Source organism: Lolium perenne, chromosome 4 (assembly GCF_019359855.2).
Source record: "Lolium perenne isolate Kyuss_39 chromosome 4, Kyuss_2.0, whole genome shotgun sequence".
Classification (NCBI taxonomy): domain Eukaryota; kingdom Viridiplantae; phylum Streptophyta; class Magnoliopsida; order Poales; family Poaceae; genus Lolium; species Lolium perenne.
Window position 1 is genome coordinate 395,932,307 of NC_067247.2, and position 142,626 is coordinate 396,074,932.

At 44.5% G+C, this 142,626-nt stretch overlaps 6 protein-coding genes and 6 long non-coding RNA genes across 27 annotated transcripts; all 12 read right to left on the reverse strand.

The window, feature by feature from the left end:
- Nucleotides 1-7,326: 7,326 nt before the first annotated feature.
- Nucleotides 7,327-17,252, reverse strand: LOC127297636 (uncharacterized). Of its 4 annotated transcripts, XM_051327955.2 has the most exons (11): nt 16,787-17,252; nt 16,366-16,410; nt 16,114-16,286; nt 11,588-11,688; nt 10,488-10,607; nt 10,316-10,412; nt 9,549-9,665; nt 9,194-9,459; nt 8,197-8,470; nt 7,896-8,077; nt 7,327-7,743 (listed from the first exon to the last, which is right to left on the reverse strand). In XM_051327955.2, exons 1-7 carry the CDS (start codon nt 16,807-16,809, stop codon nt 9,625-9,627), a joined length of 600 nt encoding a protein of 199 aa, XP_051183915.1. In that variant the 5' UTR covers nt 16,810-17,252; the 3' UTR covers nt 7,327-7,743; nt 7,896-8,077; nt 8,197-8,470; nt 9,194-9,459; nt 9,549-9,624. The 4 variants fall into 4 exon arrangements, with proteins under 4 accessions (XP_051183915.1, XP_051183917.1, XP_071675649.1 ...); XM_051327957.2 differs by having other exon boundaries at nt 8,197-9,459; nt 10,325-10,412; XM_071819548.1 differs by having other exon boundaries at nt 8,197-9,459.
- Nucleotides 17,253-18,276: 1,024 nt separating this feature from the next.
- LOC127297641 (DEAD-box ATP-dependent RNA helicase 15-like) lies at nt 18,277-27,890 on the reverse strand. 5 transcript variants are annotated; one of them, XR_011744193.1, is made up of 14 exons: nt 27,440-27,890; nt 27,210-27,363; nt 26,783-27,058; nt 26,528-26,668; nt 25,846-26,003; nt 25,212-25,401; nt 24,122-24,504; nt 23,888-23,969; nt 22,267-22,371; nt 21,477-21,594; nt 20,230-20,334; nt 19,956-20,077; nt 19,331-19,448; nt 18,277-18,618 (listed from the first exon to the last, which is right to left on the reverse strand). XR_011744193.1 is itself a non-coding variant. In XM_071819550.1 (14 exons), coding segments are annotated over exons 6-9 (303 nt in total). In that variant the 5' UTR covers nt 24,234-24,504; nt 25,212-25,401; nt 26,528-26,668; nt 26,783-27,058; nt 27,210-27,363; nt 27,440-27,890; the 3' UTR covers nt 18,277-18,618; nt 19,331-19,448; nt 19,956-20,077; nt 20,230-20,334; nt 21,477-21,594; nt 22,267-22,369. The 5 variants fall into 5 exon arrangements, 2 of the variants coding, with proteins under 2 accessions (XP_071675651.1, XP_071675652.1); XM_071819550.1 differs by lacking the exon at nt 25,846-26,003 and adding an exon at nt 22,894-23,000; XR_011744192.1 differs by lacking the exon at nt 25,846-26,003.
- Nucleotides 27,891-34,701: 6,811 nt separating this feature from the next.
- On the reverse strand, nt 34,702-35,578 carry LOC139830336 (uncharacterized). Its single transcript, XR_011742264.1, has 3 exons — nt 35,128-35,578; nt 34,898-35,051; nt 34,702-34,746 (listed from the first exon to the last, which is right to left on the reverse strand). It is a non-coding gene; the product is annotated as an uncharacterized lncRNA (long non-coding RNA).
- Nucleotides 35,579-40,363: 4,785 nt separating this feature from the next.
- Nucleotides 40,364-50,418, reverse strand: LOC127297638 (uncharacterized). Of its 3 annotated transcripts, none has more exons than XM_071819554.1 (11): nt 49,825-50,418; nt 49,404-49,448; nt 49,152-49,324; nt 44,622-44,722; nt 43,522-43,641; nt 43,359-43,446; nt 42,584-42,700; nt 42,229-42,494; nt 41,234-41,507; nt 40,933-41,114; nt 40,364-40,780 (listed from the first exon to the last, which is right to left on the reverse strand). In XM_071819554.1, exons 1-7 carry the CDS (start codon nt 49,845-49,847, stop codon nt 42,660-42,662), a joined length of 591 nt encoding a protein of 196 aa, XP_071675655.1. In that variant the 5' UTR covers nt 49,848-50,418; the 3' UTR covers nt 40,364-40,780; nt 40,933-41,114; nt 41,234-41,507; nt 42,229-42,494; nt 42,584-42,659. The 3 variants fall into 3 exon arrangements, with proteins under 3 accessions (XP_071675655.1, XP_071675653.1, XP_071675654.1); XM_071819552.1 differs by having other exon boundaries at nt 43,350-43,446; XM_071819553.1 differs by having other exon boundaries at nt 40,364-40,837; nt 43,350-43,446.
- An 896-nt stretch (nt 50,419-51,314) lies between these two features.
- Nucleotides 51,315-57,398, reverse strand: LOC127297639 (DEAD-box ATP-dependent RNA helicase 15-like). 4 transcript variants are annotated; one of them, XM_071819556.1, is made up of 9 exons: nt 57,164-57,398; nt 56,930-57,011; nt 55,935-56,041; nt 55,308-55,412; nt 54,518-54,635; nt 53,272-53,376; nt 53,001-53,118; nt 52,370-52,487; nt 51,315-51,657 (listed from the first exon to the last, which is right to left on the reverse strand). In XM_071819556.1, coding segments are annotated over exons 1-4 (303 nt in total). In that variant the 5' UTR covers nt 57,276-57,398; the 3' UTR covers nt 51,315-51,657; nt 52,370-52,487; nt 53,001-53,118; nt 53,272-53,376; nt 54,518-54,635; nt 55,308-55,410. The 4 variants fall into 4 exon arrangements, 3 of the variants coding, with proteins under 3 accessions (XP_071675657.1, XP_071675656.1, XP_071675658.1); XM_071819555.1 differs by having other exon boundaries at nt 52,997-53,118; XR_011744195.1 differs by lacking the exon at nt 55,935-56,041 and having other exon boundaries at nt 52,997-53,118.
- Nucleotides 57,399-57,423: 25 nt separating this feature from the next.
- Nucleotides 57,424-60,094, reverse strand: LOC139830751 (uncharacterized). Its single transcript, XR_011744196.1, has 4 exons — nt 59,821-60,094; nt 59,566-59,706; nt 58,250-58,439; nt 57,424-57,544 (listed from the first exon to the last, which is right to left on the reverse strand). It is a non-coding gene; the product is annotated as an uncharacterized lncRNA (long non-coding RNA).
- Nucleotides 60,095-67,735: 7,641 nt separating this feature from the next.
- On the reverse strand, nt 67,736-68,336 carry LOC139830337 (uncharacterized). The gene is made up of 3 exons (XR_011742265.1): nt 68,162-68,336; nt 67,932-68,085; nt 67,736-67,780 (listed from the first exon to the last, which is right to left on the reverse strand). It is a non-coding gene; the product is annotated as an uncharacterized lncRNA (long non-coding RNA).
- Nucleotides 68,337-73,756: 5,420 nt separating this feature from the next.
- On the reverse strand, nt 73,757-76,480 carry LOC139830338 (uncharacterized). Of its 2 annotated transcripts, none has more exons than XR_011742267.1 (6): nt 76,393-76,480; nt 75,617-75,733; nt 75,262-75,527; nt 74,267-74,540; nt 73,966-74,147; nt 73,757-73,813 (listed from the first exon to the last, which is right to left on the reverse strand). It is a non-coding gene; the product is annotated as an uncharacterized lncRNA (long non-coding RNA). The 2 variants fall into 2 exon arrangements; XR_011742266.1 differs by having other exon boundaries at nt 76,384-76,480.
- A 23-nt stretch (nt 76,481-76,503) lies between these two features.
- Nucleotides 76,504-83,055, reverse strand: LOC127297635 (uncharacterized). Its single transcript, XM_071818388.1, has 5 exons — nt 82,858-83,055; nt 82,437-82,481; nt 82,185-82,357; nt 77,656-77,756; nt 76,504-76,674 (listed from the first exon to the last, which is right to left on the reverse strand). Exons 1-5 carry the CDS (start codon nt 82,878-82,880, stop codon nt 76,504-76,506), a joined length of 513 nt encoding a protein of 170 aa, XP_071674489.1. The 5' UTR covers nt 82,881-83,055.
- Nucleotides 83,056-84,347: 1,292 nt separating this feature from the next.
- LOC139829918 (uncharacterized) lies at nt 84,348-90,251 on the reverse strand. Of its 3 annotated transcripts, XR_011744198.1 has the most exons (9): nt 90,196-90,251; nt 89,962-90,043; nt 88,968-89,074; nt 88,341-88,445; nt 87,551-87,668; nt 86,304-86,408; nt 86,029-86,150; nt 85,403-85,520; nt 84,348-84,690 (listed from the first exon to the last, which is right to left on the reverse strand). It is a non-coding gene; the product is annotated as an uncharacterized lncRNA (long non-coding RNA). The 3 variants fall into 3 exon arrangements; XR_011744199.1 differs by lacking the exon at nt 88,968-89,074 and having other exon boundaries at nt 86,033-86,150; XR_011744197.1 differs by lacking the exon at nt 88,968-89,074.
- A 3-nt stretch (nt 90,252-90,254) lies between these two features.
- On the reverse strand, nt 90,255-92,740 carry LOC139830752 (uncharacterized). The gene is made up of 4 exons (XR_011744200.1): nt 92,598-92,740; nt 91,919-92,076; nt 91,285-91,474; nt 90,255-90,577 (listed from the first exon to the last, which is right to left on the reverse strand). It is a non-coding gene; the product is annotated as an uncharacterized lncRNA (long non-coding RNA).
- Nucleotides 92,741-97,655: 4,915 nt separating this feature from the next.
- On the reverse strand, nt 97,656-99,867 carry LOC127348260 (uncharacterized). The gene is made up of 3 exons (XM_051374345.2): nt 98,569-99,867; nt 98,268-98,459; nt 97,656-98,188 (listed from the first exon to the last, which is right to left on the reverse strand). The coding sequence occupies exons 1-3, from the start codon at nt 99,844-99,846 to the stop codon at nt 97,817-97,819; spliced, it is 1,842 nt and encodes a 613-aa protein (XP_051230305.2). The 5' UTR covers nt 99,847-99,867; the 3' UTR covers nt 97,656-97,816.
- Between the last annotated feature and the right edge of the window lie 42,759 nt (nt 99,868-142,626).

The window sequence follows — 142,626 nt, forward strand, 5'->3', positions numbered from 1 at the left end:
TCATTTTGTTATTTTTACTGAGGGCAAAATATGATGTATTTCAATCTGAAAATTTACACACCAATAGATTTCAACACTCTCCATATCTACATATTTTTCAAAATTTTCACAAACTTTGAAATAATTTTTTTAAAAGTTTTAAAAAAAGAAAAGGCAAAACCGGGCTACATGTAGCCCGGGCTACGTTTGAGGTTTTTCGATTTAGTACAGGCTATTACATTTAACGCAAATGTACGGCATGCTCGATCAAAGGACCGTCCATATTCATTATAGCTGTCTAAAATTAAAAGTGATTGGGCACCTTATCCTTCATGGTTCTTTTAGTCTCCGGATCGAGCCATTACAAAATGGTCAGCTACTAATTCTAACCAGACAAAGAATTGCCAGCTTAATTCCCGGTTAGACGACAACAATAATTTAGTTGGATCTGATAGCTGACACAAATCAAGACACAAATCTGACTATTTAGAACATTTTTTTGTCAATTGCAATCCACCTACAACTTCCATCTAGCACGATTCATGGCAATTTGTTATGTTGTGATCTAAATTATAATTCCTAATAAAAGCTAACTTGTGATGGAGCAAAGCGAGGACCATAGCCGGGAGGCTTGGGCCGAAATCGACCTAGGTCACCAATACTCTATATACCTCTTGTAAGACCCCACGTGGGACCATCAAATCTGTGAAAATCCCCAGGGTTGTGTAAACACCTCCTATATAGCGAAGTTTTCTTGGCTAGCGAATGTGGTTTTTTTCCTTCTCATTGGAAGGATTTTTTCCATGTTAAAATCATTGTATTGTTGGTTTGACCTTCTTTGTTCTCTTATGCCTGTCGTGTTTATAACACAAGCAAACAGTTCATAGTCTAGTGCGTTCTAACTTTAATATTACTCGACCAAGAATTAGCTTAATCATATAGTTTTATTCACCGAGAAATAGCAATATAGATGCACACATAGACATAAAGCAATAAAGACGCTCCTTGCTAGCTATGATCAGTCCTTTACAGAACTATTTTTACCTGTGTTTAGAAGACCAAGTTGAGTCCGTTTTACCATATCTCATACAACTGAGAAAAAAACTACCCCTCTGCCAAAAAATAAGTGTCTCAACTTTTTCTAGATATGGATGTATCAACAACTAAGATATATCTAGATACATATGTATCTAGATAAAACTAAGACACCAATTTCTGGACGGAGGTAATATTAAAAAATTATTCATAAGTAGACCCCAAGGTCTCTCCCAATGCCTTCATTTTTTAGCACACTATCATAGAAGATACAAGAACTTAAAATACCACTTTCCCCATGCACTGAGTTTCGTATGTATGACAAATTACATTTAGCATATTTAGAGGTTATACTTACACTTCATTGAGGCGGTAACTTATTCTTACCTATGAAACATGCAAGATACATGTTTCTCTCCTGCAAGGAACCTGTATCATTTGCTAGTTTATGTTAAGTAAATTGTGGTGGTTGTCTGACTTCATAATTACTATATTGGTTTTTCATCCATGCTCAACCACACAAGCAACTGTCGTAACACAAGGTAATCAGGCTGTGGCATGGCATGGTGCACCAATGTGCCAAATCTAAAAATGAGAGAGAGAAGAAAAAGTCAATGAGAGAGAGAAGAAAAAGTCAGCAACAATAGAGCAGAAGTAGAGCACTTGGTAGGTCGCTGACTCGAGGTAGTCCACTGAATTTCGTGCAATGAGAGAGAGAAGAAAAAGTCAGCAACAATAGAGCAGATTGTGGAGGATTTACGTATTCTGCAATGAATGAATGAATCAATCAATCGTGTATCTGTGAAGTAAGCAGGAACTGTAGTGAGGGAGCAGAGCAGTTACCTGAGTACATGTAGAAGCAGATCGATGGGGATAATGTAGCACAAGAAGTAAGCAGAGCTGCCGTATCGGCTGAAGAGCTCCGAGAGGGTTTTGTGGCGTCGTCCAGGTAGGTTCCCCAGTAACCGGGGCCGAGATTGGAGGCCGTGCGCACGTCCTGCGGGGGGCAGATCGAAGAGGGTGGCTGCCGTTAAGTAGGAATTTCAGTGACGAGAAACAAAGGGAGGAGGTACCTGGTTCCGCGCGGCGAGCAGCCTGGTCGGAGTAGACGTCGAGGACGCATCCCGCGACGGAGGTGCGGATCTCAAGGCCGCCGGCGCGAAGAAGAACTTGGCGTGCGCAGGCTCCATCTCCGGGCGGGGGGCGCGGACGTCCGGTCCGTGGCGGTGAGGCTCGGCTAGTTGGACGGAGCGGCGCGCATCGTGGTAGCGAGGCACGCGCGCTCCGGCGAGCTAGGCTGCGTCGCCGCCATGGAGGCGCCGCCGCCTTGGAGGTGTGGGGGCACAGCGGGGAGGGGAAATAGGGTTTGGGTCCCTTGTGGGTGTGGCTTCAAACTGAGCGGGCCAATTTTGGTTGATCGAACACGCGAGCCACCGGGCCGGAACGGCGGAAGGCCCTGCGGGCAGAATTTAGGGTTGGGTTTGGTTTCTTCCTACTAACGTGACCGCCCGGGATCTCACCTTTTACTTTGATTGACCCCATCCACACAATCTATTCAATTCAATGCCTGCTTTTTAATCGCGCGCGCGAAATGGATTACACAACTCGCTCGCTGGAAAATAACATGTTGCAACAATCGGCTATCCACTACGGAAACGCCAAAAGCTACTAAATCTAGAATGGAATTCTAATATGGGTCACACCAAAACAAAAACAAAAACTAGAATTGAAATAAATAAGCTGATGAAACAAAGAGTGCAGTTTAGGTGGCACGGCCGTGCCGGTCATTGGGAGACGACGGGACGGTGTCGGCGTCGGCCACGGCGCGAGGAGCTCCCAACGTTGCCGCGTCCCCGACACGCAGGCCCCAGCACGACACGAGCTTTCCCTCGTGGTTGTTGGCGTGGTTGGACGGCATGCGGACCGCGACATCGAACATGGGCGTCCCACGCCACGCGTCGTCGGCGAGCCCGTCCAACGCGAACCCGGGAACCTGCACCCCCGTCCCCCACGCCACGACGGCCTGCTCGGCCTTGTGCCCCCTCGACGGGGAGCAGAACCGCTGGAGGACGGGCCCGGTGGCGAGCGTGACGCCGGCGTAGGAGACCTCCACCGCGGATCCCGCCTCGACACAGCCGCCGCCCATGAAGCCCCGGGAGGTGGCGCGGAGGGTGAGGTTGAAGAGCGGGTTTAGAGGAGCATCGTCGAGGTCGTCGAGGTCAAGGCCGGTGACGGAGTCGATGGCTGCGGAGTAGCGCGGCGCCTTGGAGCCCAGGGTGAAGACGACGAGGAGGGCCAGCAGGACCAGGAGCACCAGGGCTCCGAATGCGATGGCTTCGCGTGCGGGGCAGGGGCAGCGTGGTCGTTCTTCTTCGTGGCGCGGGCAGCCGTCGTCGTATTGGCCATGGCCTGACATATTCGATCGTGGATCGCGCGTAGGCAAAGTAGCTAGCCTTAGCTTTGGGTGGACGTACGAAGTGGCTTGGTGTTCTGGCTTTATATATGTCACAAACGGATCAATGATCGGCAAGAGCTCCTTTCCTTGCCGGAACCCCGCGCTGTATTGGAATCGGGTGGAGGCTGACACGCGTTTATGCAGACGTACACAGACCTGACTGACATGGACAGAGGGAAAGGAGAACGAAAGGATCTCGTAATCTTTGGGTCAGCCTCTGCCTCAACATCTAGATTCGTGCTGGCCGGCTTGTGTCAGCGTCGTCCCTGTCCTCTCCTCTCCCCGTCTCATCTATTAGCCTGCGGCGTTTTCGCAGAGGTTGGCATCTTCTTGGCTTGTAGATGGCAGCTGTGAAGGCGGCTCGCTCCCTACGAGGCTAGGGATGGGCGGGGACATCTGGCTGCGAGGGTCGTCCGCCTCTTTACTCAGTCTTCATCCTGCAGCGGGTTGACCGTTGGGGCTGGCGGGTGCCTTGGCTTCGCAGATGGCAGCCATGATAGTGACGTGCTCCCCACTCCGGGAGCCATCGTGGCTAGGTGTTGTGCCCCTCTGTCTTACCATCAGTGACAACGGAAGCTACTTCCGTCTGTACTTGATGTGCCCCATGGTGATGCAGATGGCGGCCATGGGTGTGGTCTCTTCTTCGATGTGAGGTGAGCCGTGGCACTGGTGCTAGCTGTGGCTAGTGCTCTCGGAGTGTCGCTTGACCGTGACTAACTTCTCTAGGAGGTTGGGCTGGTATGTATGCAAGCTCCCTAGTTCCAAAATTGTTCACTCAAGTGCTGTGTTCCAGGGGAAACACCATCTTCCGTGGGCGAAGCCGCTGGCAGTTCGGAGCAACAAGGTCAACAAGTTTGGCCGGGAGGGAGGAGGAGGAGAATGAGGAGTTATTTTGGGTCACCGCCATCCCCTTCATCAGGCTAAACATTTCGCTGGATGGCTAGCTAACGGACTGCCTTAATCTATCTAATGCTAAACCAGCACACTGAGAGATGGTTTTATCTAGTAGTGACTCAGGTTAGGCTCTGTTTGCAAGCTTCAGGTTCGTGCTCGCACGTCCCTCTTTGCGAGACTATATAGGTTTCTCGCAAAAAAAATGTACGTGCCACGGGACCACAAACTTCAGATTCGTGCTGCCACTCGTCGCCCTTTTTCTGTCTACTTGGTGGCTCCAGTTGTCAGTAGAAGCTACCGCCGCATCACCTTCTTCAGGATCAGCGCAGCTGGTTGGTTCGTTAGTCTCACAATGCAGGAGCAAGAGGCGCCATCTTGGCCAAGTCGATGCGGGTGGTGCCAAATGGGTCAAAGTGTAATGCTAACCTGTGAAGTGCAGCATATTTCATATTTGTGCAACAAGGTGTTAACAGACGAGCATCAATTGTTTGCGAGAAAGATCATAACCGATGCTCCTGAATCACAGTAATAGTGCAACTCTAACATGTGAAGTGGAACAATTTTCATATTTAGTGTCACATATATGTCATGCAGCGAGAATTTTAAATGAAAATTTAATACAATTTTTCAGTGCCCGAGATGTTATCAAAAAATTTAGTCATATACTCTCTCCGTTCATAAATATAAGACGTTTTTACATTTCAAAGTGAACTAAATACACACCACAATGAGTGAATCTATACACTAAAAATATACTAAGTACATAGCAAAATAGATGAATCTACTAAAGGTAAAACATCTTATAGTACTCAACAGAAGGAGTATAAAATAGAATTTCAGAGAAATATAAATTGATCACACCATATTTTAGGCATTTCAATGTATTAGCAGCAACTCCAGAATTTAACCTACCGAAAAGCAGAATGGCATCATTGACACAAGAAGCTCTAATGCTGCTGTTTTTTTTATTGCCAGCAGTACTTGCATTTAACTATGAATGGTTGACAAATCTATAGAAGTTTCTCAAGGAATGCCATAGGTGGTAACAGGTTCAAAGACGTTACACATGACATGAGACCAGAGCATACCGCTTGTATCCCCCTTATGGAAAACATTCATGTAGCTACGATCATTCCTTTTCTGGAAGCAAACAAAGTCCGTATGATTCTGCTCATGCCTGAGGACCACTCAACTTTTTGCCAGAGCTGAGATAGATTGAGCAATTCACGGAAGGATACGCCAAGCAGGTATTGTAGATAGCCGTCGCGCAACCTCCAATCTCACTTTGCTCAACCTCATACACCAACTTGATGATCATTGTTGTAAGCATTGGCGCCCATCCAAGTATCGATGTGACAAAGTCGATCTCGTGATCCCCTCCTCTGAGGTTGATGATCTCCACTTCTTCAAGAAGAGTCAGGGAGATACTTTGGCTCCTCCAATCCTTGGGATCATCACAAGGACAGTCTCCAAGACATTGTGATGCTTGTGTCATCTAAAACATTGAAAAACATCACGATGTATTTTAAACAAGTATTGTGTGAATCAGATATATAAGCAACATGAATAATTACCTGAAACCACCCCGGCAGGACAACCTTCAGCTTCTGAGTATTAGTTCTAATGCGATGCATCCCAAGAAGACCTAACAAAAATGCTCCAAAAGCATGCGTGCGGCGGACTGCCAGCAGCTATACGATGGAGGAACTGACGGAAATCGTCCACTCCACGCGAGCGAACGCCTGGAGTTGGACTTAATTAGGCTAGCTAGTACCCACACACGTGCGTGCCCAAATCGACCGATCGATCGAATACGATGGACCAAGTTCATATTACTAGATCCAAATTAACAAAGAAGAAGATGAACCAAGAGTCAATCCAGGGTCCGGCCGGTAAAGAATAAAACCAAACTCAGATGCGAACACAGAGATTTGCTGGAAGAAGCAAAAAACAAACCAGGAAAAACATATCGTTGGCATTACCAGGATCCATCGCCGGAAGATCCAAGAGCTGAGCCGATCGACCGGACGGCATGCGACCCATCCACGGACAGAAACGGAGATGCAGCTTCCCCACTCTCATCTCCTCTCCTCGACAAGTAAAAGTCAAAGTCTAAGTCACACACGCTCCCCGCACGCGGTCGTCGACGATGCCCTTGTACTTATAGAGGAGCTAGGCTGGTTCGAAAATATTTGGGGCAAAGCTAAAAGCGGGAAAAAGGTATGATGAAAATTCACTTGGTTACTCTCCATCCGTTCCTTCAAGGCGAGGATGGATAGATTGGACGGCAGGGATGGGTATAGCACATGGATTGCTGACATGGCCTGTATTCCTTCTCCCCAGACACAAAAAAATAAACCAAGGGTCATCGTATTCGTATCATAATTAATATGCTCAATCAATCAGTCCAATTAACTCATCAGGGGCGGCTTGTTTTCCGGAACCGATTGTATGTGAGCTAAGATCCAGCGCTTCGCATGCCGCCCGGAGGGATCAGAGGGAATGCTTTTAAAGTTCACGATTTTTTTTCCTACCGTAATAACAATTGCTCGGTTTACTTCCTAAAATTCAGAAACTCTGTTTATTTCCTAAAATTCAGATACTGGTTTCCCTATTCACAACGAGGTTGGGATCCCCTTTGTGTTTCATATAGACGAGATAGACAGAAAAAAGAATACGCGGGTACTACTAAATCCGTTGTTATGCATGCAGATTCGTCCATATCGCTACCTGCGTGCTCATCTCTAGCCTAGATCGATCTTACCTGGTAAGAAGACTAAACAAAATAAAACAGAGCGTGGTTGTCATCACGGTTACATCATGCTGAGCTGAATGTGCATCCTAGCCGCAAAATCCATGCACCACGTAGATGATTTTTCCTTGTCTCTCAGTTGATAGATCAATCATACAATTGCCGACCACGGGAAAATAGATACTAGTACTACCATCAAGTGCTCTAGCGATACTCTTTCAGCTTCAGGTTGGAACAAAAACAAAAATCGGACAGTAGCAAGATTCATAAGATCCTCTGACCGATGGATGTATGTGTTCACACTAACTAATACATATTGATATAGCAAAGCTTAGCTGCCATTCGAGAAGAACACACAAACTAGCAACTAGACATACTTGCACATCACCTCAAGTGCTACTACTACACTTGCTTGCCAATATATATCTAAACTGCCCAGATCACAAGAGGCACATCAACTAATCTAAGAAAACCATGTCGGATCCAAGTCTCCTCCCTCCAGGCTGGCTACCAACTCCAGTTCTCCCCTTGCCGTTGTTGTTGCACCAGGGCAGCATGGCGTCCACCTCTCCCCCTCCTACTACCACAAGTCAAACAAGGCTTGGCGCCTCACCCATTATTCACCTACCTGCACGACATGTGATCAGGTGAATATCAACACCATAATTCAAACTTGGGTCGCCACCTATAAAGCCGGAGCATAAGGACATATCAGATATCACAGAGCACATTGGAGAAAAAGAACTGAAGGGTGAACCAATAGCTCACTAGAGAGCTCACCGGACTCCAGAGAGATCTTGTAACCAAGGCTGAGACACACGGCTGCCACGACGAGGAGGTCAAACCCAGGGCCACCGAAGCCTACAGCCACATGTGCAGCCGGGAGGCCTCCACAAGGCCAGGAGCAGCAGCACCGCCATCAACGGACCGCATAGCCAGTCCGCTAGAGGGCCTAACAAACACTGAAACACACAAGTTTCAGCAAAAAAAAAATGTAAACATACAAACTAGCAGATTGATATACTTGCACGTCACCTCAAGTGCTACTACGACACTTGCTAACCAACATATCTAAACTAACCAGATCACAAAAATCACCATGTCGTCCCGAGGTTATCAAGCACATCGACTCATGTAAGAAAACCATGTCGGATCTAGGTCTCCTCCCTCCTGGCCAGCTACCAGCTCTAGTTTTCCCCTTGCCGCTGCTGTTGCAACAGAGCAGTATGCTCCAGCTCTCTCCCTCCTACATGATCTCCACGACGACCTGCTGGCAGCTCCATGTACCACTCCAACGCCGTGTCCGGCTACCACCAGTCAAACAAGGCTTATCGCCTCGCCTGACCTTCACATTCCTGCACTTAATATGACTAGGTCTACATCATCATCATGATCTGCAAAAATATTCATAGTGCTTGGCTCGACCCAGAACACCACGCAGAACAGTGTGTACTTGATAGCATGGCAACAATTGATTCAGAACAACAAAAAAAAATAACTTTTGGGTGCCCATGTCAACTAGTTAGACAGAGGTGTCAAGGTCGTCTTGTCAAAAAAGGCCACGCTATCATTTAGTCCTCCTCGTTATACACAAAACAAGAATAAAACATGGCCAGCAAAAGCTTATACTAGAAAATAAGTAGACAATGTTTTATGTGCAAAACATCCAACTTTTGAGATAAGAAGCAGCGCACTTGCATCGGTAAGGACATAAATGGGTTCATCATTACAAGACAACCTTGTGTTCAGATCAGCTACAACAAGTGCACAGCAGCAAACAGAAGCTCAACACTAAATAGGTATCTGGTTTAAGAAGAACAAAGGCTACATGTTTAGACCACAGTGAAATATGTTTCCTAAAACTTCATTATTGGTTAAAATAAAATAGCTACATGGCAGTATTATTTTCACAGGCTACATGCACAGGAGTATGTAAGCATTCAGTACAAAATGCTAACAGTGGGCTTTGAGAAAGAAGTTGAGAAAAAATGACTTTATCATGACATGTACCTGCAACTACAAGCATCTAAATCTGGACAGGGGCGTTTAATTCAATCTGGGCATTTCTGTGTGCATACCTACGAATCATCGTCTTGCTGGTGAGGACGAGGCAGAACAAGCCGCACTTGGCGCCGAGGCTGGAGTTGTCCTCACCAAAATTGCAGATACCCTGGAGTGGTGTTCGGCATCAGGTTGGAGCTGCATCTCCAGGCGACCGGCTTTGACTTCAAGGCAGATGAACCAGAGGCTCAAGCTTGCATTCCAAATGTGTAGATTCAACCTCCATACTGTTCAGACTACTAGATCCTCAATTTTCAGAGGAGAATGCCTTGCGGCATAGAACCTGAACACACATAATTGACAAGTTAGGTACATGCGAGGACTACTAGAAGAACATTGCTTGAATGCTTGCATGGTCATGTCGTCACTTACACTTTCGAGCATCTGTCATCAAAAGCACGAGAAAGGACTGCCTTCCGGCATATTGCAGCTCACCAATTCCATCTTCTCATCGATTTTGACGCTTTCGTCTCTTACAGGTGGTCACTCCTAACAAGTAAGACATATATCATAAATAAGAAAAAATCATCATACACATGTCAAAACTCGCTAACGAGAGCTCAAATACAAGAAATGTAAATAGAAATGAGCAGGTGAGTTGAAACGAAAAGTATGTCTTGGACATATTCATTGGCATATCCAGAAAAACATCTAGGTAGAATGGCAATAGGAATAACAACGGTAATGACAAGTCCTAAGCCTTTTTTTCATGCAAGTGGATAAACACACTTGTACTCTTCTTGCATTAATTCATTCATATCCCAGCAAGCAAAAACACTTGAACAAAACATGCATGGCAATATGTATCTAAACTTTGAACCAAAACATGGATAATCTCATATTTACAAAACATAGTAGTACTTTTCTTCCTTAGAATATATAATTCCAAGCATTGTAGCAAATAAATTGCATTCAACCCAGTGGTTTCATATTCACATGCTCTCTACCAGAGGATAGATGTCAAATTGATCTTCACATGCTGTGGGATGTAGAATAGCAACATACGCCACAATCTACTCCCAGCAATGCTACCAATCTGAAGCCAAATGGCGGGTGCATTGTAAGGAAAGAAACGCACACATAACATGCATATAGACTTTTTAGATTCACTCATGCATACAAATTGGAAGTGGTCTTACTCTGAATACCTCTATCAGCCGACCTTGCGCTCCAATCAAATCCCTGAGGTATTAGACGAGATTTTGAACCCTTTATACACGTGAAGCACCGGTAGTCCTGTGTCAAATTCACGAACCAAATCAATAAGAAAAATAGGGAAAAGACACAAGCCGAAGGTAGGGCGTGGTGTACCTGGGTTTCTCCGCGGAGCACATCGAGGAACAATCCGAGCAATAGCTGACACATGTTTACATGAATCCCACCCAACATAACGTTAACCTTTGTACCATTGTCTCGCCCGACAATTCGCACCTAAAAAGACAAAGTTATATTTCACTTATATGCCATATGGAATTTCATGAAATGATAAATCAAATGAACACGATAAAATGTTTTTTTAACTCGGTATAGAAATCTAAAAAGAGGACTAATCTAGTTCCCGGAAAGTTGAGCCGGCTAACCCCATACATCTCTCAAATTTATGACAAGACTAAGCAAATGACATTCACATGAGCAAAACTGCATATGACGTATTACTCATAATCCAGAACACGTTACTTCAATATGATGCCAAGATAGTTCCAAAAGAAATGACAAATGACACAAACGTGATGATTAAAAAATTCTTGGCATTTTCAAATTCTATAACTAGCAGGCCTCCTGAGCTCATGTGGATCAACAAGAGAGTGACGCCTAAACCTGTAAGTTTCAGATGTCCTCATACAGAGCCCATGAATTTTTCCATGTCACTTCTACATAAAGCAGGATAACTTCGAATTATCAACGCATATAAACAGTTAATTTCATAAACAGACAACTGGTTTAGAAGATGGAAAGGGTCTATGAAGACAATTTCTAAAGCGCTCGTAAAGCCAATTGAGAAGTAAGATTATCTAGATTAGAAAATTAACCAATGCTCCTGGATAAGGTTGAGGAACTCATGACTGCTTTTTGTCCGTACATAAAAATGTTCAGCTATGCATGCCCACTGGCAACAGATTAGAGATGCCATTGCAGCCCAACAACGACACAAAGAAAACATGGATATCTACTTAACACCCAAGTCACCACTTATACACCAAATGAGGACCAAAATAGGATGAATTATTATGCACGATATTTCAGCTTTAATATACTAGAAAATAAAACCCAATGAGAAAGAGCATGTTATTCAGATTATGTTACCAGATAACCATATTGCTAGCAATCACCAGAAAAGGGCACCATTCTACATTTCTTATGTTCAACACAACACATGCATGACAAAGTATAATCTACGGTTCTGTCCTTACCACATCATGAGAGAGACAATGCCTACTTCTCCCAGGTGGGTTGCAATAAAGATGACCCCTACTTGCTCCGGAGGGCAGAACGGACTCACAAGCCAAGCTCCCTGCACATGGAAGTTTCCCGTCAATGCAGCAATTTGAAGGAATATGTAACAACCATAATATATTGCTACATGATGAAATTTCTTAGATACTACTGGCTGAGCAGGAGTCACAAATAGTGCAGCAAGATAACTAGATAATTGATGTAGCTTTCCATAATCTACAGTACTCCCTCCGTCCCAGTTCACAGGGCTTACGCGTGTCCCTAGGTCGTAAATTTGGCAATGATAATGCAACATATGTATTACAAAATATATATCAATAGAAAGTTTAGATGTTCTACTTTCTAATGATATATTTTGTATATTATACAAATGATATTATATTGACCAAATTGACAACTTAGGGATACGCGCAAGTCCTATGAACTGGGACGGAGGTAGTAAGCCATTTAAGCATCTAAATTCAATAAACCAGCAGTTAAAACAAGCAATAAGGCATCAATTTGCTGTTGCAAACATGACAGTCTTGTGGTTGAATCAGGAACCTATGCGAAATTTCACTCTGAGATAAGAACAACTTCAAAACCCATCAGATACTCTCAAAATTTAACTAGGACTGTTTAGAGATCAAATAAGGTGCAGAGCACAAAACACCAGTGAGAGGGAGAAAATAAAATCACTGAACTAGGAATAGAGCAACTACTAAAATCACTGAACTAGGAACAGAGCAACCGAAGATTAAACCATAAACAACACTAATTAGAGGGATAAGATCAATTTTCCATCAAACAGTTAAATAATGAGGAATCGATAATCCTTTCTTGATACTTCATGTGATTCCCCTCCTCACAAACTTATTTAGGAAATCTAAAGATATTGCACAAGTGACAACCTAAGCATTTCGGCTAAACATTAACTACAAAGAAGACATGCCATTTTGATTATTTCTTGTTTCATACTACCCAAAAAGAGCTCACTATATGATCAAAGACTATTAGCACTAGATAACGATGGATGCGAAGCGATAACACTATATAGGAATTTTACTGCAATAAAAAATCTAGTTGCACAAGATTATTCACATATGCCAATCAGGGACCACAGACTGAAAAGCTGATGTTGAATAGAAATTAAAATTAACTTCAACTTCTACAGATCTACATGGATGAAGTACTTGATGTTTTCTTCTTCACCAAGAAAGCAACGACACACAAGGACAAGAAATTGGGTTAAGGTTTGAATGTTGATAAAATGATAAGAAAATAGTTCCTATTTCCTCAAGATGATTCATACGAAAAACAAGGCAATATTACTCGAGGCAACACAATAATATCCAGCCAACAACAAAAGTAAGTAACCATTGACGCCTATTAAACTAACAAACTATGCTCTAGGTTACACAAATCCAACACTTCAAGCACTAATTGAGGTTTAGTTTTCATGTTGGAATCCAGCTAAACCATGTTATACCAAGATGCAAAACGTCAAATTTGCAAAGCCAGCAAACCACAAGGCAGTAAAGCCATTTCTTCCCAATCATGAAGCCCACGATGTGGAATCAACCCATAGGCCCTGCCCAACTAAAACAACAGCATGGCTGTCGATGCACATGTTGTGAATCGGTCTAATATAGAAACAACTGATAGTCCAGGGAGTACCACGACAAGAGTAAAATTGCCTAATTCATATCATATAACTAGGAATGAAGCATTGGAATACATACCAAGACAGATAATATGAGATCGACGCCTCTATCTATTTTCTACTTGCAGACATCAACCACTGGTGCATCAATACTTTTGAAAGCTTCCATGTCGGTAAATCAACTAGAAAATATTATAGGCTCTAGAAATTCCCTATTTCAGAAACCAGATGTTGTGACAGAAATAGAAGAAAAAACACATATTGACACCTTTTGATTAATCATACTAATCAACATGACATTTTGATTCTTCCGCTGGAACTCAATGGAAAGGCAACATGATGATCCACTCACCAGCCTTGACTGGATAATGTTTAAAAGTAAGCGACGCAATGGTATAAAGTTATTGCTCTAGCCATTCAAAACAACTTCAGAAACAAATGGTATGCGTAACATTTAAATATTTCAAAACACACACTCATAAGCGATGTATTAAAACTCTTGATAAATGGCAAGAGAAGACTCTAAATTCACCAGAGCAGCAATATGCAAAATCAGAATACAAGAAAATAGCATTTGTGCATGCACATCTTTTCAACAACACGCTGAGCAGTGAGTTCAAAGGCACAATATTCAGTTTAAGGGTTACACAAAGGAAACACTTCAAGAAAGAATTGGTATGTATGTAAACCTATTAACAAGTTACGCTAGATAGAACCTACAACAAATCATTCCAATCATTGTAAAAGATGAGTGTCAGATTTAATAACAAAGTTTCAAGTTCTAATTACAACCATGCAAAGTCAGACATATCTAACACAAATGAACTATACACAATGGACTAGCCAAGCTGACAAAATCAAGAATTGAATTTTTCAGAAGGCATGTGTAACATCACTGTTTGTAGTAAAGACATTTTGTACTCTTGAGCATCATTTAAAATTCACTAAGAAATGTCTGCGTTAAAATCCTTAAAAAATCCTCAATAAGCCTCCAAACAGAAATAATATTTTCTAGACAAGACAAGTGAATGATAAAAATATTAATTTTACTTATTCCAATTATCTACCCTGCCCTTTTTGGCACGATTATATCGAAACAGGTACATATCTTGACTTAGTTTGGTCGAATCAAAGAGGCGAAATGTAGTATAACTAGCTAGTTTTAGTTCACACATAAACTAACAAGAGATAAATATCTAGCAACCCTGGAGTGATATCTACAAGCTACCGTAGCAACATCTAAATATCCAGGAAACCGCATTAGACTTCACAAGACATGACCAACTAGTGTTACTATTCCCCATCGCACCACATAGCAAACTACAGAACACCTTATACATGGAGTCGCCGCCACCCCAGAAGCCAAGAACATCCGCGACGGTTGCGACCTAGAGTTGGAGGATTTACTTGACAGAGTTGAGGATTTTCCAGCATGCCTAGATCCAGGAGGAGAAGACCAGGCAGTTGCCGGAGCCGTCGCCGGAGTCTACGACTGGCCACCAGAAACAATCAGTGAGGGCACGTAGGGAGACTACGAGGTCAACCCATCCAGAACCTGATCTAGGCACCCACTCGTGCAGGTATAGCTGGTAGTGACCACGCCATGCTTAGAACCTTTCTTTTATGGAAGATTTTGTTGCTTATATGTTGTTGTACCACTTCACTTTTGGTTAAGGAACTAATAGATTCATTACTGCTTGTGTGTGCAAGCCTAGAAGCACATGTACTAATGTTTGTAAGGACATATATGCAGAAGTTTAAGTGGTTTGGTTAGAGATAGCAGGGTTCCGTTTTAGGTATATTTAGGCAACCAAATTATCTTAGTTTGCAAATAGTTATCAGGTTTGGTTTTGGTTTTGCAGAAATTAGCTGGATACCCTTTCCCTGTGAGCACTTGCCGATGTCAATACCATCTGCTAGTACCATATCTTTACGTGATGTTTAAAACAAGTTCAGAACTGAATACCTGTCTCTAAAAATGCAGTAGTACATACTCGGAATCTTATAACAGTGGTAAAATGCTCTGTAATGGTTATCTTGGCCAGTTAAGTTTTCAGTCATCCAGGCTGAACAATATCAGTCACAAATCTCTCTCTTTGCAAATCGTTACCCCTATTTTCCGAATTTTTAGGAAATATGCAACCTTATAAAATTCGTAACTAATCCATTTTGAATCAGAAATATACATACAAATACGAAAATTTTAAGAAAAATGAGATCTACATCACGGTATCATAATCATGACTGCTTAAAAAACTCTTAAAATAAGATATGGTAAAGCGCATCTCTTCATCACAACTCCCATTGACACTTGAAACTTGAAGAGTACAAACCTTGTGAATGCACATAGCAAATATGCCAATATCTTTTTGTATAGCTGCATGAAAAATGCATTTCTCAAGATATCTTTAGAACTGTGCGATCTCAAAACAAATGCATTTAAGATTTAACAAGGACAAACATCTGATAATCCCGTCAAAACTGCCATGTCTAGTAATAGAAGAGAACAGCGAGTAAAAGCCACCACAATTGTGCAGCTAATGTAAAAATTGAAAGAGCAAAATTGCCTCGGGCAGCAACCTCGTACTAAAGAATGAAATATTAGCACTTAACCGACAGCTAGACATTAGATTAGGATAGGCAAAAAACATTACCATATATCATGCAGCAAATCACAAAATGCGCCAATGTAGACAGAGGCATAAACATATAATCTCCCTGTGAGAGGAGAGGTGCCGGCAACAGCTTTATCTCAACGGATGTGGCCGTTGCTGTACATGTGCAAAGTGCGCCAGGTTGAGCAAGATGACCTAAAACACAATAAGTGCAGCTTTATCTCACCTCTGGACGTTATTGGAGCCATTGACGAGCGAAGAAAATTATCCGGCAAACTTCCTTGCAAGGTAAGGGAAGGGCTTCTCAAAGTTGTAGTTTCTCTTGGCAGAGACTTCGTAGCACTGCAGGTTCTCCGTCTTGTGGAATGTGACTTGTTTGCTCTCACAGACTCACACACCCTGCATGAGAATAACTAGACATTAGAACTCTGAAGCATAATCTGAAAACGTATTAAAGAAGATTGCAACAGAAGCAGACCTACACAACTCTCTGCACCAAGTAGGAACATTCTTGTAAGTCAGCCTGCCATGGATATTGCAAAATTAATTAAAAAGAACAATCAGTCAAGCATATTAAAAAAGCAGTAGCACGCAAGAAAATTACTATAAGCATTTAATTGAACTTCAGTTTAAGTGATGTTGAAAACAAGTTCAGAACTGAATACCAGTCTCTAAAAATGCAGTAGTACATACTCCCAATCTTAAACAACTGTAAAGTGATCTCAATCTTAAAAAATAACCAACCAATCTTATTTACTATCCTTTGTCCAGATGTAACCTTAATCATCAGAGACTCGGAGTGTAACAACTGAACACCACATGTGTTAGTTAACAACTGAACCACTACGCTTGTAGAAATCGGTACAACATCATTGATCTCTGGAAAGGGGACTCTGTACCTCAGAGCTGCAAGCCCTTCCATGAAGGGCCTTGGCACCGGATGGCAAAACACTCGACACACAACCAACCACCTTAGCTGCAGTACCACCGCCCTTCTTGGTCAAAGTAGAGGTGCAGCGGACGCATCTTCTCGTGCAGTGGCGCCGAAAATGGAGGCCGGCCCTATTACTCTTCACCTCCCCTCCTCCTTTCCAGTCGCGCGGGGTGGTCCTGGAAGAAGACCTCATCGTCCCCACCTGCCTACTCACCGACGCGCAGCGGGTCGGTCGGACATCACCGGCCGGCCAGTCCGTCGACAAGCAGGTCAGCCTCCTTGCCGCCGACGACGGGGGCCGCATATGAGTTGGGGGAGGAGCAGCAACATCCGCTAACTGGAGGGCAGCGGTCTGGTTCGTCATCGACGGCAGCCGGCAGGGACTAGGCTAGGGTTTGGACGCCATACGTTTGGATGGCGGCGGATGCAGGGGACTCTACCGGGAGAGAAGACGGCGGGGCTAGGGAGGCCGGCGAGCATCAAAGCTCCAGTGAACTCGGATGGGTTGGGAACTTGGTCGAGATTAGTTGCATTTTCGGGAGAAAATTGGAGTTGAAATGAAAGTTATGGAATCCGCTCTACCAGTAGTAACATCACTTCTATTCTACCCTAATTAATTTAGGAGATGAGCGGACGCGCGCGCACTTGATTGGCTCCTAATTAATATCTTCCTAATAAATCCCACTAATCTCTCCTCACACCTTCCTATGGAGTAGTAGTATATTTTCTAGTCCCAATGCATTTGGCTGTAGCCATATTAACTCGTGGTCATGCATGGTACTACTTGGGTTCTCTCATGCATCTTTTTGGTGCGGCCACATGCCTATGACTATAGTATAAAGTTCAATCATAGTATTATTATTATTGCTGAATTGAAGTCAATATCAATATATAATTAATCCGGAGTATCATACGCGGTGTCCCCCTCGCCTCACGCAATGATCGGTCATGTCTTGTCTTTGGCTCTCCGACTGAGACCTTGTTCAGCGTGACCACTACGATGGGAGTCGACGGTACCAGATGATTCTTCTTCGGCGACGGGTAATTCACCCACAAATGGCACACACATCGTCCCTTTTAGCATGCCACCACCAATAACCCCGCATCTCTCGCCGCTTCTATACCTTTCATCTCCCTCCATCAGTACCAATAAATGATTAGCTGGCTTAAAGAAATGTTTGCCAAGTAAGAGCTAACGAAAATCCTAGCTGGAACATGCATTCAGCTGATCCACCTGTTCGCAGCTACCCGGCGTTTTCTTGATCTGCTACTCTTCAGCTGGGTAGATATAGCTAGCAACCTCACAGACGAAACTAGATTAGGCACCTAGATTATTGAAAAATCAGTGAAATTGTAGAAATACAGTGAGAATGATAAAAGCTCTTTACGGAAAGGCACTAACCAAGCCATACAGTTAAGCTAATCGATCTAGAGGCTAGTCAGGAAAAATGCAAATTTCGGCAAGACCTTACTTGTTTTTTGACATTTAGATCACACAACAATCACTTTACAGAAAATGAAAATAAAACAAAACTCAGGTGGCACTGAAATATACGACCCAAGTGAAAGAAACCACACGACACTGAATAACAAGCATCAAGGCAAGCTGATGCACTGACACACGAGTTTCTGCAATCAATCCCGAGACCGTTACACACAACGCATGCCAGTGTTCGTTAAAATCTGAAAACTTGGCTGCTCATACGTTGTAACCGTAAGCAGATATTGCGCCCTAGTTTGCACATCACACACCAATGAAATAGCAGCATGAGGACGCTCCCGCTGGTTCTCTTCTCCCTGCAATACAGAAAAAATTCCTTAGTTTCTTCCCCCAAATAGACCAATTTGAAAACGCTGCATAGGGATTAAAGCGTAAACAGAGTCTTAGTGCTTCCAAATAACACCACAACATAGCAGACTGCAGAATGCATGATTCTCAAAGAAACATCGTCACATTGTACAGTCCTCGTAATCAATCAGGATAGCAAGTACAAATAAGAAATAGTTGCAAGACGAAACTAACCAGCTACCTTTCGGCGAAACAGCCATACAAACCATCAGTCAATTATCTTTGGTAAACATCAAGGCATTTTGAATGAACGAGCTCACAATAATGTTGAGATAGCAAACAATTGTGGCATTCAGAGGCTCGAAACTAGTACTTTCAGCAATACGAAAATGCAAGATAGCTCAACCTATCAGACTTATGCAAACGCAGGATCTCATCTAGCAAGACAAACAGCTTAACTAGCGTAGAAGCAAATTTGACAGTACCAGCATCACAAAATACCTTGCAAATAAGATACATAATGATGTATACTCACGCGTGTGTATGTAAACGTATTTTTCTAATCAGATCACGACAACCGCGTTTACTTAATAGTAACATGGCTGGCTAAAACCTCTTTTACATGTTTTGGCAATACCACTCAGGCAACTGGGCATTTCTTTGTTATATGGAGCAGTCATAAACCACATAGAGGAGACAAGTGGATAAACAGATACTCACCAAAACAGTACAATAAGGGCAAAGGAGAAGCAGGAAGTAGTCGAAATGCAATGACCAAAGCATGTGAAGAAGCTCTCAACAGGGACAGCAGTGTCCTATGCTCCGAGGCTTCTAAAACCTGCAATTAAAAAACATCAAAATCAGTAAAGGACACAAAAGCAGTGAGCAAAATAGACCAGAATAAGACAAAGTTGACATTTTGAAAGGATCAATAAACAGAGAACTTCATCCGCAATTTCAATTCGTGAAAGTGAACTTTCCAAGAATGGGAGGTGCTCCAATAACAGGAGAGTTCTCAATATAAATAAGAGTTGGGAGGCTATAGGCTAGCATATCGGGGTATCAAATTACTATCAGGTCCAGTGATGCACACATATTTATACAACAACCATATATTGAGTTGACCAAAGCAAACCCAAAAAAAGAAATATGTACTGTTTTTTCATCCCCACAAGGAAATGGACGAAATTGCAGATCCATTCGCACCGAAGGAAGGGCAAGTAAAGGTGTTTGCAAATAATAATCACTGGCACTCCACTCCAGCAAGGAAAGATTACTCCCGCAAAAAGAGACAAGACTACAAGTGTAGCTCATCATCACAGAGGAAAATAATGAAGCTACCAACCTACACATCATAAGCCATCCAAAGGTCTGCTGTTGGTCCAGTGTCCAGCCAGCGCAACGCCACGGACAGAGCCGGAAAGGTCACGGCAGCTTAGGGTTAGCCACCGATCAGGGTAGTCTTGCCTAAACAGAGTTGATTCCAAAATAAGCACACATTTAAACATAGTTACAAAATCAACTGAATCATGTTGAACCGATAGAATCATCACTCCAACAGTTAGCAGAATCATAATTAACATACAACCCTTTGAAACCAACCCGGCAATGGTGGTTACCTCTGATCCAACTCCAACAATGTCTCCCAGAGCTACTGGATCTTCCTCTCCCCTTCATTATATCTGGCTTCCTTCACTGAAACTTCTAGTTAAACTAGGGAGCTCCTATAAGGAAATATGCGCATCATAAAGATATCCAGTAGGCAGTAAGTAATCAATAAGAAGATTATTTGCATCACAAGATTGCCCACATATTCTTATAAAGTTAGCAGAATGCATTGCGAAAAGAAAATTTGAATATCCAGAAAATGGTGGCAGATTGTCAAGCTCACCTAGTCACATATTTATAGATTTATCAGGGTTAATTCTACAGGAAGATATTACCATAACTAGTATGCTAGCTGGCAAATTGCACAACATTTAACATAGTATTCCAGCAAGTACATCAAGCAAGGCTGTTATACCAGACACTAAATATGGAAAAACACTGGCTTATGGTCTAAAGGGATTATGGTGGAGTGCACAACAATACAATCAGAAAAGGCGGGGTGTGCATCGTTGATGAACACCTTGTGTTTCTTTCCCCGGATAGAACAATTTGAAAACACTGCACATGGATTAAAGCGTAAACCGAGTCATTGTGCTTCCAGATAGCACCACAGCATAACAGACTGCACAATGCATGATTCTCACATTGCCCTGGTATAGCAAGTGCAAATAAGAAATAGTTGCAAGACGCAACTAACCAGCTACCTTCGCAAGAAACATCCATACAAACCAGAGTAAATTATCTTTGGTAAACATCAAGGCATCTTGTATAAAAGAGGTCTGCTCAATCATTGCAAATAATTGTGTAAGCAGGTGAAAACTTATAGTCGGCATTCAGTGGCTCAAAACTAGTGCTTTCAGCTATACGAAAATGCAAGATAGCTAAACCTATCAGGCTTATGCAAACACGGGATCTCATCTAGCAAGACAAACAGCTAACTAGCATAGAAGAAAATTTGACATTCCCAGCATCACGCACTACCCTGTAAATAAGATACATGATTGTGCATACTCAGTGTGTATGTCAACGGATTTTTCTAATCAGATCATGACAACCTCATTTACTTAATTGCTGGACAGTTCCCATATAAAAGAAGATCAAGACTTCAATTTTACATTTTTACAGAAAATAGTAAACATGGCTAGCTGAAACCACTTTTACAGTTTGTGGCAATACCACTCGGCAACTGGGCATTTCTTTTTTATATGGAGCAATCATAGATCACGTAGAGGAGACATGTAGAGAAACACATACTCACCAAAACAGTGCAATGAGGACAAATGAGAAGCAGGAAGTAGTCGAAATGCAACTATGAGAGCATGGGAATAAGCTCTCAACGGGGACAACAGTGTCCTATGCTCCAAGGCTTCTAAAACCTGCAATTAAAAAACATCAAAATCAGTAAAGGGCACAAAAGCAGTGCGCAAATGAAGGCCAGAATAAAACATGGCCGACATTGAAAGGATCAATAAACAGAGAACTTCCGCAGCAAGTTCAAATTGTGAAGTTAACTTTCCAAGAATGGGATGTGCTCCAATAATATGAGAGTTCTCAATATATATAAGAGTTAGAAGGCTACAGGCTAGTATATCAGGGTATCAAATTACTATTCGGTCCAGTGAGGCACACATATTATCATGAGAACAACATATTATATTGAGTTGACTGAAGCAAAGCCAAAAAGAAGAATAAATGCGTTTTTTTTCTTCCCCGCGAGGAAATGGACGAATTGGCAGATCCATTTGCACCAAATTAGTATCACAAGAGTAACATATTATATCCTCTTAGAATCTAGAAGTACTGGAATAGATCAAGGAGAACAGTTTGTTAACCTATGCACAAACAAAAAGATATCCTAGTTATCCGTTATATCCAAAGATTTGATTGCAAAATTAGGACAGCGGAGTCTTGAGTGGACCCACAGAACAAATGACTTGCCTAAACACAGTTCATTCCATTGTTGAACTGACAGAATCATCCCTCCAACAGTTAGCAGAATCAGAATTAACATACAACCCTTTGAGAACAACCCCAGCAATGGTGGTTACCTCTGATCTAGCCCCAGCTATGTCTCCCAGAGCTCCTGGATCTCCCTCTCCCATTTATTATATCTAGCTTACTTTATTGAAACTGCTAGTCAAACTAGGGAGCTCCTGCAAGGAAATATGTGCATCATAAGGACATCCAGTTGGCAGTAAGTAATCAATAAAAAGATTATGTGTATCACAAGATTGCCGACATATTGCTACAAAGTTAACATAATGCATTACGAAAAGATTTGAATATTCAGAAAATGGTGGCAGTTTGTCAAGCTCACCTGGACACACTTATAGATATTTATCAGGATTAATTCTACACGAAGAAATTACCATAACTAGTATGCTAGTGGCAAATTGCACAACATTTAACATAGCATTCCAACAAGTATATACAGTAAGGATGTTATACCAGACACTTAACATGGAAAAAGTACTAGCTTATGGTCTAAATGGATTGTGGTGGAGTGCACAGCAATAAGGGTGTGCATCATGGACGAACACCTTAGGGTACACAGCATAATACAATACATTCATATAACAGGTTCTAGACTTGAACACATCACATACAACTGATAACTCGAAAAGGAATATGGCCAAAAAACTCTAAGGATAGAAGAAACGAGGTTAACAAATTACAAAGTGACTCTAGCATCTTGTCACACCCATCAAGAATGAAATGCCTCGCATTCTTCAAAGGAAGGTCCTTCTCTCTAGCCAGCGATAAAACCTTACAGGTGTTCCCACTACAATATGAGGGCAGGCAATAAATCCATGTGTTCCTTTATGTGAAAACACAACAACCTTCAATTCAGAACACAAAAGCACTGAGCAAATCAAGAGCAGAATAAAGCAAGGTCGACGTTGAAAGGATCATTAAACGGAGAACTTCCGCAGCAATTTCAAATCGTAAGTGAACTTCCCAAGAATGGGATGTTCTCAATATATGTACAGGAGGCTACAAGCTAGCATATCAGGGTATCAAATTACTATCCGGTCCAGTGAAGCACACATTTTTATGTAGCAACCATACATTGAATTGACCGAAGCAAAGCCAAAAAGAAGAAATATGTTTGTTTTTTCTTCCCTCTCGAGGAAATGGACAAATTTGCAGATCACCAAGTAACGTTGTTTGCTAAGAATAATCCTTGGCACTCCAATCCAGCAAGGAAAGATTACTCCCCACCAAAAAGAAGCCTATGTGCACAATAATGAAGCTACCATCCTACGCATCATATGGTGGAGCAGAAATAAAGTGAAACCATACGAAGAAAAAAGCTCAGATTGTAAAGCCATCCAAAGGAGCTGCTGTACTGTACTTCATGCCAGCATAGATATTTAGCGGCATGAATCAAATATTCAGTTGACTTGTGTGAAGCCAAACAGCAAGGAAAATTGAGTGGTTTTTCTTCCGCGCAAGGAAATATGAAAATTCTGGAATGCATTTTTTGCAGCAAAGGAAAGGCAAGCAGAGAAAAATCCATTTCACTAACTGAACGTTTGTTTGCTAAGTAGCCAGCAAAGGAAAAGAGTAATCATTAATTGGCACTCCACTGCTGCAGGGCCAAGGCAAGACTACTCCCCGCAAGGAGAAAAAGTAATAGGGCAAATAAGACTAGTGGTGGTAGCTCACCATCGCAGAGCAGAGGTCCGGCTGTTGAGCAAAGAGTTGTTTTTGAATTCTCCCTCCTCCCAGTCCCAGCACTTGATTGTTCCTGCACGGAGAAAAAAAAATCAACAATAGACCAGATGAGAACCGGTCGATATGTTTAGGAGCGTAAAGGTTTACAACAGAATTGAATGAACCAACGGAAGGGGCTGCCGTTAAGTAGGAATTTCAGTGACGAGAAACAAAGGGAGGAGGTACCTGGTTCCGCGCGAGCCTGGTCGGAGTAGACGTCGAGGACGCATCCCGGGGACGGGGGTGCGGATCTCAAGGCCGCCGGCGCGAAGAAGAACTTGGCGGACGCAGTCTCCATCTCCGGTCGGGGGGCGCCGACGTCCGGTCCGTGGTGCGCTTGGCGGCGAGGCTAGTTGGACGGAGCGGCGCGCACCGTGGTAGCGAGGCACGCGCGCTCCGGCGAGCTAGGCTGCGTCGCGGCCATGGAGGCGCCGGCGCCGCCTTGGAGGGGTGGGAGCAGAGGAGCAGGGAGGGGAAATGCGTTTAGGTTAGGGTTGGTTTTGTTCTTGGTGTGGGATGGACACCAGCCGCTAAATCGGACGGGTCCTATGCTCCCAGGCTTCTAAAACCTGCAATTAAAAAACGTCAAAATCAGTAAAGAGACACAAAAGCAGTGAGCAAATTCAGACCATAATAAAATAAGGTTGACACAGAAAGATTTCTAAAGATAGAGAACTACCGCAACAATTTCAAATTGTGAAGTGAACTTTCCAAGAACAAAATGTGCTCCAATAACATTAGAGTTCTCAATATATATATAAGAGTTAGGAGGTTACAGGCTAGTATATCAGGGAATCAAATTACTATCTGGCCCAGTGAGGCACACATATTTATACATCAACCAAATATTGAGTTGACTGAAGCAAAGCCCAAAAGAAGAAGGAATGTGTTTTTTTTTCTTCCGAAATGGACGAATTTGCAGAAGCATTTGCACCAAATTAGTATCACGAGGGCAACATATTATATGCTCTTAGAATCTAGAAGTACCAGAATAGATCAAGGAGAACAGTTTGGTATCCTATGCACAAACAAAAAGATATCCTAGTTATCCGTTATATCCAAAGATTTGATTGCAAAAATAGGACAGCAGGGTCTTGGGTGGACCCACAGATCAAATGACTTGCCTAAACACAGTTGATTCCATAATAAGCACACAAATAAACAGACAATCAAGATCAACTAAATCATGTTGAACCGACAGAATCATCACTACAACAGTAAGCAGAATCAGAATTAACATACAACCCTTTGAAACAACACGGGCAATGGTGGTTACCTCTGATACAGCCCCAGCAAAGTCTCCCAGAGCTCCTGGATCTCCCTCTCCCATTCATTATATCTGCCTTCCTTTACTGAAACTGCTAGTCAAACTAGGGAGCTCCTACAAGGAGCATCATAAGGATATCCAGTTGGCAGCCAGTAATCAATAAGAAGATTATGAGCATCCCAAGATTGCCCACATATTCCTACAAAGTAAACAGAATGCATTACGAAAAGAAGATTCGAATATCCAGAAAACAGTGGCAGTTTGTCAAGCTCACCTAGTCACATATTTATAGATACTTATCAGTGTTAATTCTACAGGAAGAAATTACCATGACTAGTATGATAGCTGGAAAATTGCACATTATTTAACATAGTATTCAAGCAAGTATATCCAGTAAGGGTGTTACCCCAGATACTGAACATATGGAAAAACACTAGCTTATGGTCTAAATTGATTATGGAGTGCAAAGCAATAAAATCAGAAAAACGAGGTGTGCATCGTGGACGGACACCTTAGGGTGCACAGCATGACACAATATATACAACAGGTTCTAGACTTCAACACTTCACATACAACTGATAACTCGAAAAGGATATGACCAAAAAAAACTCTATACATAGAAGAAACGAGGATAACAAAATACCAAGTGACTCTAGCATCTTGTCACACTCATCAAGAATGAAGTAGCTAACGTTCTTCAAAGAAAGGTCCGTCTCTCTAGCTAGAGCTAGAATCATTACAGGTGTGCCCACTACAATATGAGGGCAGCCAATAAATCATTGTGTTTGTTTATGTGAACACCTACATTAAATGCAGCAAGCTTCAATTCAGAAGACAGAAGCAGTGAGGAAATGAAGACCAGAATAAAGCAAGGTCGATATTGAAAGGATCAATAAACAGAGCAATTTCAAATCGTGAAGTGAACATTCCAAGAATGGGATGTGCTGCAATAACAGGAGAGTTCTCAATCTATAGAGTTAGGAGGCTACAAGCTAGTATGTCAGGGTATCAAATCACTATGCGGTCCAATGAGGCACACATATTTATACATCAACCAAATTTTGAGTTGACTGAAGCAAAGCCAAAAAGAAGAAGAAATGTGTTTTTTTTTCTTCCCCACGAGGAAATGGACAGATTTGCAGATCCATTTAAGGGCAAGTAAAGTTTTTTGCTAAGAATAATCACTTGCACGCCACTCCAGCAAGGAAGGATTACTCCCCGCAAAAAGAGACAAGACTATGTTGTAGCTCATCATCACAGAGCACAATAATGAAGCTACCAACCTACACATCATATGCTGGAGCAGAAATAAAGAGAAACCATACCAAGAAAAAAAGCTCAGATTCTGAAACCTTCCAAAGGTGCTGCTGGTCCAGCGTCCAGCCACCGCAGCACCACGGACGGAGCCAGCAAGGACACGGCGGCTTAGGGCTAGCCACCGATCAGGGTAGCCCTTCTTTGACTTCCTGCACGCGAATCCCCTCAGAAAAATCAGCAATCAACCAGATCGGAACCACCAACATATGTTGAGATAAAAATTCACATCATAGGTCTATAGCAGAGATGAAGCAAAGCCCTACCAGAAAAAAGAACTTCAGTTTCTGAACTGAAGCACTCCGAAGGTGCTGCTGGCCAGGCGTCCAGAGACCACAACGCCACAGACGGAGCCAAAAGAGACGCACAGCGGCCTAGGGTTAGGCTACGGCTACTTGGCAAAGAATTGCTTTTGAATCCTCCTCCCAGCAGAGCACATGTCCGGCTGCTGAGCAAATTAAGAAATGTTCCTTTTGAGTTCTCCTCCTCCTCCTCCCAGCAGAAGTAGAGCACTTGGTAGGTCGCTGACTCGAGGTAGTCCACTGAATTTCGTGCAATGAGAGAGAGAAGAAAAAGTCAGCAACAATAGAGCAGATTGTGGAGGATTTACGTATTCTGCAATGAATGAATGAATCAATCAATCGTGTATCTGTGAAGTAAGCAGGAACTGTAGTGAGGGAGCAGAGCAGTTACCTGAGTACATGTAGAAGCAGATCGATGGGGATAATGTAGCACAAGAAGTAAGCAGAGCTGCCGTATCGGCTGAAGAGCTCCGAGAGGGTTTTGTGGCGTCGTCCAGGTAGGTTCCCCAGTAACCGGGGCCGAGATTGGAGGCCGTGCGCACGTCCTGCGGGGGGCAGATCGAAGAGGGTGGCTGCCGTTAAGTAGGAATTTCAGTGACGAGAAACAAAGGGAGGAGGTACCTGGTTCCGCGCGAGCGAGCCTGGTCGGAGTAGACGTCGAGGACGCATCCCGCGACGGAGGTGCGGATCTCAAGGCCGCCGGCGCGAAGAAGAACTTGGCGTGCGCAGGCTCCATCTCCGGGCGGGGGGCGCGGACGTCCGGTCCGTGGCGGTGAGGCTCGGCTAGTTGGACGGAGCGGCGCGCATCGTGGTAGCGAGGCACGCGCGCTCCGGCGAGCTAGGCTGCGTCGCCGCCATGGAGGCGCCGCCGCCTTGGAGGTGTGGGGGCACAGCGGGGAGGGGAAATAGGGTTTGGGTCCCTTGTGGGTGTGGCTTCAAACTGAGCGGGCCAATTTTGGTTGATCGAACACGCGAGCCACCGGGCCGGAACGGCGGAAGGCCCTGCGGGCAGAATTTAGGGTTGGGTTTGGTTTCTTCCTACTAACGTGACCGCCCGGGATCTCACCTTTTACTTTGATTGACCCCATCCACACAATCTATTCAATTCAATGCCTGCTTTTTAATCGCGCGCGCGAAATGGATTACACAACTCGCTCGCTGGAAAATAACATGTTGCAACAATCGGCTATCCACTACGGAAACGCCAAAAGCTACTAAATCTAGAATGGAATTCTAATATGGGTCACACCAAAACAAAAACAAAAACTAGAATTGAAATAAATAAGCTGATGAAACAAAGAGTGCAGTTTAGGTGGCACGGCCGTGCCGGTCATTGGGAGACGACGGGACAGTGTCGACGTCGGCCACGGCGCAGGGAGCTCCCAACGTTGCCGCGTCCCCGACACGCAGGCCCCAGCACGACACGAGCTTCCCCTCGTGGTTGTTGGCGTGGTTGGATGGCATGCGGACCGCGACATCGAACATGGGCGTCCCACGCCACGCGTCGTCGGCGAGCCCGTCCAACGCGAACCCGGGAACCTGCACCCCCGTCCCCCACGCCACGACGGCCTGCTCGGCCTTGTGCCCCCTCGACGGGGAGCAGAACCGCTGGAGGACGGGCCCGGTGGCGAGCGTGACGCCGGCGTAGGAGACCTCCGCTACGGATCCCGCCTCGACGCAGCCGCCGCCCATGAAGCCCCGGGAGGTGGCGCGGAGGGTGAGGTTGAAGAGCGGGTTTAGAGGAGCGTCGTCGAGGTCAAGGCCGGTGACGTAGTCGATGGCCGCGGAGTAGCGCGGGGCCTTGGAGCCCAGGGTGAAGACGACGAGGAGGGCGAGCAGGACCAGGAGCACCAGGGCTCTGAAGGCTCTGATGGTTGTTCTTCGTCGTGGCGCGAGCAGCCGTCGTCGTATTGGCCATGGCCTGACATATTCGATCGTGGATCGCGTAGGCAAAGTAGCTAGCTTTGGGTCGACGAAGTGGCTTGGTGTTCTGGCTTGGTGTCCTTGCCGGAACCCCGCGCTGTATTGGAGTCGGGTGGAGGGTGACACGCGCTTATGCAGACGTACGCAGACCTGACTGACATGGACAGAGGGAAAGGAGAACGAGGGGATCTCGTAATCTCTGGGTCAGCCCCGGGACCGGGAGGGCCTATTCTCCGCTTTAAGCGGGAGCGAGCCTGGCTCCGCTTAAAGGAACGTGAGCTGGGCCCGGCCCATTTATTGTGTCGCTGTTCTTCTTTTCCATTTCTTGAGTGATAGCGTGTGTTGCATAGTTGTTTCGGTTTTCAAAAAGCTATACAAATTTAAAACCGAACAAAATTCAAAATCTGTACAAATTCAAAACCAAAAAGTTCAAAATTGAACGATTTTAAAAACCGAACAATTTTCAAAATCGAACAAATTTCAAATTTGAAAAAGTTCAAATTAAAAAAATGTTCAAAAATGAAAAAGTTCTAAACTGAAAATTGTTCAAAATTTAAAATTATTCAAATTTCAAAAAAACAAATCTGAAAAATTTTCAAACGCGAAAAATCTTCGTATTTAAAAATGTTCAAAACAATAAAATGTTCAAACTTAAAAATTGTTTAAATTCGAAAAAAGTTCAAATCTAAAAAAAAACAAACTTAAAAAAGTTCAAATTCGAAAAATTCAAATTATGAAAATTTCAGAAAAACCGATCAGCAAAAGCAGAAGCTAGAAAAAAAATAGAAGAACCAAAGAAAAAACCAGAAGAAAATATGAAAGAAAAAAACGAAGGAAAACCATTGCCAGCGCTAATGGGCCGGCCCAGACCTATCCCGCTCTAAGCGGAGCGCCACATAGCGCCCGCTATGAGCGGCGAATAGGTTTCGCCGTCAGCCCCTGCCTCAACATCTATGGCGATGGTGCTCTTTTGGATCAAGCAATGGTGGAGGCTCGGTATCTCTTCTAACGCACGTCTAGACGGCGTTGAAGTTTGGCGGCGGCACTGCTTCTGCGAGTGCAAAAATCATAGGGATAGTTTTGTATATTTCTGTCATTTAGGTTTTTTGCAAAGTTTTTAGGACAACTGTTTTCTTCTGGTCTGTCTGGTAGTTTTCATGTTTGTTTACTCATGTAACTTGATTTTCTATTAATGAAATACGTGGTTGCTCTAAAAAAAACATCTAGGTCGCGTTTGGTAGCCTGGCCATCCCTTGTCTCACATGGGGGCATATTTTTTGGGCCGTTTGGATGTTGGTTGTTTCTATGTTCTTTACAACACGGGTCTTAAAGCACCTTCGGAACAGGCCCGGGAGGAGCGTGGGGTGAAATTACCCATATGGTCAAGGATTACTGCACCCTAGCCCATTCTCTGATCAGCCGGGAAGAGGGCAGCATCAACGTTCACGCAAACCTTTCCTACAGGCGGTGGAGACCATCTCGGTGAAGAAGTTGAGTCACACATAGTAGCCGGTTTGGATTTGAAGCAGTATGTCATAATCATCTCGACATAAGCTATGATCTTGGCTGCAACTCTCAGGGGATGCAAACATCCTTTATTATTCCGAGCATCGTTTCGCGCCTCCCATATGTGTCAGCAGGTGACCGCCACGACCGTGCAGTCGTTGCACTCTCCCAGACCAGCAGCTCAAAGAGCCATTGCTTCGTGTTTACCACATCATTCTTGCGAAGCTTACAAGGAAACTCTTCTTTCACCCCACGCCACACTGAAATAGCAAAGGGACATTGCAAGAAGAGGTGCTCTACCCTTTCGGTGGTACCACAGAAAACGCATCCGACATCCGCTGGAATTTGATGGTGCATCAGCTGGTAACCAGTGGGAAGACAGTCATGCGCCAAGTGCCAAAGAACGATCTTCATTTTATTTGGAGCTTGTATGGACCAGAGAGACTCTAATGCCTCCATGTAATTGAACGATATCCATGTAATTAGATAGATGCATCAGCGTGTATGCTTGTCGAGCTCCCGTGGCTACCAACTACTCCAAATTATATATATATATTTGTATGCTCGTAAGATAAAATATATTATATATATGCATCAATGTGCATAGTATGTATTAGAGTATTGAATGGAAAACACAAATTGAAAAAGGAATACACAAAATGAGAAAGAACTGAAATAGAAAAGATGAAAGGAAGAGCCGGAGGTTGCCACGTGTGCACCTCTTTAGTCTCGGCTCGTAACACAAATTGGGACTAAAGATCTTCCACCCCCCTCACCAAACAACGCCCACGTGGGAGGCCTTCAGTCTCGGTTCGTCACGCAACCGGGACTAGGGGGGCTCTAGTCCCGATTTCACAGTCTGTTGGGAAACCATGAGTAAAGATCGTTCCGAACCAGGACTAAATGCCTGTTTTCTTCTAGTGGAGCTACATTCTGAGTTAATGGGTGCTTGCTTTTGAAAACTGGATGTTGTAATGATGATTTTAGTAATAGAACCGGGGTTGGGTTCTTTTCTTCAAAAAACATATATAATTGAAAGGACGAGCAATTTTGTTTTCAAATACTCCTTAGGTTCATATTAATTGGCTCAACTTTATCTAGATGCAAATGTATGTAGTCAACAAATAAGTCTAGATATATCCATATCTAGATAAACTTGAGTCAACTAATTTAAAACGGAGGAGGTAGTAACAATTCAGCAATTCGAGAACAATTCTACCTAGTCTAACCCATACTACTCCCTCCATCTAACAAAAGTTATCTTAGATTTGTCAAAATTTAGATATATCTAAACACTATGTAGTATGTAGATATATCTAAATTTAGTCAAATCTGAGACGAGTTTGATGTGAAGAAGGGAGTACCGTATGAAATCTGTTGCTGCATGGCCAGTTCTACTGCTGCGAAATTATACACCAACGTTTTATATTCTAGCTAGTAGTGTGCCTGCAGGGGACGATTCACCGTCTTGATCTCCTACACCGTCAACCACCTTGCGCGAACGGCACCCAAGACCGCCGCCAGAAGAACCCCCGGGCTGCTGCTTCACCGGCAAGCCGGCTTTCACCCAGGACGAGTACGGGCACGGCGCCTCCAAGGTCGCGGCGTCGCCGACCTTTCCCCGGCATGTCGTCACGTCCCAGCCGCCGTAGCGCGGGGTCATGAGCGTGACCTCGAACGCGGCTACCCCGCGCCGCATGTCGTCGGCGAGGCTGTCCAGAAGAAACCCCGGCACGGCCACGCCTCTCCCGCGCGCCACCACCTCCACGTCCCTACGTCCTCCGGCCTCCACGCAGGCACTGCCCACCGCCCGGCCGACGGCGAGCGGGACGCGGAGAGGTAGGACACCTGCACTGATGTGCTCTCGTCGAGGCACGCCCCGTCGTTCTTCCGGCCGGAGGCATCGACGCGGACGGTGAGGTTGAAGGCCGGGTTGAGCGCGCGGCCGTCCTGCAGGTCCGTGACCGGGTCCAGGCCGGAGACGGCGCCGATCGCAACAGAGTACGTCGCCGGCGGATCCTGCAAGTACGCGCACACGAGGATGTAGACGGACAGGATGATGAGGATGTACCCAATGAAGCTCAAGCAACCGCAGCCTTCGTCGTCCTTCGCGTGTCGTTCATGTCCCATGGTTTGCTTTGAAAAGTAGATCGATTGTAGCTGGCAAATTTCTTCCCATGAGGAACAATCTTTGTTGCATTATTATTACTGTTGGATTTCGAGTCCAGCATCGGGTCAGGTTATATACGTTGTCCTCAAGGCAGTTCGAAGTTTTCAGGTTCTTCAGAAGTACCTCCTGCTTGCCGCAAATTATTAATGCATATAAAAAATAAGTAAAAGTCAAACGATATAATGTTTAACCAAATTTATAGATGAAATATCTATATCTACAACATCAAATGTATACCATATGTAAGTATACATCATGATAAATTTAATAATATCGATTTGGTATTCTATATGTTGATATTTTTCTCTATACATTTGGTCAAATTTTACATTGTTTGACTTATATGCTCTAAATTTGCGACGAGGGAGTATATATATAGATGTAGTACAAGAATGAACTTTTGTAGCTCGGGTTACATGTAGGACATTTTTTGAATCTATAAAAATTTCATTTCAAATGTGTTAAAAAAATTCAAAAAATATTGTGATGTATATAATATTGTAATCTTGAAGTGTGTAAATTTTCAGATTGAAATATGTTGTATTTTGCGCTCAGAAAAAATAACAAATCTTGATTTCAACATTGGTGAGCAGTAATAAACAGTACACTAAAATCTAGATTTTGTCATTTTGTTATTTTTACTGAGGGCAAAATATGATGTATTTCAATCTGAAAATTTACACACCAATAGATTTCAACACTCTCCATATCTACATATTTTTCAAAATTTTCACAAACTTTGAAATAATTTTTTTAAAAGTTTTAAAAAAAGAAAAGGCAAAACCGGGCTACATGTAGCCCGGGCTACGTTTGAGGTTTTTCGATTTAGTACAGGCTATTACATTTAACGCAAATGTACGGCATGCTCGATCAAAGGACCGTCCATATTCATTATAGCTGTCTAAAATTAAAAGTGATTGGGCACCTTATCCTTCATGGTTCTTTTAGTCTCCGGATCGAGCCATTACAAAATGGTCAGCTACTAATTCTAACCAGACAAAGAATTGCCAGCTTAATTCCCGGTTAGACGACAACAATAATTTAGTTGGATCTGATAGCTGACACAAATCAAGACACAAATCTGACTATTTAGAACATTTTTTTGTCAATTGCAATCCACCTACAACTTCCATCTAGCACGATTCATGGCAATTTGTTATGTTGTGATCTAAATTATAATTCCTAATAAAAGCTAACTTGTGATGGAGCAAAGCGAGGACCATAGCCGGGAGGCTTGGGCCGAAATCGACCTAGGTCACCAATACTCTATATACCTCTTGTAAGACCCCACGTGGGACCATCAAATCTGTGAAAATCCCCAGGGTTGTGTAAACACCTCCTATATAGCGAAGTTTTCTTGGCTAGCGAATGTGGTTTTTTTCCTTCTCATTGGAAGGATTTTTTCCATGTTAAAATCATTGTATTGTTGGTTTGACCTTCTTTGTTCTCTTATGCCTGTCGTGTTTATAACACAAGCAAACAGTTCATAGTCTAGTGCGTTCTAACTTTAATATTACTCGACCAAGAATTAGCTTAATCATATAGTTTTATTCACCGAGAAATAGCAATATAGATGCACACATAGACATAAAGCAATAAAGACGCTCCTTGCTAGCAATGATCAGTCCTTTACAGAACTATTTTTACCTGTGTTTAGAAGACCAAGTTGAGTCCGTTTTACCATATCTCATACAACTGAGAAAAAAACTACCCCTCTGCCAAAAAATAAGTGTCTCAACTTTTTCTAGATATGGATGTATCAACAACTAAGATATATCTAGATACATATGTATCTAGATAAAACTAAGACACCAATTTCTGGACGGAGGTAATATTAAAAAATTATTCATAAGTAGACCCCAAGGTCTCTCCCAATGCCTTCATTTTTTAGCACACTATCATAGAAGATACAAGAACTTAAAATACCACTTTCCCCATGCACTGAGTTTCGTATGTATGACAAATTACATTTAGCATATTTAGAGGTTATACTTACACTTCATTGAGGCGGTAACTTATTCTTACCTATGAAACATGCAAGATACATGTTTCTCTCCTGCAAGGAACCTGTATCATTTGCTAGTTTATGTTCGTAAATTGTGGTGGTTGTCTGACTTCATAATTACTATATTGGTTTTTCATCCATGCTCAACCACACAAGCAACTGTCGTAACACAAGGTAATCAGGCTGTGGCATGGCATGGTGCACCAATGTGCCAAATCTAAAAATGAGAGAGAGAAGAAAAAGTCAATGAGAGAGAGAAGAAAAAGTCAGCAACAATAGAGCAGAAGTAGAGCACTTGGTAGGTCGCTGACTCGAGGTAGTCCACTGAATTTCGTGCAATGAGAGAGAGAAGAAAAAGTCAGCAACAATAGAGCAGATTGTGGAGGATTTACGTATTCTGCAATGAATGAATGAATCAATCAATCGTGTATCTGTGAAGTAAGCAGGAACTGTAGTGAGGGAGCAGAGCAGTTACCTGAGTACATGTAGAAGCAGATCGATGGGGATAATGTAGCACAAGAAGTAAGCAGAGCTGCCGTATCGGCTGAAGAGCTCCGAGAGGGTTTTGTGGCGTCGTCCAGGTAGGTTCCCCAGTAACCGGGGCCGAGATTGGAGGCCGTGCGCACGTCCTGCGGGGGGCAGATCGAAGAGGGTGGCTGCCGTTAAGTAGGAATTTCAGTGACGAGAAACAAAGGGAGGAGGTACCTGGTTCCGCGCGAGCGAGCCTGGTCGGAGTAGACGTCGAGGACGCATCCCGCGACGGAGGTGCGGATCTCAAGGCCGCCGGCGCGAAGAAGAACTTGGCGTGCGCAGGCTCCATCTCCGGGCGGGGGGCGCGGACGTCCGGTCCGTGGCGGTGAGGCTCGGCTAGTTGGACGGAGCGGCGCGCATCGTGGTAGCGAGGCACGCGCGCTCCGGCGAGCTAGGCTGCGTCGCCGCCATGGAGGCGCCGCCGCCTTGGAGGTGTGGGGGCACAGCGGGGAGGGGAAATAGGGTTTGGGTCCCTTGTGGGTGTGGCTTCAAACTGAGCGGGCCAATTTTGGTTGATCGAACACGCGAGCCACCGGGCCGGAACGGCGGAAGGCCCTGCGGGCAGAATTTAGGGTTGGGTTTGGTTTCTTCCTACTAACGTGACCGCCCGGGATCTCACCTTTTACTTTGATTGACCCCATCCACACAATCTATTCAATTCAATGCCTGCTTTTTAATCGCGCGCGAAATGGATTACACAACTCGCTCGCTGGAAAATAACATGTTGCAACAATCGGCTATCCACTACGGAAACGCCAAAAGCTACTAAATCTAGAATGGAATTCTAATATGGGTCACACCAAAACAAAAACAAAAACTAGAATTGAAATAAATAAGCTGATGAAACAAAGAGTGCAGTTTAGGTGGCACGGCCGTGCCGGTCATTGGGAGACGACGGGACAGTGTCGACGTCGGCCACGGCGCAGGGAGCTCCCAACGTTGCCGCGTCCCCGACACGCAGGCCCCAGCACGACACGAGCTTTCCCTCGTGGTTGTTGGCGTGGTTGGACGGCATGCGGACCGCGACATCGAACATGGGCGTCCCACGCCACGCGTCGTCGGCGAGCCCGTCCAACGCGAACCCGGGAACCTGCACCCCCGTCCCCCACGCCACGACGGCCTGCTCGGCCTTGTGCCCCCTCGACGGGGAGCAGAACCGCTGGAGGACGGGCCCGGTGGCGAGCGTGACGCCGGCGTAGGAGACCTCCACCGCGGATCCCGCCTCGACACAGCCGCCGCCCATGAAGCCCCGGGAGGTGGCGCGGAGGGTGAGGTTGAAGAGCGGGTTTAGAGGAGCATCGTCGAGGTCGTCGAGGTCAAGGCCGGTGACGGAGTCGATGGCTGCGGAGTAGCGCGGCGCCTTGGAGCCCAGGGTGAAGACGACGAGGAGGGCCAGCAGGACCAGGAGCACCAGGGCTCCGAATGCGATGGCTTCGCGTGCGGGGCAGGGGCAGCGTGGTCGTTCTTCTTCGTGGCGCGGGCAGCCGTCGTCGTATTGGCCATGGCCTGACATATTCGATCGTGGATCGCGCGCGTAGGCAAAGTAGCTAGCCTTAGCTTTGGGTGGACGTACGAAGTGGCTTGGTGTTCTGGCTTTATATATGTCACAAACGGATCAATGATCGGCAAGAGCTCCTTTCCTTGCCGGAACCCCGCGCTGTATTGGAATCGGGTGGAGGCTGACACGCGTTTATGCAGACGTACACAGACCTGACTGACATGGACAGAGGGAAAGGAGAACGAAAGGATCTCGTAATCTTTGGGTCAGCCTCTGCCTCAACATCTAGATTCGTGCTGGCCGGCTTGTGTCAGCGTCGTCCCTGTCCTCTCCTCTCCCCGTCTCATCTATTAGCCTGCGGCGTTTTCGCAGAGGTTGGCATCTTCTTGGCTTGTAGATGGCAGCTGTGAAGGCGGCTCGCTCCCTACGAGGCTAGGGATGGGCGGGGACATCTGGCTGCGAGGGTCGTCCGCCTCTTTACTCAGTCTTCATCCTGCAGCGGGTTGACCGTTGGGGCTGGCGGGTGCCTTGGCTTCGCAGATGGCAGCCATGATAGTGACGTGCTCCCCACTCCGGGAGCCATCGTGGCTAGGTGTTGTGCCCCTCTGTCTTACCATCAGTGACAACGGAAGCTACTTCCGTCTGTACTTGATGTGCCCCATGGTGATGCAGATGGCGGCCATGGGTGTGGTCTCTTCTTCGATGTGAGGTGAGCCGTGGCACTGGTGCTAGCTGTGGCTAGTGCTCTCGGAGTGTCGCTTGACCGTGACTAACTTCTCTAGGAGGTTGGGCTGGTATGTATGCAAGCTCCCTAGTTCCAAAATTGTTCACTCAAGTGCTGTGTTCCAGGGGAAACACCATCTTCCGTGGGCGAAGCCGCTGGCAGTTCGGAGCAACAAGGTCAACAAGTTTGGCCGGGAGGGAGGAGGAGGAGAATGAGGAGTTATTTTGGGTCACCGCCATCCCCTTCATCAGGCTAAACATTTCGCTGGATGGCTAGCTAACGGACTGCCTTAATCTATCTAATGCTAAACCAGCACACTGAGAGATGGTTTTATCTAGTAGTGACTCAGGTTAGGCTCTGTTTGCAAGCTTCAGGTTCGTGCTCGCACGTCCCTCTTTGCGAGACTATATAGGTTTCTCGCAAAAAAAATGTACGTGCCACGGGACCACAAACTTCAGATTCGTGCTGCCACTCGTCGCCCTTTTTCTGTCTACTTGGTGGCTCCAGTTGTCAGTAGAAGCTACCGCCGCATCACCTTCTTCAGGATCAGCGCAGCTGGTTGGTTCGTTAGTCTCACAATGCAGGAGCAAGAGGCGCCATCTTGGCCAAGTCGATGCGGGTGGTGCCAAATGGGTCAAAGTGTAATGCTAACCTGTGAAGTGCAGCATATTTCATATTTGTGCAACAAGGTGTTAACAGACGAGCATCAATTGTTTGCGAGAAAGATCATAACCGATGCTCCTGAATCACAGTAATAGTGCAACTCTAACATGTGAAGTGGAACAATTTTCATATTTAGTGTCACATATATGTCATGCAGCGAGAATTTTAAATGAAAATTTAATACAATTTTTCAGTGCCCGAGATGTTATCAAAAAATTTAGTCATATACTCTCTCCGTTCATAAATATAAGACGTTTTTACATTTCAAAGTGAACTAAATACACACCACAATGAGTGAATCTATACACTAAAAATATACTAAGTACATAGCAAAATAGATGAATCTACTAAAGGTAAAACATCTTATAGTACTCAACAGAAGGAGTATAAAATAGAATTTCAGAGCAATATAAATTGATCACACCATATTTTAGGCATTTCAATGTATTAGCAGCAACTCCAGAATTTAACCTACCGAAAAGCAGAATGGCATCATTGACACAAGAAGCTCTAATGCTGCTGTTTTTTTTATTGCCAGCAGTACTTGCATTTAACTATGAATGGTTGACAAATCTATAGAAGTTTCTCAAGGAATGCCATAGGTGGTAACAGGTTCAAAGACGTTACACATGACATGAGACCAGAGCATACCGCTTGTATCCCCCTTATGGAAAACATTCATGTAGCTACGATCATTCCTTTTCTGGAAGCAAACAAAGTCCGTATGATTCTGCTCATGCCTGAGGACCACTCAACTTTTTGCCAGAGCTGAGATAGATTGAGCAATTCACGGAAGGATACGCCAAGCAGGTATTGTAGATAGCCGTCGCGCAACCTCCAATCTCACTTTGCTCAACCTCATACACCAACTTGATGATCATTGTTGTAAGCATTGGCGCCCATCCAAGTATCGATGTGACAAAGTCGATCTCGTGATCCCCTCCTCTGAGGTTGATGATCTCCACTTCTTCAAGAAGAGTCAGGGAGATACTTTGGCTCCTCCAATCCTTGGGATCATCACAAGGACAGTCTCCAAGACATTGTGATGCTTGTGTCATCTAAAACATTGAAAAACATCACGATGTATTTTAAACAAGTATTGTGTGAATCAGATATATAAGCAACATGAATAATTACCTGAAACCACCCCGGCAGGACAACCTTCAGCTTCTGAGTATTAGTTCTAATGCGATGCATCCCAAGAAGACCTAACAAAAATGCTCCAAAAGCATGCGTGCGGCGGACTGCCAGCAGCTATACGATGGAGGAACTGACGGAAATCGTCCACTCCACGCGAGCGAACGCCTGGAGTTGGACTTAATTAGGCTAGCTAGTACCCACACACGTGCGTGCCCAAATCGACCGATCGATCGAATACGATGGACCAAGTTCATATTACTAGATCCAAATTAACAAAGAAGAAGATGAACCAAGAGTCAATCCAGGGTCCGGCCGGTAAAGAATAAAACCAAACTCAGATGCGAACACAGAGATTTGCTGGAAGAAGCAAAAAACAAACCAGGAAAAACATATCGTTGGCATTACCAGGATCCATCGCCGGAAGATCCAAGAGCTGAGCCGATCGACCGGACGGCATGCGACCCATCCACGGACAGAAACGGAGATGCAGCTTCCCCACTCTCATCTCCTCTCCTCGACAAGTAAAAGTCAAAGTCTAAGTCACACACGCTCCCCGCACGCGGTCGTCGACGATGCCCTTGTACTTATAGAGGAGCTAGGCTGGTTCGAAAATATTTGGGGCAAAGCTAAAAGCGGGAAAAAGGTATGATGAAAATTCACTTGGTTACTCTCCATCCGTTCCTTCAAGGCGAGGATGGATAGATTGGACGGCAGGGATGGGTATAGCACATGGATTGCTGACATGGCCTGTATTCCTTCTCCCCAGACACAAAAAAATAAACCAAGGGTCATCGTATTCGTATCATAATTAATATGCTCAATCAATCAGTCCAATTAACTCATCAGGGGCGGCTTGTTTTCCGGAACCGATTGTATGTGAGCTAAGATCCAGCGCTTCGCATGCCGCCGGAGGGATCAGAGGGAATGCTTTTAAAGTTCACGATTTTTTTTCCTACCGTAATAACAATTGCTCGGTTTACTTCCTAAAATTCAGAAACTCTGTTTATTTCCTAAAATTCAGATACTGGTTTCCCTATTCACAACGAGGTTGGGATCCCCTTTGTGTTTCATATAGACGAGATAGACAGAAAAAAGAATACGCGGGTACTACTAAAACCGTTGTTATGCATGCAGATTCGTCCATATCGCTACCTGCGTGCTCATCTCTAGCCTAGATCGATCTTACCTGGTAAGAAGACTAAACAAAATAAAACAGAGCGTGGTTGTCATCACGGTTACATCATGCTGAGCTGAATGTGCATCCTAGCCGCAAAATCCATGCACCACGTAGATGATTTTTCCTTGTCTCTCAGTTGATAGATCAATCATACAATTGCCGACCACGGGAAAATAGATACTAGTACTACCATCAAGTGCTCTAGCGATACTCTTTCAGCTTCAGGTTGGAACAAAAACAAAAATCGGACAGTAGCAAGATTCATAAGATCCTCTGACCGATGGATGTATGTGTTCACACTAACTAATACATATTGATATAGCAAAGCTTAGCTGCCATTCGAGAAGAACACACAAACTAGCAACTAGACATACTTGCACATCACCTCAAGTGCTACTACTACACTTGCTTGCCAATATATATCTAAACTGCCCAGATCACAAGAGGCACATCAACTAATCTAAGAAAACCATGTCGGATCCAAGTCTCCTCCCTCCAGGCTGGCTACCAACTCCAGTTCTCCCCTTGCCGTTGTTGTTGCACCAGGGCAGCATGGCGTCCACCTCTCCCCCTCCTACTACCACAAGTCAAACAAGGCTTGGCGCCTCACCCATTATTCACCTACCTGCACGACATGTGATCAGGTGAATATCAACACCATAATTCAAACTTGGGTCGCCACCTATAAAGCCGGAGCATAAGGACATATCAGATATCACAGAGCACATTGGAGAAAAAGAACTGAAGGGTGAACCAATAGCTCACTAGAGAGCTCACCGGACTCCAGAGAGATCTTGTAACCAAGGCTGAGACACACGGCTGCCACGACGAGGAGGTCAAACCCAGGGCCACCGAAGCCTACAGCCACATGTGCAGCCGGGAGGCCTCCACAAGGCCAGGAGCAGCAGCACCGCCATCAACGGACCGCATAGCCAGTCCGCTAGAGGGCCTAACAAACACTGAAACACACAAGTTTCAGCAAAAAAAAAATGTAAACATACAAACTAGCAGATTGATATACTTGCACGTCACCTCAAGTGCTACTACGACACTTGCTAACCAACATATCTAAACTAACCAGATCACAAAAATCACCATGTCGTCCCGAGGTTATCAAGCACATCGACTCATGTAAGAAAACCATGTCGGATCTAGGTCTCCTCCCTCCTGGCCAGCTACCAGCTCTAGTTTTCCCCTTGCCGCTGCTGTTGCAACAGAGCAGTATGCTCCAGCTCTCTCCCTCCTACATGATCTCCACGACGACCTGCTGGCAGCTCCATGTACCACTCCAACGCCGTGTCCGGCTACCACCAGTCAAACAAGGCTTATCGCCTCGCCTGACCTTCACATTCCTGCACTTAATATGACTAGGTCTACATCATCATCATGATCTGCAAAAATATTCATAGTGCTTGGCTCGACCCAGAACACCACGCAGAACAGTGTGTACTTGATAGCATGGCAACAATTGATTCAGAACAACAAAAAAATAACTTTTGGGTGCCCATGTCAACTAGTTAGACAGAGGTGTCAAGGTCGTCTTGTCAAAAAAGGCCACGCTATCATTTAGTCCTCCTCGTTATACACAAAACAAGAATAAAACATGGCCAGCAAAAGCTTATACTAGAAAATAAGTAGACAATGTTTTATGTGCAAAACATCCAACTTTTGAGATAAGAAGCAGCGCACTTGCATCGGTAAGGACATAAATGGGTTCATCATTACAAGACAACCTTGTGTTCAGATCAGCTACAACAAGTGCACAGCAGCAAACAGAAGCTCAACACTAAATAGGTATCTGGTTTAAGAAGAACAAAGGCTACATGTTTAGACCACAGTGAAATATGTTTCCTAAAACTTCATTATTGGTTAAAATAAAATAGCTACATGGCAGTATTATTTTCACAGGCTACATGCACAGGAGTATGTAAGCATTCAGTACAAAATGCTAACAGTGGGCTTTGAGAAAGAAGTTGAGAAAAAATGACTTTATCATGACATGTACCTGCAACTACAAGCATCTAAATCTGGACAGGGGCGTTTAATTCAATCTGGGCATTTCTGTGTGCATACCTACGAATCATCGTCTTGCTGGTGAGGACGAGGCAGAACAAGCCGCACTTGGCGCCGAGGCTGGAGTTGTCCTCACCAAAATTGCAGATACCCTGGAGTGGTGTTCGGCATCAGGTTGGAGCTGCATCTCCAGGCGACCGGCTTTGACTTCAAGGCAGATGAACCAGAGGCTCAAGCTTGCATTCCAAATGTGTAGATTCAACCTCCATACTGTTCAGACTACTAGATCCTCAATTTTCAGAGGAGAATGCCTTGCGGCATAGAACCTGAACACACATAATTGACAAGTTAGGTACATGCGAGGACTACTAGAAGAACATTGCTTGAATGCTTGCATGGTCATGTCGTCACTTACACTTTCGAGCATCTGTCATCAAAAGCACGAGAAAGGACTGCCTTCCGGCATATTGCAGCTCACCAATTCCATCTTCTCATCGATTTTGACGCTTTCGTCTCTTACAGGTGGTCACTCCTAACAAGTAAGACATATATCATAAATAAGAAAAAATCATCATACACATGTCAAAACTCGCTAACGAGAGCTCAAATACAAGAAATGTAAATAGAAATGAGCAGGTGAGTTGAAACGAAAAGTATGTCTTGGACATATTCATTGGCATATCCAGAAAAACATCTAGGTAGAATGGCAATAGGAATAACAACGGTAATGACAAGTCCTAAGCCTTTTTTCATGCAAGTGGATAAACACACTTGTACTCTTCTTGCATTAATTCATTCATATCCCAGCAAGCAAAAACACTTGAACAAAACATGCATGGCAATATGTATCTAAACTTTGAACCAAAACATGGATAATCTCATATTTACAAAACATAGTAGTACTTTTCTTCCTTAGAATATATAATTCCAAGCATTGTAGCAAATAAATTGCATTCAACCCAGTGGTTTCATATTCACATGCTCTCTACCAGAGGATAGATGTCAAATTGATCTTCACATGCTGTGGGATGTAGAATAGCAACATACGCCACAATCTACTCCCAGCAATGCTACCAATCTGAAGCCAAATGGCGGGTGCATTGTAAGGAAAGAAACGCACACATAACATGCATATAGACTTTTTAGATTCACTCATGCATACAAATTGGAAGTGGTCTTACTCTGAATACCTCTATCAGCCGACCTTGCGCTCCAATCAAATCCCTGAGGTATTAGACGAGATTTTGAACCCTTTATACACGTGAAGCACCGGTAGTCCTGTGTCAAATTCACGAACCAAATCAATAAGAAAAATAGGGAAAAGACACAAGCCGAAGGTAGGGCGTGGTGTACCTGGGTTTCTCCGCGGAGCACATCGAGGAACAATCCGAGCAATAGCTGACACATGTTTACATGAATCCCACCCAACATAACGTTAACCTTTGTACCATTGTCTCGCCCGACAATTCGCACCTAAAAAGACAAAGTTATATTTCACTTATATGCCATATGGAATTTCATGAAATGATAAATCAAATGAACACGATAAAATGTTTTTTTAACTCGGTATAGAAATCTAAAAAGAGGACTAATCTAGTTCCCGGAAAGTTGAGCCGGCTAACCCCATACATCTCTCAAATTTATGACAAGACTAAGCAAATGACATTCACATGAGCAAAACTGCATATGACGTATTACTCATAATCCAGAACACGTTACTTCAATATGATGCCAAGATAGTTCCAAAAGAAATGACAAATGACACAAACGTGATGATTAAAAAAATTCTTGGCATTTTCAAATTCTATAACTAGCAGGCCTCCTGAGCTCATGTGGATCAACAAGAGAGTGACGCCTAAACCTGTAAGTTTCAGATGTCCTCATACAGAGCCCATGAATTTTTCCATGTCACTTCTACATAAAGCAGGATAACTTGAATTATCAACGCATATAAACAGTTAATTTCATAAACAGACAACTGGTTTAGAAGATGGAAAGGGTCTATGAAGACAATTTCTAAAGCGCTCGTAAAGCCAATTGAGAAGTAAGATTATCTAGATTAGAAAATTAACCAATGCTCCTGGATAAGGTTGAGGAACTCATGACTGCTTTTTGTCCGTACATAAAAATGTTCAGCTATGCATGCCCACTGGCAACAGATTAGAGATGCCATTGCAGCCCAACAACGACACAAAGAAAACATGGATATCTACTTAACACCCAAGTCACCACTTATACACCAAATGAGGACCAAAATAGGATGAATTATTATGCACGATATTTCAGCTTTAATATACTAGAAAATAAAACCCAATGAGAAAGAGCATGTTATTCAGATTATGTTACCAGATAACCATATTGCTAGCAATCACCAGAAAAGGGCACCATTCTACATTTCTTATGTTCAACACAACACATGCATGACAAAGTATAATCTACGGTTCTGTCCTTACCACATCATGAGAGAGACAATGCCTACTTCTCCCAGGTGGGTTGCAATAAAGATGACCCCTACTTGCTCCGGAGGGCAGAACGGACTCACAAGCCAAGCTCCCTGCACATGGAAGTTTCCCGTCAATGCAGCAATTTGAAGGAATATGTAACAACCATAATATATTGCTACATGATGAAATTTCTTAGATACTACTGGCTGAGCAGGAGTCACAAATAGTGCAGCAAGATAACTAGATAATTGATGTAGCTTTCCATAATCTACAGTACTCCCTCCGTCCCAGTTCACAGGGCTTACGCGTGTCCCTAGGTCGTAAATTTGGCAATGATAATGCAACATATGTATTACAAAATATATATCAATAGAAAGTTTAGATGTTCTACTTTCTAATGATATATTTTGTATATTATACAAATGATATTATATTGACCAAATTGACAACTTAGGGATACGCGCAAGTCCTATGAACTGAGACGGAGGTAGTAAGCCATTTAAGCATCTAAATTCAATAAACCAGCAGTTAAAACAAGCAATAAGGCATCAATTTGCTGTTGCAAACATGACAGTCTTGTGGTTGAATCAGGAACCTATGCGAAATTTCACTCTGAGATAAGAACAACTTCAAAACCCATCAGATACTCTCAAAATTTAACTAGGACTGTTTAGAGATCAAATAAGGTGCAGAGCACAAAACACCAGTGAGAGGGAGAAAATAAAATCACTGAACTAGGAATAGAGCAACTACTAAAATCACTGAACTAGGAACAGAGCAACCGAAGATTAAACCATAAACAACACTAATTAGAGGGATAAGATCAATTTTCCATCAAACAGTTAAATAATGAGGAATCGATAATCCTTTCTTGATACTTCATGTGATTCCCCTCCTCACAAACTTATTTAGGAAATCTAAAGATATTGCACAAGTGACAACCTAAGCATTTCGGCTAAACATTAACTACAAAGAAGACATGCCATTTTGATTATTTCTTGTTTCATACTACCCAAAAAGAGCTCACTATATGATCAAAGACTATTAGCACTAGATAACGATGGATGCAGAAGCGATAACACTATATAGGAATTTTACTGCAATAAAAAATCTAGTTGCACAAGATTATTCACATATGCCAATCAGGGACCACAGACTGAAAAGCTGATGTTGAATAGAAATTAAAATTAACTTCAACTTCTACAGATCTACATGGATGAAGTACTTGATGTTTTCTTCTTCACCAAGAAAGCAACGACACACAAGGACAAGAAATTGGGTTAAGGTTTGAATGTTGATAAAATGATAAGAAAATAGTTCCTATTTCCTCAAGATGATTCATACGAAAAACAAGGCAATATTACTCGAGGCAACACAATAATATCCAGCCAACAACAAAAGTAAGTAACCATTGACGCCTATTAAACTAACAAACTATGCTCTAGGTTACACAAATCCAACACTTCAAGCACTAATTGAGGTTTAGTTTTCATGTTGGAATCCAGCTAAACCATGTTATACCAAGATGCAAAACGTCAAATTTGCAAAGCCAGCAAACCACAAGGCAGTAAAGCCATTTCTTCCCAATCATGAAGCCCACGATGTGGAATCAACCCATAGGCCCTGCCCAACTAAAACAACAGCATGGCTGTCGATGCACATGTTGTGAATCGGTCTAATATAGAAACAACTGATAGTCCAGGGAGTACCACGACAAGAGTAAAATTGCCTAATTCATATCATATAACTAGGAATGAAGCATTGGAATACATACCAAGACAGATAATATGAGATCGACGCCTCTATCTATTTTCTACTTGCAGACATCAACCACTGGTGCATCAATACTTTTGAAAGCTTCCATGTCGGTAAATCAACTAGAAAATATTATAGGCTCTAGAAATTCCCTATTTCAGAAACCAGATGTTGTGACAGAAATAGAAGAAAAAACACATATTGACACCTTTTGATTAATCATACTAATCAACATGACATTTTGATTCTTCCGCTGGAACTCAATGGAAAGGCAACATGATGATCCACTCACCAGCCTTGACTGGATAATGTTTAAAAGTAAGCGACGCAATGGTATAAAGTTATTGCTCTAGCCATTCAAAACAACTTCAGAAACAAATGGTATGCGTAACATTTAAATATTTCAAAACACACACTCATAAGCGATGTATTAAAACTCTTGATAAATGGCAAGAGAAGACTCTAAATTCACCAGAGCAGCAATATGCAAAATCAGAATACAAGAAAATAGCATTTGTGCATGCACATCTTTTCAACAACACGCTGAGCAGTGAGTTCAAAGGCACAATATTCAGTTTAAGGGTTACACAAAGGAAACACTTCAAGAAAGAATTGGTATGTATGTAAACCTATTAACAAGTTACGCTAGATAGAACCTACAACAAATCATTCCAATCATTGTAAAAGATGAGTGTCAGATTTAATAACAAAGTTTCAAGTTCTAATTACAACCATGCAAAGTCAGACATATCTAACACAAATGAACTATACACAATGGACTAGCCAAGCTGACAAAATCAAGAATTGAATTTTTCAGAAGGCATGTGTAACATCACTGTTTGTAGTAAAGACATTTTGTACTCTTGAGCATCATTTAAAATTCACTAAGAAATGTCTGCGTTAAAATCCTTAAAAAATCCTCAATAAGCCTCCAAACAGAAATAATATTTTCTAGACAAGACAAGTGAATGATAAAAATATTAATTTTACTTATTCCAATTATCTACCCTGCCCTTTTTGGCACGATTATATCGAAACAGGTACATATCTTGACTTAGTTTGGTCGAATCAAAGAGGCGAAATGTAGTATAACTAGCTAGTTTTAGTTCACACATAAACTAACAAGAGATAAATATCTAGCAACCCTGGAGTGATATCTACAAGCTACCGTAGCAACATCTAAATATCCAGGAAACCGCATTAGACTTCACAAGACATGACCAACTAGTGTTACTATTCCCCATCGCACCACATAGCAAACTACAGAACACCTTATACATGGAGTCGCCGCCACCCCAGAAGCCAAGAACATCCGCGACGGTTGCGACCTAGAGTTGGAGGGGATTTACTTGACAGAGTTGAGGATTTTCCAGCATGCCTAGATCCAGGGAGGAGAAGACCAGGCAGTTGCCGGAGCCGTCGCCGGAGTCTACGACTGGCCACCAGAAACAATCAGTGAGGGCACGTAGGGAGACTACGAGGTCAACCCATCCAGAACCTGATCTAGGCACCCACTCGTGCAGGTATAGCTGGTAGTGACCACGCCATGCTTAGAACCTTTCTTTTATGGAAGATTTTGTTGCTTATATGTTGTTGTACCACTTCACTTTTGGTTAAGGAACTAATAGATTCATTACTGCTTGTGTGTGCAAGCCTAGAAGCACATGTACTAATGTTTGTAAGGACATATATGCAGAAGTTTAAGTGGTTTGGTTAGAGATAGCAGGGTTCCGTTTTAGGTATATTTAGGCAACCAAATTATCTTAGTTTGCAAATAGTTATCAGGTTTGGTTTTGGTTTTGCAGAAATTAGCTGGATACCCTTTCCCTGTGAGCACTTGCCGATGTCAATACCATCTGCTAGTACCATATCTTTACGTGATGTTTAAAACAAGTTCAGAACTGAATACCTGTCTCTAAAAATGCAGTAGTACATACTCGGAATCTTATAACAGTGGTAAAATGCTCTGTAATGGTTATCTTGGCCAGTTAAGTTTTCAGTCATCCAGGCTGAACAATATCAGTCACAAATCTCTCTCTTTGCAAATCGTTACCCCTATTTTCCGAATTTTTAGGAAATATGCAACCTTATAAAATTCGTAACTAATCCATTTTGAATCAGAAATATACATACAAATACGAAAATTTTAAGAAAAATGAGATCTACATCACGGTATCATAATCATGACTGCTTAAAAAACTCTTAAAATAAGATATGGTAAAGCGCATCTCTTCATCACAACTCCCATTGACACTTGAAACTTGAAGAGTACAAACCTTGTGAATGCACATAGCAAATATGCCAATATCTTTTTGTATAGCTGCATGAAAAATGCATTTCTCAAGATATCTTTAGAACTGTGCGATCTCAAAACAAATGCATTTAAGATTTAACAAGGACAAACATCTGATAATCCCGTCAAAACTGCCATGTCTAGTAATAGAAGAGAACAGCGAGTAAAAGCCACCACAATTGTGCAGCTAATGTAAAAATTGAAAGAGCAAAATTGCCTCGGGCAGCAACCTCGTACTAAAGAATGAAATATTAGCACTTAACCGACAGCTAGACATTAGATTAGGATAGGCAAAAAACATTACCATATATCATGCAGCAAATCACAAAATGCGCCAATGTAGACAGAGGCATAAACATATAATCTCCCTGTGAGAGGAGAGGTGCCGGCAACAGCTTTATCTCAACGGATGTGGCCGTTGCTGTACATGTGCAAAGTGCGCCAGGTTGAGCAAGATGACCTAAAACACAATAAGTGCAGCTTTATCTCACCTCTGGACGTTATTGGAGCCATTGACGAGCGAAGAAAATTATCCGGCAAACTTCCTTGCAAGGTAAGGGAAGGGCTTCTCAAAGTTGTAGTTTCTCTTGGCAGAGACTTCGTAGCACTGCAGGTTCTCCGTCTTGTGGAATGTGACTTGTTTGCTCTCACAGACTCACACACCCTGCATGAGAATAACTAGACATTAGAACTCTGAAGCATAATCTGAAAACGTATTAAAGAAGATTGCAACAGAAGCAGACCTACACAACTCTCTGCACCAAGTAGGAACATTCTTGTAAGTCAGCCTGCCATGGATATTGCAAAATTAATTAAAAAGAACAATCAGTCAAGCATATTAAAAAAGCAGTAGCACGCAAGAAAATTACTATAAGCATTTAATTGAACTTCAGTTTAAGTGATGTTGAAAACAAGTTCAGAACTGAATACCAGTCTCTAAAAATGCAGTAGTACATACTCCCAATCTTAAACAACTGTAAAGTGATCTCAATCTTAAAAAATAACCAACCAATCTTATTTACTATCCTTTGTCCAGATGTAACCTTAATCATCAGAGACTCGGAGTGTAACAACTGAACACCACATGTGTTAGTTAACAACTGAACCACTACGCTTGTAGAAATCGGTACAACATCATTGATCTCTGGAAAGGGGACTCTGTACCTCAGAGCTGCAAGCCCTTCCATGAAGGGCCTTGGCACCGGATGGCAAAACACTCGACACACAACCAACCACCTTAGCTGCAGTACCACCGCCCTTCTTGGTCAAAGTAGAGGTGCAGCGGACGCATCTTCTCGTGCAGTGGCGCCGAAAATGGAGGCCGGCCCTATTACTCTTCACCTCCCCTCCTCCTTTCCAGTCGCGCGGGGTGGTCCTGGAAGAAGACCTCATCGTCCCCACCTGCCTACTCACCGACGCGCAGCGGGTCGGTCGGACATCACCGGCCGGCCAGTCCGTCGACAAGCAGGTCAGCCTCCTTGCCGCCGACGACGGGGGCCGCATATGAGTTGGGGGAGGAGCAGCAACATCCGCTAACTGGAGGGCAGCGGTCTGGTTCGTCATCGACGGCAGCCGGCAGGGACTAGGCTAGGGTTTGGACGCCATACGTTTGGATGGCGGCGGATGCAGGGGACTCTACCGGGGAGAGAAGACGGCGGGGCTAGGGAGGCCGGCGAGCATCAAAGCTCCAGTGAACTCGGATGGGTTGGGAACTTGGTCGAGATTAGTTGCATTTTCGGGAGAAAATTGGAGTTGAAATGAAAGTTATGGAATCCGCTCTACCAGTAGTAACATCACTTCTATTCTACCCTAATTAATTTAGGAGATGAGCGGACGCAGCACACTTGATTGGCTCCTAATTAATATCTTCCTAATAAATCCCACTAATCTCTCCTCACACCTTCCTATGGAGTAGTAGTATATTTTCTAGTCCCAATGCATTTGGCTGTAGCCATATTAACTCGTGGTCATGCATGGTACTACTTGGGTTCTCTCATGCATCTTTTTGGTGCGGCCACATGCCTATGACTATAGTATAAAGTTCAATCATAGTATTATTATTATTGCTGAATTGAAGTCAATATCAATATATAATTAATCCGGAGTATCATACGCGGTGTCCCCCTCGCCTCACGCAATGATCGGTCATGTCTTGTCTTTGGCTCTCCGACTGAGACCTTGTTCAGCGTGACCACTACGATGGGAGTCGACGGTACCAGATGATTCTTCTTCGGCGACGGGTAATTCACCCACAAATGGCACACACATCGTCCCTTTTAGCATGCCACCACCAATAACCCCGCATCTCTCGCCGCTTCTATACCTTTCATCTCCCTCCATCAGTACCAATAAATGATTAGCTGGCTTAAAGAAATGTTTGCCAAGTAAGAGCTAACGAAAATCCTAGCTGGAACATGCATTCAGCTGATCCACCTGTTCGCAGCTACCCGGCGTTTTCTTGATCTGCTACTCTTCAGCTGGGTAGATATAGCTAGCAACCTCACAGACGAAACTAGATTAGGCACCTAGATTATTGAAAAATCAGTGAAATTGTAGAAATACAGTGAGAATGATAAAAGCTCTTTACGGAAAGGCACTAACCAAGCCATACAGTTAAGCTAATCGATCTAGAGGCTAGTCAGGAAAAATGCAAATTTCGGCAAGACCTTACTTGTTTTTTGACATTTAGATCACACAACAATCACTTTACAGAAAATGAAAATAAAACAAAACTCAGGTGGCACTGAAATATACGACCCAAGTGAAAGAAACCACACGACACTGAATAACAAGCATCAAGGCAAGCTGATGCACTGACACACGAGTTTCTGCAATCAATCCCGAGACCGTTACACACAACGCATGCCAGTGTTCGTTAAAATCTGAAAACTTGGCTGCTCATACGTTGTAACCGTAAGCAGATATTGCGCCCCTAGTTTGCACATCACACACCAATGAAATAGCAGCATGAGGACGCTCCCGCTGGTTCTCTTCTCCCTGCAATACAGAAAAAATTCCTTAGTTTCTTCCCCCAAATAGACCAATTTGAAAACGCTGCATAGGGATTAAAGCGTAAACAGAGTCTTAGTGCTTCCAAATAACACCACAACATAGCAGACTGCAGAATGCATGATTCTCAAAGAAACATCGTCACATTGTACAGTCCTCGTAATCAATCAGGATAGCAAGTACAAATAAGAAATAGTTGCAAGACGAAACTAACCAGCTACCTTTCGGCGAAACAGCCATACAAACCATCAGTCAATTATCTTTGGTAAACATCAAGGCATTTTGAATGAACGAGCTCACAATAATGTTGAGATAGCAAACAATTGTGGCATTCAGAGGCTCGAAACTAGTACTTTCAGCAATACGAAAATGCAAGATAGCTCAACCTATCAGACTTATGCAAACGCAGGATCTCATCTAGCAAGACAAACAGCTTAACTAGCGTAGAAGCAAATTTGACAGTACCAGCATCACAAAATACCTTGCAAATAAGATACATAATGATGTATACTCACGCGTGTGTATGTAAACGTATTTTTCTAATCAGATCACGACAACCGCGTTTACTTAATAGTAACATGGCTGGCTAAAACCTCTTTTACATGTTTTGGCAATACCACTCAGGCAACTGGGCATTTCTTTGTTATATGGAGCAGTCATAAACCACATAGAGGAGACAAGTGGATAAACAGATACTCACCAAAACAGTACAATAAGGGCAAAGGAGAAGCAGGAAGTAGTCGAAATGCAATGACCAAAGCATGTGAAGAAGCTCTCAACAGGGACAGCAGTGTCCTATGCTCCGAGGCTTCTAAAACCTGCAATTAAAAAACATCAAAATCAGTAAAGGACACAAAAGCAGTGAGCAAAATAGACCAGAATAAGACAAAGTTGACATTTTGAAAGGATCAATAAACAGAGAACTTCATCCGCAATTTCAATTCGTGAAAGTGAACTTTCCAAGAATGGGAGGTGCTCCAATAACAGGAGAGTTCTCAATATAAATAAGAGTTGGGAGGCTATAGGCTAGCATATCGGGGTATCAAATTACTATCAGGTCCAGTGATGCACACATATTTATACAACAACCATATATTGAGTTGACCAAAGCAAACCCAAAAAAAAGAAATATGTACTGTTTTTTCATCCCCACAAGGAAATGGACGAAATTGCAGATCCATTCGCACCGAAGGAAGGGCAAGTAAAGGTGTTTGCAAATAATAATCACTGGCACTCCACTCCAGCAAGGAAAGATTACTCCCCGCAAAAAGAGACAAGACTACAAGTGTAGCTCATCATCACAGAGGAAAATAATGAAGCTACCAACCTACACATCATAAGCCATCCAAAGGTCTGCTGTTGGTCCAGTGTCCAGCCAGCGCAACGCCACGGACAGAGCCGGAAAGGTCACGGCAGCTTAGGGTTAGCCACCGATCAGGGTAGTCTTGCCTAAACAGAGTTGATTCCAAAATAAGCACACATTTAAACATAGTTACAAAATCAACTGAATCATGTTGAACCGATAGAATCATCACTCCAACAGTTAGCAGAATCATAATTAACATACAACCCTTTGAAACCAACCCCGGCAATGGTGGTTACCTCTGATCCAACTCCAACAATGTCTCCCAGAGCTACTGGATCTTCCTCTCCCCTTCATTATATCTGGCTTCCTTCACTGAAACTTCTAGTTAAACTAGGGAGCTCCTATAAGGAAATATGCGCATCATAAAGATATCCAGTAGGCAGTAAGTAATCAATAAGAAGATTATTTGCATCACAAGATTGCCCACATATTCTTATAAAGTTAGCAGAATGCATTGCGAAAAGAAAATTTGAATATCCAGAAAATGGTGGCAGATTGTCAAGCTCACCTAGTCACATATTTATAGATTTATCAGGGTTAATTCTACAGGAAGATATTACCATAACTAGTATGCTAGCTGGCAAATTGCACAACATTTAACATAGTATTCCAGCAAGTACATCAAGCAAGGCTGTTATACCAGACACTAAATATGGAAAAACACTGGCTTATGGTCTAAAGGGATTATGGTGGAGTGCACAACAATACAATCAGAAAAGGCGGGGTGTGCATCGTTGATGAACACCTTGTGTTTCTTTCCCGGATAGAACAATTTGAAAACACTGCACATGGATTAAAGCGTAAACCGAGTCATTGTGCTTCCAGATAGCACCACAGCATAACAGACTGCACAATGCATGATTCTCACATTGCCCTGGTATAGCAAGTGCAAATAAGAAATAGTTGCAAGACGCAACTAACCAGCTACCTTCGCAAGAAACATCCATACAAACCAGAGTAAATTATCTTTGGTAAACATCAAGGCATCTTGTATAAAAGAGGTCTGCTCAATCATTGCAAATAATTGTGTAAGCAGGTGAAAACTTATAGTCGGCATTCAGTGGCTCAAAACTAGTGCTTTCAGCTATACGAAAATGCAAGATAGCTAAACCTATCAGGCTTATGCAAACACGGGATCTCATCTAGCAAGACAAACAGCTAACTAGCATAGAAGAAAATTTGACATTCCCAGCATCACGCACTACCCTGTAAATAAGATACATGATTGTGCATACTCAGTGTGTATGTCAACGGATTTTTCTAATCAGATCATGACAACCTCATTTACTTAATTGCTGGACAGTTCCCATATAAAAGAAGATCAAGACTTCAATTTTACATTTTTACAGAAAATAGTAAACATGGCTAGCTGAAACCACTTTTACAGTTTGTGGCAATACCACTCGGCAACTGGGCATTTCTTTTTTATATGGAGCAATCATAGATCACGTAGAGGAGACATGTAGAGAAACACATACTCACCAAAACAGTGCAATGAGGACAAATGAGAAGCAGGAAGTAGTCGAAATGCAACTATGAGAGCATGGGAATAAGCTCTCAACGGGGACAACAGTGTCCTATGCTCCAAGGCTTCTAAAACCTGCAATTAAAAAACATCAAAATCAGTAAAGGGCACAAAAGCAGTGCGCAAATGAAGGCCAGAATAAAACATGGCCGACATTGAAAGGATCAATAAACAGAGAACTTCCGCAGCAAGTTCAAATTGTGAAGTTAACTTTCCAAGAATGGGATGTGCTCCAATAATATGAGAGTTCTCAATATATATAAGAGTTAGAAGGCTACAGGCTAGTATATCAGGGTATCAAATTACTATTCGGTCCAGTGAGGCACACATATTATCATGAGAACAACATATTATATTGAGTTGACTGAAGCAAAGCCAAAAAGAAGAATAAATGCGTTTTTTTTCTTCCCCGCGAGGAAATGGACGAATTGGCAGATCCATTTGCACCAAATTAGTATCACAAGAGTAACATATTATATCCTCTTAGAATCTAGAAGTACTGGAATAGATCAAGGAGAACAGTTTGTTAACCTATGCACAAACAAAAAGATATCCTAGTTATCCGTTATATCCAAAGATTTGATTGCAAAATTAGGACAGCGGAGTCTTGAGTGGACCCACAGAACAAATGACTTGCCTAAACACAGTTCATTCCATTGTTGAACTGACAGAATCATCCCTCCAACAGTTAGCAGAATCAGAATTAACATACAACCCTTTGAGAACAACCCCAGCAATGGTGGTTACCTCTGATCTAGCCCCAGCTATGTCTCCCAGAGCTCCTGGATCTCCCTCTCCCATTTATTATATCTAGCTTACTTTATTGAAACTGCTAGTCAAACTAGGGAGCTCCTGCAAGGAAATATGTGCATCATAAGGACATCCAGTTGGCAGTAAGTAATCAATAAAAAGATTATGTGTATCACAAGATTGCCGACATATTGCTACAAAGTTAACATAATGCATTACGAAAAGATTTGAATATTCAGAAAATGGTGGCAGTTTGTCAAGCTCACCTGGACACACTTATAGATATTTATCAGGATTAATTCTACACGAAGAAATTACCATAACTAGTATGCTAGTGGCAAATTGCACAACATTTAACATAGCATTCCAACAAGTATATACAGTAAGGATGTTATACCAGACACTTAACATGGAAAAAGTACTAGCTTATGGTCTAAATGGATTGTGGTGGAGTGCACAGCAATAAGGGTGTGCATCATGGACGAACACCTTAGGGTACACAGCATAATACAATACATTCATATAACAGGTTCTAGACTTGAACACATCACATACAACTGATAACTCGAAAAGGAATATGGCCAAAAAACTCTAAGGATAGAAGAAACGAGGTTAACAAATTACAAAGTGACTCTAGCATCTTGTCACACCCATCAAGAATGAAATGCCTCGCATTCTTCAAAGGAAGGTCCTTCTCTCTAGCCAGCGATAAAACCTTACAGGTGTTCCCACTACAATATGAGGGCAGGCAATAAATCCATGTGTTCCTTTATGTGAAAACACAACAACCTTCAATTCAGAACACAAAAGCACTGAGCAAATCAAGAGCAGAATAAAGCAAGGTCGACGTTGAAAGGATCATTAAACGGAGAACTTCCGCAGCAATTTCAAATCGTAAGTGAACTTCCCAAGAATGGGATGTTCTCAATATATGTACAGGAGGCTACAAGCTAGCATATCAGGGTATCAAATTACTATCCGGTCCAGTGAAGCACACATTTTTATGTAGCAACCATACATTGAATTGACCGAAGCAAAGCCAAAAAAGAAGAAATATGTTTGTTTTTTCTTCCCTCTCGAGGAAATGGACAAATTTGCAGATCACCAAGTAACGTTGTTTGCTAAGAATAATCCTTGGCACTCCAATCCAGCAAGGAAAGATTACTCCCCACCAAAAAGAAGCCTATGTGCACAATAATGAAGCTACCATCCTACGCATCATATGGTGGAGCAGAAATAAAGTGAAACCATACGAAGAAAAAAGCTCAGATTGTAAAGCCATCCAAAGGAGCTGCTGTACTGTACTTCATGCCAGCATAGATATTTAGCGGCATGAATCAAATATTCAGTTGACTTGTGTGAAGCCAAACAGCAAGGAAAATTGAGTGGTTTTTCTTCCGCGCAAGGAAATATGAAAATTCTGGAATGCATTTTTTGCAGCAAAGGAAAGGCAAGCAGAGAAAAATCCATTTCACTAACTGAACGTTTGTTTGCTAAGTAGCCAGCAAAGGAAAAGAGTAATCATTAATTGGCACTCCACTGCTGCAGGGCCAAGGCAAGACTACTCCCCGCAAGGAGAAAAAGTAATAGGGCAAATAAGACTAGTGGTGGTAGCTCACCATCGCAGAGCAGAGGTCCGGCTGTTGAGCAAAGAGTTGTTTTTGAATTCTCCCTCCTCCCAGTCCCAGCACTTGATTGTTCCTGCACGGAGAAAAAAAAATCAACAATAGACCAGATGAGAACCGGTCGATATGTTTAGGAGCGTAAAGGTTTACAACAGAATTGAATGAACCAACGGAAGGGGCTGCCGTTAAGTAGGAATTTCAGTGACGAGAAACAAAGGGAGGAGGTACCTGGTTCCGCGCGAGCCTGGTCGGAGTAGACGTCGAGGACGCATCCCGGGGACGGGGGTGCGGATCTCAAGGCCGCCGGCGCGAAGAAGAACTTGGCGGACGCAGTCTCCATCTCCGGTCGGGGGGCGCCGACGTCCGGTCCGTGGTGCGCTTGGCGGCGAGGCTAGTTGGACGGAGCGGCGCGCACCGTGGTAGCGAGGCACGCGCGCTCCGGCGAGCTAGGCTGCGTCGCGGCCATGGAGCGCCGGCGCCGCCTTGGAGGGTGGGAGCAGAGGAGCAGGGAGGGGAAATGCGTTTAGGTTAGGGTTGGTTTTGTTCTTGGTGTGGGATGGACACCAGCCGCTAAATCGGACGGGTCCTATGCTCCCAGGCTTCTAAAACCTGCAATTAAAAAACGTCAAAATCAGTAAAGAGACACAAAAGCAGTGAGCAAATTCAGACCATAATAAAATAAGGTTGACACAGAAAGATTTCTAAAGATAGAGAACTACCGCAACAATTTCAAATTGTGAAGTGAACTTTCCAAGAACAAAATGTGCTCCAATAACATTAGAGTTCTCAATATATATATAAGAGTTAGGAGGTTACAGGCTAGTATATCAGGGAATCAAATTACTATCTGGCCCAGTGAGGCACACATATTTATACATCAACCAAATATTGAGTTGACTGAAGCAAAGCCCAAAAGAAGAAGGAATGTGTTTTTTTCTTCCGAAATGGACGAATTTGCAGAAGCATTTGCACCAAATTAGTATCACGAGGGCAACATATTATATGCTCTTAGAATCTAGAAGTACCAGAATAGATCAAGGAGAACAGTTTGGTATCCTATGCACAAACAAAAAGATATCCTAGTTATCCGTTATATCCAAAGATTTGATTGCAAAAATAGGACAGCAGGGTCTTGGGTGGACCCACAGATCAAATGACTTGCCTAAACACAGTTGATTCCATAATAAGCACACAAATAAACAGACAATCAAGATCAACTAAATCATGTTGAACCGACAGAATCATCACTACAACAGTAAGCAGAATCAGAATTAACATACAACCCTTTGAAACAACACGGGCAATGGTGGTTACCTCTGATACAGCCCCAGCAAAGTCTCCCAGAGCTCCTGGATCTCCCTCTCCCATTCATTATATCTGCCTTCCTTTACTGAAACTGCTAGTCAAACTAGGGAGCTCCTACAAGGAGCATCATAAGGATATCCAGTTGGCAGCCAGTAATCAATAAGAAGATTATGAGCATCCCAAGATTGCCCACATATTCCTACAAAGTAAACAGAATGCATTACGAAAAGAAGATTCGAATATCCAGAAAACAGTGGCAGTTTGTCAAGCTCACCTAGTCACATATTTATAGATACTTATCAGTGTTAATTCTACAGGAAGAAATTACCATGACTAGTATGATAGCTGGAAAATTGCACATTATTTAACATAGTATTCAAGCAAGTATATCCAGTAAGGGTGTTACCCCAGATACTGAACATATGGAAAAACACTAGCTTATGGTCTAAATTGATTATGGAGTGCAAAGCAATAAAATCAGAAAAACGAGGTGTGCATCGTGGACGGACACCTTAGGGTGCACAGCATGACACAATATATACAACAGGTTCTAGACTTCAACACTTCACATACAACTGATAACTCGAAAAGGATATGACCAAAAAAAACTCTATACATAGAAGAAACGAGGATAACAAAATACCAAGTGACTCTAGCATCTTGTCACACTCATCAAGAATGAAGTAGCTAACGTTCTTCAAAGAAAGGTCCGTCTCTCTAGCTAGAGCTAGAATCATTACAGGTGTGCCCACTACAATATGAGGGCAGCCAATAAATCATTGTGTTTGTTTATGTGAACACCTACATTAAATGCAGCAAGCTTCAATTCAGAAGACAGAAGCAGTGAGGAAATGAAGACCAGAATAAAGCAAGGTCGATATTGAAAGGATCAATAAACAGAGCAATTTCAAATCGTGAAGTGAACATTCCAAGAATGGGATGTGCTGCAATAACAGGAGAGTTCTCAATCTATAGAGTTAGGAGGCTACAAGCTAGTATGTCAGGGTATCAAATCACTATGCGGTCCAATGAGGCACACATATTTATACATCAACCAAATTTTGAGTTGACTGAAGCAAAGCCAAAAAGAAGAAGAAATGTGTTTTTTTTTCTTCCCCACGAGGAAATGGACAGATTTGCAGATCCATTTAAGGGCAAGTAAAGTTTTTTGCTAAGAATAATCACTTGCACGCCACTCCAGCAAGGAAGGATTACTCCCCGCAAAAAGAGACAAGACTATGTTGTAGCTCATCATCACAGAGCACAATAATGAAGCTACCAACCTACACATCATATGCTGGAGCAGAAATAAAGAGAAACCATACCAAGAAAAAAAGCTCAGATTCTGAAACCTTCCAAAGGTGCTGCTGGTCCAGCGTCCAGCCACCGCAGCACCACGGACGGAGCCAGCAAGGACACGGCGGCTTAGGGCTAGCCACCGATCAGGGTAGCCCTTCTTTGACTTCCTGCACGCGAATCCCCTCAGAAAAATCAGCAATCAACCAGATCGGAACCACCAACATATGTTGAGATAAAAATTCACATCATAGGTCTATAGCAGAGATGAAGCAAAGCCCTACCAGAAAAAAGAACTTCAGTTTCTGAACTGAAGCACTCCGAAGGTGCTGCTGGCCAGGCGTCCAGAGACCACAACGCCACAGACGGAGCCAAAAGAGACGCACAGCGGCCTAGGGTTAGGCTACGGCTACTTGGCAAAGAATTGCTTTTGAATCCTCCTCCCAGCAGAGCACATGTCCGGCTGCTGAGCAAATTAAGAAATGTTCCTTTTGAGTTCTCCTCCTCCTCCTCCCAGCAGAAGTAGAGCACTTGGTAGGTCGCTGACTCGAGGTAGTCCACTGAATTTCGTGCAATGAGAGAGAGAAGAAAAAGTCAGCAACAATAGAGCAGATTGTGGAGGATTTACGTATTCTGCAATGAATGAATGAATCAATCAATCGTGTATCTGTGAAGTAAGCAGGAACTGTAGTGAGGGAGCAGAGCAGTTACAGAGTACATGTAGAAGCAGATCGATGGGGATAATGTAGCACAAGAAGTAAGCAGAGCTGCCGTATCGGCTGAAGAGCTCCGAGAGGGTTTTGTGGCGTCGTCCAGGTAGGTTCCCCAAGAACCGGGGCCGAGATTGGAGGCCGTGCGCACGTCCTGCGGGGGGCAGATCGAAGAGGGTGGCTGCCGTTAAGTAGGAATTTCAGTGACGAGAAACAAAGGGAGGAGGTACCTGGTTCCGCGCGAGCGAGCCTGGTCGGAGTAGACGTCGAGGACGCATCCCGCGACGGAGGTGCGGATCTCAAGGCCGCCGGCGCGAAGAAGAACTTGGCGTGCGCAGCTCCATCTCCGGCGGGGGCGCGGACGTCCGGTCCGTGGCGGTGAGGCTCGGCTAGTTGGACGGAGCGGCGCGCATCGTGGTAGCGAGGCACGCGCGCTCCGGCGAGCTAGGCTGCGTCGCCGCCATGGAGGCGCCGCCGCCTTGGAGGTGTGGGGGCACAGCGGGGAGGGGAAATAGGGTTTGGGTCCCTTGTGGGTGTGGCTTCAAACTGAGCGGGCCAATTTTGGTTGATCGAACACGCGAGCCACCGGGCCGGAACGGCGGAAGGCCCTGCGGGCAGAATTTAGGGTTGGGTTTGGTTTCTTCCTACTAACGTGACCGCCCGGGATCTCACCTTTTACTTTGATTGACCCCATCCACACAATCTATTCAATTCAATGCCTGCTTTTTAATCGCGCGCGAAATGGATTACACAACTCGCTCGCTGGAAAATAACATGTTGCAACAATCGGCTATCCACTACGGAAACGCCAAAAGCTACTAAATCTAGAATGGAATTCTAATATGGGTCACACCAAAACAAAAACAAAAACTAGAATTGAAATAAATAAGCTGATGAAACAAAGAGTGCAGTTTAGGTGGCACGGCCGTGCCGGTCATTGGGAGACGACGGGACAGTGTCGACGTCGGCCACGGCGCAGGGAGCTCCCAACGTTGCCGCGTCCCCGACACGCAGGCCCCAGCACGACACGAGCTTCCCCTCGTGGTTGTTGGCGTGGTTGGATGGCATGCGGACCGCGACATCGAACATGGGCGTCCCACGCCACGCGTCGTCGGCGAGCCCGTCCAACGCGAACCCGGGAACCTGCACCCCCGTCCCCCACGCCACGACGGCCTGCTCGGCCTTGTGCCCCCTCGACGGGGAGCAGAACCGCTGGAGGACGGGCCCGGTGGCGAGCGTGACGCCGGCGTAGGAGACCTCCGCTACGGATCCCGCCTCGACGCAGCCGCCGCCCATGAAGCCCCGGGAGGTGGCGCGGAGGGTGAGGTTGAAGAGCGGGTTTAGAGGAGCGTCGTCGAGGTCAAGGCCGGTGACGTAGTCGATGGCCGCGGAGTAGCGCGGGGCCTTGGAGCCCAGGGTGAAGACGACGAGGAGGGCGAGCAGGACCAGGAGCACCAGGGCTCTGAAGGCTCTGATGGTTGTTCTTCGTCGTGGCGCGAGCAGCCGTCGTCGTATTGGCCATGGCCTGACATATTCGATCGTGGATCGCGTAGGCAAAGTAGCTAGCTTTGGGTCGACGAAGTGGCTTGGTGTTCTGGCTTGGTGTCCTTGCCGGAACCCCGCGCTGTATTGGAGTCGGGTGGAGGGTGACACGCGCTTATGCAGACGTACGCAGACCTGACTGACATGGACAGAGGGAAAGGAGAACGAGGGGATCTCGTAATCTCTGGGTCAGCCCCGGGACCGGGAGGGCCTATTCTCCGCTTTAAGCGGGAGCGAGCCTGGCTCCGCTTAAAGGAACGTGAGCTGGGCCCGGCCCATTTATTGTGTCGCTGTTCTTCTTTTCCATTTCTTGAGTGATAGCGTGTGTTGCATAGTTGTTTCGGTTTTCAAAAAGCTATACAAATTTAAAACCGAACAAAATTCAAAATCTGTACAAATTCAAAACCAAAAAGTTCAAAATTGAACGATTTTAAAAACCGAACAATTTTCAAAATCGAACAAATTTCAAATTTGAAAAAGTTCAAATTAAAAAAATGTTCAAAAATGAAAAAGTTCTAAACTGAAAATTGTTCAAAATTTAAAATTATTCAAATTTCAAAAAAACAAATCTGAAAAATTTTCAAACGCGAAAAATCTTCGTATTTAAAAATGTTCAAAACAATAAAATGTTCAAACTTAAAAATTGTTTAAATTCGAAAAAAGTTCAAATCTAAAAAAAAACAAACTTAAAAAAGTTCAAATTCGAAAAATTCAAATTATGAAAATTTCAGAAAAACCGATCAGCAAAAGCAGAAGCTAGAAAAAAAATAGAAGAACCAAAGAAAAAACCAGAAGAAAATATGAAAGAAAAAAACGAAGGAAAACCATTGCCAGCGCTAATGGGCCGGCCCAGACCTATCCCGCTCTAAGCGGAGCGCCACATAGCGCCCGCTATGAGCGGCGAATAGGTTTCGCCGTCAGCCCCTGCCTCAACATCTATGGCGATGGTGCTCTTTTGGATCAAGCAATGGTGGAGGCTCGGTATCTCTTCTAACGCACGTCTAGACGGCGTTGAAGTTTGGCGGCGGCCGCTGGCTTCTGCGAGTGCAAAAATCATAGGGATAGTTTTGTATATTTCTGTCATTTAGGTTTTTTGCAAAGTTTTTAGGACAACTGTTTTCTTCTGGTCTGTCTGGTAGTTTTCATGTTTGTTTACTCATGTAACTTGATTTTCTATTAATGAAATACGTGGTTGCTCTAAAAAAAACATCTAGGTCGCGTTTGGTAGCCTGGCCATCCCTTGTCTCACATGGGGGCATATTTTTTGGGCCGTTTGGATGTTGGTTGTTTCTATGTTCTTTACAACACGGGTCTTAAAGCACCTTCGGAACAGGCCCGGGAGGAGCGTGGGGTGAAATTACCCATATGGTCAAGGATTACTGCACCCTAGCCCATTCTCTGATCAGCCGGGAAGAGGGCAGCATCAACGTTCACGCAAACCTTTCCTACAGGCGGTGGAGACCATCTCGGTGAAGAAGTTGAGTCACACATAGTAGCCGGTTTGGATTTGAAGCAGTATGTCATAATCATCTCGACATAAGCTATGATCTTGGCTGCAACTCTCAGGGGATGCAAACATCCTTTATTATTCCGAGCATCGTTTCGCGCCTCCCATATGTGTCAGCAGGTGACCGCCACGACCGTGCAGTCGTTGCACTCTCCCAGACCAGCAGCTCAAAGAGCCATTGCTTCGTGTTTACCACATCATTCTTGCGAAGCTTACAAGGAAACTCTTCTTTCACCCCACGCCACACTGAAATAGCAAAGGGACATTGCAAGAAGAGGTGCTCTACCCTTTCGGTGGTACCACAGAAAACGCATCCGACATCCGCTGGAATTTGATGGTGCATCAGCTGGTAACCAGTGGGAAGACAGTCATGCGCCAAGTGCCAAAGAACGATCTTCATTTTATTTGGAGCTTGTATGGACCAGAGAGACTCTAATGCCTCCATGTAATTGAACGATATCCATGTAATTAGATAGATGCATCAGCGTGTATGCTTGTCGAGCTCCCGTGGCTACCAACTACTCCAAATTATATATATATATTTGTATGCTCGTAAGATAAAATATATTATATATATGCATCAATGTGCATAGTATGTATTAGAGTATTGAATGGAAAACACAAATTGAAAAAGGAATACACAAAATGAGAAAGAACTGAAATAGAAAAGATGAAAGGAAGAGCCGGAGGTTGCCACGTGTGCACCTCTTTAGTCTCGGCTCGTAACACAAATTGGGACTAAAGATCTTCCACCCCCCTCACCAAACAACGCCCACGTGGGAGGCCTTCAGTCTCGGTTCGTCACGCAACCGGGACTAGGGGGGCTCTAGTCCCGATTTCACAGTCTGTTGGGAAACCATGAGTAAAGATCGTTCCGAACCAGGACTAAATGCCTGTTTTCTTCTAGTGGAGCTACATTCTGAGTTAATGGGTGCTTGCTTTTGAAAACTGGATGTTGTAATGATGATTTTAGTAATAGAACCGGGGTTGGGTTCTTTTCTTCAAAAAACATATATAATTGAAAGGACGAGCAATTTTGTTTTCAAATACTCCTTAGGTTCATATTAATTGGCTCAACTTTATCTAGATGCAAATGTATGTAGTCAACAAATAAGTCTAGATATATCCATATCTAGATAAACTTGAGTCAACTAATTTAAAACGGAGGAGGTAGTAACAATTCAGCAATTCGAGAACAATTCTACCTAGTCTAACCCATACTACTCCCTCCATCTAACAAAAGTTATCTTAGATTTGTCAAAATTTAGATATATCTAAACACTATGTAGTATGTAGATATATCTAAATTTAGTCAAATCTGAGACGAGTTTGATGTGAAGAAGGGAGTACCGTATGAAATCTGTTGCTGCATGGCCAGTTCTACTGCTGCGAAATTATACACCAACGTTTTATATTCTAGCTAGTAGTGTGCCTGCAGGGGACGATTCACCGTCTTGATCTCCTACACCGTCAACCACCTTGCGCGAACGGCACCCAAGACCGCCGCCAGAAGAACCCCCGGGCTGCTGCTTCACCGGCAAGCCGGCTTTCACCCAGGACGAGTACGGGCACGGCGCCTCCAAGGTCGCGGCGTCGCCGACCTTTCCCCGGCATGTCGTCACGTCCCAGCCGCCGTAGCGCGGGGTCATGAGCGTGACCTCGAACGCGGCTACCCCGCGCCGCATGTCGTCGGCGAGGCTGTCCAGAAGAAACCCCGGCACGGCCACGCCTCTCCCGCGCGCCACCACCTCCACGTCCCTACGTCCTCCGGCCTCCACGCAGGCACTGCCCACCGCCCGGCCGACGGCGAGCGGGACGCGGAGAGGTAGGACACCTGCACTGATGTGCTCTCGTCGAGGCACGCCCCGTCGTTCTTCCGGCCGGAGGCATCGACGCGGACGGTGAGGTTGAAGGCCGGGTTGAGCGCGCGGCCGTCCTGCAGGTCCGTGACCGGGTCCAGGCCGGAGACGGCGCCGATCGCAACAGAGTACGTCGCCGGCGGATCCTGCAAGTACGCGCACACGAGGATGTAGACGGACAGGATGATGAGGATGTACCCAATGAAGCTCAAGCAACCGCAGCCTTCGTCGTCCTTCGCGTGTCGTTCATGTCCCATGGTTTGCTTTGAAAAGTAGATCGATTGTAGCTGGCAAATTTCTTCCCATGAGGAACAATCTTTGTTGCATTATTATTACTGTTGGATTTCGAGTCCAGCATCGGGTCAGGTTATATACGTTGTCCTCAAGGCAGTTCGAAGTTTTCAGGTTCTTCAGAAGTACCTCCTGCTTGCCGCAAATTATTAATGCATATAAAAAATAAGTAAAAGTCAAACGATATAATGTTTAACCAAATTTATAGATGAAATATCTATATCTACAACATCAAATGTATACCATATGTAAGTATACATCATGATAAATTTAATAATATCGATTTGGTATTCTATATGTTGATATTTTTCTCTATACATTTGGTCAAATTTTACATTGTTTGACTTATATGCTCTAAATTTGCGACGAGGAGTATATATATAGATGTAGTACAAGAATGGACTTTTGTAGCCCGAGCTACATGTAGGCTACTTTTTGAACCTATAAAAATTTCATTTTAAACATGTTAAAAAATTCGAAAAAATACTGAGATATAGATAATATTGTAATTTTGAAGTGTGCAAATTTTCAGATTGAAATATGTTGTATTTTGGGCTCAGAAAAAATAACAAATCTTGATTTCAGCATTGGTGAATAGTAATAAGCAGTACACTAAAATCTAGATTTTGTCATTTTGTTATTTTTACTGAGGGCAAAATATGATGTATTTCAATCTGAAAATTTACACACCAATAGATTTCAACACTCTCCATATCTACATATTTTTCAAAATTTTCACAAACTTTGAAATAATTTTTTTAAAAGTTTTAAAAAAAGAAAAGGCAAAACCGGGCTACATGTAGCCCGGGCTACGTTTGAGGTTTTTCGATTTAGTACAGGCTATTACATTTAACGCAAATGTACGGCATGCTCGATCAAAGGACCGTCCATATTCATTATAGCTGTCTAAAATTAAAAGTGATTGGGCACCTTATCCTTCATGGTTCTTTTAGTCTCCGGATCGAGCCATTACAAAATGGTCAGCTACTAATTCTAACCAGACAAAGAATTGCCAGCTTAATTCCCGGTTAGACGACAACAATAATTTAGTTGGATCTGATAGCTGACACAAATCAAGACACAAATCTGACTATTTAGAACATTTTTTTGTCAATTGCAATCCACCTACAACTTCCATCTAGCACGATTCATGGCAATTTGTTATGTTGTGATCTAAATTATAATTCCTAATAAAAGCTAACTTGTGATGGAGCAAAGCGAGGACCATAGCCGGGAGGCTTGGGCCGAAATCGACCTAGGTCACCAATACTCTATATACCTCTTGTAAGACCCCACGTGGGACCATCAAATCTGTGAAAATCCCCAGGGTTGTGTAAACACCTCCTATATAGCGAAGTTTTCTTGGCTAGCGAATGTGGTTTTTTTCCTTCTCATTGGAAGGATTTTTTCCATGTTAAAATCATTGTATTGTTGGTTTGACCTTCTTTGTTCTCTTATGCCTGTCGTGTTTATAACACAAGCAAACAGTTCATAGTCTAGTGCGTTCTAACTTTAATATTACTCGACCAAGAATTAGCTTAATCATATAGTTTTATTCACCGAGAAATAGCAATATAGATGCACACATAGACATAAAGCAATAAAGACGCTCCTTGCTAGCTATGATCAGTCCTTTACAGAACTATTTTTACCTGTGTTTAGAAGACCAAGTTGAGTCCGTTTTACCATATCTCATACAACTGAGAAAAAAAACTACCCCTCTGCCAAAAAATAAGTGTCTCAACTTTTTCTAGATATGGATGTATCAACAACTAAGATATATCTAGATACATATGTATCTAGATAAAACTAAGACACCAATTTCTGGACGGAGGTAATATTAAAAAATTATTCATAAGTAGACCCCAAGGTCTCTCCCAATGCCTTCATTTTTTAGCACACTATCATAGAAGATACAAGAACTTAAAATACCACTTTCCCCATGCACTGAGTTTCGTATGTATGACAAATTACATTTAGCATATTTAGAGGTTATACTTACACTTCATTGAGGCGGTAACTTATTCTTACCTATGAAACATGCAAGATACATGTTTCTCTCCTGCAAGGAACCTGTATCATTTGCTAGTTTATGTTCGTAAATTGTGGTGGTTGTCTGACTTCATAATTACTATATTGGTTTTTCATCCATGCTCAACCACACAAGCAACTGTCGTAACACAAGGTAATCAGGCTGTGGCATGGCATGGTGCACCAATGTGCCAAATCTAAAAATGAGAGAGAGAAGAAAAAGTCAATGAGAGAGAGAAGAAAAAGTCAGCAACAATAGAGCAGAAGTAGAGCACTTGGTAGGTCGCTGACTCGAGGTAGTCCACTGAATTTCGTGCAATGAGAGAGAGAAGAAAAAGTCAGCAACAATAGAGCAGATTGTGGAGGATTTACGTATTCTGCAATGAATGAATGAATCAATCAATCGTGTATCTGTGAAGTAAGCAGGAACTGTAGTGAGGGAGCAGAGCAGTTACCTGAGTACATGTAGAAGCAGATCGATGGGGATAATGTAGCACAAGAAGTAAGCAGAGCTGCCGTATCGGCTGAAGAGCTCCGAGAGGGTTTTGTGGCGTCGTCCAGGTAGGTTCCCCAGTAACCGGGGCCGAGATTGGAGGCCGTGCGCACGTCCTGCGGGGGGCAGATCGAAGAGGGTGGCTGCCGTTAAGTAGGAATTTCAGTGACGAGAAACAAAGGGAGGAGGTACCTGGTTCCGCGCGAGCGAGCCTGGTCGGAGTAGACGTCGAGGACGCATCCCGCGACGGAGGTGCGGATCTCAAGGCCGCCGGCGCGAAGAAGAACTTGGCGTGCGCAGGCTCCATCTCCGGGCGGGGGGCGCGGACGTCCGGTCCGTGGCGGTGAGGCTCGGCTAGTTGGACGGAGCGGCGCGCATCGTGGTAGCGAGGCACGCGCGCTCCGGCGAGCAGGGCTGCGTCGCCGCCATGGAGGCGCCGCCGCCTTGGAGGTGTGGGGGCACAGCGGGGAGGGGAAATAGGGTTTGGGTCCCTTGTGGGTGTGGCTTCAAACTGAGCGGGCCAATTTTGGTTGATCGAACACGCGAGCCACCGGGCCGGAACGGCGGAAGGCCTGCGGGCAGAATTTAGGGTTGGGTTTGGTTTCTTCCTACTAACGTGACCGCCCGGGATCTCACCTTTTACTTTGATTGACCCCATCCACACAATCTATTCAATTCAATGCCTGCTTTTTAATCGCGCGCGAAATGGATTACACAACTCGCTCGCTGGAAAATAACATGTTGCAACAATCGGCTATCCACTACGGAAACGCCAAAAGCTACTAAATCTAGAATGGAATTCTAATATGGGTCACACCAAAACAAAAACAAAAACTAGAATTGAAATAAATAAGCTGATGAAACAAAGAGTGCAGTTTAGGTGGCACGGCCGTGCCGGTCATTGGGAGACGACGGGACGGTGTCGACGTCGGCCACGGCGCAGGGAGCTCCCAACGTTGCCGCGTCCCCGACACGCAGGCCCCAGCACGACACGAGCTTTCCCTCGTGGTTGTTGGCGTGGTTGGACGGCATGCGGACCGCGACATCGAACATGGGCGTCCCACGCCACGCGTCGTCGGCGAGCCCGTCCAACGCGAACCGGGAACCTGCACCCCCGTCCCCCACGCCACGACGGCCTGCTCGGCCTTGTGCCCCCTCGACGGGGAGCAGAACCGCTGGAGGACGGGCCCGGTGGCGAGCGTGACGCCGGCGTAGGAGACCTCCACCGCGGATCCCGCCTCGACACAGCCGCCGCCCATGAAGCCCCGGGAGGTGGCGCGGAGGGTGAGGTTGAAGAGCGGGTTTAGAGGAGCATCGTCGAGGTCGTCGAGGTCAAGGCCGGTGACGGAGTCGATGGCTGCGGAGTAGCGCGGCGCCTTGGAGCCCAGGGTGAAGACGACGAGGAGGGCCAGCAGGACCAGGAGCACCAGGGCTCCGAATGCGATGGCTTCGCGTGCGGGGCAGGGGCAGCGTGGTCGTTCTTCTTCGTGGCGCGGGCAGCCGTCGTCGTATTGGCCATGGCCTGACATATTCGATCGTGGATCGCGCGCGTAGGCAAAGTAGCTAGCCTTAGCTTTGGGTGGACGTACGAAGTGGCTTGGTGTTCTGGCTTTATATATGTCACAAACGGATCAATGATCGGCAAGAGCTCCTTTCCTTGCCGGAACCCCGCGCTGTATTGGAATCGGGTGGAGGCTGACACGCGTTTATGCAGACGTACACAGACCTGACTGACATGGACAGAGGGAAAGGAGAACGAAAGGATCTCGTAATCTTTGGGTCAGCCTCTGCCTCAACATCTAGATTCGTGCTGGCCGGCTTGTGTCAGCGTCGTCCCTGTCCTCTCCTCTCCCCGTCTCATCTATTAGCCTGCGGCGTTTTCGCAGAGGTTGGCATCTTCTTGGCTTGTAGATGGCAGCTGTGAAGGCGGCTCGCTCCCTACGAGGCTAGGGATGGGCGGGGACATCTGGCTGCGAGGGTCGTCCGCCTCTTTACTCAGTCTTCATCCTGCAGCGGGTTGACCGTTGGGGCTGGCGGGTGCCTTGGCTTCGCAGATGGCAGCCATGATAGTGACGTGCTCCCCACTCCGGGAGCCATCGTGGCTAGGTGTTGTGCCCCTCTGTCTTACCATCAGTGACAACGGAAGCTACTTCCGTCTGTACTTGATGTGCCCCATGGTGATGCAGATGGCGGCCATGGGTGTGGTCTCTTCTTCGATGTGAGGTGAGCCGTGGCACTGGTGCTAGCTGTGGCTAGTGCTCTCGGAGTGTCGCTTGACCGTGACTAACTTCTCTAGGAGGTTGGGCTGGTATGTATGCAAGCTCCCTAGTTCCAAAATTGTTCACTCAAGTGCTGTGTTCCAGGGGAAACACCATCTTCCGTGGGCGAAGCCGCTGGCAGTTCGGAGCAACAAGGTCAACAAGTTTGGCCGGGAGGGAGGAGGAGGAGAATGAGGAGTTATTTTGGGTCACCGCCATCCCCTTCATCAGGCTAAACATTTCGCTGGATGGCTAGCTAACGGACTGCCTTAATCTATCTAATGCTAAACCAGCACACTGAGAGATGGTTTTATCTAGTAGTGACTCAGGTTAGGCTCTGTTTGCAAGCTTCAGGTTCGTGCTCGCACGTCCCTCTTTGCGAGACTATATAGGTTTCTCGCAAAAAAAATGTACGTGCCACGGGACCACAAACTTCAGATTCGTGCTGCCACTCGTCGCCCTTTTTCTGTCTACTTGGTGGCTCCAGTTGTCAGTAGAAGCTACCGCCGCATCACCTTCTTCAGGATCAGCGCAGCTGGTTGGTTCGTTAGTCTCACAATGCAGGAGCAAGAGGCGCCATCTTGGCCAAGTCGATGCGGGTGGTGCCAAATGGGTCAAAGTGTAATGCTAACCTGTGAAGTGCAGCATATTTCATATTTGTGCAACAAGGTGTTAACAGACGAGCATCAATTGTTTTGCGAGAAAGATCATAACCGATGCTCCTGAATCACAGTAATAGTGCAACTCTAACATGTGAAGTGGAACAATTTTCATATTTAGTGTCACATATATGTCATGCAGCGAGAATTTTAAATGAAAATTTAATACAATTTTTCAGTGCCCGAGATGTTATCAAAAAATTTAGTCATATACTCTCTCCGTTCATAAATATAAGACGTTTTTACATTTCAAAGTGAACTAAATACACACCACAATGAGTGAATCTATACACTAAAAATATACTAAGTACATAGCAAAATAGATGAATCTACTAAAGGTAAAACATCTTATAGTACTCAACAGAAGGAGTATAAAATAGAATTTCAGAGCAATATAAATTGATCACACCATATTTTAGGCATTTCAATGTATTAGCAGCAACTCCAGAATTTAACCTACCGAAAAGCAGAATGGCATCATTGACACAAGAAGCTCTAATGCTGCTGTTTTTTTTATTGCCAGCAGTACTTGCATTTAACTATGAATGGTTGACAAATCTATAGAAGTTTCTCAAGGAATGCCATAGGTGGTAACAGGTTCAAAGACGTTACACATGACATGAGACCAGAGCATACCGCTTGTATCCCCTTATGGAAAACATTCATGTAGCTACGATCATTCCTTTTCTGGAAGCAAACAAAGTCCGTATGATTCTGCTCATGCCTGAGGACCACTCAACTTTTTGCCAGAGCTGAGATAGATTGAGCAATTCACGGAAGGATACGCCAAGCAGGTATTGTAGATAGCCGTCGCGCAACCTCCAATCTCACTTTGCTCAACCTCATACACCAACTTGATGATCATTGTTGTAAGCATTGGCGCCCATCCAAGTATCGATGTGACAAAGTCGATCTCGTGATCCCCTCCTCTGAGGTTGATGATCTCCACTTCTTCAAGAAGAGTCAGGGAGATACTTTGGCTCCTCCAATCCTTGGGATCATCACAAGGACAGTCTCCAAGACATTGTGATGCTTGTGTCATCTAAAACATTGAAAAACATCACGATGTATTTTAAACAAGTATTGTGTGAATCAGATATATAAGCAACATGAATAATTACCTGAAACCACCCCGGCAGGACAACCTTCAGCTTCTGAGTATTAGTTCTAATGCGATGCATCCCAAGAAGACCTAACAAAAATGCTCCAAAAGCATGCGTGCGGCGGACTGCCAGCAGCTATACGATGGAGGAACTGACGGAAATCGTCCACTCCACGCGAGCGAACGCCTGGAGTTGGACTTAATTAGGCTAGCTAGTACCCACACACGTGCGTGCCCAAATCGACCGATCGATCGAATACGATGGACCAAGTTCATATTACTAGATCCAAATTAACAAAGAAGAAGATGAACCAAGAGTCAATCCAGGGTCCGGCCGGTAAAGAATAAAACCAAACTCAGATGCGAACACAGAGATTTGCTGGAAGAAGCAAAAAACAAACCAGGAAAAACATATCGTTGGCATTACCAGGATCCATCGCCGGAAGATCCAAGAGCTGAGCCGATCGACCGGACGGCATGCGACCCATCCACGGACAGAAACGGAGATGCAGCTTCCCCACTCTCATCTCCTCTCCTCGACAAGTAAAAGTCAAAGTCTAAGTCACACACGCTCTCCGCACGCGGTCGCCGACGATGCCCTTTGTACTTATAGAGGAGCTAGGCTGGTTCGAAAATATTTGGGGCAAAGCTAAAAGCGGGAAAAAGGTATGATGAAAATTCACTTGGTTACTCTCCATCCGTTCCTTCAAGGCGAGGATGGATAGATTGGACGGCAGGGATGGGTATAGCACATGGATTGCTGACATGGCCTGTATTCCTTCTCCCCAGACACAAAAAAATAAACCAAGGGTCATCGTATTCGTATCATAATTAATATGCTCAATCAATCAGTCCAATTAACTCATCAGGGGCGGCTTGTTTTCCGGAACCGATTGTATGTGAGCTAAGATCCAGCGCTTCGCATGCCGCCCGGAGGGATCAGAGGGAATGCTTTTAAAGTTCACGATTTTTTTTCCTACCGTAATAACAATTGCTCGGTTTACTTCCTAAAATTCAGAAACTCTGTTTATTTCCTAAAATTCAGATACTGGTTTCCCTATTCACAACGAGGTTGGGATCCCCTTTGTGTTTCATATAGACGAGATAGACAGAAAAAAGAATACGCGGGTACTACTAAAACCGTTGTTATGCATGCAGATTCGTCCATATCGCTACCTGCGTGCTCATCTCTAGCCTAGATCGATCTTACCTGGTAAGAAGACTAAACAAAATAAAACAGAGCGTGGTTGTCATCACGGTTACATCATGCTGAGCTGAATGTGCATCCTAGCCGCAAAATCCATGCACCACGTAGATGATTTTTCCTTGTCTCTCAGTTGATAGATCAATCATACAATTGCCGACCACGGGAAAATAGATACTAGTACTACCATCAAGTGCTCTAGCGATACTCTTTCAGCTTCAGGTTGGAACAAAAACAAAAATCGGACAGTAGCAAGATTCATAAGATCCTCTGACCGATGGATGTATGTGTTCACACTAACTAATACATATTGATATAGCAAAGCTTAGCTGCCATTCGAGAAGAACACACAAACTAGCAACTAGACATACTTGCACATCACCTCAAGTGCTACTACTACACTTGCTTGCCAATATATATCTAAACTGCCCAGATCACAAGAGGCACATCAACTAATCTAAGAAAACCATGTCGGATCCAAGTCTCCTCCCTCCAGGCTGGCTACCAACTCCAGTTCTCCCCTTGCCGTTGTTGTTGCACCAGGGCAGCATGGCGTCCACCTCTCCCCTCCTACTACCACAAGTCAAACAAGGCTTGGCGCCTCACCCATTATTCACCTACCTGCACGACATGTGATCAGGTGAATATCAACACCATAATTCAAACTTGGGTCGCCACCTATAAAGCCGGAGCATAAGGACATATCAGATATCACAGAGCACATTGGAGAAAAAGAACTGAAGGGTGAACCAATAGCTCACTAGAGAGCTCACCGGACTCCAGAGAGATCTTGTAACCAAGGCTGAGACACACGGCTGCCACGACGAGGAGGTCAAACCCAGGGCCACCGAAGCCTACAGCCACATGTGCAGCCGGGAGGCCTCCACAAGGCCAGGAGCAGCAGCACCGCCATCAACGGACCGCATAGCCAGTCCGCTAGAGGGCCTAACAAACACTGAAACACACAAGTTTCAGCAAAAAAAAAATGTAAACATACAAACTAGCAGATTGATATACTTGCACGTCACCTCAAGTGCTACTACGACACTTGCTAACCAACATATCTAAACTAACCAGATCACAAAAATCACCATGTCGTCCCGAGGTTATCAAGCACATCGACTCATGTAAGAAAACCATGTCGGATCTAGGTCTCCTCCCTCCTGGCCAGCTACCAGCTCTAGTTTTCCCCTTGCCGCTGCTGTTGCAACAGAGCAGTATGCTCCAGCTCTCTCCCTCCTACATGATCTCCACGACGACCTGCTGGCAGCTCCATGTACCACTCCAACGCCGTGTCCGGCTACCACCAGTCAAACAAGGCTTATCGCCTCGCCTGACCTTCACATTCCTGCACTTAATATGACTAGGTCTACATCATCATCATGATCTGCAAAAATATTCATAGTGCTTGGCTCGACCCAGAACACCACGCAGAACAGTGTGTACTTGATAGCATGGCAACAATTGATTCAGAACAACAAAAAAATAACTTTTGGGTGCCCATGTCAACTAGTTAGACAGAGGTGTCAAGGTCGTCTTGTCAAAAAAGGCCACGCTATCATTTAGTCCTCCTCGTTATACACAAAACAAGAATAAAACATGGCCAGCAAAAGCTTATACTAGAAAATAAGTAGACAATGTTTTATGTGCAAAACATCCAACTTTTGAGATAAGAAGCAGCGCACTTGCATCGGTAAGGACATAAATGGGTTCATCATTACAAGACAACCTTGTGTTCAGATCAGCTACAACAAGTGCACAGCAGCAAACAGAAGCTCAACACTAAATAGGTATCTGGTTTAAGAAGAACAAAGGCTACATGTTTAGACCACAGTGAAATATGTTTCCTAAAACTTCATTATTGGTTAAAATAAAATAGCTACATGGCAGTATTATTTTCACAGGCTACATGCACAGGAGTATGTAAGCATTCAGTACAAAATGCTAACAGTGGGCTTTGAGAAAGAAGTTGAGAAAAAATGACTTTATCATGACATGTACCTGCAACTACAAGCATCTAAATCTGGACAGGGGCGTTTAATTCAATCTGGGCATTTCTGTGTGCATACCTACGAATCATCGTCTTGCTGGTGAGGACGAGGCAGAACAAGCCGCACTTGGCGCCGAGGCTGGAGTTGTCCTCACCAAAATTGCAGATACCCTGGAGTGGTGTTCGGCATCAGGTTGGAGCTGCATCTCCAGGCGACCGGCTTTGACTTCAAGGCAGATGAACCAGAGGCTCAAGCTTGCATTCCAAATGTGTAGATTCAACCTCCATACTGTTCAGACTACTAGATCCTCAATTTTCAGAGGAGAATGCCTTGCGGCATAGAACCTGAACACACATAATTGACAAGTTAGGTACATGCGAGGACTACTAGAAGAACATTGCTTGAATGCTTGCATGGTCATGTCGTCACTTACACTTTCGAGCATCTGTCATCAAAAGCACGAGAAAGGACTGCCTTCCGGCATATTGCAGCTCACCAATTCCATCTTCTCATCGATTTTGACGCTTTCGTCTCTTACAGGTGGTCACTCCTAACAAGTAAGACATATATCATAAATAAGAAAAAATCATCATACACATGTCAAAACTCGCTAACGAGAGCTCAAATACAAGAAATGTAAATAGAAATGAGCAGGTGAGTTGAAACGAAAAGTATGTCTTGGACATATTCATTGGCATATCCAGAAAAACATCTAGGTAGAATGGCAATAGGAATAACAACGGTAATGACAAGTCCTAAGCCTTTTTTTCATGCAAGTGGATAAACACACTTGTACTCTTCTTGCATTAATTCATTCATATCCCAGCAAGCAAAAACACTTGAACAAAACATGCATGGCAATATGTATCTAAACTTTGAACCAAAACATGGATAATCTCATATTTACAAAACATAGTAGTACTTTTCTTCCTTAGAATATATAATTCCAAGCATTGTAGCAAATAAATTGCATTCAACCCAGTGGTTTCATATTCACATGCTCTCTACCAGAGGATAGATGTCAAATTGATCTTCACATGCTGTGGGATGTAGAATAGCAACATACGCCACAATCTACTCCCAGCAATGCTACCAATCTGAAGCCAAATGGCGGGTGCATTGTAAGGAAAGAAACGCACACATAACATGCATATAGACTTTTTAGATTCACTCATGCATACAAATTGGAAGTGGTCTTACTCTGAATACCTCTATCAGCCGACCTTGCGCTCCAATCAAATCCCTGAGGTATTAGACGAGATTTTGAACCCTTTATACACGTGAAGCACCGGTAGTCCTGTGTCAAATTCACGAACCAAATCAATAAGAAAAATAGGGAAAAGACACAAGCCGAAGGTAGGGCGTGGTGTACCTGGGTTTCTCGCGGAGCACATCGAGGAACAATCCGAGCAATAGCTGACACATGTTTACATGAATCCCACCCAACATAACGTTAACCTTTGTACCATTGTCTCGCCCGACAATTCGCACCTAAAAAGACAAAGTTATATTTCACTTATATGCCATATGGAATTTCATGAAATGATAAATCAAATGAACACGATAAAATGTTTTTTTAACTCGGTATAGAAATCTAAAAAGAGGACTAATCTAGTTCCCGGAAAGTTGAGCCGGCTAACCCCATACATCTCTCAAATTTATGACAAGACTAAGCAAATGACATTCACATGAGCAAAACTGCATATGACGTATTACTCATAATCCAGAACACGTTACTTCAATATGATGCCAAGATAGTTCCAAAAGAAATGACAAATGACACAAACGTGATGATTAAAAAAATTCTTGGCATTTTCAAATTCTATAACTAGCAGGCCTCCTGAGCTCATGTGGATCAACAAGAGAGTGACGCCTAAACCTGTAAGTTTCAGATGTCCTCATACAGAGCCCATGAATTTTTCCATGTCACTTCTACATAAAGCAGGATAACTTCGAATTATCAACGCATATAAACAGTTAATTTCATAAACAGACAACTGGTTTAGAAGATGGAAAGGGTCTATGAAGACAATTTCTAAAGCGCTCGTAAAGCCAATTGAGAAGTAAGATTATCTAGATTAGAAAATTAACCAATGCTCCTGGATAAGGTTGAGGAACTCATGACTGCTTTTTGTCCGTACATAAAAATGTTCAGCTATGCATGCCCACTGGCAACAGATTAGAGATGCCATTGCAGCCCAACAACGACACAAAGAAAACATGGATATCTACTTAACACCCAAGTCACCACTTATACACCAAATGAGGACCAAAATAGGATGAATTATTATGCACGATATTTCAGCTTTAATATACTAGAAAATAAAACCCAATGAGAAAGAGCATGTTATTCAGATTATGTTACCAGATAACCATATTGCTAGCAATCACCAGAAAAGGGCACCATTCTACATTTCTTATGTTCAACACAACACATGCATGACAAAGTATAATCTACGGTTCTGTCCTTACCACATCATGAGAGAGACAATGCCTACTTCTCCCAGGTGGGTTGCAATAAAGATGACCCCTACTTGCTCCGGAGGGCAGAACGGACTCACAAGCCAAGCTCCCTGCACATGGAAGTTTCCCGTCAATGCAGCAATTTGAAGGAATATGTAACAACCATAATATATTGCTACATGATGAAATTTCTTAGATACTACTGGCTGAGCAGGAGTCACAAATAGTGCAGCAAGATAACTAGATAATTGATGTAGCTTTCCATAATCTACAGTACTCCCTCCGTCCCAGTTCACAGGGCTTACGCGTGTCCCTAGGTCGTAAATTTGGCAATGATAATGCAACATATGTATTACAAAATATATATCAATAGAAAGTTTAGATGTTCTACTTTCTAATGATATATTTTGTATATTATACAAATGATATTATATTGACCAAATTGACAACTTAGGGATACGCGCAAGTCCTATGAACTGGGACGGAGGTAGTAAGCCATTTAAGCATCTAAATTCAATAAACCAGCAGTTAAAACAAGCAATAAGGCATCAATTTGCTGTTGCAAACATGACAGTCTTGTGGTTGAATCAGGAACCTATGCGAAATTTCACTCTGAGATAAGAACAACTTCAAAACCCATCAGATACTCTCAAAATTTAACTAGGACTGTTTAGAGATCAAATAAGGTGCAGAGCACAAAACACCAGTGAGAGGGAGAAAATAAAATCACTGAACTAGGAATAGAGCAACTACTAAAATCACTGAACTAGGAACAGAGCAACCGAAGATTAAACCATAAACAACACTAATTAGAGGGATAAGATCAATTTTCCATCAAACAGTTAAATAATGAGGAATCGATAATCCTTTCTTGATACTTCATGTGATTCCCCTCCTCACAAACTTATTTAGGAAATCTAAAGATATTGCACAAGTGACAACCTAAGCATTTCGGCTAAACATTAACTACAAAGAAGACATGCCATTTTGATTATTTCTTGTTTCATACTACCCAAAAAGAGCTCACTATATGATCAAAGACTATTAGCACTAGATAACGATGGATGCAGAAGCGATAACACTATATAGGAATTTTACTGCAATAAAAAATCTAGTTGCACAAGATTATTCACATATGCCAATCAGGGACCACAGACTGAAAAGCTGATGTTGAATAGAAATTAAAATTAACTTCAACTTCTACAGATCTACATGGATGAAGTACTTGATGTTTTCTTCTTCACCAAGAAAGCAACGACACACAAGGACAAGAAATTGGGTTAAGGTTTGAATGTTGATAAAATGATAAGAAAATAGTTCCTATTTCCTCAAGATGATTCATACGAAAAACAAGGCAATATTACTCGAGGCAACACAATAATATCCAGCCAACAACAAAAGTAAGTAACCATTGACGCCTATTAAACTAACAAACTATGCTCTAGGTTACACAAATCCAACACTTCAAGCACTAATTGAGGTTTAGTTTTCATGTTGGAATCCAGCTAAACCATGTTATACCAAGATGCAAAACGTCAAATTTGCAAAGCCAGCAAACCACAAGGCAGTAAAGCCATTTCTTCCCAATCATGAAGCCCACGATGTGGAATCAACCCATAGGCCCTGCCCAACTAAAACAACAGCATGGCTGTCGATGCACATGTTGTGAATCGGTCTAATATAGAAACAACTGATAGTCCAGGGAGTACCACGACAAGAGTAAAATTGCCTAATTCATATCATATAACTAGGAATGAAGCATTGGAATACATACCAAGACAGATAATATGAGATCGACGCCTCTATCTATTTTCTACTTGCAGACATCAACCACTGGTGCATCAATACTTTTGAAAGCTTCCATGTCGGTAAATCAACTAGAAAATATTATAGGCTCTAGAAATTCCCTATTTCAGAAACCAGATGTTGTGACAGAAATAGAAGAAAAAACACATATTGACACCTTTTGATTAATCATACTAATCAACATGACATTTTGATTCTTCCGCTGGAACTCAATGGAAAGGCAACATGATGATCCACTCACCAGCCTTGACTGGATAATGTTTAAAAGTAAGCGACGCAATGGTATAAAGTTATTGCTCTAGCCATTCAAAACAACTTCAGAAACAAATGGTATGCGTAACATTTAAATATTTCAAAACACACACTCATAAGCGATGTATTAAAACTCTTGATAAATGGCAAGAGAAGACTCTAAATTCACCAGAGCAGCAATATGCAAAATCAGAATACAAGAAAATAGCATTTGTGCATGCACATCTTTTCAACAACACGCTGAGCAGTGAGTTCAAAGGCACAATATTCAGTTTAAGGGTTACACAAAGGAAACACTTCAAGAAAGAATTGGTATGTATGTAAACCTATTAACAAGTTACGCTAGATAGAACCTACAACAAATCATTCCAATCATTGTAAAAGATGAGTGTCAGATTTAATAACAAAGTTTCAAGTTCTAATTACAACCATGCAAAGTCAGACATATCTAACACAAATGAACTATACACAATGGACTAGCCAAGCTGACAAAATCAAGAATTGAATTTTTCAGAAGGCATGTGTAACATCACTGTTTGTAGTAAAGACATTTTGTACTCTTGAGCATCATTTAAAATTCACTAAGAAATGTCTGCGTTAAAATCCTTAAAAAATCCTCAATAAGCCTCCAAACAGAAATAATATTTTCTAGACAAGACAAGTGAATGATAAAAATATTAATTTTACTTATTCCAATTATCTACCCTGCCCTTTTTGGCACGATTATATCGAAACAGGTACATATCTTGACTTAGTTTGGTCGAATCAAAGAGGCGAAATGTAGTATAACTAGCTAGTTTTAGTTCACACATAAACTAACAAGAGATAAATATCTAGCAACCCTGGAGTGATATCTACAAGCTACCGTAGCAACATCTAAATATCCAGGAAACCGCATTAGACTTCACAAGACATGACCAACTAGTGTTACTATTCCCCATCGCACCACATAGCAAACTACAGAACACCTTATACATGGAGTCGCCGCCACCCCAGAAGCCAAGAACATCCGCGACGGTTGCGACCTAGAGTTGGAGGGGATTTACTTGACAGAGTTGAGGATTTTCCAGCATGCCTAGATCCAGGGAGGAGAAGACCAGGCAGTTGCCGGAGCCGTCGCCGGAGTCTACGACTGGCCACCAGAAACAATCAGTGAGGGCACGTAGGGAGACTACGAGGTCAACCCATCCAGAACCTGATCTAGGCACCCACTCGTGCAGGTATAGCTGGTAGTGACCACGCCATGCTTAGAACCTTTCTTTTATGGAAGATTTTGTTGCTTATATGTTGTTGTACCACTTCACTTTTGGTTAAGGAACTAATAGATTCATTACTGCTTGTGTGTGCAAGCCTAGAAGCACATGTACTAATGTTTGTAAGGACATATATGCAGAAGTTTAAGTGGTTTGGTTAGAGATAGCAGGGTTCCGTTTTAGGTATATTTAGGCAACCAAATTATCTTAGTTTGCAAATAGTTATCAGGTTTGGTTTTGGTTTTGCAGAAATTAGCTGGATACCCTTTCCCTGTGAGCACTTGCCGATGTCAATACCATCTGCTAGTACCATATCTTTACGTGATGTTTAAAACAAGTTCAGAACTGAATACCTGTCTCTAAAAATGCAGTAGTACATACTCGGAATCTTATAACAGTGGTAAAATGCTCTGTAATGGTTATCTTGGCCAGTTAAGTTTTCAGTCATCCAGGCTGAACAATATCAGTCACAAATCTCTCTCTTTGCAAATCGTTACCCCTATTTTCCGAATTTTTAGGAAATATGCAACCTTATAAAATTCGTAACTAATCCATTTTGAATCAGAAATATACATACAAATACGAAAATTTTAAGAAAAATGAGATCTACATCACGGTATCATAATCATGACTGCTTAAAAAACTCTTAAAATAAGATATGGTAAAGCGCATCTCTTCATCACAACTCCCATTGACACTTGAAACTTGAAGAGTACAAACCTTGTGAATGCACATAGCAAATATGCCAATATCTTTTTGTATAGCTGCATGAAAAATGCATTTCTCAAGATATCTTTAGAACTGTGCGATCTCAAAACAAATGCATTTAAGATTTAACAAGGACAAACATCTGATAATCCCGTCAAAACTGCCATGTCTAGTAATAGAAGAGAACAGCGAGTAAAAGCCACCACAATTGTGCAGCTAATGTAAAAATTGAAAGAGCAAAATTGCCTCGGGCAGCAACCTCGTACTAAAGAATGAAATATTAGCACTTAACCGACAGCTAGACATTAGATTAGGATAGGCAAAAACATTACCATATATCATGCAGCAAATCACAAAATGCGCCAATGTAGACAGAGGCATAAACATATAATCTCCCTGTGAGAGGAGAGGTGCCGGCAACAGCTTTATCTCAACGGATGTGGCCGTTGCTGTACATGTGCAAAGTGCGCCAGGTTGAGCAAGATGACCTAAAACACAATAAGTGCAGCTTTATCTCACCTCTGGACGTTATTGGAGCCATTGACGAGCGAAGAAAATTATCCGGCAAACTTCCTTGCAAGGTAAGGGAAGGGCTTCTCAAAGTTGTAGTTTCTCTTGGCAGAGACTTCGTAGCACTGCAGGTTCTCCGTCTTGTGGAATGTGACTTGTTTGCTCTCACAGACTCACACACCCTGCATGAGAATAACTAGACATTAGAACTCTGAAGCATAATCTGAAAACGTATTAAAGAAGATTGCAACAGAAGCAGACCTACACAACTCTCTGCACCAAGTAGGAACATTCTTGTAAGTCAGCCTGCCATGGATATTGCAAAATTAATTAAAAAGAACAATCAGTCAAGCATATTAAAAAAGCAGTAGCACGCAAGAAAATTACTATAAGCATTTAATTGAACTTCAGTTTAAGTGATGTTGAAAACAAGTTCAGAACTGAATACCAGTCTCTAAAAATGCAGTAGTACATACTCCCAATCTTAAACAACTGTAAAGTGATCTCAATCTTAAAAAATAACCAACCAATCTTATTTACTATCCTTTGTCCAGATGTAACCTTAATCATCAGAGACTCGGAGTGTAACAACTGAACACCACATGTGTTAGTTAACAACTGAACCACTACGCTTGTAGAAATCGGTACAACATCATTGATCTCTGGAAAGGGGACTCTGTACCTCAGAGCTGCAAGCCCTTCCATGAAGGGCCTTGGCACCGGATGGCAAAACACTCGACACACAACCAACCACCTTAGCTGCAGTACCACCGCCCTTCTTGGTCAAAGTAGAGGTGCAGCGGACGCATCTTCTCGTGCAGTGGCGCCGAAAATGGAGGCCGGCCCTATTACTCTTCACCTCCCCTCCTCCTTTCCAGTCGCGCGGGTGGTCCTGGAAGAAGACCTCATCGTCCCCACCTGCCTACTCACCGACGCGCAGCGGGTCGGTCGGACATCACCGGCCGGCCAGTCCGTCGACAAGCAGGTCAGCCTCCTTGCCGCCGACGACGGGGGCCGCATATGAGTTGGGGGAGGAGCAGCAACATCCGCTAACTGGAGGGCAGCGGTCTGGTTCGTCATCGACGGCAGCCGGCAGGGACTAGGCTAGGGTTTGGACGCCATACGTTTGGATGGCGGCGGATGCAGGGGACTCTACCGGGGAGAGAAGACGGCGGGGCTAGGGAGGCCGGCGAGCATCAAAGCTCCAGTGAACTCGGATGGGTTGGGAACTTGGTCGAGATTAGTTGCATTTTCGGGAGAAAATTGGAGTTGAAATGAAAGTTATGGAATCCGCTCTACCAGTAGTAACATCACTTCTATTCTACCCTAATTAATTTAGGAGATGAGCGGACGCGCGCGCACTTGATTGGCTCCTAATTAATATCTTCCTAATAAATCCCACTAATCTCTCCTCACACCTTCCTATGGAGTAGTAGTATATTTTCTAGTCCCAATGCATTTGGCTGTAGCCATATTAACTCGTGGTCATGCATGGTACTACTTGGGTTCTCTCATGCATCTTTTTGGTGCGGCCACATGCCTATGACTATAGTATAAAGTTCAATCCTAGTATTATTATTATTGCTGAATTGAAGTCAATATCAATATATAATTAATCCGGAGTATCATACGCGGTGTCCCCCTCGCCTCACGCAATGATCGGTCATGTCTTGTCTTTGGCTCTCCGACTGAGACCTTGTTCAGCGTGACCACTACGATGGGAGTCGACGGTACCAGATGATTCTTCTTCGGCGACGGGTAATTCACCCACAAATGGCACACACATCGTCCCTTTTAGCATGCCACCACCAATAACCCCGCATCTCTCGCCGCTTCTATACCTTTCATCTCCCTCCATCAGTACCAATAAATGATTAGCTGGCTTAAAGAAATGTTTGCCAAGTAAGAGCTAACGAAAATCCTAGCTGGAACATGCATTCAGCTGATCCACCTGTTCGCAGCTACCCGGCGTTTTCTTGATCTGCTACTCTTCAGCTGGGTAGATATAGCTAGCAACCTCACAGACGAAACTAGATTAGGCACCTAGATTATTGAAAAATCAGTGAAATTGTAGAAATACAGTGAGAATGATAAAAGCTCTTTACGGAAAGGCACTAACCAAGCCATACAGTTAAGCTAATCGATCTAGAGGCTAGTCAGGAAAAATGCAAATTTCGGCAAGACCTTACTTGTTTTTTGACATTTAGATCACACAACAATCACTTTACAGAAAATGAAAATAAAACAAAACTCAGGTGGCACTGAAATATACGACCCAAGTGAAAGAAACCACACGACACTGAATAACAAGCATCAAGGCAAGCTGATGCACTGACACACGAGTTTCTGCAATCAATCCCGAGACCGTTACACACAACGCATGCCAGTGTTCGTTAAAATCTGAAAACTTGGCTGCTCATACGTTGTAACCGTAAGCAGATATTGCGCCCCTAGTTTGCACATCACACACCAATGAAATAGCAGCATGAGGACGCTCCCGCTGGTTCTCTTCTCCCTGCAATACAGAAAAAATTCCTTAGTTTCTTCCCCCAAATAGACCAATTTGAAAACGCTGCATAGGGATTAAAGCGTAAACAGAGTCTTAGTGCTTCCAAATAACACCACAACATAGCAGACTGCAGAATGCATGATTCTCAAAGAAACATCGTCACATTGTACAGTCCTCGTAATCAATCAGGATAGCAAGTACAAATAAGAAATAGTTGCAAGACGAAACTAACCAGCTACCTTTCGGCGAAACAGCCATACAAACCATCAGTCAATTATCTTTGGTAAACATCAAGGCATTTTGAATGAACGAGCTCACAATAATGTTGAGATAGCAAACAATTGTGGCATTCAGAGGCTCGAAACTAGTACTTTCAGCAATACGAAAATGCAAGATAGCTCAACCTATCAGACTTATGCAAACGCAGGATCTCATCTAGCAAGACAAACAGCTTAACTAGCGTAGAAGCAAATTTGACAGTACCAGCATCACAAAATACCTTGCAAATAAGATACATAATGATGTATACTCACGCGTGTGTATGTAAACGTATTTTTCTAATCAGATCACGACAACCGCGTTTACTTAATAGTAACATGGCTGGCTAAAACCTCTTTTACATGTTTTGGCAATACCACTCAGGCAACTGGGCATTTCTTTGTTATATGGAGCAGTCATAAACCACATAGAGGAGACAAGTGGATAAACAGATACTCACCAAAACAGTACAATAAGGGCAAAGGAGAAGCAGGAAGTAGTCGAAATGCAATGACCAAAGCATGTGAAGAAGCTCTCAACAGGGACAGCAGTGTCCTATGCTCCGAGGCTTCTAAAACCTGCAATTAAAAAACATCAAAATCAGTAAAGGACACAAAAGCAGTGAGCAAAATAGACCAGAATAAGACAAAGTTGACATTTTGAAAGGATCAATAAACAGAGAACTTCATCCGCAATTTCAATTCGTGAAAGTGAACTTTCCAAGAATGGGAGGTGCTCCAATAACAGGAGAGTTCTCAATATAAATAAGAGTTGGGAGGCTATAGGCTAGCATATCGGGGTATCAAATTACTATCAGGTCCAGTGATGCACACATATTTATACAACAACCATATATTGAGTTGACCAAAGCAAACCCAAAAAAAGAAATATGTACTGTTTTTTCATCCCCACAAGGAAATGGACGAAATTGCAGATCCATTCGCACCGAAGGAAGGGCAAGTAAAGGTGTTTGCAAATAATAATCACTGGCACTCCACTCCAGCAAGGAAAGATTACTCCCCGCAAAAAGAGACAAGACTACAAGTGTAGCTCATCATCACAGAGGAAAATAATGAAGCTACCAACCTACACATCATAAGCCATCCAAAGGTCTGCTGTTGGTCCAGTGTCCAGCCAGCGCAACGCCACGGACAGAGCCGGAAAGGTCACGGCAGCTTAGGGTTAGCCACCGATCAGGGTAGTCTTGCCTAAACAGAGTTGATTCCAAAATAAGCACACATTTAAACATAGTTACAAAATCAACTGAATCATGTTGAACCGATAGAATCATCACTCCAACAGTTAGCAGAATCATAATTAACATACAACCCTTTGAAACCAACCCCGGCAATGGTGGTTACCTCTGATCCAACTCCAACAATGTCTCCCAGAGCTACTGGATCTTCCTCTCCCCTTCATTATATCTGGCTTCCTTCACTGAAACTTCTAGTTAAACTAGGGAGCTCCTATAAGGAAATATGCGCATCATAAAGATATCCAGTAGGCAGTAAGTAATCAATAAGAAGATTATTTGCATCACAAGATTGCCCACATATTCTTATAAAGTTAGCAGAATGCATTGCGAAAAGAAAATTTGAATATCCAGAAAATGGTGGCAGATTGTCAAGCTCACCTAGTCACATATTTATAGATTTATCAGGGTTAATTCTACAGGAAGATATTACCATAACTAGTATGCTAGCTGGCAAATTGCACAACATTTAACATAGTATTCCAGCAAGTACATCAAGCAAGGCTGTTATACCAGACACTAAATATGGAAAAACACTGGCTTATGGTCTAAAGGGATTATGGTGGAGTGCACAACAATACAATCAGAAAAGGCGGGGTGTGCATCGTTGATGAACACCTTGTGTTTCTTTCCCCGGATAGAACAATTTGAAAACACTGCACATGGATTAAAGCGTAAACCGAGTCATTGTGCTTCCAGATAGCACCACAGCATAACAGACTGCACAATGCATGATTCTCACATTGCCCTGGTATAGCAAGTGCAAATAAGAAATAGTTGCAAGACGCAACTAACCAGCTACCTTCGCAAGAAACATCCATACAAACCAGAGTAAATTATCTTTGGTAAACATCAAGGCATCTTGTATAAAAGAGGTCTGCTCAATCATTGCAAATAATTGTGTAAGCAGGTGAAAACTTATAGTCGGCATTCAGTGGCTCAAAACTAGTGCTTTCAGCTATACGAAAATGCAAGATAGCTAAACCTATCAGGCTTATGCAAACACGGGATCTCATCTAGCAAGACAAACAGCTAACTAGCATAGAAGAAAATTTGACATTCCCAGCATCACGCACTACCCTGTAAATAAGATACATGATTGTGCATACTCAGTGTGTATGTCAACGGATTTTTCTAATCAGATCATGACAACCTCATTTACTTAATTGCTGGACAGTTCCCATATAAAAGAAGATCAAGACTTCAATTTTACATTTTTACAGAAAATAGTAAACATGGCTAGCTGAAACCACTTTTACAGTTTGTGGCAATACCACTCGGCAACTGGGCATTTCTTTTTTATATGGAGCAATCATAGATCACGTAGAGGAGACATGTAGAGAAACACATACTCACCAAAACAGTGCAATGAGGACAAATGAGAAGCAGGAAGTAGTCGAAATGCAACTATGAGAGCATGGGAATAAGCTCTCAACGGGGACAACAGTGTCCTATGCTCCAAGGCTTCTAAAACCTGCAATTAAAAAACATCAAAATCAGTAAAGGGCACAAAAGCAGTGCGCAAATGAAGGCCAGAATAAAACATGGCCGACATTGAAAGGATCAATAAACAGAGAACTTCCGCAGCAAGTTCAAATTGTGAAGTTAACTTTCCAAGAATGGGATGTGCTCCAATAATATGAGAGTTCTCAATATATATAAGAGTTAGAAGGCTACAGGCTAGTATATCAGGGTATCAAATTACTATTCGGTCCAGTGAGGCACACATATTATCATGAGAACAACATATTATATTGAGTTGACTGAAGCAAAGCCAAAAAGAAGAATAAATGCGTTTTTTTTCTTCCCCGCGAGGAAATGGACGAATTGGCAGATCCATTTGCACCAAATTAGTATCACAAGAGTAACATATTATATCCTCTTAGAATCTAGAAGTACTGGAATAGATCAAGGAGAACAGTTTGTTAACCTATGCACAAACAAAAAGATATCCTAGTTATCCGTTATATCCAAAGATTTGATTGCAAAATTAGGACAGCGGAGTCTTGAGTGGACCCACAGAACAAATGACTTGCCTAAACACAGTTCATTCCATTGTTGAACTGACAGAATCATCCCTCCAACAGTTAGCAGAATCAGAATTAACATACAACCCTTTGAGAACAACCCCAGCAATGGTGGTTACCTCTGATCTAGCCCCAGCTATGTCTCCCAGAGCTCCTGGATCTCCCTCTCCCATTTATTATATCTAGCTTACTTTATTGAAACTGCTAGTCAAACTAGGGAGCTCCTGCAAGGAAATATGTGCATCATAAGGACATCCAGTTGGCAGTAAGTAATCAATAAAAAGATTATGTGTATCACAAGATTGCCGACATATTGCTACAAAGTTAACATAATGCATTACGAAAAGATTTGAATATTCAGAAAATGGTGGCAGTTTGTCAAGCTCACCTGGACACACTTATAGATATTTATCAGGATTAATTCTACACGAAGAAATTACCATAACTAGTATGCTAGTGGCAAATTGCACAACATTTAACATAGCATTCCAACAAGTATATACAGTAAGGATGTTATACCAGACACTTAACATGGAAAAAGTACTAGCTTATGGTCTAAATGGATTGTGGTGGAGTGCACAGCAATAAGGGTGTGCATCATGGACGAACACCTTAGGGTACACAGCATAATACAATACATTCATATAACAGGTTCTAGACTTGAACACATCACATACAACTGATAACTCGAAAAGGAATATGGCCAAAAAACTCTAAGGATAGAAGAAACGAGGTTAACAAATTACAAAGTGACTCTAGCATCTTGTCACACCCATCAAGAATGAAATGCCTCGCATTCTTCAAAGGAAGGTCCTTCTCTCTAGCCAGCGATAAAACCTTACAGGTGTTCCCACTACAATATGAGGGCAGGCAATAAATCCATGTGTTCCTTTATGTGAAAACACAACAACCTTCAATTCAGAACACAAAAGCACTGAGCAAATCAAGAGCAGAATAAAGCAAGGTCGACGTTGAAAGGATCATTAAACGGAGAACTTCCGCAGCAATTTCAAATCGTAAGTGAACTTCCCAAGAATGGGATGTTCTCAATATATGTACAGGAGGCTACAAGCTAGCATATCAGGGTATCAAATTACTATCCGGTCCAGTGAAGCACACATTTTTATGTAGCAACCATACATTGAATTGACCGAAGCAAAGCCAAAAAAGAAGAAATATGTTTGTTTTTTCTTCCCTCTCGAGGAAATGGACAAATTTGCAGATCACCAAGTAACGTTGTTTGCTAAGAATAATCCTTGGCACTCCAATCCAGCAAGGAAAGATTACTCCCCACCAAAAAGAAGCCTATGTGCACAATAATGAAGCTACCATCCTACGCATCATATGGTGGAGCAGAAATAAAGTGAAACCATACGAAGAAAAAGCTCAGATTGTAAAGCCATCCAAAGGAGCTGCTGTACTGTACTTCATGCCAGCATAGATATTTAGCGGCATGAATCAAATATTCAGTTGACTTGTGTGAAGCCAAACAGCAAGGAAAATTGAGTGGTTTTTCTTCCGCGCAAGGAAATATGAAAATTCTGGAATGCATTTTTTGCAGCAAAGGAAAGGCAAGCAGAGAAAAATCCATTTCACTAACTGAACGTTTGTTTGCTAAGTAGCCAGCAAAGGAAAAGAGTAATCATTAATTGGCACTCCACTGCTGCAGGGCCAAGGCAAGACTACTCCCCGCAAGGAGAAAAAGTAATAGGGCAAATAAGACTAGTGGTGGTAGCTCACCATCGCAGAGCAGAGGTCCGGCTGTTGAGCAAAGAGTTGTTTTTGAATTCTCCCTCCTCCCAGTCCCAGCACTTGATTGTTCCTGCACGGAGAAAAAAAAATCAACAATAGACCAGATGAGAACCGGTCGATATGTTTAGGAGCGTAAAGGTTTACAACAGAATTGAATGAACCAACGGAAGGGGCTGCCGTTAAGTAGGAATTTCAGTGACGAGAAACAAAGGGAGGAGGTACCTGGTTCCGCGCGAGCCTGGTCGGAGTAGACGTCGAGGACGCATCCCGGGGACGGGGTGCGGATCTCAAGGCCGCCGGCGCGAAGAAGAACTTGGCGGACGCAGTCTCCATCTCCGGTCGGGGGGCGCCGACGTCCGGTCCGTGGTGCGCTTGGCGGCGAGGCTAGTTGGACGGAGCGGCGCGCACCGTGGTAGCGAGGCACGCGCGCTCCGGCGAGCTAGGCTGCGTCGCGGCCATGGAGGCGCCGGCGCCGCCTTGGAGGGGTGGGAGCAGAGGAGCAGGGAGGGGAAATGCGTTTAGGTTAGGGTTGGTTTTGTTCTTGGTGTGGGATGGACACCAGCCGCTAAATCGGACGGGTCCTATGCTCCCAGGCTTCTAAAACCTGCAATTAAAAAACGTCAAAATCAGTAAAGAGACACAAAAGCAGTGAGCAAATTCAGACCATAATAAAATAAGGTTGACACAGAAAGATTTCTAAAGATAGAGAACTACCGCAACAATTTCAAATTGTGAAGTGAACTTTCCAAGAACAAAATGTGCTCCAATAACATTAGAGTTCTCAATATATATATAAGAGTTAGGAGGTTACAGGCTAGTATATCAGGGAATCAAATTACTATCTGGCCCAGTGAGGCACACATATTTATACATCAACCAAATATTGAGTTGACTGAAGCAAAGCCCAAAAGAAGAAGGAATGTGTTTTTTTTTCTTCCGAAATGGACGAATTTGCAGAAGCATTTGCACCAAATTAGTATCACGAGGGCAACATATTATATGCTCTTAGAATCTAGAAGTACCAGAATAGATCAAGGAGAACAGTTTGGTATCCTATGCACAAACAAAAAGATATCCTAGTTATCCGTTATATCCAAAGATTTGATTGCAAAAATAGGACAGCAGGGTCTTGGGTGGACCCACAGATCAAATGACTTGCCTAAACACAGTTGATTCCATAATAAGCACACAAATAAACAGACAATCAAGATCAACTAAATCATGTTGAACCGACAGAATCATCACTACAACAGTAAGCAGAATCAGAATTAACATACAACCCTTTGAAACAACACGGGCAATGGTGGTTACCTCTGATACAGCCCCAGCAAAGTCTCCCAGAGCTCCTGGATCTCCCTCTCCCATTCATTATATCTGCCTTCCTTTACTGAAACTGCTAGTCAAACTAGGGAGCTCCTACAAGGAGCATCATAAGGATATCCAGTTGGCAGCCAGTAATCAATAAGAAGATTATGAGCATCCCAAGATTGCCCACATATTCCTACAAAGTAAACAGAATGCATTACGAAAAGAAGATTCGAATATCCAGAAAACAGTGGCAGTTTGTCAAGCTCACCTAGTCACATATTTATAGATACTTATCAGTGTTAATTCTACAGGAAGAAATTACCATGACTAGTATGATAGCTGGAAAATTGCACATTATTTAACATAGTATTCAAGCAAGTATATCCAGTAAGGGTGTTACCCCAGATACTGAACATATGGAAAAACACTAGCTTATGGTCTAAATTGATTATGGAGTGCAAAGCAATAAAATCAGAAAAACGAGGTGTGCATCGTGGACGGACACCTTAGGGTGCACAGCATGACACAATATATACAACAGGTTCTAGACTTCAACACTTCACATACAACTGATAACTCGAAAAGGATATGACCAAAAAAAACTCTATACATAGAAGAAACGAGGATAACAAAATACCAAGTGACTCTAGCATCTTGTCACACTCATCAAGAATGAAGTAGCTAACGTTCTTCAAAGAAAGGTCCGTCTCTCTAGCTAGAGCTAGAATCATTACAGGTGTGCCCACTACAATATGAGGGCAGCCAATAAATCATTGTGTTTGTTTATGTGAACACCTACATTAAATGCAGCAAGCTTCAATTCAGAAGACAGAAGCAGTGAGGAAATGAAGACCAGAATAAAGCAAGGTCGATATTGAAAGGATCAATAAACAGAGCAATTTCAAATCGTGAAGTGAACATTCCAAGAATGGGATGTGCTGCAATAACAGGAGAGTTCTCAATCTATAGAGTTAGGAGGCTACAAGCTAGTATGTCAGGGTATCAAATCACTATGCGGTCCAATGAGGCACACATATTTATACATCAACCAAATTTTGAGTTGACTGAAGCAAAGCCAAAAGAAGAAGAAATGTGTTTTTTTCTTCCCCACGAGGAAATGGACAGATTTGCAGATCCATTTAAGGGCAAGTAAAGTTTTTTGCTAAGAATAATCACTTGCACGCCACTCCAGCAAGGAAGGATTACTCCCCGCAAAAAGAGACAAGACTATGTTGTAGCTCATCATCACAGAGCACAATAATGAAGCTACCAACCTACACATCATATGCTGGAGCAGAAATAAAGAGAAACCATACCAAGAAAAAAGCTCAGATTCTGAAACCTTCCAAAGGTGCTGCTGGTCCAGCGTCCAGCCACCGCAGCACCACGGACGGAGCCAGCAAGGACACGGCGGCTTAGGGCTAGCCACCGATCAGGGTAGCCCTTCTTTGACTTCCTGCACGCGAATCCCCTCAGAAAAATCAGCAATCAACCAGATCGGAACCACCAACATATGTTGAGATAAAAATTCACATCATAGGTCTATAGCAGAGATGAAGCAAAGCCCTACCAGAAAAAGAACTTCAGTTTCTGAACTGAAGCACTCCGAAGGTGCTGCTGGCCGGGCGTCCAGAGACCACAACGCCACGAGACGGAGCCAAAAGAGACGCACAGCGGCCTAGGGTTAGGCTACGGCTACTTGGCAAAGAATTGCTTTGAATCCTCCTCCCAGCAGAGCACATGTCCGGCTGCTGAGCAAATTAAGAAATGTTCCTTTTGAGTTCTCCTCCTCCTCCTCCCAGCAGAAGTAGAGCACTTGGTAGGTCGCTGACTCGAGGTAGTCCACTGAATTTCGTGCAATGCAATGAGAGAGAGAAGAAAAAGTCAGCAACAATAGAGCAGATTGTGGAGGATTTACGTATTCTGCAATGAATGAATGAATCAATCAATCGTGTATCTGTGAAGTAAGCAGGAACTGTAGTGAGGGAGCAGAGCGATTACCTGAGTACATGTAGAAGCAGATCGATGGGGATAATGTAGCACAAGAAGTAAGCAGAGCTGCCGTATCGGCTGAAGAGCTCCGAGAGGGTTTTGTGGCGTCGTCCAGGTAGGTTCCCCCAGTAACCGGGGCCGAGATTGGAGGCCGTGCGCACGTCTGCGGGGGCAGATCGAAGAGGGTGGCTGCCGTTAAGTAGGAATTTCAGTGACGAGAAACAAAGGGAGGAGGTACCTGGTTCCGCGCGAGCGAGCCTGGTCGGAGTAGACGTCGAGGACGCATCCCGCGACGGAGGTGCGGATCTCAAGGCCGCCGGCGCGAAGAAGAACTTGGCGTGCGCAGCTCCATCTCCGGGCGGGGGCGCGGACGTCCGGTCCGTGGCGGTGAGGCTCGGCTAGTTGGACGGAGCGGCGCGCATCGTGGTAGCGAGGCACGCGCGCTCCGGCGAGCTAGGCTGCGTCGCCGCCATGGAGGCGCCGCCGCCTTGGAGGTGTGGGGGCACAGCGGGGAGGGGAAATAGGGTTTGGGTCCCTTGTGGGTGTGGCTTCAAACTGAGCGGGCCAATTTTGGTTGATCGAACACGCGAGCCACCGGGCCGGAACGGCGGAAGGCCCTGCGGGCAGAATTTAGGGTTGGGTTTGGTTTCTTCCTACTAACGTGACCGCCCGGGATCTCACCTTTTACTTTGATTGACCCCATCCACACAATCTATTCAATTCAATGCCTGCTTTTTAATCGCGCGCGCGAAATGGATTACACAACTCGCTCGCTGGAAAATAACATGTTGCAACAATCGGCTATCCACTACGGAAACGCCAAAAGCTACTAAATCTAGAATGGAATTCTAATATGGGTCACACCAAAACAAAAACAAAAACTAGAATTGAAATAAATAAGCTGATGAAACAAAGAGTGCAGTTTAGGTGGCACGGCCGTGCCGGTCATTGGGAGACGACGGGACAGTGTCGACGTCGGCCACGGCGCAGGGAGCTCCCAACGTTGCCGCGTCCCCGACACGCAGGCCCCAGCACGACACGAGCTTTCCCTCGTGGTTGTTGGCGTGGTTGGACGGCATGCGGACCGCGACATCGAACATGGGCGTCCCACGCCACGCGTCGTCGGCGAGCCCGTCCAACGCGAACCCGGGAACCTGCACCCCCGTCCCCACGCCACGACGGCCTGCTCGGCCTTGTGCCCCCTCGACGGGGAGCAGAACCGCCGGAGGACGGGCCCGGTGGCGAGCGTGGCGCCGGCGTAGGGAGACCTCCACCGCGGATCCCGCCTCGACACAGCCGCCGCCCATGAAGCCCCGGGAGGTGGCGCGGAGGGTGAGGTTGAAGAGCGGGTTTAGAGGAGCATCGTCGAGGTCGTCGAGGTCAAGGCCGGTGACGGAGTCGATGGCTGCGGAGTAGCGCGGCGCCTTGGAGCCCAGGGTGAAGACGACGAGGAGGGCCAGCAGGACCAGGAGCACCAGGGCTCCGAATGCGATGGCTTCGCGTGCGGGGCAGGGGCAGCGTGGTCGTTCTTCTTCGTGGCGCGGGCAGCCGTCGTCGTATTGGCCATGGCCTGACATATTCGATCGTGGATCGCGCGCGTAGGCAAAGTAGCTAGCCTTAGCTTTGGGTGGACGTACGAAGTGGCTTGGTGTTCTGGCTTTATATATGTCACAAACGGATCAATGATCGGCAAGAGCTCCTTTCCTTGCCGGAACCCCGCGCTGTATTGGAATCGGGTGGAGGCTGACACGCGTTTATGCAGACGTACACAGACCTGACTGACATGGACAGAGGGAAAGGAGAACGAAAGGATCTCGTAATCTTTGGGTCAGCCTCTGCCTCAACATCTAGATTCGTGCTGGCCGGCTTGTGTCAGCGTCGTCCCTGTCCTCTCCTCTCCCCGTCTCATCTATTAGCCTGCGGCGTTTTCGCAGAGGTTGGCATCTTCTTGGCTTGTAGATGGCAGCTGTGAAGGCGGCTCGCTCCCTACGAGGCTAGGGATGGGCGGGGACATCTGGCTGCGAGGGTCGTCCGCCTCTTTACTCAGTCTTCATCCTGCAGCGGGTTGACCGTTGGGGCTGGCGGGTGCCTTGGCTTCGCAGATGGCAGCCATGATAGTGACGTGCTCCCCACTCCGGGAGCCATCGTGGCTAGGTGTTGTGCCCCTCTGTCTTACCATCAGTGACAACGGAAGCTACTTCCGTCTGTACTTGATGTGCCCCATGGTGATGCAGATGGCGGCCATGGGTGTGGTCTCTTCTTCGATGTGAGGTGAGCCGTGGCACTGGTGGTGGTGGCTTCTTCTTGCCGGTTGCTAGGCTCCGGTATCGGGTTCTTGTTGCAGCTCTGTGGCATGTTCGGCGCAGGTGGTCTATGTGCGTGCTCTCGGCTGGCCTACCCTTCGGGTATATCGGACCCAGTGGGGTTGGGGTTACCCTCGGTGGTACTATATGCCCTTCGACTACGGCAGCGACCCCTGCATGCGGTGTGGGTGCTTCTTGCCCTTCGGCTCTATCTGGTGGCACACGGGCATCGTGGCGTCGTCTTGGCCGCGTGCGACCTTTTGGCCACACCCTCGACATAGTGGTGTTGGTGCGTAGTGTGATCTCGAATGCATGTTGCCCTTCGATTATGTCGATTGTGCAGTGTCGTCGTTGGGTCCCTCCACCGTGTCCACCAGGCTCTTCCTTGTGATCGTTGAGCTTGGGTCACGATGAGTCTTCTCTTCGATAAACCGTTCCCCAAGGGTTTGCGGGGGTGGACTTTTCTTCTCCCCGTCCTTGTGTTTTTGTCCGGGTGTGTGTTTTTCCTTTTTTTTTTTCTCCTCTCTTGTACCCGGTGTATTCTGTTCATTTGAACCTACCTTGTAGACTCTGAAAAGCCTCACATGCAACTTTGAATTCAGGTGGGGATTGGTCCCCCCCACCTCCTCTGTGAAAATTTAAAAAAAAAACATTGGTGCAGATTGGGAGACGTCATACTTTTCTCCTGCTGGCTTTACCTGAAAGGGCTGTGGCTATTGCTCTCGAAGTGATACTTGACCGTGACTAACTTCTCTAGGAGATTGGGCTGGTATGTATGCAAACTCCCTAGTTCCAAAATTGTTCACTCAAGTATGTTCTATGCAATGCTAAGATGCAGTAGTTTAAGTGTTTATCGCATTGGACCATTATAGAACTAAGTCAAGTGCTCTGTTCCAGGGGAAACACCATCTTCCGTGGGCGAAGCCGCTGGCAGTTCGGAGCAACAAGGTCAACAAGTTTGGCCGGGAGGGAGGAGGAGGAGAATGAGGAGTTATTTTGGGTCGCCGCCATCCCCTTCATCAGGCTAAACATTTCGCTGGATGGCTAACGGACTGCCTTAATCCCACCGCAAAAAAAAAAATGGACTGCCTTAATCTAATGCTAAACCAGCACATTGAGAGATGGTTTTATGCCTTAATCTAATGCTAAACCAGCACATTGAGAGATGGTTTTATGCCTTAATCTAATGCTAAACCAGCACATTGAGAGATGGTTTTACCTAGTAGTGACTCAGGCTAGGCTCTGTTTGCAAGCTTCAGATTCGTGCTCGCACGTCCCTCTTTGCGAGACTATATAGGTTTCTCGCAAAAAATATACGTGCCACGGGACCACAAAGCTTCAGATTCGTGCTGCCACTCGTCGCCCTTTTTCTGTCTACTTGGTGGATCCAGTAGAAGCTACCGCCGCATCACATTCTTCAGGATCAGCGCAGCTGGTTGGTTCGTTAGTCTCACAATGCAGGAGCAAGAGGCGCCATCTTGGCCAAGTCGATGCGGGTGGTGCCAAATGGGTCAAAGTGTAATGCTAACCTGTGAAAGTGCAGCATATTTCATATTTGTGCAACAAGTTGTTAACAGACGAGCATCAATTGTTTGCAAGAAAGATCATAACCGATGCTCCTGAATCACAGTAATAGTGCAACTCTAACATGTGAAGTGGAACAATTTTCATATTTAGTGTCACATATATGTCATGCAGCGAGAATTTTAAATGAAAATTTAATACAATTTTTCAGTGCCCGAGATGTTATCAAAAAATTTAGTCATATACTCCCTCCGTTCATAAATATAAGACGTTTTTGACATTTCAAAGTGAACTAAATACACACCACAATGAGTGAATCTATACACTAAAAATATACTAAGTACATAGCAAAATAGATGAATCTACTAAAGGTAAAACATCTTATAGTACTCAACAGAAGGAGTACAAAATAGAATTTCAGAACAATATAAATTGATCACATCATATTTTAGGCATTTCAAAGTATTAGCAGCAACTCCAGAATTTAACCTACCGAAAAGCAGAATGGCAAGCCGAATGACATCATTGACACAAGAAGCTCTAATGCTGCTGTTTTTTTTATTGCCAGCGGTACTTGCATTTAACTACCAATGGTTGACAAATCTATAGAAGTTTCGCAAGGATTGCCATAGGTGGTAACAGGTTCAAAGACGTTACACATGACATGAGACCAGAGCATACCGCGTGTATCCCCCTCATGGAAAACATTCATGTTGCTACGAACATTCCTTTTCTGGAAGCAAACAAAGCCCGTATGATTCTGCTTGTGCCTGAGGACCACTCAACTTTTTGCCAGAGCTGAGATAGATTGAGCAATTCACGGAAGGATACCCCAAGCAGGTATTGTAGATAGCCGTCGCGCAACCTCCAATCTCACTTTGCTCAACCTCATACACCAACTTGATGATCATTCTTGTAAGCATTGGCGCCCATCCAAGTATCGATGTGACAAAGTCGATCTCGTGATCCCCTCCTCTGAGGTTGATGATCTCCACTTCTTCAAGAAGAGTCAGGGAGATACTTTGGCTCCTCCAATCCTTGGGATCATCACAAGGACAGTCTCCAAGACATTGTGATGCTTGTGTCATCTAAAACATTGAAAAACATCACGTTGTATTTTAAATAAGTATTGTGTGAATCAGATATATAAGCAACATGAATAATTACCTGAAACCACCCCGGCAGGACAACCTTCAGCTTCTGAGTATTAGTTCTAATGCGATGCATCCCAAGAAGACCTAACAAAAATGCTCCAAAAGCATGCCCCTTTGCGTTGAGATGTAACTCAAACACAGAAAAATTGGCAACCAGAATTTTCTCCATCTCATGTGCAAAGTCCACAACAACACCTACAGGATTCTACAAAACAAATATAATTATTTGGCTTGATATATTCCATGGTGTGCTCAAAACAAATTTATCGGAGAAATCTAGCGGATTGAAAAGTAGCACATAAATAAGATCTTACATAAGAAGATATCTCCATGGATAGGACCTGAGCACAAGGAAGTTGCGAACATATGGCTGCCTCATCGTTGATGAGCACCCCATCTTTGTGTTTGTAGCTCTCTATCGTCTCTAACCGCAGGCTCTGGAGCCACCAGAAACCAAAAATAAGAGGCAACGATGTATACGTTCGACACCATGACACCTTCTCCACCATCGATGCCGAGATGAAAACCCGTAGGTCCGTCCCGCCATGGACCTTGAGCTTCAGTTGCTTAAGTATCGGAGTCACGATGTGGATGCTCCGACATTCCATGTTTCTGTCAAAATCAAGCTCGAGCTCCTCGAGTGAAACCGAGTGGACCTTCACGTCCTCGATTGAACCCGAGTGGACCTTGAGCATGCGCAGTCGCGGAGATCGAATGATCATTGTGACAAGATCGGTGATGGTGCAGCCATTGAGGGTCAGCCTCTCGAGCATGGAGAACTCGCTGGCTGGTAGCTGTGTGAAGCGGATTTTGTGCAAGTTCAACTCGATCGACGTGGTGCGGTGGAAGCAAACCAGGTCAGCATCAACAAGTCTGCGGAAGCTGTTAGTAAAGAGGAGCTCTTGTGGAGATATCCTAGCCGCGGCAAGGAGAAGAGAGGCAAAGCGAGTGCCATCGACACTAACCCTCCTAGTAAATTCTTCAAATTCGATGCCCAGGCCACAGACCGCGAGGCCAAGGGCAGCCGCCGTCTCGAGTGTGTTGAGCGCGGCCTCAAGAGATGTCGGATCAACACCTCGGAAGGTGATCCTGAGCACGCGCAGCCGGGGGCAGCGGTTCAGCAAGCCACCAACGTCGACAATGTTGCCGGAGATGGACAACATCTCGAGCACGGGGAGCTGGCCCGCCGGCGGCGACATGACGTGGAGGAATCGCATGTCCAACTCGATTGAGGTGGCGCGGTAGAAGCAAGGAAGTACCATCGTGACGCCACGGCCTCGCTTAATCATAGGACGCTGCGGGAGGACGAAGACGATCTCCTTCGGCGAGAGGCGCGCGGCGGTGCGCAGCAACGACTTCGCACAGGCGCCATCAAGCTTGCCGTCCGTCGATGCCATGAGACGGATTTCTAGAAGGGACACAGCGGTGCGACGTGCTACATGGGCGAGCGCCGATTTGACCTCGCCGGCCGGGATGTCGCGGAAGGTGAGGCCGGGGAGACGAGCCCAGAGGCCGCGCCACCGCCGCGAGAGCAGGCCGGTACGTGCGGCGGCACGGGCGCAGTGCAGCCGCACGAGGACCTGGAGGAGCATGTCGTCGTGGAGGGCGCTGATTCGATCATCGCCGTCTGGATCACCAGCTCCATTGCGGTGAGCGCCCAAGGCGCCGTCTCGATCGCGATTCCATCCACGAGAAAAACGAGAACTAGAAACAAACCCGTGCAAGCCGTGTGCAGGGCAGGACAAGTCCGTGTCTTGAAAACTAAGAGCAGCCTAGCCCACAGTGACCCAAGGCCGAACTGTCACTTAGCCCAGCCCATATTTGCCTAGCAGTTAGAGCCCACTTCAGTATCTACCCAGTGTTCGTTGTATTAATTGGTAGCCGCTAAAAGAGTTCAATGGAAATCTGGTCCGATAAGAAAATCTAAGTGGCTAAAAAACTGATACTTTCTTCCCTATTGCAATGCTGAGATTTTTCGTGCTGGATTGAGTTGAATGACTGCATTTTACCAGTAGAAAATGCCCAAGAAAAGAATACGGAGTACAAAAAATAAAAGTCTTTTTTTGAAACAAAGGCCATTTTTTTGTCTCACCCATTAATTAAGAAGAAAGTGTGTAATTTTTAGGAGAAAATCGGGCGAAACCAACAACAACACACACTAAGCCCCCAACCAACCTGCTACCCACACGGAGTGCACACGCCATCGAGAAGAAAGACCGTTGTTGAGGATGTCATCGAGTGTCATAGTCGTCACTCCTCCACGAGCCAGCGATTCCACCTTAAACGACAGCCACTGAGACCCTCACCGCAAACGACCTCGAAGCCCATGTGGGCCTATACCAAACAGTCGACCCCAAGCAAGTCATAGAGGAGGCAGCTCCTACTTCAACCGCGACCTTCATAGGAGAAAGTTGCACGCCTTGCACCGACACATGCACCAATCAAGTGGCATCGTTGCCACAAGTCGCATCGCCAGTGCAGCTCTGCGACTGCATCTCTGACTTCACCATCACGGCAGGGATGACGAAGGACATGCCACGATTCCGACCCGCTCACCATTGTCACCGTAGCCACAAAACTCTCAATGCCAACACCAACCATCTTCCACAAGCCCGTCCAACCTAAGCAGCTCCAAATCGACACTCTCAAGAGGGAAGACGGCACAAGAGCGCCGCCATCTACCGATCATAGCGGGATTTCCCCGGAAACTCCCCCGACAGGATGGTCGGACATCACCTCAGTGATGCCTTCAAGAAGGGAGCGGTGCCCGAAGCCGTCACCATTGCCAGCCTCGGTGTCGTTGCCTATTCGACGGTATCTCGGAGGAGGGATCCTCACGAGGGGGAAAAGAAGTAGGGCCATTGGGCGGAGTGTCCTCGGGACGGTGGTACGCGATTTACCTAGATTCGGAACACCTGCACGAAGACAGGGCCTACTGCTGCTTGTCTGGAATTATATGGGCGCTTTCGCGTTGTTACAATGAGTTGTGGTTGTGCCTCTAGGGCTCCCAGGATCTGGCTTATAAAGGCGCTCGGATCTAGGGTTTACACGGAGAGTCCTAGCCGGAATACAAGATGCCTAACTACGGAATATTACATTGACGTGCACGTCAAGGATCCACCTTTCCTTACTTGCCGTAGTGGATCCGGATACTTCATGGGCCGTCACGGATCCGACTTTTGCATAGGTCGGTTGAGATCTGGCCCCTGTTCCTGGGCTAGACTTCATCCATCTTCTATCAACAGCAACTGGGCCGCCCGATGGGTCATATGCCACCATCACCATCTGTGGGCCACCCGGGCTTGCCGGATCTAGACCACGTCGTTGATATACCCATAAAGTATACCCACAACAGTAGCCCCCGAAGTTCTCCGAGATTCATCATTCCTCCGTCTAGCTTTGTCCGGATCCGAAGAGAATCTTGAAGAGCTTCCAAAACTTCCTCGTTTCCGACTTCAATCGATCGAAATTCATTCATTCTTCTGTAACGGTAACTTACCAGATTTTTCGCCCACGTCGCGCACAACTTCCTTTTTCCCGCGCTAAATTTTCGGAGATGCGAATCTTCAGCCGAAAATTTCGGTGGTGCGCAGTTGGGTCACGACTGCGTCGTTTTACCGCTTTGACCTAAGACACGTGGCAGTTATCCAACGGTGCGACCGTTTCGTTCCCACCGTTGGATCCGTCTCACGAATCTCCGCGCGGGGTCTATAAATACCCCTCGCGTTCGGTAAGTTTTCACTTTTCACCGCATTCACCACTTCTTCCCCTACCTCGCGTCAGCGCCGCCCGACAAATCTGAACTCCGGCGAACTCCTCCTCAGGAAACTTCGTCCGCCGCCACTCCAAGGACGTCGTCGACCCGAGCTACGCACGGTTGATCGGGAATTTTCATCCACCGCCGATTCATGGTCATTCGGAGCTCAGCGCGCCAAGCCCGACGACCTCGACCTCGCCGGCGCCATGGGGAACCGCCACGCCATTGCCGGTAAGTTCACCGGACCCATAGAAGAAGACCTAGCTTAGCTAGTTTAGTTCCGGCTACTCAAACCATTTCACCATATGCATGCAGCCGGAAATATGTCCATTAATTCACCTAAGTGCACTAGTAGTTCTCCGAGTAATCCGGAACAAAGCTCACCGGAACCAAGTTTTCCAGAACCTTTGCGGCGCACAAGCTTTTCCAGATCTTTCAAAGGAAGCTCGATAGAGACTCTGTCATAGTCTTCATCACCCGAATACATCCAGAGGGGATTTTTGTGAGCTTGGAGAGGCTGAACTCGAATGCGCAGGAAGTGCAAAATGATTTGCACACCCGACAATTCCGCCCTGTCGGTGTTTTGTAGCTCTTGGATGCGGGCGATTAGCGCGTCAGTGGCCGCCCTTTCTTCGGCTGTAGCTTCTGCGTCCCAAGACTTGCGCCTCTGGATTTCTTCGGAAGCACCAAAGGGAGCAAGGCCCTATTGTTGGGCAGCCGAATATTCGTCCTTGACGTACAACCATTTTTTGCGCCAGCTATGGACGGAGTCGGCGAACTTCACGTCAAAATAACCGGCTTCTGGTCGACAAAAGTTGGAGCTCAATCCCATAGATAAAGAGGATGCCGTGAAGAAACTCGTGAACAGGGACAGAAAGGACGCGAATGAGAAAGTCGAAAAAATTTACCCAGAAACCCTGAGGAGGATGAGGGTAACATTCGTCTCCAGGCATCTTGATGGCCTTCTTGCTGAGCGGGCCCATTTTCTTGAGCAGCTTCTTGTCCTGCGCAGAGATCTTGGACCGCTCCCATCCGAAGATCTTGTCCTTCTCCACATGTTCATCAGTGCCAGGCGCGCGATTCTTGCACTGCTTCATGCGTGGAGCCATGGCGGATGCGCGGTGGAGCAAAAGAGGGGAGCAAAAGATGAGTGTGCGAGGTGCTCGAGGAGGAAGAAGAACAGAGGAAGAAAGCGTGCAGCGCAGCGAAGGGGGAGAAGAAAGAAGTAGGGTAGGATTTATAGAGGAAGACCATGCAGTTCAGCCGTTGGATGAAAAAGAAGGAGATCCTGAGCTTCACACGTGCTCGTGGGGTAAATAGTCTTTTCATTCTAAACTTACCGAGGGAAAGTTACTGTGCGCGTGCCGGGAATATCGGAGGACGTGCGCATCCCACTTGCGCGATGTGGAGAGCGTGCAGAAGTTCGGACCCAAAAAACAGTGGTACGTCAGGAGTCGTGTCTTCCCAAGGTGAGCATACGTGGCTCTCGTCAACAACAACATCACAGTAAGGAAATCTCCGAGAGGTGAAGCAAAATACAGCGGGAAGAAAACTTCGAGAGTTGGAACGATACATAATTGAGAGAAAGATTCAGGAGCTTATGTCCAGATGCAAGCACATGTTCATATGCTCGGGGGCTACTCTTATCAGAAGTATGGCATATACTTCTCATAAGACGATGGGATGAAGGTAAACACACAGAGTTGCTAAAATAACAGAAGTTGAGCCTACAACCAAGTGCAAACACTCTATTGTAGCCTCGGGTGACATAGGCATCCCCAATGGGCCTGCCGAAGATGGTACCCGAGGTTTATTGAAGGCCCATGATCCGAAGAATATGAAACCCGGAAGCCCACGTAAGCGTCGGTTTGGAAAGATAGAGTTGTATTAGGAATAATGACTTGTAACTATTACGGGACGAACTCAAAGAGTATCCCAATGTTTGTAACTTGTACATCAAGAAACCCTCGGCTCCACCTCCTATATAAGGGGGAGCCGAAGGAGAAAGACAGGATCGATTCATTGTCAACATAACCCTAGTTTTCTAGCAGTCGAGTACTTTTCCGGCTGAAACCTTCGAGATCTACTTGCCCTCTACTTTCCACGAAACCCTAGTCTACAACTTGTAGGCATTGACAAGTTGATATCTTGTCAATTGGCGCCGTCTGTGGGAATTAGAGGCGACAAGGAGCTGATTTCGATGGCACGTTCAACATCGTCGACATCTTCGGTGGCAAGCAACGCGATGGACGGAGGTAAACGGATCGAAACTGGTCTCGTTGATTTTATACCTCACCCTCCCGCCCGTGTGGATGCATATGCGTATCTGGAAGAGCCAATGGAGATGGCGTTTGGAGGTTTCCACTTCCGCGTCGGGAAGGAAGGATCGCATCGTCTCGCAACTCTGGTTTCGTCGGGATCGCCAGCAGTCGACTCCGATTTCTCGGAATCATCATCATCGTTCGAGACGGGCGCCGAGAAGATCTCGCCACCACACTTCGTCAAGTCTGAGACAAGCGGAAAATTCGCCAACATTTTCGGCAACATGTCCTTCGGGTCGCCTGCATACTCAGATCTGAACAGTGACTCAGAGAGCATCGACAGCTTCGACTTCGACGACAGATCCACCTCAGTTCGAGCGGGTCTTGTAGATCTGCGTGATGGTGTCACCAGCTTCAAGAGGACCAACCCGACAAAATATCATCAAGTGTATGTAATCGGAGAAACGAGTCGCCTAGAGGAAGAGACATCAGAGGATTTCAATGATCTGGGAAATCCATACATCGATCTCGCTAATTGATACGTCCCAAACGTATCTATAATTTCTTATGTTCCATGCTACTTTTATGATGATACTCACATGTTTTATACACATTATATGTCATTATTATGCATTTTCCGGCACTAACCTATTGACGAGATGCCGAAGAGCCAGTTGCTGTTTTCTGCTGTTTTTGGTTTCAGAAATCCTAGTAAGGAAATATTCTCGGAATTGGACGAAATCAACGCCCAGGGGCTTATTTTTCCACGAAGCTTCCAGAAGACCGAGGGAGATACGAAGTGGGGCCACGAGGCGGCGACACGCCAGGGCGGCGCGGCCCAGGTGCTGGCCGCGCGGCCCTGTTGTGTGGGCCCCTCGTGACTCCTCCTGACCTGCCCTTCTGCCTAATTAAAGCCTTCGCCGTGAAACCCCCAGTACCGAGAGCCACGATACGGAAAACCATCCAGAGACGCCGCCGCCGCCAATCCCATCTCGGGGGATTCAGGAGATCGCCTCCGGCACCCTGCCGGAGAGGGGAATCATCTCCCGGAGGTCTCTTCATCGCCATGATCGCCTCCGGATCGATGTGTGAGTAGTCCACCCCTGGACTATGGGTCCATAGCAGTAGCTAGATGGTCGTCTTCTCCTCATTGTGCTATCATGTTAGATCTTGTGAGCTGCCTATCATGATCAAGATCATCTATTTTTAATGCTACATGTTGTGTTTGTTGGGATCCGATGAATATTGAATACTATGTCAAGTTGATTATTAATCTATCATATATGTTATTTATGTTCTTGCATGCTCTCCGTTGCTAGTAGAGGCTCTGGCCAAGTTGATACTTGTGACTCCAAGAGGGAGTATTTATACTCGATAGTGGGTTCATGCCTCCATTAAATGCAGGACGATGTGACAGAAAGTTCTAAGGTTGTGGATGTGTTGTTGCCACTAGGGATAAAACATTGATGCTTTGTCTAAGGATATTTGTGTTGATTACATTACGCACCATACTTAATGCAATTGTCTGTTGCTTGCTGTTATCACCAGAATTTGACCGAGTCAGAGGTGGGCCGCGATCAAGATGGGCTTAAAGTTTATACATGGAAGAATATACGTGAATCAGCCTTATGCACAACGTTTGGGCTAGCGTGCCCGTGTATCTGTAATATAGTAGATCGCATCTTAGATTTAAAGTTAGAGTTTGTCTCGTACACGGTTGGGATTATTCCCACGTTAGAAAGTCCCCTGGACTATAAATATGTATCTAGGGTTTATGAAATAAACAACAACCAACGTTCAACCACAAATCAATCTCGGCGTATCGCCAACTCCTTCGTCTCGAGGGTTTCTACCGTTAAGCATCATGCTGCCTAGATCGCATCTTGCGATCTAGGCAGCACAAGCTTTATGTTGTTCATGCGTTGCTCGTACTGAAGCCTTTTTGATGGCGAGCAACGTAGTTATCTTAGATATGTTAGGGTTAGCATTGTTCTTCGTATCATATGCTATCGTAGTGCAACCCTTGCATATCTAGCCGCCCTCACACCTATCTTAGGTGTGGGGGCGGCACCCCGCTTGATCATTATTTAGTAGATCCGATCCGTTACGGTTGCTCCTTGTTTTTCAAGGATTAGTTTAATATCTGCAATAGTTAGGCCTTACAAAGGGTTGGAGGATCCAGCGGCACGTAGGGTGTCGTTTGCTAGTCCTAGACAGGATGTTCCGGGGATCAACCTCGTGTTGGTTTTTAGGCCTTGTCTAGGATCGGCTTACGATCACCGTACGTGGCCGCGAGGCCCAATCGTGAGTAGGATGATCCGATTATGCGGTGAAAACCCTAAATCATCGTAGATCGTTTTAGCTTTATCTTGATCAAGCAGGACCACCATATATTCGTGCACCTCGTACGAATCATGGGTGGATCGGCTCTTTGAGCCGATTCACAGGATAACCTGAGAGCCGATCGACGCTCGTATTTAATGTTTACCTGTATGCCATGCAGGAAACTAAGCGAGGCATCTCCATCACCTTCCTGACCAGGTATAGGTCAGGTGGCACGCCCTTGCATCAGCATCGGACGTGTGTACCAGAGGCTTTGCGGGCCGTCGCTCGGAGGGACCAGGGCCAGCCGCAGCCCTAAGTTGTTCCCGGCTCTACTGTGTTGCCCGTCGCTGCCCGCCGGTGGGTTTTGACCGCAACACATTCTGGCACGCCCGGTGGGACAAGCTTCGTCATCAACCACATCGCCATCTACATCTGAGATGGCGGACGGCACTCCCGTCACGTACGAGGAGCTGACCGACGAGCTCAAGAAGAAGTATGACGAGGTCAAAGCAATCCTCGAGGCCGACCTCATCGGCTCTTTCCACAGAACCCGTTCACATGGCATCAGGTGGAAGGGGTTCTCGCCTAATGGTGCACTCGATGAGATAGACCTCTTTGCCCCGTCAGAAGAACGCACCAGGTCCCTACGTCAGGAGATCAACTACTTGGTGGCTCACTCGCTGCACCGCCACTCTGAGAACCTGGTGAACACTTTGGAGCGCGTCGCTCTCCGGGTGATCCAGGAGATCATGAGACACCAGTACTCTCCGTCAGGACCAGCTCTCGGGACACACCAAGGAGAGGTGCCACTCCAGTCCCGTCCACCGCTGCCATTTGCGTTGGCAGCACCAGAAGTGCCGAATTCACCGGCATTCGTCGTCTACAAGATCGGTGGTGACCCTAGTGACTGCCAGTTCTTGCATGAGGCGCCTAAGGAGATCCCTCACGGGTATATGTGCACATACGTGCCGATCATGCGGTAATCGGGCGCTCACAAACCAGGCCGCGACATCAGGGACTTCGGGAAAGCAGGAGGAACGTCGCCAACAGATCTTGAGAAGCGTACGTGGCTAACTAAATATGCCACCCCGACGAACCTCCAGAGCTCAGCTCCTGCAGTTGGCTCAGAGCTGGAAAAGCAAGCATGGCTGGCTAAGTACGCCACCCCGGCGAATCTTCAGAGTTCGACGCCTGCAGCCAGCACCGCGGATCAGATCAGTACGATCCTGAGAGACCAGTTCGGCATGGTGCCGAAAAGGAGGACAATCGGCTATTCCAAGCCATACCCCGACGAGTACGAATTGGTCCCGCTATCACCCAAATATCGGTTCCCTGATTTCTCCAAGTTCAGTGGATCAGATGGTTCCAGCTCCATCGAGCATGTGAGCCGATATTTGGCACAGCTAGGAATGGCCTCAGTGTCGGATCCACTACGCGTGAGGCTCTTCTCACAGTCCCTCACGGGATCGGCTTTCGGGTGGTACACCTCGTTGCCACCAGACTCGATCCGGACTTGGAAGCAGTTGGAAGAACAGTTCCATACGCAGTACCACTCAGAGGCTTCCGAGTCTGGCCTTGCCGATCTAGCACAAATACGTCAGAAGCGTGGAGAAAGCGTGGACAGAATACATCCAGCGCTTCAGAATCTTAGGAACCGATGTTATTCGGTTCGTGTGACTGAAAAGGAAGCGATCGAGTTGGCGTAGCGGGCCTTGCAGCACCGCTCAAGGACATGGCCTCCCAAGCAGACTACCCTCACCGGCGCACATGGTTCGAAACTGTCGGCATATGAACAGCGCCACCCGGACTGTACCAGGACAAATTCAAGCGTGCAGTAGTCCTGGTCGAGGCAGAGGAAGACGAAGTTTCTGCGGGAGATCAAGAGGTAGCAGTGGCTGAATGGACTCGGGGGGCAACCCCCGTGTCCTGCAAATGGGTTAAGCCACCAGGTCCGCCCAGGGGTTTTGATTTTGATGTGACCAAAACTGAGCAAATTTTCGACCTCCTGCTCAAGGAGAAGCAGTTGAAGATACCCGAAGGTCTCAAATTCCCCACGGTACAGGAGCTGAATGGAAAGCCATACTGCAAATGGCATAACTCGCTCTCCCATGCCACCAACGACTGCAGGGTGTGGCGTCAGCAGATCCAAATGGCGATAGAACAAGGACGTCTGATTTTCAACCAGTACGCCATGAAGGTCGACACTCACCCCTTCCCCGCCGTTAACTTGGTGGAATGCACTTACCCTGAAGGTTGCCAGCCAGGATCCTCGTTCAGCATCAACATGGTAGGACTTGGACACCACGCTGGCAAGGATGGAGACGAGGGCAGCTGCTCTCGTAGCAAGGACACAGAGGAGGCCGCTCCACGCGATCGGCTCCGTCATGATGGCAAGCGCTACGTCACAGAGGGAGAAGTGAAGAACATAAGATATCAGCGACCCCTCTCTGATCACCTCCTCAGCAAGTATGTGAGTCAGTATGACCAACGCCGACGATCCAGCGATGATGATGAAAAAGATCGGCTGGCTAGAGAAGCCAGAAGACGTCGTCGGCATGATCGCGATGAGGAGGAGTACGAGCGCCGTGCCAAGGAAAAGGCAAGGGAGCGAGACGACGAGGACAGGCACTGGGACTGTCCCTTCTTCAGACACTGCTGGGATTCAGGAATGAGCCGATTGCCTACAATCGGCAATTGCCCAGAATGCAACCAGAAGAAGAAGGAGGCAGCCAACGTGTCCGTGTTCAAACGTCTAGGGCCTCTCCCACCACAAAGCAAACGCGTTGAGTCCCCTCGGCTGGAAGATCTCGAGGATTCAGAAGACGAGGGACAAGAAGAAGAAGACAGGTACCACCGACCAAGGTGGTGCCCTGATGGACTCAGCCGTTCCCAAAAGCGTAGGGTTCAGCGATTGCGCGGTTTGGAAGAAGCCGAAAGGTTATACCTGCACATGCTAAGGAAGGCGCGACCTGATCTGGCTGCGAAAGTTCAGCGAACCCTGGATGAAGAGGGTCGTCCACGGAAAATGGAGTGGCGCCCCAAGCAAAGGAAAGCCGATGATGAAACATCGGCTGGCACAAACATGGTGTTCATCCTCCCTTCGGAGTTCAGTGCTCCAGGATTAGACGAGGCACCTGTGGCACAACTTGACTGCGGCCCACGGCCGGTTATCTTTGAGAAGCCACGAGAAAGAAGCTACAGACATCTGAAGGCCCTGTACTTGCGAGGTTACATCGATGGGAGGCCTGTCAATAAGATGCTGGTGGACACCGGAGCGGCAGTCAACATTATGCCATACTCTATGCTACGTCGGTTGGGACGCTCTAGCTCGGATCTGATCAAGACCAACGTAACATTGAGTGATTTCAATGGCCAAGCATCTGACGCACAAGGTGTCCTGAACGTGGATCTGACCGTAGGAAGGAAAACTATCCCTACGACGTTCTTCATCGTCGATAGCAAGAGCACCTATGCTGTTCTGCTAGGAAGAGATTGGATCCATGCCAACTGTTGCATTCCCTCCACGATGCACCAATGCATAATACAGTGGGATGGAGATGAGGTGGAGGTCGTCCAGGCCGATGACTCAGCCGAAATTTCAACGGCTGGCATGAACGCGTGGGATGCAGCAGGCCAAGAGCCACTCTCAGGTATCAATTTGGACGACTGCGAGCGCATCGGCGTGACGAAGGGAAGGGTTAAGCTGGTCTTATCCACGGGCCTGACCATGTAGCAAGAACAAAGCAATGAGCAAACATGGCGAGGCTGATCCTTGTGATCGGCCCCAAAAATCTATGAAGGGACATTACAGAACCTTCATTGAGCGTTTCGATCAATATGGAGGCCGATTTTCAGCAATCGGCCAAAATTATCTTCACCACAGGTTCTGCTTACGTTCAACATTGATCTATTGGGCAGCTGTCATGTCGGCGGATGAGAGTCAACACGAATCCTAGCGGAGCCGACGTGCAAATACAGTGCCTTGGCTAACCACAAAGCCGATATCTGCAGTCACCTGGCAGATTCGGCTCGGGGGGCATCCAATCAGATGAACAGGTGCAGATGAACCTGTGTGCAGTGAAACATTGGGGGCCGATAGAAAATCGGCCAGTAAAAAATTTTAAAAAAATTTTATGACACAAAGCCGATGCACAGCCATCGACTCTAGTATAACTACGCAGGATCTTCACCAAGTCCAGTTCAGCTGTGGGGCCTTCTGCTTCCTCGAGGGAGTAAAACAATGAGAGCTTCCTCAGCTGCCTCGAGCCGATTCTGGGGCTTGAACCTTCTTGTCGAGGATGATACATCGGATTTCGAGGGAAGAAAGGTGATCGGCTTTGGTACATCCTCACTGATATTTTCGCCTTGAGCAAGGCTCGGGGGGCAGCAGGCCTGGTAAGTGCTCTGTTTAGGAGCCGATTGGGGATACCATCGGCTGACCTTCGTCGCAACCTTCTTCACGAAATGATGAGTGCTTGAAGAAGACCATTAGACCTGGTTGGAGGAATTCAAAGGCTCTCTTGAAGACTCTACATTGTCCACCAGATCTCAAAATCATCAGTTGAAGAATTGAAGGGTGAATTTTAAAGGACCGATCGTTGCTATCGGCTCATTACGCATTGGCTAAGGGGATAAATCGGCAAGATCAGTATGAGAGGAAATCGGCTAAATTAAGCTCAAAGGGAATCGGCAAAATCAAATTGGGAGAAGTTCTTCGTTGATAAGCAGGATTTCTTACATAAAGAGTTGATTGCTCTCAAAAGGAAATACTAGGGGATACATTGCCCCATCTACTACTACTGGTCCTATGCTAGAAGTCCTATCTACGGGCCGTCACTGCCCTCGTCATCGCCATCGTCGCCGCTGTCGGCGCTACTCCCGGCGGGCTCGTCGTCGCTGCTCCAGTGGCCACCAACCGGGCCTTCGTTGTCCTCATCCTCCTCGTCAGCGTCGTCGTCGTCGCTGTCGAAGTCGCTGAGGTTCCCCGGCCAGGGGCAGAACCGCTTGGCCGGCGGCTCATCGGAGGGGGTGTCGTCCTCCTCCTCCTCCTCCTCCGTCTCCTCCTCCTCCTCCTCAGGAGAGGTGAAGTCGTTGCAGGAGAAGCGATCATCGTCGCTCTCCTCCTCCGTTTCCCCATTGGCGAGAAAGCGGAGGTCGCTCTCCCCGTCGGTCAGGGACTTGTCGTCCTCTGACCAGATGGAGAAGTCATGGCTAGACTCCTCCCCGGCCTCAATGGCGCGGCGGGTGTTGGCCGCGTGGACTTCCGCCGGGTTCGGGTCCGGCGTCGGCTCGCGAGAGGAAGAGGACTGGGTGGAAAGATCTGATGACGCAGAGGAGGAAGAAGACATGGTGGCGCAGGAGGGCTTTTGGGAGTGCTAATGCGAAGGGGATGAAGAAGCCAACTGTTTGGAGCGGTTAAATAAAAGGGGATATAGTGGAAATTCAATGCCACAGCAGTTTCCGTGGAAGTGGTGCCTAAAAGAAAAAAAACTGCCAGGTCACGCGGAGAAGTTGAGAGGGCAAGGCATCATGATGAAGGATACTGCGACGGTTCTGCCACGACATGACCCGACGAAGAAAAAGCAGAGTGATTTTGGAATTACCAATTCCAAAACCAAGGGGGCATGTGTTATCACCAGAATTTGACCGAGTCAGAGGTGGGCCGCGATCAAGATGGGCTTAAAGTTTATACATGGAAGAATATACGTGAATCGGCCTTATGCACAACGTTTGGGCTAGCGTGCCCGTGTATCTGTAATATAGTAGATCGCATCTTAGATTTAAAGTTAGAGTTTGTCTCGTACACGGTTGGGATTATTCCCACGTTAGAAAGTCCCCTGGACTATAAATATGTATCTAGGGTTTATGAAATAAACAACAACCAACGTTCAACCACAAATCAATCTTGGCGCATCGCCAACTCCTTCGTCTCGAGGGTTTCTACCGGTAAGCATCATGCTGCCTAGATCGCATCTTGCGATCTAGGCAGCACAAGCTTTATGTTGTTCATGTGTTGCTCGTACTGAAGCCTTTTTGATGGCGAGCAACGTAGTTATCTTAGATATGTTAGGGTTAGCATTGTTCTTCGTATCATATGCTATCGTAGTGCAACCCTTGCATATCTAGCCGCCCTCACACCTATCTTAGGTGTGGGGGCGGCACCCCGCTTGATCATTATTTAGTAGATCCGGTCCGTTACAGTTGCTCCTTGTTTTTCAAGGATTAGTTTAATATCTGCAATAGTTAGGCCTTACAAAGGGTTGGAGGATCCAGCGGCACGTAGGGTGTCGTTTGCTAGTCCTAGACAGGATGTTCCGGGGATCAACCTCGTGTTGGTTTTTAGGCCTTGTCTAGGATCGGCTTACGATCACCGTACGTGGCCGCGAGGCCCAATCTTGAGTAGGATGATCCGATTATGCGGTGAAAACCCTAAATCGTCGTAGATCGTTTTAGCTTTATCTTGATCAAGCAGGACCACCATATATTCGTGCACCTCGTACGAATCATGGGTGGATCGGCTCTTTGAGCCGATTCACAGGATAACCTGAGAGCCGATCGAGGCTCGTATTTAATGTTTACGTGTATGCCATGCAGGAAACTAAGCGAGGCATCTCCATCACCTTCCTGACCAGGTATAGGTCAGGTGGCACGCCCTTGCATCAGCATCGGACGTGTGTACCAGAGGCTTTGCGGGCCGTCGCTCGGAGGGACCAGGGCCAGCCGCAGCCCTAAGTTGTTCCCGGCACTACTGTGTTGCCCGTCGCTGCCCGCCGGTGGGTTTTGACCGCAACACTTGCAAATTAATACTGGAAGGGGTTCGGATGATAACCTGAAAGTGGACTTTTTAGGCATAGATGCATGCTGGATAGCGGTCTATGTACTTTGTTGTAATGCCCTGATTAAATCTCATAGTACTCATCATGATATATGTATGTGCATTGTTATGCCTTCTTTATTTGTCAATTGCCCAACTGTAATTTGTTCACCCAACATCTGTTTATCTTATGGGAGAGACACCACTAGTGAACTATGGACCCCGGTCCTATTCTTTACATCTGAAATACAATCTACTGCAATTGTTCTTTACTGTTCTTCACAAACAATCATCATCATCCACACTATACATCTAATCCTTTGTTTACAGCAAGCCGGTGAGATTGACAACCTCACTGTTACGTTGGGGCAAAGTACTTTGATTGTGTTGTGCAGGTTCCACGTTGGCGCCAGAATCCCTGGTGTTGCGCCGCACTACACTCCGCCGCCATCAACCTTCAACGTGCTTCTTGGCTCCTCCTGGTTCGATAAACCTTGGTTTCTTTCTGAGGGAAAACTTCCTACTGTACGCATCACACCTTCCTCTTGGGGTTCCCAATGGACGTGTGTTAATTGCACGCATCAAGCATATTTTCTGGCGCCGTTGCAGGGGAGATCAAGACACGCTGCAAGGGGAGTCTTCCACTTCCAATCTCTTTACTTTGTTTTTGTCTTGCTTTATTTTATTTACTACTTTGTTCGCTGCACTAAAACAAAACACAAAAAAATTAGTTGCTAGCTTTACTTTATTTACTGTCTTGTTCTCCATATTAAAAACACAAAAAATTAGTTACTTGCATTTACTTTATCTAGTTTGCTTTATTTACTACTGTTAAAATGAATACTCCCGAGAATACTAAGTTGTGTGACTTCACTAGCACAAATAATAATGATTTCTTATGCACACCTATTGCTCCGCCTGCTACTACAGCAGAATTCTTTAAAATTAAACCTGCTTTACTGAATCTTGTTATGAGAGAACAATTTTCTGGTGTTAGTTCTGATGATGCTGCTGCCCATCTTAATAATTTTGTTGAACTATGTGAAATGCAAAAGTATAAGGATGTAGATGGTGATATTATAAAACTGAAATTGTTTCCTTTCTCCTTAAGAGGAAGAGCTAAAGATTGGTTGCTATCTCTGCCTAGAAATAGTATTGATTCATGGACTAAATGTAAGGATGCTTTTATTGGTAGATATTATCCTCCTGCTAAAATTATATCTTTGAGAAGTAGCATAATGAATTTTAAGCAATTGGATAATGAACATGTTGCTCAAGCATGGGAGGGAATGAAATCTTTGGTAAAGAATTGCCCAACCCATGGACTAACTACTTGGATGATCATCCAAACCTTTTATGTAGGACTGATTTTTTCTTCGCGGAACCTATTGGATTCAGCTGCTGGAGGTACCTTTATGTCCATCACTTTGGGGGCGGCTACAAAGCTTCTTGATGATATGATGATAAATTACTCTGAATGGCACACGGAAAGAGCTCCACAAGGTAAGAAGGTAAATTCTGTCGAAGAAACCTCCTCCTTGAGTGATAAGATTGATGTGATTATGTCTATGCTTGTGAATGGTAGATCTAATGTGATCCTAATAATGTTCCTTTAGCTTCATTGGTTGCCCAAGAAGAACATGTTGATGTGAACTTCATTAAAAGTAATAATTTCAACAACAATGCTTATAGGAATAATTCTGGTAACAACTATAGGCCATATCCTTCTGCTAATGGTAATGGTTATGGTAATTCTTATGGGAATTCTTACAACAATAATAGGAATGCACCCCCTGGTCTTGAAGCCATGCTTAAAGAATTTATTAGTACACAAACTGCTTTTAACAAATCTGTTGAAGAAAAGCTTGATAAAATTGATATCATTGCTTCTAAGGTTGATAGACTTGCCTCTGATGTTGATCTTTTAAAATTGAAAGTTATGCCTAATAAGGATAATGAAAATAATATTGTTACTACAACAAATGCCATCCAAGTTAGAATTAATGAGAATATAAGATTGATGGTTGAATTGCATGCTAGGTGGGAAAGAGAAGAAAATGAAAAACTTGCTAAAGAGAATAATGTAGCTAAAGTTTGGACTATTACCACCACTAGTAATGATAATGATTCACATGTTGCTAAACCTCCTACTATCAATGGTAAAATAATTGGTGTTGGCAATGTATCTACTCCTAGTGCAAAGCGTGCAAAACTGCCCGAAACTGCTGAAACTGCTTGTGATAAAACTGCTGAAATTTTTTCCAACATTGGGGACAATGATCCCATTGCTGTAGATCATAATGATTTAGATTTTGATGATTGTCACATCTCTGAAGTTATAAAGTTCTTACAAAAACTTTCTAAAAGTCCCAACGCTAGTGCTATAAACTTGGCCTTTACAAAACATATTACAAATGCTCTCATAAAAGCTAGAGAAGATAAACTAAAACTTGAAACTTCTATTCCTAGGAAGTTAGAAGATGGTTGGGAGCCCATTATTAAGATGAGGGTAATGATTTTGATTGTAATGCTTTATGTGATCTTGGTGCAAGTATTTCTGTTATGCCTAAGAAAATCTATGATATGCTTGACTTGCCACCATTGAAAAATTGTTATTTGGATGTTAATCTTGCTGATAATGCTATAAAGAAACCTTTGGGGAGACTTTTTTTCGAACTGTTGGTGCTACAATTGATATGAAGGAAGGTAATATTAAATATCAATTTCCTCTCAAGAAAGGTATGGAACACTTCCCTAGAAATAAAATGAAGTTACCTTATGATTCTATTATTAGAACAAATTATGATGTTGATGCTTCATCTCTTGATAATACTTGATTCACACTTTCTGCGCCTAGCTGAAAGGCGTTAAAGAAAAGCGCTTATGGGAGACAACCCATTATTTTACTTCTGCACTTTGTTTTATATTTGAGTCTTGGAAGTTGTTATTACTGTAGCAGCCTCTCCTTATCTTTATTTTATTGCACTGTTGTGCCAAGTAAAGTCTTTGATAGTAAAGTCAATACTAGATTTGGATTACTGCGCAGAAACAGATTTCTTGCTGTCACGAATTTGGGTATGGTTCTCTGTAGGTAACTCAGAAAAATCTGCCAATTTACGTGCGTGATCCACAGATATGTACGCAACTTTCATTCAATTTGGGAATTTTCATCTGAGCAAGTCTGGTGCCTCTAAAAAATTCGTCTTTACGGACTGTTCTATTTTGACAGATTCTGCCTTTTATTTCGCATTGCCTGTTTTGCTATGTTTGATGGATTTCTTTGTTCCATTAACTTTCAGTAGCTTTGTGCAATGTCCAGAAGTGTTAAGAATGATTATGTCACCTCTGAATATATGAATTATGCACTGACCCTCTAATGAGTTTATTTTGAGTTTGGTGTGGAGGAAGTTTTCAAGGGTCAAGAGAGGAGGATGATACAATATGATTAAGAAGAGTGAAAAGTCAAAGCTTGGGGATGCCCCCGTGGTTCATCCCTGCATATTTTAATAAGACTCAAGCGTCTAAGCTTGGGGATGCCCAAGGCATCCCTTCTTCATCAACAACTTATCAGGTCACCTCTAGTGAAACTATATTTTTATTCCGTCACATCTTATGTGCTTTACTTGGAGCGTCTGTTTGTTTTTGTTTTTGTTTTTGTTTGAATAAAATCGGATCCTAGCATTCTTTGTTTGGGAGAGAGACACGCTCCGTTGTTTCGTATGAACACATGTGTTCTTAGCTTTATCTTTAATGTTCATTGCGAAAGTTGGACTATTTCATTCATTGCTATATGGTTGGAAACGGAAAATGCCGCATGTGGTAAATGGTATAATATCTTGAATAATGTGATACTTGGCAATTGTTGTGCTCATATAGATCATGTTTAAGCTCTTGCATCATGTACCTTGTACCCATTAATGAAGAATTACATAGAGCTTGTTAAAATTTGGTTTGCATGATTGGTCTCTAGAGTCTAGATATTTTCTGGTTAAGGTGTTTGAACAACAAGGAGACAATGTAAAGTCTTATAATAGTTACAATATGTTCATATGTGAGCTTTGCTGCACCTTTTATACTTGAGTTTGCTTCAAACAACCTTGCTAGCCTAGCCTTGTATTGAGAGGGATTCTTCTCGTGCATCCAAATCCTTGAGCCAAAAACTATGCCATTTGTGTCCACCATACCTACCTACCACATGGTATTTCTCTGCCATTCCAAAGTACATTACTTGAGTGCTACCTTTAAACTTCTATTCTTTGCCTTTACAATATATAGCTCATGGGAAAATAGCCTTAAAAACTATTGTGGTGAAGAATATGTACTTATGTGTCTTATTTCTTAATAAGTTGCTTGTTGAGCGGTAACCATGTTTCTGGGGACGCCATCAACTTTTACCTTTGTTGAATATCATGTGAGTTGCTATGCATGTTCGTCTTGTCTGAAGTAAGGGCGATTTTCGTGATCAAATGGTTTGAGTATGCATAATGTTAGAGAAGAACATTGGGCCGCTAACTAAAGCCATGATTCATGGTGGAAGTTTCAGTTTGGACACAAATCCTCAATCTCTTATGAGAATTTTAACTGTTGTTGCATGCTTATGCATTAAAGAGGAGTCCATTATCTGTTGTCTATGTTGTCCCGGTATGGATGTCTAAGTTGAGAATAATCAAAAGCGAGAAATCCAATACGAACTTTCTCCTTAGACCTTTGTCCAGGCGGCATAGAGGTACCCCTTTGTGACACTTGGTTGAAACATATGCTATGCAATGATAATCCGTGTTAATCCAAGCTAATTAGGACAAGGTGCGAGCACTATTGGTATACTATGCATGAGGCTTGCAACTTATAAGATATCTTACACATAACACATATGATTTATTACTACCGTTGACAAAATTGTTTCTATGTTTTCAAAATGAAAAGCTCTAGCACAAAAATAGTAATTCATGCTTCCCTCTGCGAAGGGCCATTCTTTTACTTTATTGTTGAGTCAGTTTACCTACTTCTTTTATCTTAGAAGCAAATACTTGTGTAAACTGTGTGCATTGATTCTTACATGTTTACCTATTGCACTTGTTATATTACTTTGTGTTGACAATTATCCATGAGATATACATGTTGAAGTTGAAAGCAACCACTGCAACTTATATCTTCCTTTGTGTTGCTTCAATACCTTTACTTTGAATTTATTGCTTTATGAGTAACTCTTATGCAAGTCTTATTGATGCTTGTCTTGAAAGTATTATTCATGAAAAGTCTTTGCTATATGATTCATTTGTTTACTCATTATCTTCATCATTGCTTCGAATCGCTGCATTTATCTCATATGCTTTACAATAGTATGATCAAGATTATGATAGCATGTCACTTCAGAAATTATCCTTGTTATCGTTAACCTACTCGAGGGCGAGTAGGAACTAAGCTTGGGGATGCTTGATACGTCCTATAATTTCTTATGTTCCATGCTACTTTTATGATGATACTCACATGTTTTATACACATTATATGTCATTATTATGCATTTTCCGGCACTAACCTATTGACGAGATGCCGAAGAGTCAGTTGCTGTTTTCTACTGTTTTTGGTTTCAGAAATCCTAGTAAGGAAATATTCTCGAAATTGGACGAAATCAACGCCCAGGGGCTTATTTTTCCACGAAGCTTCCAGAAGACCGAGGGAGATACGAAGTGGGGCCACGAGGCGGCGACACGCCAGGGCGGCGCGGCCCAGGTGCTGGCCGCGCGGCCCTGTTGTGTGGGCCCCTCGTGACTCCTCTTGACCTGCCCTTCCGCCTACTTAAAGCCTTCGTCACGAAACCCCCAGTACCGAGAGCCACGATACGGAAAACCTTCCAGAGACGCCGCCGCCGCCAATCCCATCTCGGGGGATTCAGGAGATCGCCTCCGGTACCCTGCCGGAGAGGGGAATCATCTCCCGGAGGTCTCTTCATCGCCATGATCGCCTCCGGATCGATGTGTGAGTAGTCTACCCCTGGACTATGGGTCCATAGCAGTAGCTAGATGGTCGTCTTCTCCTCATTGTGCTATCATGTTAGATCTTGCGAGCTGCCTATCATGATCAAGATCATCTATTTGTAATGCTACATGTTGTGTTTGTTGGGATCCGATGAATATTGAATACTATGTCAAGTTGATTATCAATCTATCATATATGTTATTTATGTTCTTGCATGCTCTCCGTTGCTAGTAGAGGCTCTGGCCAAGTTGATACTTGTGACTCCAAGAGGGAGTATTTATGCTCGATAGTGGGTTCATGCCTCCATTAAATCTGGGACAATGACAGAAAGTTCTAAGGTTGTGGATGTGCTGTTGCCACTAGGGATAAAACATTGATGCTTTGTCTAAGGATATTTGTGTTGATTACATTACGCACCATACTTAATGCAATTATCTGTTGCTTGCAACTTAATACCGGAAGGGGTTCGGATGATAACCTGAAAGTGGACTTTTTAGGCATAGATGCATGCTGGATAGCGGTCTATGTACTTTGTCGTAATGCCCTGATTAAATCTCATAGTACTCATCATGATATATGTATGTGCATTGTTATGCCTTCTTTATTTGTCAATTGCCCAACTGTAATTTGTTCACCCAACATCTGTTTATCTTATGGGAGAGACACCACTAGTGAACTGTGGACCCCGGTCCTATTCTTTACATCTGAAATACAATCTACTGCAATTTTTCTTTACTGTTCTTTGCAAACAATCATCATCATCCACACTATACATCTAATCCTTTGTTTACAGCAAGCCGGTGAGATTGACAACCTCACTGTTACGTTGGGGCAAAGTACTTTGATTGTGTTGTGCAGGTTCCACGTTGGCGCCAGAATCCCTGGTGTTGCGCCGCACTACACTCCGCCGCCATCAACCTTCAACGTGCTTCTTGGCTCCTCCTGGTTCGATAAACCTTGGTTTCTTTCTGAGGGAAAACTTGCTACTGTACGCATCACACCTTCCTCTTGGGGTTCCCAACGGACGTGTGTTAATTGCACGCATCACTAATCTTACGCGAGGTTTAGGCACCAAGTATGTCGGGCCTACACCGCACCATAGGCTGCAACTCCCGCAAGCAGCTTGGGACAGAGCGACAATAGCCTTGAACGGTACAGATCCGTTGACCACCATCGCTACAGTGGAGGAGTTGTAAGCATTCCAGTACAGGCTCTCGCGCGCCAGCCGTGCGATAGAGAAAGAAAGAGAGATACTTGAGAAGAGGAAAGCCACAGAAGAGCTGAGCTGAGTCGACAATCAGGCGAAGAGTTGAGCTGAGTCGACAATCAGGAACTTCGGGAGATAGTCACAGAGCAGCTCGTAATAGGGGAAGGTCTCGGCTGTAGAACATAGACACAAGGGGAAACATTATTCCCAAAACACCGGAAGTTGGATACATGGCGACACAGGCCTTTATACTAGCAAACAGGCCACCTCCCGGAGATCCAAGAGAAGCGTTGTATAACATGGCTATGGCAGGAGTTGGAGTAATGGGGACAGCGTTTGCCAATACAAGTACACCCCCTGAAGGCGCTCCAAGGCAAAATAGTCCACGACCCACAGTGATAGTGCAGGACCCTCCAAGAACGGGTGCGGCAAGAGATACAGCGACACATGCGCGGGTCGATAGGGCACGACAAGAAAGGAGAGAACATCGACATTCACCAGAGGTAGACGAGAAGGATATGTGCGGGCTCCCTTGTTTCACTCGATGAGTTCGTAAAACACGGGTCCCATCTGGTTTCAAATTTCCTGACAACTACAAAAAGTTCGATGGCCTGCAAGATCCTGAGGATTGGCTAGTCGACTATCTGGAGACAGTAAAATTGACGGGAGGAACCAAAGCAACTGCCATGCAGAGCATCCAGGTACACTTAAGTGGAGCAGCGCGATCATGGATAAAAAAGTTACCGCCTGGATCTATCGACAGTTGGGAAACTTTCGAGGATATGTTCGTAAAAAACTTCTTATCCACGTGCAAGAAACCCGCGTCAATAGAGCAGCTGAGGGCCTGTAGACAGAAGTATGATGAGTCAATGAGGACGTACATCTGATACGTCTCCGACATATCGATAATTTCTTATGTTCCATGCCACATTATTGATGTTATCTACATGTTTTATGCACACTTTATGTCATATTCGTGCATTTTCTGGAACTAACCTATTAACAAGATGCCGAAGTGCCAGTTCCTGTTTTCTGCTGTTTTTGGTTTCAGAAATCCTAGTAACGAAATATTCTCGGAATCGGACGAAATCAACGCCCATGTTCCTATTTTGCCCGAAAGCATCCAGAACACCCGAGAGCCGCCAGAGAGGGGGCACTAGGCCCCCAGACCATAGGCCGGCGCGGCCAGGGGGGGCCCGTGCCACCCTATGGTGTGGGCACCCCTTCGACCCTCTGGCGCCGCCTTTCCGCCTATTTAAAGCCTCCGTCGCGAAAACCCTGATGCGTTCGACGAAACCCACAGAAACCTTCCAGAGCCGCCGCCATCGCGAAGCCAAGATCTGGGGGACAGGAGTCTCTGTTCCGGCACGCTGCCGGAACGGGGAAGTGCCCCCGGAAGGCTTCTCCATCGACACCACCGCCATCTTCATCACCGCTGCTACTCCCATGAGGAGGGAGTAGTTCTCCATCGAGGCTCGGGGCTGTACCGGTAGCTATGTGGTTCATCTCTCTCCTATGTACTTCAATACAATAATCTCATGAGCTGCCTTACATGATTGAGATTCATATGATGATGCTTGTAATCTAGATGTCGTTATGCTAGTCAAGTGAATTTTACTTATGTGATCTCCGGAGACTCCTTGTCCCACGTGTGTAAAGGTGACAGTGTGTGCACCGTGTGGGTCTCTTAGGCTATATTTCACAGAATACTTATTCACTGATGAATGGCATGGTGAGGTGCTTATTTATATCTCTTTATGATTGCAATGTATTTTGTATCACAATTTATCTATGTGCTACTCTAGCAATGTTATTAAAGTAGTTTTATTCCTCCTACACGATGTAAAGGTGACAGTGTGTGCATCCGTGTTAGTACTTGGTTTATGCTATGATCATGATCTCTTGTAGATTGCGAAGTTAACTATTGCTATGATAGTATTGATGTGATCTATTCCTCCTACATATGCATGAAGGTGACAGTGTGCATGCTATGTTAGTACTTGGTTTAGTCGAATTGATCTTTCATGCACTCTAAGGTTACTTAAATATGAACATTGAATTGTGGAGCTTGTTAACTCCGGCATTGAGGGTTCGTGTAATCCTACGCAATGTGTTCATCATCCAACAAGAGTGTAGAGTATGCATTTATCTATTCTGTTATGTGATCAATGTTGAGAGTGTCCACTAGTGAAAGTGTAATCCCTAGGCCTTGTTCCTAAATACTGCTGCAAGCATTATCGCTTGTTTCTTGTTTCACCGTGTTACTACTGCTGCAATACTACCACCATCAACTACACGCCAGCAAGCTATTTTCTGGCACCGTTGCTACTGCTCATATATATTCATACCACCTGTATTTCACTATCTCTTCGCCGAACTAGTGCACCTATTAGGTGTGTTGGGGACACAAGAGACTTCTTGCTTTGTGGTTGCAGGGTTGCATGAGAGGGATATCTTTGACCTCTTCCTCCCTGAGTTCGATAAACCTTGGGTGATCCACTTAAGGGAAAACTTGCTGCTGTACTACAAACCTCTGCTCTTGGAGGCCCAACACTGTCTACAGGAAAAGGAGGGGGAAGTAGACATCAAGCTATTTTCTGGCGCCGTTGCCGGGGAGGAAAGGTAAAAGGTACTCACACTCCGGATCTCGGCTACTAAGCTATTTTCGCCGTTGTAAGTACTCGAAGCTATTTCCTTTAGATCCTGCAATTGCATCTTTTTGTTTCTTGTTTACACTAGTTTGGCATAATGGACAACAATGAGCTTCTTATTCTATTTCCTGATTTAAGACATGGATGGTTTGATGCGAAAATTAAAAAACCCATGGAAATTTATATGCATACTAATGGGAATGTTATTAATATGAATGCTTTGAACACTATTGTTGCTAATGCTATGGAAAATTCTAAGCTTGGGGAAGCTGGTTTTGATGAGCTTGATCTTTTTAGTCCCCCAAGAATTGAGGAGAAAATTTACTTTGATGATACTTTGCCTCCTATTTATGATGATTATAATGATAGTAGTCTTTTGGTGCCGCCTATTATGGAGGATAAATTTGATTATGATTACAATATGCCTCCTATATTTGATGATGAGAATAATAATGATAGCTACTTTGTTGAATTTGCTCCCGCTATTACTAATAAAATTGATTATGCTTATGTGGGTAGTAATAATTTTATGCATGAGACTCATGATAAGAATGCTTTATGTGATACTTATATTGTTGAGTTTGTTCATGATGCCTCTGAAAATTATTATGAGAGAGGAAAATATGGTTGTAGAAATTTTCATGTTACTAAAATGCCTCTCTATGTGCTGAAATTTTTGAAGCTACACTTGTTTTATCTTCCTATGCTTGTTACTTTGCTCTTCATGAACTTGTTTATTTACAAGATTCCTATGCATAGGAAGCATGTTAGGCTTAAATGTGTTTTTAATTTGCCTCTTGATGCTCTCTTTTGCTTCAAATACTATTTCTTGCAAGTGCATCATTAAAACTGCTGAGCCCATCTTAATGGCTATAAAGAAAGAACTTCTTGGGAGATAACCCATGTGTTATTTTGCTACAGTACTTTGTTTTATATTTGTGTCTTGGAAGTTGTTTACTACTGTAGCAACCTTTCCTTATATTAGTTTTGTGTTTTGTTGTGCCAAGTAAAGTCGTTGATAGTAAAGTTCATACTAGATTTGGATTACTGCGCAGTTTCAGATTTCTTTGCTATCACGAATCTGGGCTAAATTCTCTGTAGGTAACTCAGAAAATTATGCCAATTTACGTGAGTGATCCTCAGATATGTACGCAACTTTCATTCAATTTGAGCATTTTCATTTGAGCAAGTCTGGTGCCTCGATAAAATTCGTCAATACGAACTGTTCTGTTTTGACAGATTCTGCCTTTTATTTCGCATTGCCTCTTTTGCTATGTTGGATGAATTTCTTTGATCCATTAATGTCCAGTAGCTTTATGCAATGTCCAGAAGTGTTAAGAATGATTGTGTCACCTCTGAACATGTTAATTTTTATTGTCGCTAACCCTCTAATGAGTTGTTCTAAGTTTGGTGTGGAGGAAGTTTTCAAGGATCAAGAGAGGAGTATGATGCAACATGATCAAGGAGAGTGAAAGCTCTAAGCTTGGGGATGCCCCGGTGGTTCACCCCTGCATATTCTAAGAAGACTCAAGCGTCTAAGCTTGGGGATGCCCAAGGCATCCCCTTCTTCATCGACAACATTATTAGGTTCCTCCCCTGAAACTATATTTTTATTCCATCACATCTTATGTGCTTTTCTTGGAGCGTCAGTTTGTTTTTGTTTTTGTTTTGTTTGAATAAAATGGATCCTAGCATTCATTGTATGGGAGAGAGACACGCTCCGCTGTTGCATATGGACAAGTATGTCCTTAGTTTCTACTCATAGTATTCATGGCGAAGTTTCTTCTTCGTTAAATTGTTATAAGGTTGGAATTGGAAAATGATACATGTAGTAATTGCTATAATGTCTTGGGTAATGTGATACTTGGCAATTGTTGTGCTCATGTTTAAGCTCTTGCATCATATATTTTGCACCCATTAATAAAGAAATACATAGAGCATGCTAAAATTTGGTTTGCATATTTGGTCTCTCTAAGGTCTAGATAATTTCTAGTATTGAGTTTGAACAACAAGGAAGACGGTGTAGAGTCTTATAATGTTTACAATATGTCTTTTATGTGAGTTTTGCTGCACCGGTTCATCCTTGTGTTTGTTTCAAATAAGCCTTGCTAGCCTAAACCTTGTATCGAGAGGGAATACTTCTCATGCATCCAAAATACTTGAGCCAACCACTATGCCATTTGTGTCCACCATACCTACCTACTACATGGTATTTCTCCGCCATTCCAAAGTAAATTGCTTGAGTGCTACCTTTAAAATTCCATCATTCACCTTACAATATATAGCTCATGGGACAAATAGCTTAAAAACTATTGTGGTATTGAATATGTACTTATGCACTTTATCTCTTATTAAGTTGCTTGTTGTGCGATAACCATGTTCATTGGGGACGCCATCAACTACTCTTTGTTGAATTTCATGTGAGTTGCTATGCATGTTCGTCTTGTCTGAAGTAAGAGCGATCTACCACCTTATGGTTAAGCATGCATATTGTTAGAGAAGAACATTGGGCCGCTAACTAAAGCCATGATCCATGGTGGAAGTTTCAGTTTTGGACATATATCCTCAATCTCATATGAGAAAATTATTAATTGTTGTTACATGCTTATGCATAAAAGAGGAGTCCATTATCTGTTGTCTATGTTGTCCCGGTATGGATGTCTAAGTTGAGAATAATCAATAGCGAGAAATCCAATGCGAGCTTTCTCCTTAGACCTTTGTACAGGCGGCATAGAGGTACCCCATTGTGACACTTGGTTAAAACATGTGCATTGCGATGATCCGGTAGTCCAAGCTAATTAGGACAAGGTGCGGGCACTATTAGTATACTATGCATGAGGCTTGCAACTTATAAGATATAATTTACATGATACATATGCTTTATTACTACCGTTGACAAAATTGTTTCTTGTTTTCAAAATCAAAGCTCTAGCACAAATATAGCAATCGATGCTTTCCTCTTTGAAGGACCATTCTTTTACTTTTATGTTGAGTCAGTTCACCTATTTCTCTCCATCTCAAGAAGCAAACACTTGTGTGAACTGTGCATTGATTCCTACATACTTGCATATTGCATTTGTTATATTGCTTTGCATTGACAATTACCCATGAGATATACATGTTACAAGTTGAAAGCAACCGCTGAAACTTAATCTTCCATTGTGTTGCTTCAATACCTTTACTTTGAATTATTGCTTTATGAGTTAACTCTTATGCAAGACTTATTGATGCTTGTCTTTAAGTACTATTCATGAAAAGTCTTTGCTTTATGATTCACTTGTTTACTCATGTCATATACATTGTTTTGATCGCTGCATTTGCTACATATGCTTACAAATAGTATGATCAAGTTTATGATGGCATGTCACTCCAGAAATTATCTGTGTTATCGTTTTACCTGCTCGGGACGAGCAGAACTAAGCTTGGGGATGCTGATACGTCTCCGACGTATCGATAATTTCTTATGTTCCATGCCACATTATTGATGTTATTTACATGTTTTATGCACACTTTATGTCATATTCGTGCATTTTCTGGAACTAACCTATTAACAAGATGCCGAAGTGCCAGTTCCTGTTTTCTGCTGTTTTTGGTTTCAGAAATCCTAGTAACGAAATATTCTCGGAATCGGACGAAATCAACGCCCATGTTCCTATTTTGCCCGGAAGCATCCAGAACACCCGAGAGCCGCCAGAGAGGGGGCACTGGGCCCCCAGACCATAGGCCGGCGCGGCCAGGGGGGGCCCGCGCCACCCTATGGTGTGGGCACCCCTTCGACCCTCTGGCGCCGCCTTTCCGCCTATTTAAAGCCTCCGTCGCGAAAACCCTGATGCGTTCGACGAAACCCACAGAAACCTTCCAGAGCCGCCGCCATCGCGAAGCCAAGATCTGGGGGACAGGAGTCTCTGTTCCGGCACGCTGCCGGAACGGGGAAGTGCCCCCGGAAGGCTTCTCCATCGACACCACCGCCATCTTCATCACCGCTGCTGCTCCCATAAGGAGGGAGTAGTTCTCCATCGAGGCTCGGGGCTGTACCGGTAGCTATTTGGTTCATCTCTCTCCTATGTACTTCAATACAATAATCTCATGAGCTGCCTTATATGATTGAGATTCATATGATGATGCTTGTAATCTAGATGTCGTTATGCTAGTCAAGTGAATTTTACTTATGTGATCTCCGGAGACTCCTTGTCCCACGTGTGTAAAGGTGACAGTGTGTGCACCGTGTGGGTCTCTTAGGCTAAATTTCACAGAATACTTATTCACTGATGAATGGCATGGTGAGGTGCTTATTTATATCTCTTTATGATTGCAATGTATTTTGTATCACAATTTATCTATGTGCTACTCTAGCAATGTTATTAAAGTAGTTTTATTCCTCCTACACGATGTAAAGGTGACAGTGTGTGCATCCGTGTTAGTACTTGGTTTATGCTATGATCATGATCTCTTGTAGATTGTGAAGTTAACTATTACTATGATAGTATTGATGTGATCTATTCCTCCTACATATGCATGAAGGTGACAGTGTGCATGCTATGTTAGTACTTGGTTTAGTCGAATTGATCTTTCATGCATTCTAAGGTTACTTAAATATGAACATTGAATTGTGGAGCTTGTTAACTCCGGCATTGAGGGTTCGTGTAATCCTACGCAATGTGTTCATCATCCAACAAGAGTGTAGAGTATGCATTTATCTATTCTGTTATGTGATCAATGTTGAGAGTGTCCACTAGTGAAAGTGTAATCCCTAGGCCTTGTTCCTAAATACAGATGCGTTACTACTGCTTGTTTACTGTTTCACTGTGTTACTACTGCTGCAATACTACCACCATCAACTACACGCCAGCAAGCTATTTTCTGGCACCGTTGCTACTGCTCATATATATTCATACCACCTGTATTTCACTATCTCTTCGCCGAACTAGTGCACCTATTAGGTGTGTTGGGGACACAAGAGACTTCTTGCTTTGTGGTTGCAGGGTTGCATGAGAGGGATATCTTTGACCTCTTCCTCCCTGAGTTCGATAAACCTTGGGTGATCCACTTAAGGGAAAAATTGCTGCTGTTCTACAAACCTCTGCTCTTGGAGGCCCAACACTGTCTACAGGAAAAGGAGGGGGAAGTAGACATCAACATCCAGAGGTGGAACATTATCAAAAATTCGGCAGAAAACATATCTGACGAAAGAGCAATAGATGTGTTTGTTGTTTGAATCCGAAGGAAGGACTTAGTCGAGGATTTGGGAAGGATCAATCCGAAAACAATAGCAGCACTCATGGAAATAGCGAATCGATGGGCAGATGGAGAAGATGTTGTTCACAATAAACGGCACAGGTCGCCTGAGGACGATCGTAGCCGAAATATTCAAAATAGACGATGTTTTTCTCGCCAGTTCTCAGATTATTACGGTCCTGGCCAAATATCAGCTGGCTTCCGAGGAACTAGCGGAGGTAATAGTCGAGATGATTATCAAAAGAGTGGTGAACAACGTAGCAATTACAGGGACGGTCCCCATCCTAGCAGGCAAAATAATGGACCAAGGTTCCAAAGGCAGGACCTTGCCAGCTTCGGGGGCTAATGTCGGGGGGAAGACCCCGGATAGGGCAATGGACGCGGAGCAGCCGGCTGGCCACTGGCCGGCTCGCGGCAAAGGCCGGCTGAGGAGCAGCCGGCCGGCGCCGTGGCCGGCTGGTCCGGAAGCCGGCTGGCTCTAGGTCCTAGTCGGCCTGGCTACGGCCACCAATGCTGTAGTTGGGCCGGCTTCTACAAGCCATATCCGACTGGGGTTTGTACCTCAGACCGACTCGAGGCTGGCGAGTCTTGCACTGGAAGGAACCGGGTAGGCGATCCGGGTTCCTAAAGTCCACGCTGACTCCATCTTCCGTAAAACGCGGGGCACTGTGGAGCAATAGTGCCACGCGCCGGACAGGCCGTCAGGGCTTACGACGATCCGTACTGGCTACAGTGGCTGACGGCGACAGGGACACCTCCCCCATACCGCTGACCGTGGCAGCCGGATGGGACAGGCCACGATGCCTCAACCACTCCTGACGTCACCGCCTCGGGAAGGAGCGGAAGCCGGAGCCGGCCAAGCCGGCCAGTAAACTATAGGGTCTTATATGTAAAGTGTCGGTGCCTATATAAGCCGCACTACCCCCTCTCGTGCAGGGGATCGATCATTTATTGCTTTCACCCACCTACAGAGCTGCCCTGTGAGAGAGACCATAGTCTTCCTTAGCCTCTCAGGACCAGCCGGACACAGCTCTAGGAGCACCATTGTACTGTGTGATCATCATATACACTCATAGCAGGAGTAGAGGTTTTACCTCCATCGGAGGGCCTCGAACCTGGGTACGTCGCCGTGTCGCTCGTGCCCATACCCGCATCCGGATACCGCCGTGAGATCCCTCAGGAACCACTTCGATTAGCCACCCTATCAGGAACATCGGCACTTTCTCCCCAGCGTAGCTAAGCTCCCAGATTTCCTCGATTCTTCCGTAGTATCTAGTCTTTACGTCACCCGTCCAGGAATCCATCGTTACCCCTGAGTTCTGGTAAACACTGTTCTTGTCTTTTTCTTCCGTGTAGAATGTGTACCCGTTGATATCGTACGCTTGGTAAGTCATGATGTTGGGCGCGGGGCCATGTGACAAGGCCAATACTAGTTTATCCTTGTCAGAATCCATTGGTGGGGATTAGCAACAATGTGGTCTTTGAACCAGCGCGAAAGAGGAGTTGTGCTCTCTGTATATTTCGCTCGTCATCATCGGCTTGCCATCGTTCTCTATCATGGTTTTGTGCTCTTTCAACCAAGGATCGATCAAGTCAATGTGTTGTAGCGCTACTAAGTTGGCCTCATCAAGTCGGAACTCCGACCAGACATGTGCACGTGCAGTTCCTTCCTTCCATTTTTGTGGCCTACTCCCTCGAACCTACGGAGGTACTTGTTTTGAGGCAAACCAACAGGGTCCTCGATGTCTAGATAATTCGTGCAGAAAGAGATGCACTCTTCGGTGAGCCAGCCCTGTACGATGCTTCCATCTGGATGTGACCTGTTACGAACGTATCCTTTAATGACCCCATTCATTCTTTCAAACGGCATCATGTTGTGTAAGAATGCCGGCCCTAGACTGACGATATCATCCATTATATGGACCAACAGATGGACCATCACGTCAAAGAATGCAGGCGGGAAGTACATCTCCATCTCACATAGGATCACCACGATCTCTTCCTGGAGCCTTGCGAGTTTCTTCACGCTTATCGACTTCCGAGTTATGACGTCGAAGAAGTTACGAGCCTGCCAGCGTTGCACGGACATGGTCATCCATTATACCTCGGATTGCAACCGGAAGAATGCACGTCATCATCACGTGGCAGTCATGAGACTTTCATGCCGCTGAAGTTTCGTTTCTTGGGGTCCATGTATGCGCTTGTGCCGGAGTAAGAAGGGCACTCGACTCCTACAAGGCAATTGAAAAATTGATCGACCTCGGCCGGACTAAAAGTGAAGCAGAGGGGGGACAATAGTGCGGCTGCTTAATCCTTTTGCGCTTCGACCGCCGTCCGCCTCCTCCTCCATTTGTCCCTCTTGGGTCGGCGGGATCTGAAACTCTTCACGATGGCCAAAACTTTCAGGTCCTGTCTTGCTTTCGGCCCATCTTTGGTCCGGTCCGGCATGTTGAGAAGAGTGCCAAGCAAGCTCTCGCACACGTTCTTTGTAATATGCATGACATCAAGGCAGTGAGGTGTATCGAGAATTTTCCAGTACGGCAAGTCCCAAAACACGGACCTCCTTTTCCATACACCAATGAGCGGCGTCGTTTCCTTTTTCTTCTTCTTCTCTCCAGGCTTTTGACGAATCTTTCCCGGCGCAGGGCACTCCTTCCAACCTTTCAGTAATGTATCGATCTCTTCGCCGCTCTTCTTAAGCGTGGAGATCTGTTCGATGGTACAAATGAACCCCGAGGACCTCCACGTAAGAAGAGCGGCGAAGAGATCGATACATTACTGAAAGGTTGGAAGGAGTGCCCTGCGCCGGGAAAGATTCGTCAAAAGCCTGGAGAGAAGAAGAAGAAAAAGGAAACGACGCCGCTCATTGGTGTATGGAAAAGGAGGTCCGTGTTTTGGGACTTGCCGCATCGGAAAATTCTCGATACACCTCACCGCCTTGATGTCATGCATATTACAAAGAACGTGTGCGAGAGCTTGCTTGGCACTCTTCTCAACATGCCGGACCGGACCAAAGATGGGCCGAAAGCAAGACAGGACCTGAAAGTTTTGGCCATCGTGGAAGAGTCGCATCCCGCCGGCCCAAGAGGGACAGTCGGAGGAGGAGGCGACGACGGTCGAAGCGCAAAAGGATTAAGCAGCCAGACTATTACTGTCCCCCTCCCCGCTTCACTTTTAGTCCGGCCGAGGTCGATCAATTTTTCAATTGCCTTGTAGGAGTCGAGTGCCCTTCGGTTACTCCGGGTAATGCAGATACATGGACCCCAAGAAACGAAACTTCAGCGGCATGAAGTCTCATGATCACACGTGATGATGACGCAGATTCTTCCGGTTGCAATCCGAGGTATAATGGATGACCATGTCCGTGCAACGCTGATCGGGCTCAGAACTTCTTCGACGTCATAACTCGAAGTCGATAAGCGTGAAGAAACTCGCAAGGCTCCAGGAAGAGATCGTGGTGATCCTATGTGAGATGGAGATGTACTTCCCGCCCGCATTCTTTGACGTGATGGTCCATCTCGTTGGTCCATATAATGGATGATATCGTCAGCCTAGGGCCGGCATTCTTACACAACATGATGCCGTTTGAAAGAATGAATGGGGTCATTAAAGGATACGTTCGTAACAGGTCACATCCAGATGGAAGCATCGCATGTGGCTGGCTCACCGAAGAGTGCATCTCTTTCTGCACGAATTATCTAGACATCGAGGACCCTGTTGGTTTGCCTCAAAACAAGTACCTCCGTAGGTTCGAGGGAGTAGGCCACAAAAATGGAAGGAAGGAACTGCACGTGCACATGTCTGGTCGGAGTTCCGACTTTGACAGGGCCAACTTAGTAGCGCTACAACACATTGACTTGATCGATCCTTGGTTGAAAGAGCACAAAACCATGCTAGAGAACAGTGGCTAGCCCATGATGACGGAAGGAGAATTAATCTGAGAGCACAACTCCTCTTTCGCGCGCTGGTTCAAAGACCACATTGTTGCTAATCCCCCACCAATGGATTCTGACAAGGATAAACTAGTATTGGCCTTGTCACATGGCCCCGCGCCCAACATCATGACTTACCAAGCGTACGATATCAACGGGTACACATTCTACACGGAAGAAAAAGACAAGAACAGTGTTTACCAGAACTCAGGGGTAACGATGGATTCCTGGACGGGTGACGTAAAGACTAGATACTACGGAAGAATCGAGGAAATCTGGGAGCTTAGCTACGCTGGGGAAGAAATATGAACTGCGTTGTAAATATATACTGCTGTCAAAATTGTATTGTAATATGCTGGAAAAAAGTGGAAAAAAGAATTTTCGAATTAATTGCCGGCGCACCTAAATGAAACATTGCCGGCGCACGTAGCATGCGCCAGTGCTGGAAGCACTACTGCCGGCGCACCTGATAGTGTGCCGGTGGAATAGATCTTTGCCGGCGAAGCAGGGTGGTGCGCCGGCAGTAGCTGAGATATCGCCGGCGCACTACCTGGTGCGCCGGCAGTGTCCGTTTATCACCGGCGCGTTCGCACCGGCGGGCTCGTGGTGCGCCGGCAATGGGGGTTTTAGGTGCGCCGGCAATGGGCCTTTCCCTAGTAGTGGTATGTGTCACCCGAAGATCTCTTGAACGGACCATGCCAAATGCACTTCTTTCTCGACAACAACGGAAAGAGGCAGTCGGGGCATCTGCAGAAGGATTGCCGAACTTTCCAGGCACTGCATAGGTACGCTGGGCATGCCAACGCACAGGCAGAAAACAGAAACCCTCAGGGGCCAAGGAGTGAGATCCACCTTCCACCTCCACCCGCAATCACGGACGAAAATCGACACCAGTTACAATTAGCGGCAGCTCCAACTAATGGTCCCTATATCGACACCAATGGGGTGGTCTCGATGATTCAGAAGGGCAGGCCGTCCAATAGAGCTCAAAAAGTGATTTCGCGACAAGTCTTTATGGCAGAAAAGATGCCTCCACCAACAATTGAGTACTTGAATTGGTCGGGGCATGACATCGGCTTCACCATAGCGGACCACCCACAACAAGTCCCTCGACCAGGGCAATCAGCTTTGATCCTACCGGCGGTGATTGCAGGATTCGATGTTTCACGGGTGTTGATAGATGGAGGCAGCAGTTTGAACCTCATGTATGCAGATACATTGAGGAAGATGAATATATCCTTGGCGAATTTAACACCAACTTACACGCGTTTCCATGGTATTACACCGGACAAGCCAAGTTATCCATTGGGAAAGATCAATCTCGACGTTCAGTTTGGAACCCGAGAGAATTACAGAAGAGAGAAGCTGGAGTTTGAAGTCGTGGATTTCCCGTCATAGTACCATGCTTTGCTAGGACGACCCGCGTATGCCAGATTTATGGCGGTACCACACTACACATATCTATTGTGGAGACTCCCTGGACCCAAGGGCCCAATCACAGTAAAAGGCAGTTTTGCGCTGGCGGATAAGTGCGACAAGGATTTTCATCGGCTGTCAGAAACTTTTGGGATGCAAGCAGAATATATGGCATCAAGGCTAACAACTGATTATGACGTACTGCCAGATGGAGGGAGGCCGCTAAAGCAGCCAACCTTTGATACCACCAAAAACTCGAAGGAAGTTCAGATTCACCCGACAGATCCTAAGAAGACGACAGCTATCACAACAAACATGGATCTCGCATAGGAAAGCGAGCTCGTCGAGTTCCTCCGTGAGCACTGGGAAATCTTCGCATGGTGTCCAGCTGACATGTCAGGTGTACCCAGGGAACTTGCCGAGCACCCTCTTAACTTGGATCCAATGGCCAGACCAATCAAACAACCTTTGCGGCATTTTTCGGAACCAAACCGCAAAGCTATGTTGTCAGAAATTAATCGACTCAGGGAAGCAGGATTTATCAAAGAGTTACACACAGAAGCCACGTGGGTAGCTAACCCAGTGTTGGTCCCGAAAAAAAATACAGAGGTCCTTCGCATGTGCGTCGACTTCACGTGTCTCAATAAACACTGCCCAAAGGATCACTTCCCCCTCCCGAGGATCGATCAAATTATCGACTCCACGGCAGGCTGTGAACGTCTTTCCTTCCTGGATGCATATTCTGCTTATAACCAGATTCGACTAAAAGAAGAAGATGAAGTCAAAACAGCTTTCATAACACCCTATGGCGTGTTCTGAACAATGCCTTTCGGGCTAAAAAACACGGGAGCAACATATGAGAGGATGATGCAGAAATGTCTTGCCACACAGATTGGCAAAAATGTTCAAGTGTACATCGATGATGTCGTCATAACAACAAAGCAGGGATCAACCTTGATCGAGGATCTCAAAGAAACTTTCGACAACCTCAACAAGTTCTGCCTCAAGCTGAACCCAACGAAATGTTCTTTTGGCGTCCCTGCAGGAGAGCTTCTCGGGTTTCTGGTGTCAGCAAGAGGAATTGAGGCTAACCCAGAGAAAATCCAAGCCATTGTAACAATGAGGAAGCCAACCAAGCTCAAAGAGATACAACAACTAACTGGGCGAGTCGCAGCTGTAAGCAGACTCATCGCTAGGTTGGGAGAAAAGGCGTTGCCAGTTTACGCATTGATCAAGCAAGGGGAAAAGTTCGAGTGGAACGAAGAAGCAGACAGAGCCTTTGAGGACCTCAAGTGCACAATCTTGACACCGCCAATACTGGTGGCGCCTAAGGAAAAGGAACCTCTCCTGTTATATATCGCGGCCACACCTCAGGTGGTTAGCACGGTACTTGTGGTCAAAAGAGAAGAAGAAGGGAAACTTGATGGAGTCCAGAGGCCGGTATACTTTATCTGTGAAGTCTTATCGCCTTCAAAACTGCGGTACCCGCATTATCAGAAGTTGGCGTATGGAGTGTTCACAACCGCAAGAAAATTGCGACACAATTTTTCGGCGCATCCGATAATAGTGGTCAACAAGGCACCTTTATCAAACATATTAAACAACCCAGAGGCTACGGGTCGTGTCTCCCTTTGGGGGATAGAACTTTCCCCTCGGGACATCACGTATGAGAAAAGAAAAGCAATAAAGTCGCAAATCTTACCAGACTTTGTCGCAGAGTGGATGGAACTACAAAATACAGGACCCCCAGATTTGTCGAGCACTTGGACCATGAACTTCGACGGATCCAAGAGGTTAGAAGGAGCGGGAGCAGGCGTGATATTAGTGTCACCTCAAGGAGATAAGATGAAATACGTGCTAAGGATGACGTTCCCTAACGCGTCTAACAATGAGGCGGAGTATGAAGCACTCATACATGGGATGAAGATGGCGAAAGCATGTGGAGCAACCCGATTAAAAATCTTCGGCGATTCCCAACAGGTGCCTCAACAGATGATGAACCAGTGCGACGCAGTCAATGATAGCATGGTAGCATACAAGGAGGTATATGATACGTCTCCGATGTATCGATAATTTCTTGTGTTCCATGCCACATTATTGATAATATCTACATGTTTTATGCACACTTTATGTCATATTCGTGCATTTTCTGGAACTAACCTATTAACAAGATGCCGAAGTGCTAGTTGATGTTTTCTGCTGTTTTTGGTTTCAGAAATCCTAGTAAAGAAATATTCTCGGAATTGGACGAAATCAACGCCCAGGGTCCTATTTTGCCACGAAGCTTCCAGAAGACCGAAGAGGAGACGAAGTGGGGCCACGAGGTGGCCAGACTATAGGGCGGCGCGGCCCAAGCCCTGGCCGCGCCGACCTATAGTGTGGGCCCCTCGTGTGGCCCCCTGACCTGCCCTTCCGCCTACAAATAGCCTTCGTCGCGAAACCCCCAGTACCGAGAGCCACGATACGGAAAACCTTCCAGAGCCGCCGCCATCGCGAAGCCAAGATCTGGGGTACAGGACTCTCTGTTCCGGCACGCCGCCGGGACGGGGAAGTGCCCCCGGAAGGCTCCTCCATCGACACCACCGCCATCTTCATCACTGCTGCTGTCTCCCATGAGGAGGGAGTAGTTCTCCATCGAGGCTCGGGGCTGTACCGGTAGCTATGTGGTTCATCTCTCTCCTATGTACTTCAATACAATAATCTCATGAGTTGCCTTACATGATTGAGATTCATATGATGATGCTTGTAATCTAGATGTCGTTATGCTAGTCAAGTGAATTTTACTTATGTGATCTCCGGAGACTCCTTGTCCCACGTGTGTAAAGGTGACAGTGTGTGCACCGTGTGGGTCTCTTAGGCTATATTTCACAGAATACTTATTCACTGTTATGAATGGCATAGTGAAGTGCTTATTTATATCTCTTTATGATTGCAATGTGTTTTGTATCACAATTTATCTATGTGCTACTCTAGTGATGTTATTAAAGTAGTTTTATTCCTCCTGCACGGTGTAATGGTGACAGTGTGTGCATCCGTGTTAGTACTTGGCGTAGGCTATGATTATGATCTCTTGTAGATTATGAAGTTAACTATTGCTATGATGGTATTGATGTGATCTATTCCTCCTACATAGTGTGAAGGTGACAGTGTGCATGCTATGTTAGTACTTGGTTTAGTCGTATTGATCTTTCATGCACTCTAAGGTTATTTAAATATGAACATTGAATTGTGGAGCTTGTTAACTCCGGCATTGAGGGTTCGTGTAATCCTACGCAATGGTGTTCATCATCCAACAAGAGTGTAGAGTATGCATTTATCTATTCTGTTATGTGATCAATGTTGAGAGTGTCCACTAGTGAAAGTCTGATCCCTAGGCCTTGTTCCTAAATACTGCTATCGCTGCTTGTTTACTGTTTTACTGCGTTACTACTGCTGCGTTACTACTGCTTGTTTACTGTCCTGGGCAAAGCACTTTTCTGGTGCCGTTGCCACTGCTCATATATATTCATACCACCTCGTATTTCACTATCTCTTCGCCAAACTAGTGCACCTATTAGGTGTGTTGGGGACACAAGAGACTTCTTGCTTTGTGGTTGCAGGGTTGCATGAGAGGGATATCTTTGACCTCTTCCTCCCTGAGTTCGATAAACCTTGGGTGATCCACTTAAGGGAAACTTGCTGCTGTTCTACAAACCTCTGCTCTTGGAGGCCCAACACTGTCTACAGGAAAAGGAGGGGGCGTAGACATCAAGCTATTTTCTGGCGCTGTTGCCGGGGAGGAAAGGTAAAAGGTACTCACACTCCGGATCTCGGCTACTAAGCTATTTTCCGGCGCCGTTGTAAGTACTCGAAGCTATTTCCTTTAGATCCTGCAATTCCAACTTTTTGTTTCTTGTTTACACTAGTTTGGCATAATGGACAAAAATGAGCTTCTTATTCTATTTCCTGATTTAAGACATGGATGGTTTGATGCGAAAATTAAAAAACCTATGGAACATATTAGTATGAATGCTTTGAACACCATTGTTGCTAATGCTATGGAAAATTCTAAGCTTGGGGAAGCTGGCTTTGATGAGCATGATATTTTTAGTCCCCCAAGCATTGAGGAGAAAATTTACTTTGATGATACTTTGCCTCCTATTTATGATGATTATAATGATAGTAGTCTTTTAGTACCGCCTACTATGGAGGATAAGTTTAATTATGATTACAATATGCCTCCTATATTTGATGATGAGAATAATAATGATAGCCACTTTGTTGAATTTGCTCCCACTACAACAAATAAAATTGATTATGCTTATGTGGAGAGTAATGATACTTTTATGCATGTGAATAAGAATGATTTATGTGATACTTATATTGTTGAGTTTGTTCATGATGCCTCTGAAAGTTATTATGAGAGAGGGAAACATGGTTATATGCATCTTAATAATATTAAGTTTCCCCTCTTTATGTTGAGAATCTTGAAGTTACTCGTGTTTTATCCTCTTATGCTTGTCACTTTGTTCTTCATGAATTCATTTGTGTACAAGATTCCTTTTCATAGGAAGCATGTTAGGCTTAAATTTGTTTTGAATTTGCCTCTTGATGCTCTCTTTTGCTTCAAATACTATTTCTTGCGAGTGCATCATTAAAACTGCTGAGCCCATCTTAATGGCTATAAAGAAAGAACTTTCTGGGAGATAACCCATGTGTTTATTTTGCTACAGTACCTCTATTTTATATTTGTGTCTTGGAAGTTGTTACTACAGTAGCAACCTCTCCTTATCTTAGTTTTGTTGCATTGTTGTGCCAAGTAAAGTCTTTGATAGTAAGGTTCATACTAGATTTGGATTACTGCGCAGTTTCAGATTTCTTTGCTGTCACGAATTTCAACCTGCCTCCCTGTAGGTAGCTCAGAAAATTAATCCAATTTACGTGCATGATCCTCAGATATGTACGCAACTTTCATTCAATATGGGCATTTTCATTTGAGCAAGTCTGGTGCCATTTTAAAATTCGTCTTTACGAACTGTTCTGTTTTGACAGATTCTGCCTTTAATTTCGCATTGCCTCTTTTGCTATGTTGGATGAATTTCTTTGATGCATTAATGTCCAGTAGCTTTATGCAATGTCCAGAAGTGTTAAGAATGATTGTGTCACCTCTGAACATGTTAATTTTTATTGTGCACTAACCCTCTTATGAGTTGTTTCGAGTTTGGTGTGGAGGAAGTTTTCAAGGATCAAGAGAGGAGTATGATGCAATATGATCAAGGAGAGTGAAAGCTCTAAGCTTGGGGATGCCCCGGTGGTTCACCCCTGCATATTCTAAGAAGACTCAAGCGTCTAAGCTTGGGGATGCCCAAGGCATCCCCTTCTTCATCGACAACATTATCAGGTTCCTCCCCTGAAACTATATTTTTATTCGGTCACATCTTATGTACTTTACTTGGAGCGTCGGTTTGTTTTTGTTTTTGTTTTGTTTGAATAAATGCCTGTATGGGAGAGAGACACGCTCCGCTGTTGCATATGGACAAGTATGTCCTTAGGCTTTACTCATAGTATTCATGGCGAAGTTTCTTCTTCGTTAAATTGTTATATGGTTGGAATTGGAAAATGATACATGTAGTAATTGCTATAAATGTCTTGGGTAATGTGATACTTGGCAATTGTTGTGCTCATGTTTAAGCTCTTGCATCATATACTTTGCACTCATTAATGAAGAAACATTTAGAGCTTGCTAATTTGGTTTGCATATTTGGTCTCTCTAAAGTCTAGATAATATCTAGTATTGAGTTTTGAACAACAAGGAAGACGGTGTAGATTCTTATAATGTTTACAATATGTCTTTTATGTGAGTTTTGCTGCACCGCTTCATCCTTGTGTTTGTTTCAAATAACCTTGCTAGCCTAAACCTTGTATCGAGAGGGAATACTTCTCATGCATCCAAATCCTTGAGCCAAACAACACTATGCCATTTGTGTCCACCATACCTACCTACTACATGGTATTTCTCCGCCATTCCAAAGTAAATTGCTTGAGTGCTACCTTTAAATTTCCATCATTCACCTTTGCAATATATAGCTCATGGGACAAAATAGCCTTAAAAACTATTGTGGTATTGAATATGTACTTATGCACTTTATCTTTTATTAAGTTGCTTGTTGTGCGATAACCATGTTTCTGGGGACGCCATCAACTACTCTTTGTTGAATATCATGTAAGTTGCTATGCATGTCCGTCTTGTCTGAAGTAAGAGAGATCTACCACCTTAATGGTTGGAGCATGCATATTGTTAGAGAAGAACATTGGGTTGCTAACTAAAGCCATGAATCATGGTGGAAGTTTCAGTTTTGGACATATATCCTCAATCTCATATGAGAATAATAATTGTTGCCACATGCTTATGCATTAAAGAGGAGTCCATTATCTGTTGTCCATGTTGTCCCGGTATGGATGTCTAAGTTGAGAATAATCAAAAGCGAGAAATCCAAAATGCGAGCTTTCTCCTTAGACCTTTGTACAGGCGGCATGGAGGTACCCCATTGTGACACTTGGTTAAAACATGTGTATTGCGATGATCCGGTAGTCCAAGCTAATTAGGACAAGGTGCGGGCACTATTAGTATACTATGCATGGGGCTTGCAACTTGTAAGATATAATTTACATAACTCATATGCTTTATTACTACCGTTGACAAAATTGTTTCATGTTTTCAAAATAAAAGCTCTAGCACAAATATAGCAATCGATGCTTTCCTCGTTGAAGGACCTTTCTTTTACTTTTAATGTTGAGTCAGTTCACCTATTTCTCTCCACCTCAAGAAGCAAACACTTGTGTGAACTGTGCATTGATTCTTACATACTTGCATATTGCACTTATTATATTACTCTATGTTGACGATTATCCATGAGATATACATGTTATAAGTTGAAAGCAACCACTGAAACTTAATCTTCCTTTGTGTTGCTTCAATACTTTTACTTTGATTTATTGCTTTATGAGTTAACTCTTATGCAAGACTTATTGATGCTTGTCTTGAAGTGCTATTCATGAAAAGTCTTTGCTTTATGATTCACTTGTTTATTCGTGTCATTACCATTGTTTTGATCGCTGCATTCATTACATATGTTTACAAATAGTATGATCAAGGTTATGATGGCATGTCACTCCAGAAATTATCTTTGTTATCGTTTTACCTGCTCGGGATGAGCAGAACTAAGCTTGGGGATGCTGATACGTCTCCGACGTATCGATAATTTCTTGTGTTCCATGCCACATTATTGATAATATCTACATGTTTTATGCACACTTTATGTCACATTCGTGCATTTTCTGGAACTAACCTATTAACAAGATGCCGAAGTGCCAGTTGCTGTTTTCTGCTGTTTTTGGTTTCAGAAATCCTAGTAAAGAAATATTCTCGGAATTGGACGAAATCAACGCCCAGGGTCCTATTTTGCCACGAAGCGTCCAGAAGACCGAAGAGGAGACGAAGTGGGGCCACGAGGTGGCGGACTATAGGCGGCGCGGCCCAAGCCCTGGCCGCGCCGACCTATAGTGTGGGCCCCTCGTGTGGCCCCCTGACCTGCCCTTCCGCCTACAAATAGCCTTCGTCGCGAAACCCCCAGTACCGAGAGCCACGATACGGAAAACCTTCCAGAGCCGCCGCCATCGCGAAGCCAAGATCTGGGGGACAGGACTCTCTGTTCCGGTACGCCGCCGGGACGGGGAAGTGCCCCCGGAAGGCTCCTCCATCAACACCACCGCCATCTTCATCACCGCTGCTGTCTCCCATGAGGAGGGAGTAGTTCTCCATCGAGGCTCGGGGCTGTACCGGTAGCTATGTGGTTAATCTCTCTCCTATGTACTTCAATACAATAATCTCATGAGCTGCCTTACATGATTGAGATTCATATGATGATGCTTGTAATCTAGATGTCGTTATGCTAGTCAAGTGAATTTTACTTATGTGATCTCCGGAGACTCCTTGTCCCACGTGTGTAAAGGTGACAGTGTGTGCACCGTGTGGGTCTCTTAGGCTATATTTCACAGAATACTTATTCACTGTTATGAATGGCATAGTGAAGTGCTTATTTATATCTCTTTATGACTGCAATGTGTTTTGTATCACAATTTATCTATGTGCTACTCTAGTGATGTTATTAAAGTAGTTTTATTCCTCCTGCACGGTGTAATGGTGACAGTGTGTGCATCCGTGTTAGTACTTGGCGTAGGCTATGATTATGATCTCTTGTAGATTATGAAGTTAACTATTGCTATGATGGTATTGATGTGATCTATTCCTCCTACATAGTGTGAAGGTGATAGTGTGCATGCTATGTTAGTACTTGGTTTAGTCGTATTGATCTTTCATGCACTCTAAGGTTATTTAAATATGAACATTGAATTGTGGAGCTTGTTAACTCCGGCATTGAGGGTTCGTGTAATCCTACGCAATGGTGTTCATCATCCAACAAGAGTGTAGAGTATGCATTTATCTATTCTGTTATGTGATCAATGTTGAGAGTGTCCACTAGTGAAAGTCTGATCCCTAGGCCTTGTTCCTAAATATCGCTATCGCCGCTTGTTTATCGTTTTTTGCGTTACTACCGCTACAAGCGTTACTACTGCTTGTTTACTGTCCTGGGCAAAGCACTTTTCTGGTGCCGTTGCCACTGCTCATATATATTCATACCACCTGTATTTCACTATCTCTTCGCCAAACTAGTGCACCTATTAGGTGTGTTGGGGACACAAGAGACTTCTTGCTTTGTGGTTGCAGGGTTGCATGAGAGGGATATCTTTGACCTCTT

Excerpts from the sequence above, each read along its gene's own strand:
- LOC127297638 (XM_071819552.1), bottom strand. The coding sequence starts at position 49,847 with ATGGAAGGGCTTGCAGCTCTGAG. Across the intron at positions 44,723-49,151 it reads GGCTCCAATAACGTCCAGAG|GGAGCTTGGCTTGTGAGTCC; the intron begins GTGAGATAAAGC and ends TTCCATGTGCAG. Across the intron at positions 43,447-43,521 it reads TGCTCCGCGGAGAAACCCAG|GACTACCGGTGCTTCACGTG; the intron begins GTACACCACGCC and ends AATTTGACACAG.
- LOC127297636 (XM_051327955.2), bottom strand. The coding sequence starts at position 16,809 with ATGGAAGGGCTTGCAGCTCTGAG. Across the intron at positions 16,411-16,786 it reads GAAGGGCTTGCAGCTCTGAG|GCTGACTTACAAGAATGTTC; the intron begins GTACAGAGTCCC and ends TATCCATGGCAG. Across the intron at positions 16,287-16,365 it reads TGGTGCAGAGAGTTGTGTAG|GGTGTGTGAGTCTGTGAGAG; the intron begins GTCTGCTTCTGT and ends ATTCTCATGCAG.
- LOC127297639 (XM_071819557.1), bottom strand. The coding sequence starts at position 57,275 with ATGGAGACTGCGTCCGCCAAGTTCTTCTTCGCGCCGGCGGCCTTGAGA. Across the intron at positions 57,012-57,163 it reads CCAGGCTCGCGCGGAACCAG|GAACAATCAAGTGCTGGGAC; the intron begins GTACCTCCTCCC and ends TTCTCCGTGCAG. Across the intron at positions 56,042-56,929 it reads CGGACCTCTGCTCTGCGATG|TGGGAACACCTGTAAGGTTT; the intron begins GTGAGCTACCAC and ends CTCATATTGTAG.
- LOC127297635 (XM_071818388.1), bottom strand. The coding sequence starts at position 82,880 with ATGGAAGGGCTTGCAGCTCTGAG. Across the intron at positions 82,358-82,436 it reads TGGTGCAGAGAGTTGTGTAG|GGTGTGTGAGTCTGTGAGAG; the intron begins GTCTGCTTCTGT and ends ATTCTCATGCAG. Across the intron at positions 77,757-82,184 it reads GGCTCCAATAACGTCCAGAG|GGAGCTTGGCTTGTGAGTCC; the intron begins GTGAGATAAAGC and ends TTCCATGTGCAG.
- LOC127348260 (XM_051374345.2), bottom strand. The coding sequence starts at position 99,846 with ATGCTCCTCCAGGTCCTCGTGCGGCTGCACTGCGCCCGTGCCGCCGCA. Across the intron at positions 98,460-98,568 it reads CCATGGAGATATCTTCTTAT|AATCCTGTAGGTGTTGTTGT; the intron begins GTAAGATCTTAT and ends TTTGTTTTGTAG. Across the intron at positions 98,189-98,267 it reads TCCTGCCGGGGTGGTTTCAG|ATGACACAAGCATCACAATG; the intron begins GTAATTATTCAT and ends TCAATGTTTTAG.
- LOC127297641 (XM_071819550.1), bottom strand. The coding sequence starts at position 24,233 with ATGGAGACTGCGTCCGCCAAGTTCTTCTTCGCGCCGGCGGCCTTGAGA. Across the intron at positions 23,970-24,121 it reads CCAGGCTCGCGCGGAACCAG|GAACAATCAAGTGCTGGGAC; the intron begins GTACCTCCTCCC and ends TTCTCCGTGCAG. Across the intron at positions 23,001-23,887 it reads CGGACCTCTGCTCTGCGATG|TGGGAACACCTGTAAGGTTT; the intron begins GTGAGCTACCAC and ends CTCATATTGTAG.